Source organism: Spodoptera frugiperda, chromosome 29 (genome assembly GCF_023101765.2).
Source record: "Spodoptera frugiperda isolate SF20-4 chromosome 29, AGI-APGP_CSIRO_Sfru_2.0, whole genome shotgun sequence".
In the NCBI taxonomy this organism is placed as follows: Eukaryota; Metazoa; Arthropoda; class Insecta; order Lepidoptera; family Noctuidae; genus Spodoptera; species Spodoptera frugiperda.
Genome location: NC_064240.1, coordinates 3,713,316 through 3,846,288, shown reverse-complemented (window position 1 = coordinate 3,846,288; position 132,973 = coordinate 3,713,316). Strand labels below are relative to the sequence as shown.

The window sequence follows — 132,973 nt, the reverse complement described above, 5'->3', positions numbered from 1 at the left end:
CTTGAGACTTGCAAATAAAAGTATCCCTGTTTCGTCTAATCATTAGCACAAGGTTAAGTTCTAGCTAGTTAGCTTTAATAACCCGCTCGCCAAATGAGACACAAATAAATCGATTACAACTAGTTTAATTCAACAATTATCCTATCCATATATTGATACTATATGACTAAAAACTATTTATAAATCAAGTCACGTAACAAGGGAATATTTCGCGCGAATACTGCATGCATGGCCTTCTGACATAGTGACGATTACACCAACGTTGAAGCGACGTGCGCCCTTCAAAACTATTCGGGGTTTCACGGCGTGAAGCACTACATGTGTTCCAATTATACCGCCTTTTGTACTTGTAATACTGCCTACTAGGACCATTTTGGATTAAATACAGGGTGTAAGCGGAACGATTCCAAACGTCGCAAACAGGTGATGGTAAAAAACGTGTATTATTTAAAAAAATAAAGAATTCAATGTTTATTTTAAGTAATAATAGTTGTAATCTAATGCTTAATTTTAATATAGCATGAATAATACAAACACAAAAACGATTAAAATTATAAAAACATAAACAATTTGTGGCGTTTTTCGGGAGCGTTCCGCTTACACCCTGTATGTTCTGTTCTGTTGGAATGGAGCATACAACATGGCGTTCGTTAACGCAAGGAATTAGAATACTTTAAAAAAATGTTGAATCCTAAGTAGGAATTTCCTAACTAGGAAACCAAAATATGTCGGCATTTAGCAAAGAAATAGAGCCACTACCGTTTTTTAAAGAACCCTCTAAAATAATAAACAAGTCAATCTAATATATAAAATTTCCAGGTCACTATGTTAGTTACCGTACTCTTCCGAAACGGCTTTACCGATTTTTACCTAATTTTATATGCATATTCAGTAGGTCTGAGAATTGGGAACTATTCATTTTTTTGAAATATATACTTATACTTATACTATATACTATAATATTATAATTATAATTATAATTATAATTATAATTATAATTATAATATTATTATAATATTATATTAATATTATAATATTATAATTATAATTATAATTATAATTATAATTATAATTATATTATAATAATATTATAAAGCTGAAGAGTTTGTTTTTTTGTTTGTTTGTTTGAACGCGCTAATCTCCAGAACTACTGGTCCGATTTGAATAATTCTTTTTGTGTTGAATAGTGCATTTATCGAGGAAGGCTATAGGCTATAAAACATCATGCTATGACCAATAGGAGCCAAGCATAATTTATAAGGCAAATCAACGTTTGCCGGGTCAGCTAGTAATGTTATAAAGTTTAGTAGATATATCTCTAGCTAATACATTTTGTAGTCAGAAAAATATTCTAGACAAAAATAAAATACATAATCTTGAATGTCAATAATAATGATTGTTAGTTTGTTACATAAAAGGGGAACAAAACAAGAACGTTAACAATTTAGTATTTGTGAGACTAAGCAATCATAAACAGGAAAGTGACATCTGCGAACTGCGAGTCTCCATTGTCTCCGTCCAAAGAATTTACATGCAAATTGAACTAATTTGCAAATGCTAAGTTGTACATTAACAATTTTAACGACTTGTAAGCTAAGTCTGCTAAAGTCTTGAATTATCTTTTGATTTGTTATTATTATAAAAGTTTCGTAAGACATACTAGATTAATTATTATGTTTTTCATTGCCTACTTATACGCGAGAGTTATCGCGTCATGTGACGCGGAATGCTGTTCATGAATATGAGTCCCTATCGTGGCTTGAAACTAATCGAGTTCTTCATCAAACAGTTACGTGTCTTTTGGTTGACTGTAAAAGGTTTTACGACAGTAGTAAGAAATGTGTAGTTAAAGGTAGATTTCTTACTTTAATTTTATTCGAATTTTTTACTTGTAGTCTGAAATGAAATTACAGTGAAAGTTTATTGCACAGGTTTTCATAGGTAATGTTACTCATTTGTTGATCATCATTCCAGGCAGGACTTATAATTCATCAAGTACTGCAAGTATTTGATGAATTATAAGTACTTGCAGTACTTCAGTCGAACTATTTGCCTTCTATCTCATTAAAAATGAAATTCCTTTCTTACGTATCCAATAATAAGTTCCATAATCCAACCTCCCTTAAATTCCCAATCAATAAATTAAGGTGACATAATTACCCTATGAAGTGTATCTACCACTACGTCAGACTACACATGGAGCTACACAAACCAGTTTACGATGGTCTCGCTTTATATGATCGTTTCGCACATTCAGAGGTCAGTTCATACTGGGTTTGCGTAGCTTGATGTAAAGCTGTGTGTACATGCGTGTGACGTACTTGTATCGTACGTCTGATGAAGCCATACAAACCAATCCTATTACAACGCCATCACTTTACCTAAGTTTATCGAGAATGTCAATATAGTGATACTTAAGAGGCTGGAATAAAGATTCTTATAGGTAGGCCGTTTTCACTACCCACTTTAGAACCATCTCTTAACTACAAAGTTACTTAGTGTTAGGAAGTACCTGAACTATCCTCTTAATTGTACTGTTAGATATCAGTTGGTGGCGGTTGGTGAAAATCAGAATGTTGTTAAATGTCATCTGTATTTTTTATGGTATAAGCCGGTAAATGGGCAGACGGATCACCTGATGGTAAGCAATCGCGGCCGAACAGACACCCGAAAGACTAGAGCCAGCCTATTGGTGGTTAGAAATTTAAGGGTTGTTAAGGAATCAGGGATTGGGAAGGGACACACAACGAAACAATACAAGCGTTGTTTCACGCCGGTTCTGTGAGGCCATGGTATCGCTCCGGTTGAGCCGACCTATTTGTGCCGAAGCATGACTCTCCCACACTCACCTTACCTTAGGGGTTCCTTCCTTAAAATTTAGAACAGTTTGACAGTGAAAACAGCCATAAAGGTCATTTAAAAGTCACAAATTCCGTAACACAAACCTAACACAACGCAAGTGTTGTTTCACACCGGTGTTTTATGAGGCCGTGGTATCACTTCGGTCGAGCTGGCCCATTCGTACCGAAGGATGACTCTTCCACGCTCACGAAGGTCATTTAGAGGTCACAAATTCTGTAACACACTATGTAACACTACTTATCTCAACAAACAAGTGTCTTGAGACATTAGATATGTCCCTTTAGGCTTAGGATCATCTCTGAATCATAAGGTTTTTACTTATTTCCACGGCAATATGATAAGATTGTGTAAGATTTGTACAAACATGAATACATTACAGTTTATCTGTAGGGAGCATGTGATTGATCATAGTTATTTGAGCAGAGCGCAGGAAATGATAAGGTGGTAAATTGAACGAGCAAATATTTGCTCGTATTGTTCTTTGGCGCCTCTGTTTTCTACGTTTATGTTGGAGTTATATTTATATAATAGGTTAACTAGCTACTTGAGTGCGGGTGCGGGTGTGGGTACAGGTTTTCCTAGGTCCCCATTTCCGTAGGGGTAGGAGACCCAAATGCTGCCAGAAGTCATTATTCCACGCGGACGAAGTCGCGGACAAAAGCTAGTAATGACTAAGGATACAAAAACATAAAACGGAAACATGCTCTTAATGAAGCCTAAATAAGTCTGTGTTTGATCAATGAACAAGAAATACTACGTCAAATGTAGATATTTATGAATAAAACACATTTGTATTTATCTACAATGAAATACCAAGTATCTAAAGGAGAAAATATGAAAAACAAATGACAAATTAGATTAATGGTAACTATTTCTCAGAACCTGAAATACGACGGTTTAATATAAACAATGGCAATAGGGTAGATGACTAATTTTTGACTAAGTTTTAGTCTTGTCGATGTTATTAACGTATTTTTTATTTTCTTACGGAAGCAAATACTATCGTAGATATATCGATTTGAAATATCGCGTGACGTCACTGCTAGGTACATTTTTTATGTAGAAATGACATATTTGCTCACTCCTAAACGTTGAATCGTTTTATCTATGTATTGTATGGCAAAATAAAAAATACGTGTCTAATGTTTTTATTACCTAACTGACGGACTAAAAATGTTTAGAATTTTCATACCCCGTCATCATCCATATTCTTATAAGTAAGTACGTATTATGGAAAATACTTCGCCAGACGTAACTAAACTTTCTTTGATGAGCTAACAGCAACTGGTGGTTCAATGTCTTATCTTGTTTTAACAAACTTGTCACCTGTCACCTTATGATTGATAAGGCAGTACGTTTGTGGAAACCGCCTTTGAACGAATCAAGGTTAGAATGTGACATTGAATACTAATTTAGCATATGGGGTTTGTATGGAAGTTACTAAGAAAATTTTAAACCAAACAACAGATAGGGGACTAAAAATAACTTGGAAAAGACGTTAATTACTTATACTGTCGTTTTTCAGTGCTAAATAGTTTGTTATACCAAGGTTATAGTTGACAAACAACAAAAGTTTTCAAATTAATATGCTACCCGGATGCAATGCAATTTTACGGTATTCGTTTAGGTGCAACTAACAAAGAGTGTTACATAACCAGACTGCTACATATCTTCTTTTGTATACTATTATCTGAAATTGTAGTCTAGCCATTATTACTATTTGAAATTTTTCAACGAATGCGTGAATAATTCGATACGAAAAATTTGTAACTTATTCGCGAAGTGTAACAATCATTGTCTACCAATGTTATGTGCTACATTTGTCGTTACGAACGTCCTTCCTGTCATTTCTTCCTTTAATTTTCACGGTTTCTGAGACAAAAGTATATTTAAATGAGTGCGAAGATAGGTGTTGCTTTGTCGGAGTCACGGGTTGCGGCGCCGGCGCATCGTGCGGGGACCAACCTTGTTCATTATAATACTTTCAACAATGCTGTATAAATAACTTCTACAAACAACTAGTCCACATATTAATGTCTCATTATTTATAGCACCTTGTAAATTACTACACAAGGCAAATAGGCACGCATTTATTTATTTTCAAGTGCAAGTTGAATCGTATTTACTACGTTAGCTACAAATGTTGGTAAATATTATTGTTGAAATTCTAGTTATCTTGTTATGGTGTAAATAGTCGGTTCAGCTCAATGGTTGATAATGGTGGTATTTAGCCATTATCGGGATGTCGTTGCGCCATGTTTCTCGAGATTACTTCAACACCATTCGATACGTACTGCGGAGATAAGATCTGTCTGTGAACTTGAAATGTAGGTATTGTGAGGATATGTAGCAAGTTGCCTGCCTTGGCTTACTTCAAATTTTTACGGATAGTTTGGTAATTTTAATTTCTATGTACAATTTCAAGTTACATTTTATCTCACGCTTGACGCTATGGAAAGATCTTGGATATGTAGGTCTGTTTTTCTAGTAGAGAAAATTTAAGATTATTAACCCTTGTATACCTATTCAATTATTCATAGAGGGCATTGTTTATAGTATATCTTGTTCGTTCTTCTCCATTCGAAGCTAAATTTTAAAACGAGCACCTAGCTTCACTGACGGACAGACTGACAGAGTATTATTTCTTTAATTGTGTACCTTTCAAATTGATCATAGTTACTAAAATACCAAATTATTAGATAGGTACTTAGATGCGATAAATATCAACTCAAATTGCGATCCTTACTAAAAAAAAACACCGTTACAAATCCATCCAAAAAGAAACCAAAGTAAATTTTAAACAGACACCAATACGATAAAATCCATAGGATTTGCACGTAATAAACGGTTTCATCGGGTAAATCCGGAGGCGTTACTTTCAATTTCATCGTCAGTCTAAAGATAGAAAAAGATGTGAAAGCAATAAGACGAACAGACAATCAGTTTGTTTATATAAGGCAGTATTGGAGGATACAATCACTTGCGACTCCCCGGGACGCAATAACCGTGATCCCTGAGGCGGGACACCGAGAAATAAAATGTCAGAAGTGACTTTTAAAACGATATTATTTGCTACCAGACCAAATGGAAGCACTTCCCTTTAAATATATCTTTTTGTTCAATTCTTTCCTGATATTTTCTTAATGCGTTTAGTACATTGATCTTTGCGTTCCTTTTATGTTATTTTTATTTGAATTTGGGACTGTTTTATGGGATTGTGTGTGGTTGAATTTATTGTTCCTGGAATTATAAAGTATTTGTTGCGCAGTGGTACATTTTTTTAACTTTTTACATCATTTAAGTAGATTATAGTTCATGGTTGTAAAAAAAATATATAAGTTTTCTCAACCCTCACCTACATCACTTCCGCAATCTTTTTTAATTGCGTCCCAAAGACGGTTAAATACTTTTTCCGAACACAAATAAGTTGTAAGTAAAAATATTTTCGAAATATTAGTACATAATTATTTATTTATTTATTTATTTATTATTAACACACATATAAAAATATAATACAATCTTACTAATTCAATACTTATGTTCTCTATCTACATAAAAGTACGGATAAACCTTTAACCGCTGTCCTCAGTTATTTAATGGTTACTTAACCCAGGCCTTAGCAATTATTGTAAAGAATAAAATTATATGTCTCTACGTACGACAATAAGTCACAAGTTATCCCTATCTTATTACAGAAGCCAGAAGCCTCATAACTCCAAACTGAAAGATCCTCTCTGTAAAAATTGTATATGTATAGTATTTTATAATATATATCGAGATAGCAAAACTACTACTTATATTACAATCTATTTATAGCAATTTACACTCTCCTCCCATGTGGAAAAGTTCATCTTTCATTAGACTATTAAATTAAATGCGTTCAGTTACAACTTTCTAAGAAACCTACCTCATGCTGTTGATATATCCTATCCTACGTGAAACTTGTTATTATATACTAAACAAAATAATAACATGAGCCAAAGTAAAGTAATACATAATTATAAAACGTCGACTTGAGAACCTCTTCCATTTTTTTTGGACGGTAAATTACGTCCATAAGTACTTAATAAAAAAAGATTACACTTGTTTCAGTTAAAAAAGATTAGACTTGTTTCAATTATAATTTCAGACACTTAATTATTAATACTAAAGCTACAAAAAGAGCAAAGAAAATTCTCTATGTAAATATCTCTTCCAGTAATAAAGTATCGAGATCGGTCAGTAGAGTTGGGCGGGCGGCGAGTCGAGGGTGGGCGGCGCGCGCGCCCAGTCCGCTTCCTGCGTCCGACGCCGCGGCAACTGCCCAACTGGCAACTACCCGCTACCCACTACCCACAACTTTACCCGTCAACACTCAAACTTGTTATTTATTCACTAACTTCACTAACTTCAGTGTTAATTGGACTACAGGGAGTGATTTTGAATTGGTTTCCCCTTTTTTTTTTGGCAATAATTGGTGTATTTTATTAGTCACGTGTATATGTGTTACAAATGTGTGTTCGTAGAATGATTCTATTGACAGTACTAAATTAATTTTCGTAACTCTTAAATGAAAAAAAATACCTATTTTTTACCAAATCAATTAAAAGAAAACAGTATGTGAATATAAAAAAAAAACCATAATAAAACATCCGTACATCCTTGTGCATTTAATCTTAAGGTCCAAAATCCTATGACCGTGAACTGACCATGGCTGACAAACTACATGAATACCAAGGTGTGACGGGTCGGCTCCATGGTGCTCGGGACCGGTACAAGGAGAGGTGGTCGCGGTGGAGGGAACAGCATCCTCGAGGAGTCAGAGATGTGGTCGCAGAGACCCTGTTTGGGATTCCTAACTCTGATGAGCCCCCTGAAAGGGTTTGGCAGGATAGTGCCTACAGCGATTTGTACAGGTAAGTCAATTACGTACCTCATGCTATTGCATTAATTTCACTACTAACATCAGAACTTGAGACGGGATATTTACCATGTTTATCCATTTCTGAACAGTTCATCCGTGATCATGGCGCTTGCAACAGTGCCGAAATATCGGAAACTCATAAAAATGGATAAAGATGGTAAATATTCCGTTAGTGTATTAGTGTTAGTGACCATGTCAGTTTTAAAACTTATAATTTCACTACTGCTGCAGTCATTGATACCAATTTATTAATATAAGCATATTATCATCTAAACGTCTTATGTAAAACTGTTAATTATATGTTATACGAGTACATAAAAATATAAATAAATAAGTAACGCGTTAATTTTTATTTGTTTCTTTATATTTTTATGTACTCGTGTAAATCCACTTAAGAGCTATGTCGTCGTTTAAACATAGTCAATAAATAAGAAAAAATATATTGTTTCCATAGTCCAGTAATTGTAATTTTGGGTTTAGAATAAATCAAAAGATTTCAATTGTTAAAGTTTGTTAATAGACATATTAATGATATTGAAAAAGAAGTAAAATAGTAGGTACCGTACGTAATCTTGCTTTTGATTTTTTATCACTATCTATACATAAATCAAACATTTTACTTGACAGAACAGTTGATAAAAAGTGCGTTTAGGTGTAGTACGAGTAGGTATTCAAAAAATAAGTCTAGAATCTAGCGCAGAAAATAAATTACCTAACACCTATCATGATGTTTTCCATCATCGTAACTATGTCACTGACATATTTATCAATGCAAATTATGGTTTTTAATAGATAATGTGAGTAATATGAATCATATTTTATTGTTAGACACTTTAAGTAGATACTTAATTTCCGTAAAGTATTTTTTTTTTTTGTCTTCATTATATCAACAGTTAAGTGGCCACTTGGGCTCGCTGTGCATTGTAGCGGTAAATCCCCTCTTTGAGGAGTGGCTTGAGAGGCTCTATGGTCGCTATAGTATGGGTAGAAGAGGAGGTTTTTAGTCAGTAAGAGACTAACATACCCTATCGCCTCGCCTAAGGCGGGAGAAGTCATTGGATGACCTTCCCCCCTCAAAAAAATAAAAATAAATGAGTGGCCACTGCTGACCAAATTTCTCTTCTCATATAGAAGGTTTGAGCGTCACCACGCTTGAAGGTTTGAGCTACTCTCTGTGCGATCCACAAATTGTTTCGGGTCTGGGTGTCATGTGCACATGAAATGTATGTTTGTATACGCACCTACAACACTGGAGAAAATTCTAGTGTGCGCCAACGTTTAAAAAAATACAAGAATCTAAACGTTAGCTACAAATAAAAATATCTGCTAATCGAATAGAAATAAATGATAACGTTCAAAGTAAACACAATTCTTATTGTATCCGATATTTTTAGGAGAAAGAGTCGTATCGAGTTGATGCGGATATCGGCAGCAGTAATGGGCATAGAGTTTTCTTACGCCGGCGAGACTGCCTTCGTCTCGCCAACCCTCCTGCAGATAGGGGTGCCCCACCAACAGATGACCCTCGTCTGGGCACTGTCACCCCTAATTGGATTCTTCATGACCCCGCTATTGGGGTCACTCAGTGACCGCTGTCGCTCCAAGTTCGGGAGGAGAAGACCTTTCATTGTGCTCATGTCCGTTGGAGTATTATTAGGTAAGTAAGTGTTAATATAGTTTCTTACCTTTTCATATACTTAGGAAGGTGTGGAACAGACTACAGACTTTAACCCCTGGTATGTCGGAACGCGTATTGTGTCTCATATACCGGCAAACAAGAGGTTAAAAACGAATTTTTTGAATTGAAATTAAGCAATTTTATCAACTAGTAAATACTTTTCAGTTTACAAATAAAGTAATCAGAGTTTGTTTCCAACATTCCACACACAATACAAACAATATTTAGTGGTATTTACATCGTTTACCTTCCGATCTTTGATGTAGATATAAAATTTAATGAGTCGCTGGCACGCAAACCTTTACAAACAACGTCTACCTGTTTGATAAAGAGTTCAGTACGAAAGCCCAAAGATCTAAAGGATTAAATTAAATTTATAATGGAGGCATTCGTGTTGTCCCGAAATCCTAAGCTAACAATTATTACTTTAAGAGATAACGAATTATTCCTAATTACTGTTTTGGAAATACAAGTGGGGTAATAAAGGCCCATTTACGTGTGAGCGGAAAGCTTCAGGCAGAAGCAACAGGCGTCCGAACCGGGTTCGTAAACAAGGAACGTTTTGTGACGAAAATTACGGATTACGCAACTATTTTCTGGGAAAACTTGTTGTCAGTTTACTTGTTGAAACTGACAGGCAATTTAAGATGTTTTTCTCTTTAGTATAATACAATATTACGTGATAACTTTAACAACAGAATTTCCTTAAAAAAAACATTTCTTTTACCGTATTTATTAATATAGAATTTTATTTCCAGGTTTAATTCTAGTCCCTAACGGTGAAGACATAGGCTACGCTCTCGGCGATGAGTTGCCCATGAACAGGACAGAAGCGCCATCTGTGTTGGGGCCACGGAGTTCTGCGCTGGACAAAGAGCATAGCAACTATCACCCATGGGGCGTACTCTTTACAGTCCTTGGCACTGTGTTCCTGGACTTTGATGCCGACGCCTGCCAGAGCCCCGCTCGAGCTTATCTCCTTGACGTGACAGTTCCAGGTCAGATCTGTTTGAAGAAAGTTTTATTTTTTATAGTTGTTTTGTCCCAGTTGCCACAATGTGACCACATGACGTTGTTTTGACTAAGTTTTTGAATAGGCCAAGGTTGGTTTTGCCCTATGGGTAAAGATAAAGAAGGAGTTTTGGAAATAATCCGATGCTCAACTTCAGAATAAAATTAAACTGAGAAAAAAGTACCTGATTGTTAGCAACCGCCGCAGCCCGTAGATTGCCGATGTTTTGGGGGTTAGGAATTTAAGGGTGGTTGGGGAATCGGGGATTGGGAAGATTAGGGAGGGGGTAATTGGGCCTCCGGTAACCTCACTCACAAAACAAAACACAACGCAAACGTTATTTCACGTCGGTTTCCTGTGAGGCCGTGGTATCACTCCGGCTGAATCAGCTCATTCGTGCCGAAGCATGTCTCTCTCACACTTAACTCAACCACAATTTCTCAATTGAGGTAAAGAGCTGGATTTCAAACGTAGGTACATATATTAAAATTGCTACTGGATTTTACCATTACACGCAAAGGTGAACAACACTTGAAGCAGTGACTTTGTCAAGTGGCACTCCATAGAAAATAATATTTCTAATTTACACGCCACAATAGAATAGCTACTTGATTGAATGTTACTTAAAATAGAACAACCTATACTGACAATCCAACCAATGATATGTTTCCAAGCCGTTAGGTAACACACTTCAGTTATTACTAGATTCATAATTAGTCAGAAAACTACGTCAATGTGAATCAGAATTTCTTTGAATCGTATTTATATAATGTTTGTGCAGTATTAATATTATGGTGATTAAGGTTTTATTATTTACTAGCTTTTGCCCGCGACTTCGTTCGCGTGGAATAGTGACTTCCGGCAAATTTTTGGTTTTAACCACATAGTTCCCGATCTCGCGGGATCTCTTCAAAAATGAGATGTGGAAGATATTCCAGGGAACTCTTCAAAATCAACATAATGAGCTCTGCGTTTGAATTTAATAGATGTATACTCACTTAGGGCATTGAAAAAATAGTTTAAAACGGACTTAAACTAACTTAAAACTAAAGAAAGCTACGAATTACGAATTTATAACAATTAAAAAAGAAACTATATTACAACCTATCCTCTATGCTATAATAACCAAGCTTAAACTAAATAATTTAAAAGAAACGACTTAAATTTAATCTAATTAAAAAAAAAATTAGACTTACAATTTTATTAAAAAAACTAACTACAGTAACTACTAATAATCGATATCAAACTAAACCTACGTTAAATAGTTTAACCAAAAAACCAGGAAAACCCAACAAATAAACTTATTAATTGACAAATACAACGAAACCAATTTAGAATATACGAAACAGCAGGACCACTACAGACAAATAATCATACGACTGATAATACACTTTTTCTACGATAGTACCGAAGCGCTCGAAATTACCCAACCAAATGAATGTAACGAAACCATAGCGCGATCTATTTCGATCCCAACGCCATCTATCGAGGATAAAGACAACTTGGATTATTTATTTATACTCCGTTCGGGCATTTTCTTTGTACTAAAAGTTTAATTATATTGATATTATTTTTTTCATACCTTTTTACTATTTATTTACTTTTTTTCGATGAATTAAAACAATAACATGAACCGAAGTCGTGTAACGATCGACATAGAATTATCTATACTCCGTTAGAGCATTTTCTTTGTACTAAATGTTTTATTATATTGATATTATTTTTTTCATACCTTTTTACTATTTATTTACTTTTTTAGATAAATTAAAACAATAACATGAACCGAAGTCGTGTAACGATCGACATAGAATTATTTATAAATAATTTATTTCTTATTTTTATTTTTTGATTATTGAAATAACCAAATCCGTCAAATAGTTGCGGAGATTAATGGTATAAGCATAGAATGTTCGACGTGATTCTTTAATTTGACATAACTTTTTTATTTATGAACCGATTGACATGAAACAAACACTAAATGTAAATTTAAGCATCCCACAATATATTCGTGAAAACCGCATCCAACTCGGATCAGCCGTTTCTGAGATTAGCGCGCACAGACGAACAGACAAACAGACAAACAGACAAACAGACAAACAGACAAAAAGACAAAAAAAAAGTTAATTACATTTTTGGGTTCGACATCGACATAACAATAACCCCTGCTATTTTTTTTATTTTTATTTTCAATGTACAGACAGCACTTTTCTACGATTTTATTATATGTATAGATAGTCGTGGAAATGAAAATCTCTTAATTACTTGTACTTAGTTTATTACTGTTACTCGTAATCTTGCAAAGGAAGTGCTCGGTGAATTCTTCGAATGAAAATTATCTAAGGTTAGTTTTAAATATTATCCTATCCTTTTAATTTACTGCGGACTGCCTAGCGGGTTACGGGTTTGAAAAGCGGCAGTAAGAGCGGCAGTAAGAGTCTGACACTCCCTGTCGCTTCACCCAAGGCGCGAGACGAAAATTGATGATTTTCCTCACTCAAAAATCCTTTTAGTTGATCTATACAAAGCGAATTCAGTTTCTGTTATTTTTTGTACCTACAACTAGAGTTAATTAAATCCAAAACGCCATGCCATCAAATCGCAAAATAAAGATAAATCTGCAAAAATATTTCTATAGAAAATTCTAATAAAAATTACCTTACATAAGCGAAAATATCGCTATCAAATTCGTAAGTGGTTCAAAACCACATCGAAGTTTCTTGATTTCCACAAACTTGTTGTTGTTGCATCGTAATGAGTTCTCTGATTAGAATTAAAGTAAAATCCTTAACCTACTTTGTAGAAAAAATGTATATAAGTAAGTAGTTAATTTTAATATTTGTTCGTACAAGTACGTCATACGCGACATGTGACTGTGATATGCGTCTGACAGATTTTCGTCGGCAGAGAATGATGAACTACAAAACTCTTTACTCTTTATCATCCAACGTCTGTTCGTGATTGATTTATCTCCACCAACGTTTATATTTGGGGTTTTTTCATAGATACACACTTGGCGACATGATTATTTTAACATCTCTTAGTAATATTTCACGAATAAGTACTTTTATTTTAGTTAATACGAGTACATGTTGTACCTACACCTTTTTCTATCTTAGGTACAAGATGATGTTGAATAAATCTGATTTTGTTTATAAATAGTTTTAAACGATTTTATCGTTTATCAATGAATTTACTTTTATGAGTTAGCCCTTTTTATATTCAATGGATATAAAGATATGTTTGTTGTATTTTCGCTGCAGATCATTATCATATGAAACGTTATTTTACTTGATTATCGAGTAAAATAAATCAAAAATAAGGTTCAATGAATGAGCCCTTAATTAGAATGCATAAGAGAACTGCTATCGCAAAATGGGTTGTTATTTATTTATTTAAACACATGGAAAACCAACCGCTGTACAATTTGAATAAATAATGTGACAAAAAGCCAATTATGGTTTTCACGAATCGTCAGTAGAAAATACAAAAACATGCCAACAGAGCTATACAATATTAAAGTTACTTCATTATATTAGTTATTATAATTACACACACATTAAGCACTGTATAGGTATTTTTGAAATAAAGTTATTTTTAGTTCCTATCTTATTATACTAGGTCTTACGTCAAAGTATGAATCAATTTGTAAATGTGATGATGCCTAGTATAAATAAAAAATACCTTAATGTGACGGTACCTAGTACATATAAACAGCAAATACCCGTCATCGTATGTAAAGAAGGACACACTTACTATGAAAACTGGTAATATTTTTTACTTACATTTTATTATGCCGTTGATGAACATTTAAGTTTCTCTTCAGTGCGTAATCTTTCCATATAAAAACTTAGCTTAGCTGAGTCCGTTTCCACAAGTACTATGCTATGTGTACCAATGGATATGATTGGTGAAAGCCGAAAGCATTAACAGCAACATAGCATAGCGCATCTCTAATGGAAAAGCATTCTTAAACTAATAGGACTTTAGCAACTTTAGTTTAACTCTTTGCTTAGGTATATAGAAAGGCTGAAAGTGATCAAAAGTACAATTTAATGACCGGGTTAACATCAAACGTGTAACAATAACAGCACGTGGTTCGCACAATAAAGTAAACAATGACAATCGTCCAACCTGAATAAAAATGAATTACGATTTCCAAACATTGTTTTATACGAACATCCACATTGGCTTAAAATCTTAATATTCTCAGTATTTTGTACACTATATACAACTGCAAGTTTTATAGTGTTTGTTTAATATATATAGTCACGCCTTTAATCCCCGAAGGGGTAGGCAGAGGTGCACATTATGGCACGTAATGCCACTATACAATGTACACCCACATTTCACAATTTTTGTTGTAAGTCCCATGTAATAGGGGGTGAGCCTATTGCCATATACTGGACACAATTCCAGACTCCGTGCTACTACTGAGATTTTTTTCGAATAATCGAAAAAAGTCCAGCAATACTTTGCCCGACCCGGGCATCGAACCCGAGACCCCTTGTCCGGCTATCGCACTTGCGACCACTCGACCAACGAGGTAGTATAGTATTTGTTTATATAATTATAATTTAATACGTGTCTAGTATTATAAGTTATGTACATAAGTATATATGTAGTCTGTTTGGCTGTCTTCTATGTACATTTTCATCTCAAAAACAATATTTACAGAACAAATGTTTGTCGTGAGATGTGACTATGTGACTGGAAAATCGTTGGCTGTCATGTAGTTACTTATATACATAGTGATGTGATAATATATGTTTATTTGTACCCATAAAGCACCCGCTTTGGAAGACGTTTTGCCTTTTTATTTTAATGTTAGTATTCGCTTAATTTTTATGATGTGTTTTAAACCTTAAAAGGTATTTCATGTAGTGTATTACATACAAGTCACACTAAGAACCCATTGTTTTTTGGAATCCGTTTGGTTAGTTATAAACTTCCAATTTTTAACGAACTTTGAAAAAAAAGACTTCGTACTAAGGATCAGTAGAATTTTGCAAAACTAAAAGATTGAATGTAATAATTACGTAACAAGGAAAACGTACTAAAATTTAGTCTTGCTGCCCACCAACCTTGGTCTGTACAATCTTATCGAACTTATCTTCTCGATATGGACCTACTCTCAGTTCCTTTACCAGAGAGAGAATGTTATTCGAAATTTACGTTAACACATTACTTATGATGCACATATTAATGTAACACACCCTTTTTACGTTAGTTATAATGCGTAAAAATGTGTAAGTCGGTTGGCACATACCTAACAGATGCAATAACAAATAGAGAATTGTAAAAATTTTTAAAATACTAGTTGGGTTTCTAAAAATTATCCCAACATTCTGTAGCTCAGCAGTTGCACTTAGATTTAAGATAATAAGGTTTAATTTTGTTGAGCGAATTATTCAATTAAATACTAAAACTAATTTAAAACTACTTTAAACTATTCCTTAGTAACGATTTTGTTCCGATAAAATTATGGAGGACTGGGTTAAATAAAGCTTAAGTCTTTGACTGTCAATAAAAAACTGTTTAAGGCAAATGCTACGCTAATGTCGGTGACCCATGGCGTTTAATGGGTTAAATGTATTTTTTCAGCCGTCCTAGTATTTATAAAGCTGCACTTTGTATTTAATAAAGTTTTTGGCTGTAGTAAATAATTATACTAAAGAACACTTTCTTCCACAGAGGACCATGCTAAAGGTCTGAGCACATTCACGGTGATGGCTGGTCTAGGCGGCTTCATGGGGTACGCGCTCGGCGGCATAAACTGGGACGACACCCGATTAGGTAAATACGATTTAGTGACCCGACGGTTAATTTTCCGGGCGTCTATTGCGTTATGCTGGCTAATACGATATCATTAGAATTATATACGAGTATCTAGTACAGAGTATAATTGGATTAAATGCGGGGTGAGGTTTGGCAATACAAAACAGCAGTTTTCTGTTAATTTTAAGTATGTTTCGCAAATTTGATCGGTTTCAAACCATACATGGTAGTCATGAGCTATTTTTTTGTGTTTTAAAATGTGTTCATATTCAAGTCTATTGTCTTAAAATTTTGGTCACTTGATTGGTTGTTTTATTCGCGCCGGCCAATCAGAGCGCCGAAGGCTCTCTGGTTTAGATTACTTTAAACGTAAAGCAAACTTATACTAAGGGTACTAAACTTTGTATACTTTAGTAAATAATAAAAACTTATGAAACCGAAAATAGAATAATGCTTTAAATATTCTACAAATACACAGATGTACTAGAATTGATATATGGTACAATATGATGAGGTAAAATACCATAAGTAAGGTAATTACCGTCTCGTACTCATTACAATATTTCATGCAACTGATTAATGAGTATTGTAAATTATGATTAATGTTTCAAGTGGCGCCTGAATACCACTGAATATGTTCAAGTATTTTGTTTTTGTTTTCTTAGAATTTAAAAAGTTTTCTGCATCAATCGGTACCGCTTGTACGTTTGCTTTACGTTGAACGAAATCGAAATGAGAGCGCGTTCGGCGCTCTGATTGGCCGGCGCGAATGAACTAACCAATCAGAGCGCCGAACGCGCTTTCGTTTCGATCTTGTTAAACACGTTTTTAGCTTTAAAATGTAGATACTTTATGTATAAGTAAATTTAAAATTAAATCTGTACCCTTAGTACGAGTATACTTTTAAAGTAAACGAAACGAGAGCGCGTTCGACGCTGATTAGCTGGCTCGAATAAACCAACCAATCAGCGCGTACTAAGGGTACATTAATTCCCAACATTTACAGGTGAACTATTCGGCGGGCACGTCCGCGCAGTGTTTTCACTAATCACCATAATCTTCGTCGCTTGCGTCACCGCTACCATCACCAGCTTCAAGGAGATTCCTCTGTCGGAACTGACTGACCAAGAGGAGTTCAGGAAACAAGCGGAGACTGAGCGACTTCAAGAGAGCTTCGATGAGGGTCCTGATGGACCTGACAAGAATCTGAAGAAAGATAATGTGACTTATGGAGCGCTAAATCAACCAGAGGTATGATAGTTATAATTCTGAACTAATTTTATACTACAGTGCCGAGTAACGGGTCTTTTTTTTTTTTTTTTTTTTTGAGGGGGAAAGTCATCCAATGACTTCTCCCGCCTTGGGCGAGGCGAGAGGGAGTGTCAGACTCTTACTGACTAAAAACCACCCCGTTCCTTCTCCTGCTTTTCGAGCCGGAGCCCCGGTAAACCCGCTAGGAAGTCCGCAGCTCCGGGTGATTATCTGGTCTGCCGGCATATTTGTACGCATTCCGTATGACGTCATCAGTATGCATCGCATCAGTGCGTACGATGCGGATCAGTGGACGCAGTTGTATAAGTTTCTATACAAGACAAACTAAAATCCGTTGCGTGCGATGCGTACGATGTTTTCGATGCGGGCCTGTGTAGTCCAGTAGCTGCCTACCTGTATTGCCTAATATTATGTTATCTATCAATGAGTAAGTCACAAATCAATACGTATAGGTACGTAATCTTTGGAAAACCCATACCTCTCCAAATAACCGTCTGACTCATTCACTTAGACATCGATCCTATTAATAACTTCCAATTAATTAAGGGACTTATGTAAAGGCAACAAATCAAACTACACAGTTCCAGTATATGCTGACCTTTCTATGTACCGAAAGCCTAAGCAATGCAAGGTCAAGTTACAATGGTTTAGTGTACGTTACCGTGCCGTTGTTGCCTTTCTTTGTTGATTGGTCGAAGTACTCGTAACAAGCTCGACTCGTATTGTTTTAATAAACAACTTTATTACGTAATACGTAAGGGTAAAATTACCCTTTCCTAATTAATTAGCTATGGTTTATTGACAGATAGTAAAATGATTTCTATACGTTACCTCTCTCGAGGATTTCTTTTATTTGCGTTTTATTATATTTATTTAGAGATAAAATAGGGTGAATTGAATGAATATTGGAAGATTGAACCACAGAATTATATGGCTTGGTTAAAAACTATTATTATTATAATTTAATACAATAATAGCTACTGTGTCTGTACTTTATATGTTAGAAAGCCATGAAATTAAATCTAGATGACAATGAAAATGTGCGTTTTTAGTTTTTTTATAATTATGACTTTATGTGTATGTTTTTATAAGTGACTGCCTAGTTGGTTGTGTGGTCACAAGTGCGACTGCCGGGCAAGGCGTCTCGGGTTGGGGAAAGTATTGCTGGGCTATTTTCGCCTTTTCGAAAATTCCTCAGTAGTATAGTCACTTTTTATCACATAATTATGACTTTATTATATACCTCTTTATCTTTATCTTTTCTTACGCTCAAAACCATATATGGAGCAACCTACCTGGGATGCGTGTGCTACGGGGCACCAGTATGGGCTGATAGGGCCACAATAGGCGCGGTACGGCGGAAGCTTCTTCAAGGTCAGCGTCTAGCCTTGATCTTTCTGTGTAAGGCTTATAGGACGGTTAGCACAGAGGCCCTACCTGTGCTCGCGGGACTACTTCCAGTCGATCTTGAGGTGCAGCGACGTGCTGCTATGTATTACAATGCGAGACCTAACTTTTCCGCAAACTTTCTAGCACAACGTGATCGAAACAAAATTGCTAGACTGCTTAAGCCATTAACGGACGTCTGGGATGAGCTTCTAATTGAATGGCAGTGCAGATGGGAATCTTCTACCAAGGGCCGTCACCTTTACCAGTTCTTTCCATCCGTGCATGAGCGACTGGAGAGGACATGGTTGGAGGTGGATCACTGTGTTGCCCAGTTTCTTACTGGCCATGGCAACTTTAAAAGCAAATTGTTCTCATTTAAACTCGTTGATTTACCATGGTGCCAATGTTCGACAGCGGAGTTGCAACATGAGCAATCCGCCCATCACATACTCTGGGAGTGTGGTCTCTGGCAATCTGAGCGTAACACTATGTGAGATAATTTAATTGTTTCATCAGGTGTAGTCTATTATACGGACCTTGTGGAGTCTAGAACGAATTTCCGTGCGCTTAGGCGTTTTTGCCATACCTATTATTGGAAGCAAGTATAACAGCTCACACATAGGACCCACTTAGTTTTAAGTCAAATTTCCGTGGTGCTTGGCGACTGGGCTTCTCCCAGTTGTGGAGTCTCTTTGTGCCTTAAGGCTTAAGTCATTCTGTCTCCTGCATTAAATTCACCGAGGGAAGTGGAAACTATCGTTTTCTTTTCTTCTCCTCTAATAATATCTTCTGATTTATTTCGTTGCGGGATCCAAGACAGTCATTCATGTCCCTGGGACGCGCCGGACTTCAATGTTCCGGTGTTTTCATGGTTGTATCTACTGTAGATCCTGGCTTACAGGAGTTGCAGCGGTGTGGGAGGTTGTGGCGGGCTTGTCCCATTAAAAAAAAAAATACCTCTTTATATTAACACCCATAACTTGGTAATTTCCAGAGCGGAGCGGCGATAAACGTGGTGGAAACTGGCCATGCGAGTGGGAACCTCTCCCTGGCCCACTACTTGAAGTCCATCGTCATGATGCCCAACTCCTTGCGCGTGGTCTGCCTGACCAACCTGTTCTGCTGGATGGCACATGTCTGCTACTCTCTCTACTTCACTGACTTCGTCGGAGAGGCTGTCTTCGGAGGGAATCCTGCGGTTAGTAACAATAAATATTTAAGTCTTTGACTGCCAATAGAAAACTGTTGAAGGCAAATCCTCCGCTAACGTCGGTCACCGGTGCAGTGTGTTAAATAATTATTTATTCGTCTATATCACCGTATTTAAAACGATGGCCAAGTCCATCTATTTTATTTAAAACGTAAAATAAATATAATATTGATATGATAACAATTTATATAATAACTTAAGACAGAAGGTCCCTTAAATAGGGACTAAATAAAATAACCGACTTGCTATTACATGGATCTCACAACTTTTTACGGTAGGAAACCTGAGGTGCGAGACTTGAGTTATATTACAGGATGTTTTTGATGGTATGAATTTATTTCGGTTTGCTATTTTTAATGCAATAAGTGCGTGGGTGAAGTTATTGGGTGAGCTGGTACTCAGTAAAATGATGATTAATTACTTAACTAGAAGTGTGTCAAAAGAGGTGGGTAATCCCACTTATATATTTTCTTCAAATCAAGTACATAATCACCTACTATTAAAATCAATGACTATTACCTATACGTGGTATCGAAAGGCACAAATTTCCTTAAACTGTGTGGTAAACATCATGTTTTTACTCATTAAAGGTTTTTTAAGGACCAGCTAGCGCATTGAAATTAATGATCTATTCGGCCTTATCTTACCACCATCCTTTCAACATAAGACTAGTAAGGAGTCGGCCAACTATCATCCCTACAGAGTTTTTGAAGAAACTTTTTTTTCCTTTTTCACGGCTTTCCTTTTCACGGCTTTTCTTTTTCTCGGCTTCAAATTAAAATTGTTTTGATAAACAGTAATTTACAAAGAGCCTACACAAACGTTTGCGGCAATAGCGCAGATATGCACTTATGTAATGTATAGCAGTATTCGTTTACAACGACGTTTACTTAACACAGTTCTTAGCAATTATTTTCGATAAAAAATCGTTACTAAAGCATAGTTCAAGTAGTAATTAAATGTCTCTGAGTGCGGCAGTACAACTAAACTGCTGAGCTATAATTAATGTTGTTGACATAAAAATAAGTATAAAAGAAGCACACTTTAAAATGTTTAACAATATACAATCTGTGTTAATAACAAAATAATAAACTTTATGAAAGCCTATTTCTTGACATCTAATTTAATCGTTCGCCTATTCAATTAACGTTAGCAAAGAACACTAATTTTTCTATTTGTCTATTTACAACTTTGCTATGATTAAAATTTCAGGCGCCGGTGGGTAGTGTTTCTCGTTCGGAGTATGAAGCTGGAGTGCGTTTCGGATGCTGGGGCATGGCGATGTACTCACTCTCCTGTGCTTGCTACTCCACCATCATCGAGCGTCTCATCAAACGACTTGGGTCAGTATCTATACATAAACCATCTATTTTACTAAACCTTCTTGTAGTCACCTAAAAGTATATACGATGTTGATATCAAATAGGTATATTGTAACTTCGGTGTGAAAGAGGTGTCACCTTATTACATACCTACATTGAAATTTATCAAATACCACTTCTAATATACAAGTATCTACCTAGGTATCTAAATAGGTAGGTACAGGCTAAAGGAGACACACTAAGTTACACCTATAGAAGCTATTGAACGACCAATCCTTTTCATAGAAAACCAATAAAGATATTCCTTATGTATTACATAATTAAAAACAAAAATCCATTGAATCAATATACACATTTATGCGGACGTTACACGACGCTCGTATCAAACGATCGTTCATACAATCACGTTATCTATAGCGTCTGGCCTTCAACTTGACAGCTCTCAAGTAAACACTATCTTCGCGTAATGAGATCAAGGAATCCTTGACTTTGCACTATTCTTCCTGGCTGACACTTTGTCGGCTTCGTTCAGATTTAAAAATCAATAACGTTACAAGCTTAGCTCGTCTCGTGTCTGGACGCCGTCCGGGTTGGTTTACATGGCCGCTCGACGATTTTGTATGGTTTGGATTAATATGAAGGATTAGAGGAACGCAGAAAACTGAAGAGTGCTAAAATGAAGATATCTAATGCCTTTTACTTACGGCACACACATGTACATTTTATAAGTGTTGTTATGCTTTAAAATCTTATATATCATCTATCATAGAGTCTACATTCGGGGTCGGAGTCAACTTACGAACTGTCACGTCAAAAGAATGACTATCCCGCACAACTTGCATAAATGTGAGCGAGAGATCTGATAAGAATTAATTAAAGACAGTTCACACTTTTATAATGACCTATAGCATATTATTATGCAAAAAACAATACGATGGGTGTAAAATATGAGTAATGAGTAATGATGTAAAATATAAATGAATTATTATGTTATCGGTTTACTGTATCGGTAACTGTTTGACGAGGAACTCGATTAGTTTCAAGCCATGCTAGAGGCCCATATTCATGAGCAATATTCTGCGACACACGTTGTTTATAAATCTTCATTATATACAGATAGACTGTCTATCAAAAAATAAAATCTTTAAAGCATTTACAAAATTCTAACGCTCATGTATTCCGAGCACTACGTTTGATAAAATTCAATTTATCGACAAATGGTGTGAGCAAATCGGTAACTCGGTTCTACTTCGGATCGTGCGAGTCTGCGAGTTATATCTCGGAATTATTTACCGAGGAAATATTTTATAAAGAGGAATTTTGTATTCAATAGATTATCTTATGCCAGGAGTAGGTACCTATGAAGACCGTATTACTCTCCATTACATTATTAATCAAATATAGTCATCTCTCGTTCATTTGAAACTGGAGGGACTTCTAAAATACTTCGAATAAGTGTAGGAGAGCCATGCTTCGACACGAATTGGCCGACCAGAGTGATATCATGGCCTCACAGAAAATTGACGTGAAACAACGCTTGCGTTGGATTTCATTTTTTCCCAATCTTCTAAACCTCCAATTCTCCAACAACCTTTAAATTCCTAAGCCCCAAAAGGCTGACAACGCACTTGTTACACCTCTGGTGTTTCGAGTGTCCATGAGCGGCGGAGACAGCTTGTTTACCGGCCTATACCAAAAAAACTCCAATGGTCCGAAACTTTCCTGGACTTCCACTAACAGTTTGAGACCAATAGTATCTCTCACGATATCCATGGAGAGAGCAGTAACGGCGATTGATGATACATGTATTTACAGTTGTCTACTGATCAGAATATTTTTTTAATAATTAATTAAAAAATCCTTAAATAGTCACACAATAACGTCACGCCCACTATTATCCGAGTAGCCGAAACCGAATCGAGACAGATTAATTACGGCGCTAGTATACGAATCTGCATGTGTGTTCATTAATCCCGCTCAGCATTCATGTGTTTATTGGCCACAGACTAATTAGCGATCCCGGCCAATTTATTAATGCTCTCAGTCTTTAGAGTCTAACCGATATGGTTTTACGGTTTGTGCGAGTATTATGAGAAATAAAGATGGTTGTTTGTTTTGTATTGGTTATAGCGTGGGTTGTGATAATTGGGGAAATATAAAATATTTTATTATACTGGCAAACTTAACTGTACGTAACTAACTTAACGTAACTCAAACTTTTTTCTAACCTTTATACCTTCCCTGGACTTCCACAAATAATTCAGGACCAAAATTTGCCAAATCGTCTAGCCGTTCTCGAGTTTTAGCGAAACTAACGAACAGTATTTGTTTTATATGCGCTCCTCCTTGGGATAAAAAGTATCTGAGGTATTATTTCAGACCATAATCCCCTGTTCCAAATTTCATCCCAATCCCTTCAGCCGTTTTGACGTGATTGAGTTGCAAAGATACACACAACACAAACTTAACTTTTATAATACTTATGAAAATTACTACATGACTAATATACTATAACCAATTCTTTCATATCAATTTCAGTGCAAAACGCGTGTACGTGGGTGGTCTCTGCACGTACAGCTGCGGTATGATGGCGCTGTGCCTCATCAGGGCGAAGGCAGCAGTGTTGCTGTGCAGCTGGACCGCCGGAGTCATGTACTCCACACTCTTCACCATGCCTTACCTCCTGGTCGCTCACTATCACGCTACAGGCATGGTAAGAACTTACTACCGTACTCAGAGACATTTAACCTCTCGTATGCCTCGTATATTAGACACAATAAAACATTGTGTGTCGCGTGGATCTGCGTTCCGCATACCACGGGTTAATGAATGCTTAAACTATTCCTTAGCAAGCAATCGAAACGAGAGTGCGTTCGGCACGTCCGGTTCGAATAAACCAACCAATCAGAGCGCCGAACGCGCTTTCGTTTTGATTACTTTAAACGTAAAGCAAACTCGTACTAAGGGTACTGGTCAGTTGACGTAAAGTTAGTTGTTGTCGATCTTACTTAAATAGCAAATTCCTGTGTTGTTAGAAAAAGTTTAGTGTAATTTTTTAAATGTATTTTTTATAATAAGTATTTTATTTAAAATCATATAGGCAGTATATTTAGATAAGAAATTATATTAATAAAATTACATTTTCATTTTAAATTTACATTTAAGGATTAATAAACAGCTTACTAATTGCCTTCACTGTAAGAGTCAGTTTTCAATTAATTTCAATTCATTATTAAATACAAAATAACTCGTTTCGCTAATAAATAAAGCGAATTTACGTCAAAATTTTATGAAAATAAACGTTGAACGTACAATAAAGTACTTTAACATACGACATTGGTTATTTTAGCTTTAACTTGGAACCTGCAATTAATATTTCAACGTATCCGTCCTTTGATGTCCCCTTTGAGCCACTTCAAAGAGCGTGTGCCTTGTAATTGATTAAATGATTGCTAATTGTTGCAGTTAAGAATGATCAAGCATCAGAAATTCAGTTTAAAACGACACTGAATCTGTTTCCATGCTCACATCATGCTATAACTGTTTTCTATAGCCTTAGTACGAGTTTGATTTACGTATAAAGTAATCGAAACGAGACCGCGTTCGGCGCTCTGATTGGTTGGTTTATTTGAGCCGGCTAATCAGAGCGAACGCGAACGCGCACTTGTTTCGATTACTTTAAGCGTAAAACAAACTTGTACTAAGGATACTGATGTTAAAAGTATTTCGAAATATTTTATTACAAAATCTTGGGACATGTTTTTGATTTAGGTACATTCACATTTTTCTTGACTAAAAGTTTTTGCTAAAACGTATAGCGCTGTTTAAGAGATCTTACATCACACAACAATAGCTTATAAGTGGCCACTGCTGACCAAAGGCCTCTTTTTGCACGAAGAAGGTTTAAGTATTAATCACCACGCTTGCTCAATGCGGGTTGGTTGGATAAGAAATCTAGTTATCTTTATTGAGGAACTGTGTAAACTCTATTAACACGAAGATATTATGACTTTGTTAAGGCTACAACAGGTTTCCAAAAGCGGAGAAAAATAATGCAGATCATATTGCTTCTCGCCTGTCGTCATCAAACGTAGCACCTTTTGCCATCAAATGTAACAGTTTGGCGAGTTCAAATTTAAGGCCACACTATTGTAAACTTAAAAAATAATTTAAGTTATTAAACTGACACGGCAATATGGTTACTAGTAATATCGTTAGAACACAAAACGGGATATTTATACCATGTTTATTTATGTTTATGAGTTTCCGATATTTCAGCACCGTTACAAGCGCCATGATCACGGATAAACTGATCATGGAGTTCATTCAGAAGTTAATAAAAGTTCTAATGATAATAAATAATAATATTAGGTAATCTTTCTGGACTTTAAAAGAGAGTATGACCTCTGCGTTTGTTTCGGCATTTCTTCTCAGAGTAGTCCGATAGGAAATGCCGGCCTCATCTAGTTATTTAAGAGATTGACGTGTAAAAGAATTACATTGTAACCTATTTGCAAAATAAATATCATTTATCTGTACTGTATCTTTCTCCGCAGTGGGACAGCGGTGGCGGTGGTTGTGGAGAAGAGCGCGGCATCGGCACTGATGTAGCTGTGATCAGCAGCTGCGTGTTCGTGGCACAACTCCTGGTTTCCTTCATCATGGGGTTCGCAGTGAAAGCCATGGGGTCCACTGCAGCAGTGGTAGCCGTCGCTGCCACGTTAGCTGCAGCGGCTGCCGTCACTGCTACCAAGATTACTTACTTGGATCTGTAAAATAGTCATTTCATATTGTTATTCTTAAACATAATTTTTGGTTTTCTAGTAGGTACTAGTTTTTTAACACTAATGGAGCTTAAGTTCCTCTCAAATTTAAAGCCTCAAAAAGCCGATTGCCCAATAGCTTATCAATATTAAGTAATAGTCTATCATACATTATCAACAGTCCGTGATAGTCAACTGCTGGATTATACATGAAAAGATACGTATACGTTGTACAAAAAAGATTAGGTAAGCGCCTGTTTCACCACCTTCATTTAAGTGGCCGATAAACTTATATGACAGATACTGCATACTAATTACGTTCTTAGTTCAAAGTTATCTGATACATAGCGGTTATCCAGATTTTGTGAAACAAGTCCTTAATGTTTCTTAAAATTTGTGTCGCCGTAAAATGAACTTTCTCAATTTTCTAGTGTAAACGAAGACATTTCTTTTGGAAAGGATCCATGTAATCTAGCTTATTCTATCTAATCTATAAACAAGACAAATTTGAATACTCGTATCGCCTGCTGAATCTCATTTTTATTAGATTTTTTTAAGCCTCGTTAACTTAAAGATGATAGCGGCAAAAAGCAAACTCAAGATTTTTATCCTTTAATAAATACTTGATTTAGGTTTAGGTTTCAAGTGTATTTAAATAAGCCTAAGTACTAAAGTAAAAGCTAAAAATATGTTTTCTGCCAAAGGATATTAGACTTTGTGGTTTTTAGGTAATGTATCTAAGCGAATGATTATTTAATTAGTACGAGTAAGTCGCTCATATATCTAGTCCTGTATGCTTTAAAAACCTATATAATTATGTACCTGATATGATATGTAGGTATAATTTAATTGTGTATACAGTAGATTAAGATTTGGGCATTTTTCACTACCTCACTACCAGTCGTACTCAGAGTTATTTAATGGTTACTTGACCCAATCCTTAGTACCTGTTTTAAGAACAAAATCGTTGCTGAGGTTTAAGTAAGCATTAAATTTCTTAGAGTCTGAAAAAATAGTGTTACAATAAAAAAAGACTGTAACTAATGGTAGTAACAGTCTTTTTTTAATTAACCATTTATTTTTCAACTGACCGATTGTATTGTTTATCTAAATGTTCACCGTGTTAATTATTATTATGGGAATTGGTACTATATGTTTATTGAGTGCGTAAATTATAAGAGGTTCTGAAAAATGCCCATTATAAGTGTAACCCAGATCTCGATGTTTGTGATAATATTCAATGTTGTATAATACCAAAGTATATCGACTGTTAATAAATCATTCAAAATAATTACTCATCCTTTTTACTTACTTTTAGTTAGAGTAGCACCTACAATATTAACACTAATTTTTCAGCAGTTATGTTATGAGTCCCATGTGATACGAGAGTACCCCTTTCCTGGCTGTGATGGTTGCCCAAAACACCCAAATCTGCAAAATCCTGGCAATGCTCTCGTAGCTCCGAAAGAGATACGAGTGTCCATAGAATCCACGATGAAGTGGTTCGACTGCTGGTTTGGTGTATGGTACAGGTAAAAAATGATACGTTACCTACTTTAACAGCCTATAAGTGCCTTACATTACCTACTTTGTGGCCACTGCTGACCAAAGGCCTCTACTCCCACGAAGAAGGTTTGAGCATCGCCACGCTTGCTCAATGCAGGTTGGTTATAATATATTATCTACTTCGTAGTTATTCAGTACTTGTGACTATTAGACCAACGAGGCTACGACGCCCATAAGTTAATTTAAAATACCCTAATAGCTCTTAATGGATATAAAATGGGTAAGCACTTAATCTGAATATAATGAATGGGGGTATTTTAAATAGTTTCTAAGCACTGAATTATTTATAGATACCGTTCTCAATGGAATACAATTGGATAGAATTAACACTGAATTTTATTCATGTATATGTTAATTTAAGATTGAATATTCTGAACAAAAGATCTAAACAGTTGTAAAGTGAATTTGTCGGTATTAAGTAGATGCTCCGGAGGATTATTTTACAACCTCCCATTATTAACTGTACATTGTTATGCAAATGGCCTGTTTAATTTCACATTTACTTATGTTTTTGTTACTTCTTTACATATCAAAAGATTTTGAGAAACAGAAGTTAGGTATCTACTTACGTATCCAGAGTTGCGAATAGCCTAAGGGGTTACTAGGGCTCCAGCTCAAAGCAGGAGTAGGAACGGAGTGGTTTTTATAATTTTATACAGTAAGAGTCTGACACTCTCTCTCTGCCTCACCCAGGTCGGGACATTGAAAAGACTAGATGATTCTCCCCGTTCAAAAAAAAAAAAATACAAAATTGTCGACCTTGCCTGATAATTTAAAGATGCTGGATAGAAGTATACTAAATAAACATTAAGTGGAATAAGCCAATCTTCATCACTGAACAAATGCTGTCTAGTGCAAAATATACGCATACAAACCATAACTTTTATTATAACTGCATAATATCTATACCTCATATATTTTCTAATTCTAATGCTCTAAAACCAGATGATCCGTCAAATATCCCTCACTAATAAAACCGACATGGTTCTTGTACAATGGGAACGCGCCAGCAATTAATTTACCGTTCAATCAGGGCGGTCATTATGACCCTTTGCAGAGAACTGAGGACTTCAAGTGTCGGACATTGTCGAAGGAGGTTCGCCACCAACAATGGGTCTCATCAAAAACCTCTGTCTCAAATTGTCCTACACAAAAGCCATTGACCGATCAAGTGGAAGACTGGAGACAATGTTCTTTGAGAATTACTATAGAATCGCATATATGACAGGTAAATTGTTTTCAGATTTCTATAATATTCTACATGATGTTTTTATATTAACTATCTAAATGATGAGATATTCTAAATTAACAAAAACACAGTTTACGTATGTAGGCTGGTCATGATAAAGAGTCCCTCTATGACTCGAAAGTAATAGAGCTTTTCTCCATTTCTCACAATTTACGTGAGTAAACTGTGATTTTTAGTTAATTCTACACGATTATGAAAGAATTTTGGTCCAGGTACCTAGACCAATGTATATTCATAAAAATACTTTTTCATTTTTGTTTCCCCGACTTCTACAACCATTAGATACAAAAAATGAGTGTTTTTTTATCGTATTCTTTATTATAAGAACTAGGTTTGAATTTAGGACAAAAAATTCTAAATTCACCAGAAAAGTCGAGGAATAATAGCAATCATAACCACGGACAGGCCGTTAGCGATAAAACAATACTTAAGACAGCTTAAGACCAATGTCTTAAAGATAAAAAATATCTCAAAAAGAAAGGTTCTCACAATATTCGATAGCAGTGAAGCAACCTTTAGCTTGTAAACAATAAATTACAATAACTCTAACGATTACCTAACGAGCTTTACGCCTGTTAAATATTAATAAATTGCGCATTCCAAGAGTTACAAACAAGCATTTGTTCGCATTAATCAACAATTTCACACTTGAGTCTGTCCAATTCATCTTAATGTTGATTCTACAAACTAGTCTAGGACCTGGGAGAGCAACTTGCACTTAGTTTAAAGTTGTCACAGAGACGTGACCATGGATATATATTAGTTCTACTAGATATACTACACTATATGACCGGAGCTGCGGATAAAGCATAATAGGTTACCGTTATTTTTATAATAACTGTCGTGAGACATACTAGATTAAATAAACATCACTGACTACTGAGACCTAGAACTACATCTGTGCACGCTGCTCATGATGAAGGGTTGGCATCTATGACTCGAAACTAGTAGAGCTTTTCTCCATTTATTTACTTGAGTTAACCGTGATTTTTAGTTAATTTAGGTTGACGAAGCAACGTCAAACGTTTTACAGAAAAAAGAGATGATATACTTTTCTTCTATATCACTTTACAGAAGTCTACATTAACTTTTAATTTAACCTGTAACGAATTACTTCATACCTTCTGTGTTAAACAGAACAATCGTTTTCAATATCAACAAAATCAATAAACCCGTGATTTAACTTGAATTCTACTGCTGGATTAGGCTACAAAAAGTTCAAAATCACTCAAATTACTTAATTTCGAAATACTCATTAGGCTTTCTTCTCTTTGAATCCCCATGTAAATAGAAAACCTCTTTTATGATCCGACAATGTACTACAAGGTACAGAAATGTGGACTGCATGGAATATCTAGGTACCTTACATACATCCATGTTCCAACCGTTTCCAACAATTTACTCGAGCCAATGTAATTGCAAAGTTTTCCTCAGGTATGTCTACTGCTGACGACAATATAGGCTACCTGGTGTACAGCAACGCTGTGAAGCTGATGATAGTGCTGCTCGTACTGGGAGTGGTGTGGTACGGGTTCATGGAAACCACCAGTTTTGATGAATTCGCTGGGAACCTCAACGTGTCCCTCTTACAATTTATCACGTTTTATCGATACAGGAATATGGTGAGTTGAATTCTATGTTTTATTAGGTCTTGACAGCAAAGCAACAAATTAAAGAGCTCGTTAGTCAGTTAGAGAACTTATTATGACGTAACGATTTTTAATTCTCGAAAGAGTAAGTAGAGATGAGATAGAGATACATAGGTATGCAATGTATAAATCATTAAAAGAATAATATAGGGTATAGGTAATATAAATGTGGCTTTAGTCAACCCACGTTTTTTTACCAAAAATATAAGATGGTAATGTTGATTAGAACTAATTAATTTGATAGCCCGAAGTATTTTTGTCATTATAATTTCTCTACTACATTTTAGTTGGCACACGAAAAGTTTTACAACGAACTGGCCAGTTCTATGGAATCTCCATACTTCGATATATCAACGGAGCAAAGAAAGAAACTGGTGGAATTTTGGAGCCGAACAAACGTGAAATATTTGAAATTACTTATGGGTTTGGGAAACTGCACTCTTTTGGCTTGGTACGTGGTAATGCTTATAATAAAGCTATCTTTTAAATAGGGATCAACTTTCATTTAGTTTAATGTTACAAATGCAAAGACTTTTTTGATACCGGAACTGTACCCTTAGTATGAGTTTGCTAGACGTTTAAAGTAATCGAAACGAAAGCGCGTTGGGGTTCCATTCCGAAAGACCAGAGGTGATACAACTACGTCGCCGGCTTTTTAGGGGTTAGAAATTTAGGGGTTATTGGGGAATACTCAGAGACATATTTCATTATTACTTAAACTATTCCTTAGTAATGATTTTGATCCGGAAACAATTGTTACTACTTGGAATGATATTGTTCCGAAAACTATTGCTAAGAATATGGTAAGGTAATTATTAAATGACTCTAAGGTCGGCGGTTAGGTTGGAATTACGTCAATCCGTCGCGGACGACCACTTAACGCAGTTTCAGCCGCAGCAAACGATAACGATTGTAACTAAAGACTATTCTGTATTTTAGGTTCATATTCCCACTAGTGGATGACATCGAATACAACCTCATCGTGGGGCTCTACCTACCGTTCTTCTACAAGTCACCTTCTATGTATCCTCTAGCATACATGTTATCAGTGATATTCTTCTTCTACATCTCCCAATTCGTGATGGTGACGGACCTGAAGATGCAGACTCATCTCATACACGTCCTGTGCCAGTTCTCAGTGTTGGCTGACTGCTTCGAGAACATGATCCCTGATTGTACTGCAGGTCTTGAAGGTAGGTTGGCTTATGGCTGATATAAATAACTGATCACACAATTTATTCTATTGTTAAGTATATAGATATCCTTATCTACATAGATACCTTGTTATCTCCAGTACATCACGCTTAATATTATAAATGTACAAGTTTGTTTGCTTGTTTGGATGTTTGTCCGTAAATAACGTTGGAACTACTGAACGGATTTTGAAGAAATTTGGTATACAGACAGGGTATGAGCTGACTTAAGTGATAAGATACTTTTTATCCTGCGGGAACGCGGGCGAAGCCGCTAGCTGAAGCTATCTTTATATAAATCTCAGGTTCGATCCTATTGGTCTGATTACAATAAAACAATAAATTCGTTACAATATACATAATAAGTAGTTAGTCAAATAGTTATGTGAACTTATATTTCTACACGATTATTATATTTCACTATTCACCGTACTTATAGTCATTTAATGGTTACTTAACCCAGTCCTTAGCATTTGTTTTCGGAACAAAATTGTTACTAAGGAATAGTTTAAGTAATCATTTCTGAGAACAAACTTGATTTCTAGTAAGACTTGATTAAACCATGCTATGTTAACGCTTTGAATATTTCAGGAGTACCGAGAAACCATTTAATGTATAACAATCACTTCGCTGCGAAATACACAGAGAGATTAGGCAATTTAGTGAAACAACATAAAATATTGCTGGGGTAAGTACAACATATTATTAATAAGTACATATATTATAACACTTAACACGAAAATGAGGACAAAATAAGCAAGCTTATTCCAGAAGTAAATACATCTCTGTACATACGAGTAGAAGACTTACTTCAAACGCCGCTAGATGGCAGTATGCGGCTGTCTCATTCGAAGTGGTTATTGAAAGAAATGGTGTTATTTTCTAATATACTTAATTATAACCATGTCACAATTTTAGTTAACTTACTCCTCCGAAACCGCTTTACCGATTCTTACCAAATTTTATACGCGTACCTATTCAGTAGGTCTGAGAATCGGCTACTATCTATTTTCCATACCCCTAAGTGCTAAGAGTTATTCACCCTTAAATATATATTTTTTTAATTTTTTTACGTAATTCATCCTTTAATTTTTTTATAACATGCCCTTAATTTTATATATTACATTAGAAATAATATATAAGGCAAAACAACGTTTGCCGGGTCAGCTAGTGATTCTATATAACAGAACAATAACTAAGGAGATATGTTGCCGAAACTATTGTCACGTTTCCTTTCAATATTGGGGAACGTAAACCACTTTATTACATTATGTGGATTGGCAATCTGAGACAGGGATAGCAATATAGATTTAATATAATGATACTCCTTAAATCTTGGATTGTACTTAATAATGCTTGAGTCACACTATACTGGGTTAATTGCTCACTATGCTATGGTGATTTTACCTATACCTAATAGTCGTAGAGTAAAATATCATAGAGGTTAAATAAATTCATAAATAAATTATCAGCTACCTTTCAATCACATCATCAAATCTGGCTTGATACTACTGACCGTTAATATTCTATCGTTATCAAACATGGCCAAGTTTCATGACGATATAACAATTTGAAGTATATGTAATTCAGATTATTAGATTTTATTAACTTAATTACAGGTTTACCTAATACTAGTAAAATTATGATAAAAAGTCAAACATTAAACGTGTTAAATGTTTCTATATACACACATAATCTCACGCCTGTCTCCCATGGAGGTAAAGATAATGGAACGTCAAATGCTACGAATCTGACATACCTCATTCGCTTCATCAACAGTCATCAGTCTTTTCATGCATGCTCGTCGGTAAATTTTTCTACAACGTTTCTGTCTGTAATGTTTCTGTATAATGATTTTTGTAGAAGCAAAATAATTGTCCTATGAGTTAAATACCGTATGAGTTTCAGCAAATGCCCAAAAGGTAACCCACGATAGTGTGGCTATGGATTTAGAGTAAAGTAGATCACGTAATACAATACATTTATATCCTCCCTCTACGTGACATGACCAGGGATATAAAAACTGTAATATTTTAGCCCAAGGCGTTTCCATTGTCCCAACATTTCCTTAATGAGTCGTAATTTTTACTCTTTTATTGTTTTAAACGAATTTTTATGCTACGCTTGGATTCTTTATGTTAGAAAAAAGGTCGGTATTAAAAATTGCGCTAGACGGAAAGATTTGTCAGGTAAGGATTCGTTTGCTCAGCAGGACTTAAAGGTAAGGTAAGGTAATTAGGTAAATTAATGGTAAAATGTCAAATGGGAGTTAAATCTTTGAATTTTGGAATATTATTTGATGGTCGGTGATGGCTAACGAGCTTTTGGTTAGCGTTATCGAATTTTCATTTAGAAATTGCTTAGTGAAACTTGAGTTTATATCTATGAATAGTAATTTCAATGTATATTGTGTGGGTTTGGTATTCAATGTATTGTGTAGGTATCGATACCTATTACATGGTATTGTTACGGTCATCTATTTATTGTTTTTTTTATGGGATAGAGAGGCCAACGAGCCTACGTATCACCTGATGGTAAGCAATTGACACCGCGCATGGACTTTGGATGCCCACAACATCACAGATCTCACTACCTAAAGGGATAACAGTTATTTTTTTGACTGACTGCATGGTTGGTGTAGTGGCTCTGAAGCCAGCTGCTGAGTAGCGTGTAACGGGTTCGATTCCCGCCCGGAGTCCATTAATCGTTGTTCCGGGTCTGGGTGTCATGTGTATGTGAACTTGTATATTTGTAAACACACCCATGACACAGGAGAAAATGTTAGTGTGGGATATAAAAAATAGTTTGAGCCGATGACCGTCCCTCTGACTATTTACACTTTTAAGGCATAATCAAGTCACAATGTCTGTGTTATATGATAAAAGAAGTTAATGCCCATAATGTCCATTGTCCATTGAAGTATGTTGTGTGTGTAGGCACGCGATGAACCTCCGCGACACGCTAAGTGGGCCATTGTTGGGACAGTTGGCGGCCAGTGGCGTGCTCATTTGCTTCATCGGATATCAGGCCACTGCGGTGAGTTTACATTGTGAACCTTTATGAGTATTTTTGTTATACATTCTCTTGATATTTGGGTTATATACTGCCACACTCAGAATCATTTAATGCTTACTTAAACTATTCTTTAGTAACGATTTTGTATGGAAAACAATTGCTAAGGATTGGGTTAAGTAACCATTAAATGACTCTGAGTGCGCGAGTTAAACAAGGTTCTTGTGTTCAAGACTTAAGTGTAAAGTAAGCGTCCACAGGCCCGCATCGTACGCATCGTACGCATTTCGTATGACGTCATCAGTACACATCTCATGTAGGCATTGCTGATGATGCGGTGCGTACGATTCGGATCAGTGGACGCAGTTGTATGAGTTTCTATACAAGACAAACTAAAATCCGTTGCGTGCGGTGCGTGCGATACGGGCCTGTGGACGCGTACATTTAGGAAAGGCAAAGATTATTAGTTATTACCAAAAGTTTATTAGTGTATTCTCGGAACTCTTTGGTCTTCAGATGACCTTGACTAGTGGCAGATCGTATTATTGAAATTTATTTATCAATGGTGCTATGGCTGGGCAACCGGCTGCCGCGCAACGTGTATTAGGTTCGATGCCCGCACAGTTTAGGTGTCATGTGTATGTGATCTTGTATGTTTGTAAACGTACCCACGACCCAGGAGAAAAATCCCAGTGTGGGTTTGGCTTTTTAGGGGTTTAAAAATAATGATTGAATGTTTAACTTATACAAGAAATACCTATCTATCCATATTTCTATACATAAAAATCATCATAAATTTCGCCAAGAGCACAGCACTGAGCTCTATAATGAGTATAATATTTCTACCAAGAATAAAAATATTAATAAAAGAAATTATTACACTCATAATCCCTTCACGAATTCTTCAAGTTATAAAAAATTCTTTCAATGCCTTCTTAACTCGGCTCGAAGTTTAATGCCCTGGAGAGATGAGAAATTCGGGGCTAATATTCTGAAGTTGAGGAGAGTCATAACTTGATGCCAGTCGTCTACTGACAAGCAACACGTAGACTTGAAGTGATATCTAAGTACTACTTAATTAGGACTATTCTAAGTCAGGTTTAAGTTAGTATATAGTCCAAATCTACTCGCAAAATAAAGATAGTATAATTATGTATGTAAGTTATTTGTTTTTCGACTTTAAAAGCCCCTGACTGCCCCTGACCGTGCCCCTAACTGCACCTGACTGGCCCTGACCATGCCCCTAACTGCCCCTGACTGCCCCTGCCCCTGCCCGTGACAGTCCCCAACTGCCCCTGCCCCTGATTATATTAAATAAATGATTTATGATCTTCGATTTTATATGCCCCTGACTCGGTCATGCGGGTCAGTGGCTTATAAGCCAGAGGCTCATGCCTCTAGTGCGGTTTGAAACTAGTCGAGTTCCTCGTCAAACAGTTACGTGAAAACATAATTTAGTATGTCTCACGAAAGTTATAAGACAAATTTTGTAAGTAATTGACACATGCTTGAAGTATGTTTACGCTTTATTAAATTACGTATGAAGATATTAAAATGTCACTGTCACTACAATGCCATATTATAGTTTCTCGGAGAGTTAGGCAGAGGTATGTAATTACTTAAAAAATATACTATTGAGACAGTCACGGGAGTTTCTTCTTTATTCTTACTAATAACTAAGTTCACATTTATTTGCAGACCATAGGACAAAGCGTGGTAGCATGTATGACAAGTTTCCTGTTCCTGGCATACAATCTGTTTGACTTCTACATGATATGCCGCTGGTGTCAAGAGATTACTAACCAGGTATTGTTTTCCTGTAATCACGGAAGTATAGTTATCCTTATCAGCTTTTGAACGACACCTACACACACGAACGAGAATACAAAAGTCACCAAAGGCACCTCTTGCTCATTTGAATAGTAATGTGTAAAGATATTTTTTTTATGGCTGGTAAACGAGCTGACTGTGATCCGTCATCAGGTGATCCTGATGGTAAGGAATCAGCGCCGCGTATCGACACCCACAACACCGGAGGAGGTACAAGTGCGTCCTAATCAGAGGCAGAATCGCCCCCCAAATGCCGCCAACACATTTTTTTCACGTTTGATGGGTCGACGTTTGGCCGCTATCTCGCCTAATGGTAATTGATGATGCAATCTTCGATGGAGCACGTCTATAAACAACCTATTCACTCGAGTATTAATTCCTCTAATCCCTTTTCCAGAGTGCTAATGTCGGTGAAGCCATATACTGCTCAGGGTGGGAGTGCGGAGTCTCCAAGCTGCCCGGAGTGCGGTCTACCATCATGTTCGTGATAGCAAGGGCCAACAAACCTCTCGTCCTCACCGCGGGAGGGATGTACGACCTCTCCCTCACATCTTATACAAGTGTAAGTTGAATTCAACTCTCATCTAACTGTTTCAAACTTTGACAATTTGAACCAAGTTGCGCTTTGTAGAATGTGGCTTTGAAAACTTCATTTCATTTGAAAAGAATGTAATTTGTTCTCTAACATTGTAGATTTGAAGTGAATTCTTCATAATATTATAATTTAGTCAGTATATCTTCCTTTTGTGAAAATAATGGATATCATGCTCAATTCAGTCTCGAAATTCATTATGTAAAAGCAAGCTATATTTAACTTTTGAAAATAACTCAAAATACTCATTGAACTATTCCGTACAACTACTGTGTTTATGTGTGACACACACATAAACAAAAGCAAAACAGCAAGCTTCCATGGCCAGCTCCACGCATCACAGAAAAAACACATTAACAAAAATACAGGCAGCATGTTTTAAAACAAAGAGTTTTGCTTTTACGTGGATTCAGCCGCGGGCACACGGGTGACGTTCGCAAGCCCTGTTTATCATGGCCACCCTTCTAGCCCCAGGCAAATACGCGGTTCCAGCCTAAATTAATTATATTTACCAAACAACCGGCTCTAGTATTTGTTCGTATTTATTTAGGAACTAATAGCTTAATTCATAAATATGTAAGTACGCTGTAACAAGGCCTTTTATGTTCTAGCTCGTGTAAGAACCTAGGTAATGTAGGTACTTAATGCGTAGCTACCTACCTAGGTAATTCTTAACCGCTGTACTCAGAATCATTAAATGGTTACTTAACACAGTCAATTCCTCAGCAATTGTTTTCGACACAAAATCGTTACTAAGGAATAGTTTAATTAATCATTAAAATAATGTCTCTGAGTGCGGCAGTAAGTTGTTTAAATTGTTCATTCAACAATGATTATTGAACAAAATGTAGGTTGCATTTTTGAACATAATATTGACTCTATTTTATTTATTTTCAGCTCGTGAAGACATCTTATAGTGCTTTGACGGTGCTGCTTCGATTCCGCCATGATTAAATAGTACCTAAAGATGTCTAAAAATAATTTCAAAATTATTTAGCTTTTACTGAAAATCTACACTACATTATTTAATATTACACTGATTTAATAAAGAAGAAGAATTAGAATCTATTTCTGCACATTTAATTCTTAAACAATGTATAGGTAATTTAATGTTTACTTACTGCTAATAAATTAAAAGCACTACAAATATGCATTTTTATTTAATATCTATCTTGAATGATACACGTATATTTACATGTTAATCAATTTTTGTTTTATAATAGTGTATGACATATAAAATTACAAATTGATTACCAAGAGTTGGCTAGACATATTCCACCGAGTAGGTAATTGCGAATGCTGCTAATTATCATGGGCCCCTGGTATCGCTAGAAATTAGTCGAGTACTCTCGTCGAACGTAATTTCATATTTCTAAAATCTAATTAAACGAAATTTTATACATTTTCTACACTTATTGAACCTACCTATACCGAATATAAGTAGGTACCTTACATGTATATCATAAAACATGGTGACCTAGTTAAATTAGTTGGAATTGTAATTAGTAGACCATTAAAATGTCTCCTGTCTGCTACACGAGACGTATCAAAGATGTCTTGTTATTAGACACAATAGAACAAACGGATCGTAAAGGAATAATTTATGATTTTTGCAAAGGAACACGCCCCGTGTCTATAACAGCATGGTAACTGTTTCCACTGCACGATGTAAGTTATTTTCGAAATAACGTACTTTAGTTAATTGCCTTTACTCCTACTTTTATTTATCCTTAGTAGCATTACACACATTTTAACAGAAACCGCCTAATTCTATGAACCCAGCGTGAAGATGATAGAAAACTCATTCAGCAGTAAACTATATTTATATAATTATGACATTATAAGTATGTGACACATTTTATAAGTATAGTAGAACCACAGATACCACGGTCACACAGAAAATCAAAGTGAAACAACGCTTGCGTTGTGTGACAAAGGTTACCGGAGCCCCATTTACTCCCAATAACCCTTAAAATCCGAACGCCTAAAAGGTTGGCAACGCACTTGTAACGCCCGTGGTGTTTCGGGTGTCTACAGCTTACCATCACGTGATCTGTCTGCTCGTTTACCATAAAACATGTGTCTACAATGTAGGAATGTACTGCATAACGATGTAGAATATAATCCTTCGTCTTAGAATAATCGTTACACAGATTATAAAAATCACACGACAGTCTGTACATCATCATCACTTTCTGAAATAATATAATATTGAAACGTTGAATTTGTAACATTGGTACGAAAATTGAATGACAAAACCATTCGCCGAAATTAATAATGCATTATTAAACTGGACATTACATTAATTAAGCGAAATCGGTCACCAGTTTACCATTACATATGCAATTTACGTATAATCGTACTGAGTATTATTAATAAATAGTAATGAATTGAAATGATTTACATTTAAAATTAATGTCAACAAAAACATTATACTACCCTTCCTACTATCAGGATAACAACTGGCTTATCCTAACGGCTTTGCCCACGTTCGGGTGTATAGTATTTTGGAGTTTACCTTATGGAGACTCCTCGACATGCAATGTATGATAGTTTATAGACCATAGTTTATACTCCATAATTTACCCAACATTCCGATTCCTTTAGTCGTTTTAATGAGTGTCCAGTCTTAGTAAAACTATGTAATCTACCCCTCTTCCAAAGCCACGTACTCTTAAAGCGTAATAAGAGTGACTATCAATCATACACACAAACTCACTCACAAATTTTCGCATTTACAACATAAGTAAGATAAGAAGAATCGTGTATCAATGGAACTAGTTTCTTTGACATGGGTATAATTAGTGCTAATATTGGAATACGTAATTAAGAGGGAAAGCCATATTGGTTGGGATCAGTAGTCCACATTGCACAATTACTGAGGCAATCCGAACATAATGAGGGTCTTAAGCTATGTGTGGAAGAGTATCTCCCAAAGTAAAGCCTTGGAGCTCGCCGGTCCACTCGAAACCGCCTTCTTCGCATCCGTTTATCGACTTTCTTTCTTTGTAGGTAAGGTTCCTTTTTGAAAGATAAGTGAAAGTAGATATATTTCACGTTACATGTATGATATCAATGAGACAGACATAATAGGTAAAATCTTTTGTGTTTTTAGAAATTAGCTTTTGATAACGTGTGACACAAATATAATCACTATTTCCAATGATGTATGGTTCTGTTTCCTACGCAGGTCTGTCCATGTCAGACGACTATCTTCTCTACACGCTGTACAGCAGTTTCATTAGAATAATATGTTCTCTTGTGGTCTGGTTTGAGATCTGGCATGTCTTGGGGAACACTGATGTGAGCCTGGACCAGATTATATCGAGCGTCAACGTTATCTTTATACATTTGGTCACTATTTGGAAACTTGTGACTATGGTAAATTCTTACTATGTACTAATCAAGTATCATGGTATAAACAGTAAACATGAGTATCCTACCTATTACAAACATACATGGGCACACACACACAAAGATTATTTACGAGTAGACACCACTGACAAACGGTGAAAGAAAACATCGTGGGGAAGACTAGACTTATAATTTCTAACTAGCAAACCCCAGTGTTGCCACTTCATTTTCCCTGCCACTTTTCTCTTGATTTTTTCTGAATTTTCTTTGCTATAAGCCTCATGGAGTCAAAGACCTTTCCAACGAATGCAAAACCGTGGAAATTGGTTTATGCGTTCTGGAGTTATAGCGTCAGGAAGGAAAACCCGACTTATTTATTATCAGTCTATAACATAAAAATAAATCGGGTTTTCCTAAAGCAGGAAAACAGGGAAAATCATTGGTGGCGAAACGGAGGTCGCCTGGTTTGCTAGTAGATTATAAGCTCAAATTGCCAATCCGTATTGGGCAAGCGTGGTGATTAGTGCTCAAACCTTCGCCGTGTGAGAAGAGGCCTTTGATCAGCAGTGGCCACTTATAGGCTATTGTATGTGTTGGCCACCTTTAAATTTTTTGAATGTTTGAGTGATATTATAATCTGTCCTTCAGAGTAGGTAATTAATACACAATACATGATAATAAATTCTAATTCAAATAGTTATGTAAATTGTATTAAGGAATGAGATACACTTGTAGACAAATACAAACTTAATATTTAAATTGAAATACGTTTAAAATATATTCCTTGTAAGTCTTGTAAGCACTAGCTATTTCAAGAAAGTATAGATTTCAGGGCACATCCAATTTTAGCAGAGCCAGCAGGTTCTATTTTAAACTGAAAACTTTCATATTAAAGTTTCATATTTACAAGGAAAGAAGGATTATTACTGGTTTTTTTTTATCTTAAATTGTTGAAAAACTTTGCCTGGTCCATGAAACTCGAGCTTTGAGTTTAACTTGATTTTTTAAACCTCATTCTTTAGTACATTTATAACTGATATCAAAAAAACTTAATTTTTAAATATATTTTATCTTGTCTTTTAGGTAAAAAACAAGTCAATTTTCAAGAGACTAGCTAAGGCTTTGGAATCTTCAAGTTTCGACATGTCTTCTCCACGGATACAGTGTGTTATCAATAATTGGATACTCATTAGTAATCAGTACTTCAAAATGTTACTTAGGCTGGGCTTGTTGACATTGACCGTCTGGTAAAGTATATCCATACTTTTCTTACCTATTTTGGTATAAAGTTTATGAAAGTATAAAACCATATAAAGTTTAGTATGAAGTGTCCATGCGCGGCGCTGATCGCTTACCATCAGGTGACCTGTATGCTCATTTGCCTCCTATTCCATAAAAAAACCTATCATACTTAACGTAGGACCTATATCAGAAAATATTATTAACTGCCAGCGGCTTCTCGTGGGATAAAAAGTATCCTATCACCCAAGTCAGTTGGCCTGTCTGTATACCTGTTCAGTAGTTTCAACGTTATTGACTGACAAACATCCAAACATCCAAACGTTCAAACAAACAAACTTTTACATTTATAATATGTATTGATTTTTTTACATTTGATGGGTCGGCGTTTGGCCGCTATCTCGCCTGATGGTAAGTGATGATGCGGCCTACGAGGGAGCACGTACCCATAAGCAACCTATTCACTCGGGTGAATAGTGTGATATCTATGCTCTTGATGTAGGTCAATTTCCAAATATTTTCAAAAGATCTCTGTGACAAGTCAACAGAATCATATAGTGTAACCCACACATTAGTGCTTATTTCTAAAGCTTCTGAATTCCATTACAGGGAATCGTACCCAATGATCGATGAAATAAAGTTCAATTTAATGGTGGACGTGAAACTCCCGTTTGAGTACCAAAGTCTGTTCACCTATATAGTGACGTATATAGCAGTGGCCATAATGTTCGCGTATGCATCGCTCATGGTGATAATATCGGAGCTGATCATGCAAGCTCACTTGATACGCCTCATCTGCCAGTTTGATGTGCTCGCTGACTGCTTTGAGAATATCTTTGAGGAGTGTGCTGAGGAATTTCCAGGTATCTAGTATTACACCTTTGAGTTAGACACAGTCATGCGTGTTCAGAAATGCAAGATTTCTTTGATACAAATATCACATGCAGTCTCGTTTTATATTTCAAAAGGCATCTGCAGTGCATCGATTTCAATTGTATTATGTGCGATTATAGATAAAGTTACAAGTTTCGAAACTTATTACTCTATCTGAACTTGAAGCAGATGATTTTTTTAAAAACTATTTACTATTTTATTCTCCTTTGCTACTGAAAGGTAAAAGGAAAAAAAGGTATAGATAGTTATTCTTTACTCGATCGCGGTCTGCTATGTCATTAATCGTGAGAATAATCTCGACCAATGACGAGCGAGAATGCAATCGAGCTCACTTCAAAAATTCAAATTGACAATTACAAAATAACAGTGTTTTGTGATAAAAGCGACTATTTTTAGCTCCAACATGTTTTACCTTCCTCCTTGTATTCTAACTTTAATTCGCAGTATTTATGCTATCAAAGAACAGTTACATAAACCCTGTTGGAATTGAGACAATGTCATCTCTCCCATTCACTATTCAATGCGAAGTTAAAGCTTCCACTAGGAAAGCAAATTAAAAGGCAGGAACGCTCAAAGCGGACTTGACGTCCCCTTTTAAAACGAACTGGGAAAGCTAGTGGGACGCCCGGTTGAATTCCGAACTGACAAACGTCAGATGTAAAGAGCTTTAACATCGTTTGTGCTTCTCTAAAATTATAATGTATTTCTACGAATATGGAATTGTAATATTTGTAAGTAGCAGTAGGTACTACTTTATGTATGTATGTATGTATGTATGTATGAGAGTTACGATATGGAATATTTTGTGTGCTGTTAGAGGATTTAAAATTTTGTTTTTGGTAGTTTGTTGAAGTGTATGTAAAATGGTTTTTAATACTATTTTGGGCAGTGTTTTATTGTCTAATGATTCGAGAGCTTAGTGTGAGCTTAGAGTGAGCGGAATGGTTAGTCATGAGAATAATTTCTGTAGAAGAAAATTACTACTGACTCATCTATATTTCTAGGATTCGATGATAGATAGATAATCCTCTCTTATATCTTCTCAATGAGCATTCAAAGAGGAAATGCCAATTCTGGTACCAATGAAATATTTAAATCAGTTGTGTCCGATGTATACCAATGCAATTCAGAGTAAACATGTGTCGAAAGTATTTAATTTTTTTTTACTTATTTTTCAGATCTAACGAAACACGAACTGGTAAAAGATAAAACGTTTGTTGATAAATACGTAAAGAGACTTGGAGATCTAGTGGCACAGCATCGAGAGATTTTGGAGTAAGTTTCGAGTTAAATAATAAATTACCTTATTCCCTTAAAGATAAGTGACAATTTACATTTGAACACGTAGTTATTTAATCAGTTAAATGTATGTTCTCTTGCGTTAAGTTTCATTTTCCATCTCAGTAATTACTCAGTGAATATTTATTTTTTATAATTTTCGTTTCGTTTACGTTTCGAGAATGTTGAAAAAGGGTTGTTTCATTATAGTTTGGATTCATTTACATTACGTAGATAAAATTATTTGAATAAAGAAGTTCAAGTAATTTGTATTGTGGGTTACCTAAATGCTATATTATTGCCGAAATTATCAAATGAAATTATTATTATGAACATATTTTTTCTAGTCAAACTAACGACCTGAGGACAATACTAAGCGCCCCGTTGCTGGGACAACTGACTTGCAGTGGTCTGCTCATCTGCTTCGTAGGTTATCAAGCTACTGCTGTAAGTACCTTAAATAGAACATACAATCACAATACTGTAGTGGCGGTCATAAAAGCTGGGGAGCTAAGGGCTATATAGGGTGACTGGTAATTAGTGAAGGATATTTAAACACGTGATTGTACTCATGATTACAAACAACTTTCCTAAAGAAACATTTTTTCAAAATTTCGCGTGCGCGTGCTTTCGTCTGATCAGCTGTTAGCAGCGAGGGGCGTCTCGCGTTGTCGGAAGACTAGTAGGTATTTTGGAACCTTACGCGCGCGTGCTAATAAAATTTTGTTGTATTGTTATTGTGATAAAAATTAAACTAATGAGTATACAAAAGAAATTCTTTATATTAGTATAAAAAAAACGTTAGTAAACAACGACGTGGCTCCATTATCGCATAATTTTCAATGGCTTACCTTAATTGCGCATAAACTGGACTCCACACAAAGTTGAAAATTGTACGTAAAACCTTTCTGTGGAAATATGGTTAAACTCATACGGTTTATAAGCTACGGGTATTAATCTGCTAGCGGTTGACTAAAACTCGAGCAGACTTGCTACTTTTGGATAAGCATGTTTAATTTTTTTCAAGTCTACTATGTTTTTGCGTCAATAAAAAGAAAAGAAATGCTGCTGTCTTTACTCTTTTAATTTAAAATATATTTATTGTGGAAGATACTTAGTAGTTTGTAAATAAAACCCTAAAACAAAATATCGTTCGTAGCATAATGTTGTAATCTAAAGAGTTATTTTGACCTTAGTGGAGACTTAGTGAACTGATTGTTAGTTCTCCACTAAGGTCAAAATAAATCTTTACCACGAAGAATAAAACTACTTACAGCCAAAATAACTAACCTATCTTAATCGAAAATCTGTGGATTAAAATTAATTTTTGACAAAATCTCTATACAACTAATATAGGAGAGTAAATTGGGCTGCAAGGCGACAAGAGCAAAAGAAGCAATCGTTGAAAAAAGTCGCTCAATCGTGTTATCAGCAAAATCTTCCAATCGCGATCGCTACCGCAAAAAGTCGCAAGTCTGCACAAAGGCGATTATTGGAAGGGATTTATCGAAAGTTGAAGCACCGGCACCGCCAGGGGTTTTAGGATCGGTTATGGAGTAACATTGAAAGGAGCGACCCGAAATAGAGACCCATTGTACGAGGAAGCGATATACATAATATATGTGAGGGTCGTGTCAATTAGATCCGTCAAATTGGACGGTAGGATTACAAGTGACAGGGTTTTGTGGAACCTCTCTATTATATACGCATGTTCATATGTATATGTATGTATGTACGTCGGTATGTATAGGGTAGGAATTATATGCCATGCGTCTTTGAATACAATTCCTAGGACTTTCAAGTGTAAAACATTATTAATGAATACAAAACTAACTTTTATCTTTAAAATGCTCCTTGAACAAAACATAGATAATTATATTCCCCTCAGTACCTCAATTGCTTCTAAACAACAATTAAATACATGATTCTGATGTTTTTCGACTTACTTACGTAATTATTTCACGAGAAACTCGACTAGTATCAAGCCATGCTAGTGGCTCATATTCATGAGCAGCATTCCGCGACACACGACGCGGCGACTGCTTCTTTATTCGACGACTTCTTCTGTCAGTAAGCCGAAAAACATAATAATTAATTTAGTATGTCTCACGAAAGTTATAATATAAATTACATGATTTATGATAAAAGCTTCATAAACTATCACGTATAGGTATAAATTATGGTGTTTATCTTCCAGACTATTGCGGAGAATTTGGGGAAATTTGTCATGAGTCTGCTCTATTTGGGTTACAACATGTTCACTTGGTATCTCATGTGCCGATGGTGTGAGGAGATTACTATTAAGGTAATTATTATTAACTGACCCAAAAAGAGTATGTATGTTTGTGAGCGATTATCTTGCGTTTGGTTGAAGCCATTTCAATGCGGTTTTCAGCATAGTATTTTTCATACTTATAAGAAGCGTTAAATGTACTGTAAGTGCATAATGTGCATTATACAGGGTGTAAACGGAACGCTTCCAAACGCCGCAAACAGGTGATATCATCACGTACGCAATCATAAACGAGCGCAATTAAAAAAAGGAATTTAATGTAATTGTTTTGTCGTAATATCACAAATGAGCTTAATTAAAAAAAGGAATGTAATGTTTACTTTATGTAATAATAGTTGTAATCAAATACTTAAAGCTAATGTTGCATGAATAACACAAAAACGATTAAAATTATCAAAACATTTTTTCGTTTTTCGGGAGCGTTCCGTTTACACCCTGCTATAATATGTATGAATATAATAAAACCTGCATTATTACAACAAATAGTAGCCAGGTATGTGCCTCCGTGAAATATTGCATTTAAAATGAAGGGCTTTCAGTACGGTAATGGTGGTCCTTCGAAGTTTTCCCTGAAACTTCCCAATTACAGAGACGTGTCTTGTTTCACGTGGCAGCCAACTTATATAGCGGATGTTTCATGTAAATTACTCTCCACTGATGTTTAATAGTAGGTACATACTTGTATGTATTGTGGGACTACCTGTGTACTACATGTTATTAAAAAGCTTGTTTTTCTACGTATTAAGTCACGGAAGAGGTTTTAATTTCCAAAGTTTCTATATATTTATTAGTTTTCCAATTAACATCACGACTGCACGGTTTGCGCTGAGGTTGGACAATTGGTTGCCGCGCAATGTGTAGCGGGTTCGATTCCCGCACAGAGCGTATGATCCATAAATTGTGGTTTCGGGTCTGGGTGTCATGTGTCCATGTATTTGTGTGTCTATAAACGGACCCACGATACAGTAGAAAATCCTGACATGGAGCAATGTTCTTTTTTTTAAAAAAAGGAATAAATCTTTCAACAGTTTATCTATTTATGAATTCTATTGCTTAGAGAATCTATTACCATATACTAGGCACAAATCTTGACTTCGTGCTATCACTGGACTAGACTATATTTGAGACAGCGATAATACCTAATATACACTCGGCGTCACAAAAATCGCACCTCTTTAAAAGTTCCCTTCATAGTCATTTTAACCCTATTAATCAATGGCAGACATATGACTGTAAGGTATCATTGGAAAGGCAATTCATTTAAGTTTAAGAATAAATCAATGGATTTGGTTTTTTGTTTACCAGGGAATAAAAAAGCAAGCAAATGCAAATGATTAAAAAGTTACATTTTATTTTATCAGCAAATAAGTCCTTAAAACCTAGTGTTACCCTCCCTAGCCCTGATGACTGCTTCCATGCTTTCTCTCATGGACGAATTAATGTGACAACAGTCTCTTGAGGAATGTTATCCCATTCTGAATATTTTGACATTTTTTTAACGTTACGTGCTGATGAGATCTGTTATGTTTAGGAATTCTAACTGTTGTTAATTTAAAGGTCGTTAAACGTACTTTCAATTGATACCAATATTAATAAGGTGTAATGTATTCGTTACTGGCGGGACATGTTTTAAACTTACAATTTTCCAAGAGGTGCGATTTTTGTGACGCCGAGTGTATCTTTAACTTAATTATTATGTAATGTTAGTATGTCTCACGAAAGTTACAATAAAAATATTTTAATTGACTCAAAAACTCTTTGTTCAGCATCACCACTTTGACAACGTGTAACTTTCATATTTATTTTAAAACTTCTTTCAGAGCCAACGTATAGGGGAGGCAGCATACTTCTCAGGCTGGGAGAGTGGTATATCGCTGGCTCCTGGTGCACGCGCCACCATCACCCTCGTGATTGCTCGAGCTAACAAGCCGCTGGTATTTGTAGCTGGTGGCATGTACACACTGTCGCTCTCTTCTTATACCACTGTGAGTAAGATTTAATACCCATTGCTAATTATAAGTTTGAAATAGCCAATCTATCTTTTAGCTAGTTTGGTGATGAATGCTTCAACCTACGTGTAAGAAGAGATCTTTGCTCAGCAGTGGGCTGTTTGCTGTTGATGATGATGATATATTTGTAAAGGGATAAATAGACCGACTTCAATGGCTACCTGCAATTTTAACAACGTCCCTCTAGGTGGATAGACGTCCTGCATTGGAGGAGGCCCATGTTCACCAGTAGACATCTTGCGGCTGATATGATGATGATGATGATGAAAGAAATAGATAGTGATGTAGTAGGTACTCTTCTTGACCTAGGTTTTATATGTATGAGATGTCTTCTAGTTTGAAAAATGAAAAACAAAAAATACCGTTAGCTATGGTTATTTAAAACTTCTGAGCAAAATATATTTCCTGTCTTAACTTATAATATAAATATTTTTATTTCAGTTGGTGAAGGCTTCATACAGTGCTCTGAACATTCTTCTAACGATGAGCCACGAGTGATGATATTTAACAAAAATACTTCGCTCATTTCGATCGATTTTTAGCCACATGTAGATTAATTTTAGAAGTATAGTTTAGAAATAATAAAGTGTATTGTAGCAATTTCAAGTTTATTTCCATTGCACACAAAAATCTACTTAATTAAACAAAGAATTGAATTCAATTTGTATTAACATGAACAGAGAAACAATAGTAGTAATATTAAAATGATGAATAATATGGCAACAAGGCGTATTATTACTTACTTCCGAGGCTCTGACCTCGATACACAAACTCGAGAAAATATTAAAAACGTAATGAAAAGCAAACAGAGGTAGCTACCGCCAGAATTTCCCGGCTTTAAGTACAATTTGCTCGGTGTTAATAAAGGTATTTATTATTTTCTGCGGCACAGTTGTGTAGCAATTATTTACAATATAAAAAAGGTGAAATAAAAAGTACCCTTAACCGACGAGTATGCATGAAAAGACTGTTGATAAAGCGAAAGAGGTATGTAAGATTCGTAGCAATTGGCGTTCCATTGTCACTGCCTACTCCCATGGGAGACAGGTGTGGTCGTTACGGTGGTTTTCCACCAGCTATGCTGCAAAGATTTAAACTGTGTAATGTAGGTAAACTGTGAAACTATATGATCGATACTAAACTATGTAGCGATGCGAGTAAGATGTGTTATGAAGATACGCCGCCGCAAAGTAGCTGTATGAGGAAGATGCGCAGCTCGAGTATACGATGTATCGATAGTAGGGAAACCATCCATAGCACGATCTTTCCATATAAAAGATATCTTAGCCGAACCCGTTTTCAACAGTGCTAAGCTATCTGTACCAATACATACGATTGACAAACGCATCCACAGCAACGTAGCATAGCACATTTCTAGTGGAAAAGCAGAGTTAAGCACAAATTAGTACCACTACCTCTAGAATATTCTTCCAAATTCGAATCAAGAACCAAAAATAATATTAAATACAGTACTTATAGTTGACGTGCTATCAATAATTAATGATGATACTCGAACAAATCAGCTTGCCACTTCAAGCCGTGCCATGCAAATTTGTTTTTTATAGATAAAAACTGTCGGCTTAACAAAGGTGTTCAAATATAATAGCAATAATAATTCTGTCCGTGTATTAGTACTTTGTTGTGAGCTATTGTACTCGTTTTGCATAACAATGGGAAGTGTTCGCACACAAGGTGCCGACAGAAGTCACTGGGCTTGGAGGAGTCTTTTATAAAAGTAAAGTAAACGTTTCTCTACTTGAGCAAACTATGTATGCTCGAACCTTTACCCTTTATGTAGCCAATAGTACATACCTTGATAATTTGAATTGAAAGAGAAAAAAGTCTCGTCTTTGTAGTACTTAAATAGTGGTACTACAACCGTTAGTACGAGTTTACTTTACACTGAACGAAAATGAATTGAGAGCGCGTTCGGCACCGTGATTAGCCGGCGCGAATAAACCAACCAATCAGAGTGCCAACCGCGCTCTCATTTGGTTTTCGTTCAACATAAAGCAAAATCATACTAAGGCCTCTGGTTACCAGAAGCGATCCTATTTCTTTCATTAATTGATCACTACAAGTAAAAAACAAAAGGAAATTCGTACTAAGAACAGAAAATAATTTAAAATAATACAGAAAACGAAACGCATTTTGTTTAAATGTTTAATTTGAATGTAGGTTTCTACAGACAATGTGTAATTGTGTTACCTAGTACCTACATATGTAGGTAGCTACCAAACAAATCGCCTTACAGTCGTAGGTGTATAAGGTGTATCTATACGGCTTTTGTCTTAACAATTTGGATGACTAAGTGTCTGCTGGCGTAGAGTGCGTTGAACTTTTATGATAACAGCGATTATCACTAGGCAGTGTTTGGGGGGAATATTACAATATCTTTATTTGTGGTTAATACGATTAGAGTTGCTAAGTAACATGTATAAGTATATATATAAACTATGCTTATTTAGTGACATACATACATATATGTGGGTATGTCAGAATATCTAAATCTATGTGTTTTCTGATGGGTACAACCCAGGTATCTTCAAAGCCCGGGTGAATAGTTTGCTTATGGGCAGATGTGCTCCGTCGTAGGACTCGTAGGCCGCATCACCACTTACCATCAGGCGAGATATTGAACAAACGTCGACCCATGATTTCATGGATTTCATAAAAAATAATAACTCAACATAGTGTAATAGAGTGGATGATTAATTTTTATTTCATCATCTTATGTCTTGGGTGAGGCGAGAGGGAGTATCAGACTTTTACTGACTTAAAACCACATTCCTACTCTTGCTTTTCGAGCTGTAGCCCCGGTAACCCACTAGATAGTCTGCGGCTGGGTGACAAAACAAAGTTGTCAACCGACTTTCAATTACAAGTTAAGCAACATGGCCGACTTCACTTAGTACGAGTAATAAACTAATAAACAAACTTCGTAGTTCTCTCTATTTGCGATTAATTATTCCATAAGGGAAAATGGCAGTGACCGTTGCCAGCTCCCCTTGGCGTGATAAAATATTCAAGCTTTCCACTTAGCCCTGTGATCGGCGACTCACGACTCTTGCATTATTTATAAATATGAGATATTTCATAGACATTCGTGATGAAACCTGTTATCACTGCTAATGGTTTGGTGAGTGTAAACATTTTTTAGCTTTCTAATAATGCTATAATAGTTAATAGCTTATTTTGAAGATGTGAGGTATCATCCTAATAAGCTCATCTCGATATTAAGTCATGTACAAGATTTAGGTATTTGTTTATACATACACAACATTTCTTAATGAAACCGCTTTCAGGAGGTATATGTTCGCTTGCCCTCGTTACAAGTGGTTTTCTTACTATATTTATGGTAATATACAAAACTTTTTTTGACTTTGCCCCACACTAGGATTGTCTAATATGTCGTGGATGCGTTTATAAACACACAATTTTACATACACATGACACCTAGACTCGCAACAACGATTTGAGGATCACACAGATTAAACCATGCGGGAATCGGATTCGCTACCAGTTGCACGGCCGCCCAGCCACCGCACCAATCGTGCAGTCAAACAGTGTAAAAACTTAAATTAAAATGACACTACATAAAAAAAAACAGTGAAAGCGAATGATAAAACTAAAAATAACTGATACGAAGGCAGTTCAGTTCAGGTAATACGTTCAGTCAAGGCAGACAGTTACCGGTAACCAATTTTCCGCTACGGTACCGACAGAACATTTTATATGGTTCCGACGAAATTGGGAAAAATCGTGTTTCCAAGACTTTCCGAGATAATTCTATCCCCTTTAGGAAGACGAGACGAGTCCCCTTTACAAAAGGTTTGGCTTGAGGAGATTATAATAGGTGGCTCGTCCACATCGATATTGAATGGTATATTCTTATATACGCATCCTATAAGCCAATATTGGGGTCTTATTTATATTACAGACGTTATTTAAAAAGAAAGTAGAGGATAAGAGGTTTTTCCGTTGATTGTATGGTGGTTTGGTGGTATTGCGATTGCTTATTATTAGCTTAGTTAACAGAAACCTTAGTAAATGTAAAATACAATTGGATTTATGTTTAAACTTCAGCATTTAAGTTAAGAATAAAACGTTGTATTTCGTTTACAAATAGAATTCTTATAACGTTACAATATCACCTTAATACACGAAGGGGTTGCCAGAAGATTTTTTTGTTTGACGGTGTAAGCCGGTAAGCGAACAGACCTTAATGGTAAGCAATATCGCTGCCTTTGGATAACCGAAACGCCCGAAGCGTTACAAGTGCGTTGCCGGCCTTTTGGGGTTGTTGGGGAATCGGGGAGTATTTCTTTCCAAAAGAAAAATAAAATACGTGTCTAATGTTTGAATTTTTTTTAACATGTTTATGTTTATTGGACGGAATAAAGTTATAATATACTTTTAATCTAAACTTACACATTATTTACAACTTAAAAATACCAAAAAAAAAGGAATAAATACTAACTTAAAACTAAAATAAAGGCGTTAGGCGTGGTTAGGCGTCGAAGTACTCGTCCGCATCGCTGTCATTGGGGAACGTTCCCAGAAGACTGGCCGCATTGCCACGTTGTATGGCAATGCTTATCTTCTGACCGAAGAAATAGCCAGCCTTCTGGTCACGCGTAGAGTCGAATGTTTTAAATTGTTCATTTAGACGGACATTAAAATATAAATTAGTCTACTACTAATTTACCTTATTAGCGTTCCATTGTATCTGCTTACGCCCATGGGAGACAGGCGTGAGTTTATGTATGTATGTATTAATAAAATTATGAAATAAAGTAGACAATTTAAAATATTTTACCGAAACAACGAAAATAAGGTTTTCTCCTGCCGTTCGAAACCTTTGTTCGACTTTTAGATTGTTAAAAGTTTCCGTAAACTTTCCGTTAACAATGTACGTACCCATCCGTTTTCCGATAAGGTATTTGAAAGTTACGATAACAATACAAACGGAGGAAATCGTTTTAAGAGTATTTATCTATTATAAGAAGTGATTTGCCTTTATTGTTGATATTTAAACTTGTCAATTTCCATCAATAAATAGCGCAGTTTTTTTTTTTTTAAGGGCAGAAAATCATCCATTGACTTCTCCCGCCTTGGGCGAGACCAGAGGGATTGTCAGACTTCCACTGACTAACAACCACCCCGTTCCTACTCCTGCTTTTCGAGCCGGAGCCCCGCTAGGTAGTCCGCAGCCTCGAATCAGGCATCAGCCCTAGTGGGCCCCATTTATGGTGGCCTGATGGCTCTTTGAAGCGCGCGCGGAACGCGACGCGCCGTCCGCACAGGTCTTGTTCTGGTCAGACGACGCCGTCCGCAGACCCGCACGTGTTAGAGATCCTTGGTTGATAAATTATGAAAACTGCACATAAGTAATCTCAAAATAAGTGTATTAAAATGAACACTATTGAGGTTCAATACAAGGATTTTTGAACAAATTCAAACTGCGTAGCACAAAAAATAAGAAATATAGCCTCAATCACTTCCATCCCAGACCTTTTACGTACAAAAATCTCATATTTCGCCAAACAGGCCAAGACCATTACATACAGGCGATGAGACGACCCGCACCCAACACCAACCCTTTCCTAAGATCCCTATAAATTATTACGAGGGTCAAAATGCTCGTAAGACCAAGTTGGAAAGACCTAGCAAACTTTAACACTAGGTCTTAACACTTAAGTTTTATTTAAGTACTGAATGTAAGCACTTAAGCAAGCCTTCCGTCTGTTTGCTGTGTTTAAGTGAATTTAAGTACAAAGTCTGTAATATCGTGTTTGTTTGTTAAGTTGGTACAACTACATTTGGGGATGGAAATAGATTATTTCTAAGATTTTTTGAATTAAACCTGCGAGACGAAGTGTTCTGACACTTCGTCTCGCAGGTTTAAAAGAGTCTGCTCTTACTGACTAAAAACCATCTCATTCCTACTTCAGCTATTCGAGCTGGAGTCCCAGTAGCCCGCTAGGTAGTCCGCAACTCCCATCGACATTTTATATCTTACCTATTTGGCTAGAGTGACTACTGACACACTGAAATTCATGAAGTACAGTGACTATATATAGGGAACTACCCCTTTCGAATTTTAAACCACACAACACTAATTTCAAATCACAATCAGAATACAAACAAAGTAATATAAATAAAAGAGGACAATTCAAACCGTGTCTGGCGTAGCGTGTAGCGTGCAGCGTGCTTCCCATCACTCAGTGAAGCGAGCCCAGACACGCTGCTACTAACGTTCCCGTCTTCAAACAACTTGCGTGTAATCTGACATAAACATGAGCTTGACAGACACTTCGGTGACGTCTCAGCTAACGTGTGACAGCTCTAATGATCGTCAAACATTTGTTATCCAGCCGGCCCAGGAGTTTCACTTGTTTTTTGTTTTAAGTAGGGTCGAAAGGTAGGTGTTGGGCGTGTTTGGGTTGGCTGCTTTTTTGCAAAAGTAAACTTTATGGATGAATATAGATGGTGGTTATTCAGAAAGAATGAAATATCTATCTGAAGATAGAACTGTTCTATGTATATGTATGTAAGTAGTATGATCACTTGCTGATAGAGAAAATGAACAAACAGTGGTTGTCTTGTAACTAGATTGCAATTAATTATGATCATTGATTAATGTGCAAGTACTAGGTAAAGTAACAAGTGCGCTTCTTGTTGGAGATGCGTTTACCGTAGATAATGAAGCGAAAGGCCGGCGACGCACCTGTGACTCCTCTGGTGTTGCGGGTGTCCATGGGCGGCGCTGGTCGCTTACCATCAGGTGACATAAAACAAAAAAAAAATGCTATTTAAACTACCACAAGTCCTACCATCGTCTTTTGGCCTTAAGATAAATAAACATGACACATGACAGTATTTGTATTAAACTATGTCGACGAACGCATTATTTAACTGGGCCAAATAATAGACATCAATAATCAAAGTGCATCAGAGCATCAGTCAATTGTGATCAAGGACTTAAATAAAGAGCTATACAACATTTACTAGCCAAGTGACAACCCTAATCACCACCGACGGGGCCCAGTAGGATTGATGCTTGATCCGGAGCTGCGGATTACCTAGTAGGTTTACTGCAGGAGAAGTTAAGAGTTTACGAAAAGCAGGAGTAGGAACGGGGTGGTTTTTAGTTTTTTTTTTAAGGAACAAGCCCGCCACAACCTCCTTTACCGCTGCAATTCTTGTAAGCTAGGATCTACAGTAGATACTACAAAGAAAACACCGTGGTTTTTAGTCAGAAAGAGTCTGACACTCCCTCTTGCGTCGCCCAAGGCGAGAGAAGTCAATGGATGATTTTCCACTTTAAAAAAAGTGACAACCCTACGAAAAGCTTGTTTTTGATGTGCGAATTCTGGAAAAAACGTCTGTTTCATAGTAATCATGTAGACAATAGAGTAAGTTGACAACATATAGGTACTTACTTTAGAATGTAAAAATAATACGTAGATATGGAACATACAGCGTAAGCGACAGACGTATTACATATACGTAGGTAAATAGTGACTCGAAAACCATATCGTTATTCTTATGTAAATGGTGTCACATTGTCTTATTAATATTCGAACAATATTTTTGTGGGCCGGACGGTAAATTAGTCAAAGTTGGTGTCGTTACGAATGATATATAGTGGAGGATTGGCTTCGTAAAATATATTGTTGTGATAACAGTGAACGTGGAGACATTTCTTCGTTAATATTGTTATTTGTATCAGCCTTGGATTTGATTGCTTGATCAACATGAATATTGTGGGGTATATACTGGCGTTAACCAATTTACAGGTAAGTGTATGACTTTATAAGTCAAAGTCAAAATTATTTATTTGAATTAGACTGGGAATGCAGTTTTCGAACTTCAACGTACAAAAGTGCCTCCCCAGTCCACATTATATCCGGCAAATATTGTAATATTAAAGAAGATCTGTCCGTCGATCAGTCTTCTAGTGAAGCTATTTGCTTGTTCCAAAGTGTAGATTCCTATATACAGAAGAACGAGCAAGAAACTCCATAGGTTACTCTTTTTTAATCAGGTTCACAATACAATTCTTGGTAAATAAGTAGGTATGTGACGTTTGTGTACATAAGAAACGCATCTGTGTTCACAAGTTATTGAATACTTCGACTGGTTCATTTCAATTCAGTTCCTAGTTAGGTCAATTATGTTGCAAGCAAATTATAACCCTAAGCTTAGTTTAAATAAAGTTTAAAATAAAGTTCATTGATAAATTGGACAAAGATTTTTTATAGTTTACTGATAATAATTACAGATAGAAGGCCTCTCATTCAAATAAGCTTAGGAACCTGGCAAGACAAAGACAAGAATACACGATAGATTTAGAACGTTATTATTTAAAAGAGACGCAAATTTGGTAAAATTACTTCGGTTTCGAAAATATAGTTTCGTGTGTGTAACTATAAAGGTGCAAGGAAAGTAAATAAATAAACCACGATAATACATATGAAATATAATGTTTACATAACGATAGATGTAAACAATAAACAATAGTTTGATCAGAAACAAATTTATTATCTTAATCTATCTATGCAATGCATCGCCGGTCAAAACAACGTGAACTCTATGCCAAGGTTACTGAATATGTACAGAAATAAATTTGTTTTCTGTACAGCAGAACATTATTATAATAAATATCTTAATTTTTGACTGTGGGATATACCAAATTAAACTCATAAACATACTCTGGTGTTGCGGGTGACCATGGGCGGCACTGATCGCTTACCATCAGGTGAATCGTCTGCTCGTTTGCCATCTATTCCATGAAAAAAAAAAAAGGAACATGTAGTTGCGACCTTCAGGCCTACAAATATATACACTTCGCAATTGGATGTGTGTATCATACCCATCAATGTAAAGAGTATTTAATGTGTCTTAAGTCTGAATTTTCAGTTCATACTATGAGCACTCTCCTTTACTCCTACAAGGGTTGCCCATGACTTTGACCGCCCAGGTATTTAGCATATACTCTGACCTACACTTTACACGGCAAATAATCAAGTCCGAACAATGTTAAATGTTATATGATTATAAATAGAGCATATAATAAATCATACTTCAAAGGCGACTCGTACTTTCACATGATTGGCAGGTTTATAAACGTACTGCTGTACTTAGACTATTTCTAATAACGATTTTGTTCTGAAAACAATTGCTAAGGCCAAGTCAATCTACTTTTTTTTAAAACGTAAAATAAATGTAATTTTGATATGATCACAATTTACATAATAACTTAAGACAGAAGGTCCCTTAGGTAGAGATTAATAAAATAAACGACTTGTTATTACATGGATCTCACAACTTTTTACAGTAGAAAAACTGAAGTGCGAGACTTGGGCTTTTTTTACAGGATGTTTTCGATGGTATAAGTTTTACAGTTACAAAAACATATAGGATAGATACCACAGATGCTGAAGAAACACATCCCATATACATACAGGCTGACATATGAAACATACTGATTAATTTACATGTCATTGTATACTGGGAAAACAGTAGTCCTTTCTGGTTAGTGCTCCGTGAAATTACGGAGTACAAAACATTACTTTGATTAATGTGCGGCGCTCAATGTGCGAACCGGATTCAAAGACTATTCACGCGACATTTGGCACTGTCGTCATCGTTTTAACTTGATAAACGTGTAATTATTAGCTTTTAGTGTTGTTTGGTGATTTGTAATCGAATAACAGTGTGTATCAATAAATAAGAACCGTTTACCCGATCCAAGGATGGATGGATGGATATCTCAATACCTTCGTTTACATTTGAGTTCCCACTCGATCAACAAAGCAGTGAAATTAGCTCACAATTTATTTATTTAAACAACGCATAGACAATATATAGGAGAACACAAATAAAAGCCTTGCGGCTAAAAAATTTTGTTTGTGATATAGAGTTATCGGAATCAGCTCATTTTTCACATCATTCGATGGAGACAAATTTGCTTATTCCGAATATAACTCAAAACCGCAAAACAATGTCGCTTATCCTCTTTTGGCCGGAAGGCATCAATATATATTTTTTATGGAATACGAGCAGACGATATAATATATATCAATACATAGATCGAAGGTACATAGGTACTGATTTTATTAGATTATTTGTATATAATAAGTTAAGTAATATAAATACTGCAGATGTAGTCAAATCCCATCGAATACCTAAAGCCAATTCCATTAATATTGATAATATCTTTTATGTAAATAAAGTCATAAGTATTTACAACCACGTACGATTCCGTTAACAAGTTTAAAATCGACATTACTTCTGAGTACTGTTGTAAGATGCTTAAAATACGGAACTTCTTGGAAATAACGTATGTCTTTATTCAATATCGCTTTTGTACATGAATATTATCTGTCATCTGTCTGTATGTGTGTAAGAGTCCATTCTATGTCTTTAAGAAATCTGATCGCCACGTGTCGTGTATTATGAAACATGAAGTCATTGACTTCATTTTTGCAACTCAAGTATAATGAACTAGCTTATTGTTGTTACAATACAAATATATATTACTTTAAGAGTCATCGCACACATAAACAACAAGGAGACGGTACGGTTTTTTACTTTGAAAACAATACAAAAGGCTGTAAGCGCGATGTCAGTGCGTGGGCGCCGCACTTACAGCTTATTTGTATAGACGTTACGAATTATGTCATACGACATACAATTTAAATGATAAGTATATTGCTGGCTTGATAGGTTATAGTGAGTGTGATAATATCTCTTTAACACAGTATCGAATTATATGAAAACTAAAGGGATTAGACAGGGATGCTCATGAACAGTCAAATTTCACTTTGAAGGGTCCTTTTAAGACTACTAGGAATTACAAAATCTAACAAATATACTTTTCCAAAACTGTTATCCGACATTACAGTTAAATAATACATATGTTTTTGTAAATCATTTCAATTAAATCTATTTCTGTCTCTTTTCCAGGCATTTGGAGGTCATAAACCTGATCTGAAAGATCTATCCTTATCAGTAGGAAACTTCACTTCATTGGCGCAAGAACTGCAGAACTATCCAGAATTTGACAAGAATGGCTTCCAGAAGAATCGTGTGTACCGTGTTGGGAACGTGGGACTGTATTTATCGAACAACTTCAGAGAATATTACCTCCATGGGATAGGGAATCCGGATGATGAAGGAACAATCATCACGTTTATATATAAGAATGGAGATAATGATGACGATGGACCCAATCTTTCGAACTACACCCTTTTAATTCGTAAAGAGGACATGCCAGAAGATTTAGTGCAGCCCTTACTTCAAGATCATATACAACGTATGAATGATCTCCACGCCGGCGCCGTTAATGTATAAAGTTAACTTTGAATTTGTATGAACTGTGTAACACGAGATTATTAAGTAAATGATTGTTATAGAAATATGGTGTTGTTTTCTTTTTCATCCAGGATTCATTGATCTGCTTTCTGAATTATGTTATGGTTAGAAATTACTATGGTGTAGAATTTATAATATATTCCTTGTATCAATAATGGTACAGTAGGTAGATTGTCAGACAGGGAGTTTAAATGTAACCCCCTGTCAAATGGCACTTAAAAGCTATTGACTGCTAAAACATATTTAAATCATAGATAATTAAATAAATACGACACTAAATCATAAAACTAGCGTTTAAAGACGACATGTTAAGCAGTGATAGGTAAGTATTATTGTCACAATAACTATGGATTATGTCATTATGTTCTATGAGTACATAAGTATCTACTTACACATGTTTATGAAGGTACGGAAAATTTTAACAATGACCAATTAGTGCTGGTCTGTCGAGAAAATATGCTTGTTCACGCCCAGTGACGTCACTGCAGCCAACTGTTCAATAGTGCCAACAGTTAGATACAAAGTATGAAGAAGGTCACTTTATTTGAGAGTTTGATAATTATGTGCATGATGATGTTGATGAGGACAATGTGAGAAAAGGTATCAGATGTATGAGAAAAAGTAGTTCTATTACCTATTGTGATTGTAAATTCCGTGATCTACATATCTTAATCACACTAATACATATTAGAAATGCGAAAGTTTGTTTAAGAGTCAGCTTGGACGGAATGGTATACAGACAGTTATAAGCTGACTTAGGTGACATGATACTTCGATTCCTATGGGAACGCGGGCGAAGCTGCTGGCATAAGCTTGTTGGATAATAATCGCTTTGGCACAAAACATAGTAAATGCGGTAGGTTAACAAAGATAATAAATCACATGACACAGAAAAATGTCTAATGTAAGAGTTGCATTAAAATAAAACGTCGTCAAAACAATTGACTACAAAACGAATGCCGAATTAAAAAAAAAACAAAAGAAAAAACACACTAATAACAAAACGTCTTCAAAAACAAATAGCTCGCAAAAAATAGACGACCTTCAATTGAGTCTGATGGTAACAAATTGTGTAGTAAAGTACCTACACACTTGATCACACGTAGTTATTTAAATAACCACTGCATTGTATAATTTGCGTGCGAAAAGATATTATACTGTGTCAATAACACGACGAGCTCCACTATTGTGCACTAAGCACTAACTAACGCTGGTTACACACTTCGGGATCAACCGACTACGTCACAACTTAAAAAAATAAAAGTGAATTAGTTTTTAAAATAGAACTTAAATTGAAATTTGCGTGCGAAAAGATATTATACTGTGTCAATAACACGACGAGCTCCACCATTGTGCACTAAGCACTAACTAACGCTGGTTACACACTTCGGGACCAACCGACTACGTCACAACTTAAAAAAATAAAAGTGTTTTTTTTTTAAATAAAACTAAAATTGTAATTTGCGTGCGAAAAGATATTATACTGTGTCAATAACACGACGAGCTCCACCATTGTGCACTAAGCACTAACTAACGCTGGTTACACACTTCGGGACCAACCGTCTACGTCACAACTTCAAAAAATAAGTTTTTTTTAAATAAATCTAAAATAGAAATTTGCGTGCGAAAAGATATTGTACTGTGTCAATAACACGACGAGCTCCACCATTGTGCACTAAGTACTAACTAACGCTGGTTACACACTTCGGGACCAACCGTATACGTCACAAGTAAAAAAAACAGTGTTTTTTTTTAATAAAACTTAAATTGAAATTTGCGTACGAAAAAATATTATACTGTGTTAATAACACGACGAGCTCCACCATTGTGCATTAAGCACTAACTAACGCTGGTTACACACTTCGGGACCAACCGTTTACGTCACAATAAAAAAAACAGTGTTTTTTTTTAATAAAACTAAAATTGCAATTTGCGTGCGAAATGATATTGTACTGTGTCAATAACACGACGAGCTCCACCATTGTGCACTAAGTACTAACTAACGCTGGTTACACACTTCGGGACCAACCGTCTACGTCACAAGTAAAAAAATAAATATTTTATAAATAAATATAAAATTGAAATTTGCGTGCGAAAAGATATTATACTGTGTCAATAACACGACGAGCTCCACCGTTGTGCACTAAGCACTAACTAAAGCGGGTTACACACTTCGGGACCAACCGTCTACGTCACAACTTTGACGTTGACAAATGACAGTTGCGGTTCATTAGGAAAAAATAACTGTTTTTGGATGGACGTGCGATCGTGAAATTCATTAATCATCTATAATTAAATGGAGTTGCTTAAAACTACAACATTTCTGATGTCTCGGACGTTTCCGTATTTATATTTGGAGATACAGATGGCGATTAGATGGAAAAAATAGGAATACAGAAACTGTCATGTGGACAAGATGAATATTATGATATAATACTTGAGTAATAGAAAGATCATATTATTATACCGATCGATCCTGTTTCTCTCTTCACCTCTAACGTCATGCATTGTTGCATAAAGATATTCATTGTAGGATGAGGACATCGTCTAAATCTTAATGAGGAGCATATTTATAATTCCTCCTAAATAAAAGCAGTTATGAACTGAGCTACTATGAGAATAAGTATTTTCCCATCGACGCGGCGGTTGAGCTTGAGAGGCTAATATTGATCTAAGAGAAATTTTTTGCTATGCTGAGTTATATTATACATAATTCAATGGAAAAAATCGGTGATTCCCAATATGTAAATAAATTAATATCGCAAAAAAATGTCGCTTAGATCAATTAGCCTTTTAACCATCGACATTATTTACATGGACAGCTAATTAATGTGCAAGCTAGGCATCTTGATGAGCTGCTGGACTTAAATAATTAATTCATATTGCTAATAAGGACCGAAATGACTAATAGTACCTCCCGATTCATTAGACATCGGTATCTAATTATTTCATGCCATTCCTTTGTTTCTAGTTACAGATTAAATTGTACGGACGTGTAGTCACAGCATTATATTCCGCACGCAGTGTGCACACTATGTATGGAACATGCAGCGTCGAAGCACGTGACTCAAATATTTTCACCGACTATTCATCCCGTTGAGGAATTCCTTCCAAATATTAAAATTATAATCGAATTCTCTATCATTTTTGTTGTTAATTACAACTCGTTATTCGACATATAGGTAAGCTTGTTATTAAATAAAATAGGGCACTGTATTTAACCTAGTCAATAGATGTCAAATTGGTTCAAAATGTGTCAATCTTACAAAAAAATATAAATATGTACCATAAGTAAATTATCTATGCCCGATTGTTTTCCTGAGACTTTCTGAGTTTAAGTGTATGATAGAGACTTACCTTTAAAAATTCAATTACGATTATTTTGTCTGTAAGAAAACTAGTAAAAATTCCAAATATTTCAACAAGCGACCCGTTACATCGTCGCGAGCTTGATACTGCATGTACTGACAAAAGTTTCATGTCCAATGTAGCGGTGACGCAACTTATCATAAAATAAATAATTTGTACAACATTACTGTTCGTCCGCACAGTGCACTATCTACTCAATTAGTAATGCAAAAGTTCATGCACTTGACATTTATCTCGCAGTTGTTATCATTATTTACTACAAAATTTGCAATAACTGTCGCAGCGAACGGAAACGATACATCGTGTGCTACTCCGGGCTAGAAGGAGCATAATATTCCGAAATGAAAATAATCGGAAGTTCCACGTGAACACACATTCACAGATATAACCACACGCTACACACTAGGCGATAATAAAACAAAAACAGGCGCTCGCCCTTTGTTTACAAATGACGCATGAGGCATGAAGCACATGCAATCTATAAGTCGCGGAGTCGTTTACCTTCCGCGCGACGAGACGCCCGCCATGTGCGTAGATGCGTAAGCGCAGCGCGTCGAACGGCGTCGGGCAGAGAGGCGGAGCTCGCGGCGGCGCGCGGACGATGCCGCGCTGGCTGTGGGCGGCCATGCTCTTCGCGGCGGCGGCCGGCGCCGGCGCCTGGGCCCCGCCGGCCACGACCCTTGTGCTCACCCCGCGGGTGCGCAGGCATGTCGGACACTCCACCACCCGCCACCTTCAGCTGCTCGGCTGGCATCTGGAGCTACAGGAGAACAGGCAGATACGATCACCCTATTACAATGAGTGCAAGTTCTACAAAGGAAGAGTTTTGAATGAAGAGCAATCGTCCGCGACAGTAACGGACTGTGATGGTCAACTGTATGGACTGCTGCAGGTCGGCAGCGAGGAGTTCGTTTTAGAGCCGACAAGAAAAGAAGGATCAGCACATGTTCTGCGGAGACGTGACGTGGAGCTGTCAGAACGGGCCGCCGCGTACAATCTCACTGGTGACACGGTCACCGACCTTGAACTTGACTTCGGAGAAGAAGCCGACCCGGTGCCAGAACCACATGTTCGAGCCAGATACAGTGCTCGACCTGATACTGACTATTTTCGTGGACCAAGAACTATCAGTAGGCCAGTTTCAGGTGCGGTGACAGTGATCACAAGTTGAAGTTTATCCTAGTTTTTAATTTCGAGTGAGGTCAATATCGTGGTTAATGTTCCAGGTGTCAAGGGCTTGTGGCTCGAAATGGCTATCGTGGCCGACCATACGATGCTCAAGTTCCACGGCAAGGAGAGAGTGAAGCATTACATTCTCGCGTTAATGAACATCGTGAGTATGAGCTTTCTCAGCAGAGTGGACGCGCGGTAGTGTTTATTTTGGTACGACAACGTCGGTGGATACTCATTGAATCTTTATGTAACACATTATAGGTCAGTGCCATCTTCAACGATCCCTCGCTGAACTCTAACATGACGCTCGTGATCAACAAACTGTACATGCACGAGGAGAAGGATTATGTAATAAAGTACGGAAACGTGAGGAAGTCTTTGGAGGCTGTGAATAAATGGAACTACAGACATTTGATGAAGTTGCCAGCAGGTGCTGTATGAGAGTTTTATTTTTTTACGTGGTCAGTAACATCAACAGTTTTGTGGAAATTAAAATCTGCCACTTTATCTTAACTCTGGTGGATTAGTAGTAGGCAGAGTGTCACATGCTACGGTTTATTCTAAGATTTATTTTACTTGTTGCGTTATAACAACTTCCGTTGTGAGCACTAAATCACGACTCTGATATCATGCTGTAATGACACATGTCCCACTTTTTTACTTCACTAGTTTATTTAGCGTTTGGGCGAGCTCATCACGTAAAATGTACAAAGTATATATTTCAGTACATATATTCCAAACACACGTGTTATAAAATACAGCTTTATTGATGCGTACAATTTCAAAGTTAATAAAACATTCAAATTTAATATCGTAATACTATTAGTTGTGGCTATTACAATGACAGCATCAGTTATTTATCATCTGACAAAACTGTATTTTACGAAGCAGAAATGTTTGTTGAGATTCGCAAGTCTGTAATAAATTTGAATAATCATATTTGTCTGTTCGCTCGGCTCGTGCTAATTTCTGTTTTTCATAACATTTTCCTGTATACTAAAAAGTGAGCTTTAAAAAAATTCAAGGAGATTTTTTTGTCGCATAGATTATTTTAATTGACACTCGACATGTTGTAAATTATTTGATAATTCGCAGATAGTACTGGATGGGATGCAACGGTGTGGTTGACTCGAGCACAGCTTGGTGGACCATCAGGGTTTGCCCCAGTGGGTGGAGTCTGTTCAAGGACTAGATCTGCTGCCATAGATCGTGATGAGGGTCTCACCAGCGCCTTTGTCATAGCACACGAACTGGGACATCTGTGAGTGAACATTTACTATTCTACCCTTCTTACTTTGGTTACTCAAATCAAATTATGCCTTAGTCCGTTTACTGACCGACATTTGTGGTTTCCTTTACTACGTTCAGCGTTGTTTGAATGCCGTCAGTCTATGAATGAGTGGTATACAGCAGGTGTGAAGGAACATACTAATCGTGTCGCTTGCAGGATGCACCCGTCTGCAATGTTTACCAAGAACTTCATCTTCATATCATTACGTATTTACATGTATTTACGATTTCCTCACGACCAGACTTTGGCTATTCTATCCGAACCGTTAACTTTACATTTTAAGGTCATATAAATTCACATGCGTGCCTACATTGCAAATTGAAGTAGATTTATTTTTGATTGAATAATTTTAATCGTGTATTAATGTAAAATTCGAAATCAGTATTCTCGGAACATCTTGAAGATTTAAAGTATATGAATAATCAATTCTTTATAGGTATCTAACATATATCTAATAGCTATATAAGCTGATGATGACAGACAAATCCTATCTTTACTTAACACAGTGACATGTTTTTTCAACAAATTAAAAATGCGAAGCTATCTATCTAAACAAAATTCATTGGAATTTTAAATTACCAATTACTTACGTAGCCACTCTCATCACATTATAATATCTAAAGAAATGAAAGGACAACAACAAGATATCGTATTCCTTAACAAATTATTTTTCGAAAAAATATTTATTAAAAGGGAATTGGTGTCACCGATGTAAATATTCATGATCTACGAGTGTTTGTGTCCTTTTTCTTGTTAATTGAAGTTCTGCGAAGTAACAATTGATTCGGAATTATCATATTTCTATTGTTATTCAATATGGTGAACTATAATAGTTAGTGGCTTTTCACACGCTCCGGTAGACCGGTAGACGATGCCGGCTGTCCGGTTGTGAATGTAGGCGAGATCATACCGATACACGTGAAAATGAAAGTTTTTTTTGAGGGCAGAAAATCATCCAATGTCTTCTCTGCCTCTCGCCTTGAGTGAGGCGGGAGGGAGTGTCAGACTCTTACAGACTAAAAACCACTCCGTTCCTTCTCCTGCTTTGACCCGGAGCTCCGGTAACCTTTTACGTTGTCCGCAGCTCCGGGTGAAAATGAAAGCTAACGTACATTTCTGTAGCTTTGCGCCTACTGCTTTATCTTTCTACACCACCCAATGGTTGACTGTCAGAGAGCCTTTGGTATTAGGCCAACCAATTCACAGTTTATGCGCAATCAAGTTTAAATACAAATAAGTATACACTTCGCTGCCGGATGCCCGGTACCGGCTATCCGACAACCATATACTCGTATGTAAACGGCCCACGAATAAAATCAAATTCAAAAGTGTTCGTGTATCTCTCCATTTGTATAACACAGGGCTGTAAGTTAACTCGATTTGATACTTCGAACTATATTCTGATTCCCTTTTGCTGTTTTGCTCATAGTTCAATAGATGACAGTTATAAAATAGTTTCTTACAATAAATTGAAGCATACGCGTATACTCACATTTTTAAAATAATGAACTTGCCGATACGCTTTGAACTGAACATACGACATCTGACGATGTATATAATTGGATAAAATACAGAATAAGTAATACCACAGAGCCCTATTATTTGTAGGAGACTCTTATTTTTGCAGCAATTAAATGTGGTAACTATGACGTACTTTGTAATAAGCAACTATACATATACTTGTCAGTCTTATGAACACATTTATTAGGAACTTTAATACTGCTTAAACATATAAAATATCATTATGTATTCCTTTACAAAACCACATTTGAAAAAGCTTTTCCTTCTATTATATACGAACATATTTTTCTAACCCATTTACGCCGAAGGACGAAATATATTTATGAGCAATGCAGCAATGGCCGCACTCAATCTGAACGCTAAAATGGCGGCAGTTGGAGGGTTACTCCATGTATTGACCATACCAAATACCTAATCAGGCATTTCCATGGTTTTATTAATAGCTTACTTCTCTGGTTATGCTGAAAATAACCAAAAGTGATGTGGTTTATTCGGATTGGTCCTTATACGATGTTTGTGGTTTATGAAACAATGGGAGACAGTGTTTTTGACTTCAAAATTTATTATTAAATTATATTCTTCCATTGAACTATTAATGCAATGCTTATATTTCATGTAAAATATATGACACAGTTTAACTAAATACTGCGTAGTGGAACGAATGGTAGATAATTATATTAGTGTGTTTCAATTTCAACTAAATTCTGTTTTATACAAAACTGTCCTCTTCAACTATATTAGAATATTTTATTGTGTACTAGCTTCTGCCGGCGGCTTCGCCCGCATTTCCTTGGGATAAAAGTATCCTACCACCCAAGTCAGCTAACACCCTGTCTGTATACCAAATTTTATCAAAATCCGTTCAGTAGTTTCAGCGTGATTGACGGACAAACATGTAAGCATCCAAACAAACAAACTTTCACATTTATATAATTAGTGTGATAAACATATTTCATTTTAATAACAATACTTAAACTAATTTATATCGTCTGTTTCGCCAACATTAATATTTCTTTCTACTACATCAATATTCTTTGCCATAGGTACTTTTGTTTGTTACGCAATTCCGTTCAATAAATCAAACTTATTATTTTTTCTTACGGGAAAAAACAATTCTGTTTTTCTTCATAGCACATTTAGACCTTAATATATAGGTACTAAGGGTCTTATATCAATAACAGCTGTCACGTATGACATAATATTTTATTGTTAGGACATCTAGTTTAATAAAGTTCGACTACGAATGTACTTTCTATGTAAATGTTTATTTTTAATTTGAAAAAGATACGTAATTCACGTGGAGGACTAAGGGGGAGGCCTTTGTTCAACAGTGGACGTCTTTCGACTGATGATGATGACGTAATTTACTCATATAGATAAGCTACTGATATGTACTAGCTTCACTGACGGACAGACTGACATACTATTATTTAATTTTTATGTTTGTTGACATTTCAAAAGTAGTAGTAGTATTTGTGGTTTAATTGGAACAAAAGCTTTGACTTTGACTTTCCCTATAAAAGTTTTTATTTATTACTAAAACTGTTTTTCGGAATTTCCCCAAAGAAAAAGTATTCGTTTCCTCTGTGTTTCCCAGTCGTAAAATCTTTGCGATCAACGATATACGTATATAACATTAATTTAAATGTCACAATATCAATAAAACTTGAGTCGAAATAAAATGGTGACAATATAATAAAATGCTCGTAAATATAATGAACACTACCTATTATAGTTTAGTAGTAGGTCCATTAGTAGGTACTTGATTGACTTGATTCATTATACGGAAGTTAAATTAAAACAAAACCCTTTGTTGTGATACTCCGTATGTTTACGAAAGCAGCCATGACGCATTCTGTGTTTACTACAAATATATATAATAGGACCATAAATTACAACCACAGTCCATCTTCATCTGTCTACTGAAATAATTTCAGATATTCTGACACATTTTTGTTTCTCTTTGTACTTTAGTTTATAGGAAAATAGCCACTTCTATTAAGAGAATTGGGATTAAAATGCCGTGTACAACTTTATGCTTTTTAAAGTGCATAAATATTACGAACAAATATTTTCATTATAAGTTTTGAATGTTATCGGTGTCATCTTATAGGTATCAGATCTCATAAACAGCCTATCAGTGGTGACTTCTGACCAAAGGCCTCTTCTCGCATGGAGGAGGTTTGCGCATTAATCACCACGTTTGCTCAATGCGGGTTGGCGATCAAACTTATAATCAGAAATTATAAACCAGGTTTTCTCGCGATGTTTTCATTCACCGTTAATCTGTAGTGTCTAAATAGTCTTAGAAAGTACATATAACTTGGAAAACGGAAAACGTCACATGAATGCGGGCGTCTTAAACCTCCGGGTCACCACGAATTGTTATAAGTCTGATTTCTCAATATTTTACAAACTAAAAATTTATTGAAGTCATCTTGAAAGCTGGCGCTTTAAAATCAATGTTTTATTCACTTTTATTGACACTTAAGTCGTATAACATGTGTCGGTAATTGATTCGTTTAATTAAACACATAAAACTTAATATGGTGACCATAAAACTTAAGAACTTTTGAGAATACGTGAGCATTGCTTTTGTTGTGGCCACCTAAAATGTTTAATGTAAGTAGAGGGACGCGAAGCCGCGTCACTCTCCGTGAAGGCAGGCGGCGTCATAAAATACTTTTATCCTAATGTAGCGGCCGACGATAAAGTGAATCAGTGCGGGTTCAAAGTGTACTGAACCCCACAAAGAACCCTTCAGTCCGCCTTTTAATTAGCACTCGATTGGTTCGTTTGAACGTTTGAGCGATCACCCTCTAACCAACAAATTAATGAATGGTATTTTTATGACCATCGCACCACTCAGTCAACACTCGACTCTCATTTTCCTTAAAGTGAATAATTGTTGTTCGACGAAAAGTTCACTACTTTAATTATTCATTCATTTAATGTTAACCTCGTATTAATCGTGTTAATTTGTACTGTACACCATTGTTGTTTTAAAATAACTCTTGAAACAAAGAAACGTGTGGTGTGCTAATGATTTGTTTTGTTTGCTCTTGATGAAGAGGAAAGTCAGAGTCTTATGATCTGACTGGTAACATGCTTTCAAACATAATCGTTAAACTAGTTTTATTTAAAAGTATCAGTGTCAGTGCCAGATCTATATTTGCTTCATCTAATAACACATGTAAACTATATGTACATGTAAATAAATCGCGTTGATCGAGACGGTTGATCACTCGGAAGATCTGGAGCTTTCATCTATTTCTGGTCCGATTGCATCCAGCTGATTGGTACCGACGATCAAGGCTATAAACTAACTCATATTTTATGTCGCAATTTTCTTAAAATTAACCCAAGTTTATTTATGACTTGTTTTACCTTCTTATTTAGTTTGGACAGATGCATGTTTAAGTTACAATATAAATATTGCGTTTGCTTAAGGTAGGTAAGTAAATGTTGACTTTGGCACTTGAACGAGAATCTGTTATGATCTTTTCTCAACAAGGTTAAATCAAAGTACTTAGTTATTTAAAACTACATAAATACTAATCTTACATGCTTATTTCGCTTCATCAACAGTAATCAGTCTTTTCATGTATGCTCGTCGGTTAAAGGTAGTTTTTATTTGGCCCTTTTTATTAACGCCAATCTGGTCGTATGTCCACTCACACTTAAGGTCCTACAACAATGTCTTACAAGTATTAAAAACAATACATTAATGATTATGTTCGTAAATAGTCACGCTCGTTAAGTCTCTATGGATAGAGCAGAGGCGTGGCTATCGCGGGTACTATGTGGGGCAGGGAGCAAGTTTATCGTCATATTTTATCAGAGACAATGCATAGTTCGGCCCATTTGGCTTGATCGATAGCCCATTCATAGTAATCATTTAATTTTATTGCGCTCATAAAGTTGTTATTAGAAAATCAAAGAGTACTCAGGAAGATAGGAAGCAGTAGTAGTACTAGACATATATGGACAAGTACTACTACTATATCATGTCACAGAGGACGTGTGCGTCTTGCTCTTAGATATGAATCCCAGTGACACTTGAAACTGATAGAGCTTTTCTCGAATTGTTCATAGTTATTAAACTGAGATATTTGTTTGTAATGTTAACGGTAACGTTGAGATGACTATGATAAGTACCCGATTAAAGAGCTTACACTTATTTTCTATAGGTATATACTCATCGTCTAAACAAAGAAGCTTCACCAAGGATCGGAGGAGTCATTCAATCATTTTTCCTATGTACTTAAAAAAGTATGATCTAGAAAAGTCTTTGTTAAATATTTTAACTGTCAGTACAATTGCAATGCACTGAATTGAATTTAATTCAGTAATATCATTACCCACTATTCTTATACATATATTGTTATATTACATTACATAAGCCATATTTATTATATGCCAACATGCCAATATTTGTGATGTATGAAAAACATTTTCATCCTTAACGGGTCGTGAACTTTAAATGAATAGGTAAAAGGACTCGTGACCTTGATTTTATATTTGGACAGGTTCCTAGTCACCTTTACCCACACCCACACATATATTATAAATACATATTATTTTGAAAGGAGCAATGAACCGACATTGAAGCGTAGACCCCAAGGAAATGCGTCAAGAAAAGGCTTCTTTCATTTTTTGGAGACCTCAAATTAAATAAATATATGACATACAGAAACTTACAAACAGTAATGGAACAGTATTGGACATTATTTAACACATTGAACGCTATGGTGGTCACCGGTGACCGACGTTAGCGGAGAATTTGCCTTCAACAGTTTTCTATTGGCAGTCAAAGACTTAAAAAAGTGTCCTAAAAAGAAAAGGACTAAGAAAAGTATTCGTCACGGCCTGGGCAGGGTATTCGTAAAATATGTAAATATACAGAGTCGAATTGTCGTAGTCTCCCCAACTACCGAGCAAAATGTTAATTAATTAGCGAGTCAAGGAAAGTATTATTGGGATTTTAGATTTTTAGATTAAAGAGCAACTTATAATATATATTAGCGTTTGTATTAGCGTAGCCTAGCAGCTTTATTCGCATTCATGTAAGATAAAAAGCATATAAGATAAAAAAATATTATTCCATACTATACTAAATTTCCTTTAGCAAATTAAACGTGATTGAGTAACAAACATAAACAATCATACAAGCTCAGAAACTATAACATTTATAATATTAGAAATATTAGTAAGATAATGTACCCTAATAACGGTGTCTAGACAATAATTTTCTAATACATATTATCATTACAATATCAATACTTAAAACAGGCAATATCGGTAACCATTTACGCGATGATTATAAGGTTCATTTTACAAAAGCTTCGTCAGAGCACTTCGTATTAATTACATGTTCTCGTGTTTAAATAAAATTTAATGAGTTATGTAATCTGAATTTTAAATTGCATGGTAACGTGATCGCAATCAGATACAAAGTCGGCTGATGTCACTGTTATGTAAAACTGTCCGTATATGTATGTATATACTAGGAATTTAACTGTTTAGTTCTTTTATTTAGTTTTAGGACTGAAGTTAAATACATTAAGGTACAAACGTGGGAATTCTAACTAGCTGCGAACTACTTAGCGGGGTTACTGGGGCTCCGGCTCGAATAGCAGGAATAGGAACGGGGTGGTTTTTAGTGAGTAAGAGTCTGATACTCCCTCCCGCCTCGCCCAAGGCGGGAAAAGTCATTATATGATTTTCTCCCTTTAAAAAAGGAATCCTAACTGGGTTTAATTTTTCAAAATGTTTTGTAACAAAAAAATATTACATGCGTATTTTTTGTTTTGTCGTATAAAGTTACGTTAGTAAAAAGTCTGTTACCGTACAAACCGTTTAGGAAATGAAAGGCGTAATTATTATTTTATATTTATTGTCATTATTTTGCACATTTCTATTTTTATCCATCCTTGAGAGCAATCGAACTCAAACGGTACCAAAATGCTAAGTGTAGCACCTAGGTACCGTTTCGAATCATTTATAATCACATTAACTGTACCTAATGTACCTAAATTGCTTTGATACCCAATATTAAAGTGAATTATAATAGCAATGATGATGATTTTCCTGTACATACTAAATTTATTTTATTTTGCGCAACTAATGATATATAGTGTACCTAATGATCGTAATCAGGCGACTGATCAGTAGTTTGAGCAATTTTTATTTCAGTGACCGCAAATTGTAGCCATTGTAATGGACAAATGGAAACTTTATTTCATACACACGTTTATACAAATAAGATTTTTTTATGTTATAAGCCGGTAAATGGTCTCCTGGTCTCTCTCTCACTAATATAACAGGAATCATTTAAAAAATAATAGATTTATGAATTTCTATAATTATATTTTGAATATTAAGGGCAGAAGCTAATATCACCATTTACTTAAATAAATATTTAAGTTTAAATAACTTTAGTTCGATTACGTATTTACTGAAACCACGATTTTCTGTAATTGAACACACGTTTTTATGATTCAATATTTTATTTCTATACAAAAATTAGTAACATAAATTAAAGTAATAAACATTCGAAAGGACTATTTCCATAACTTTACAAAAGCAAGGTCCGCCTTGTTCTGAGTCAACCCACTCTGAACAAGGCGGACTTTTGCGAAAAATTTCGCCTCATTGCATAGCCAGTTTTAATAAAAGAATAAAAGAACCGCCTAGGAGAGGCAAGGAAAGGAGGAAGATATTTAATTTAATGTGGAAATTCCAATAGACGAACAATTTGTTCACGGTTCAACGCTTACATTTACTTTGGAATTTATTGAGTAGAACGGAAACTAAGCTATTCAACGGCCATCAGTCTGCAAGAAATAAACTGCTCCTTGCTCCAACTGAGCTAATTGAACTACTAAACTCGACACGTCCTAAGTATAAGTAAGTAACTGAAAAAGTTAAATTTTACAGGAGAGCGAATTTAAGATTGCAAAAATTATAAATTGTCATATCTTTGTCATTTTAAGGATTTATGGTTTGAAATTTGGTAACTGAGTTTAAAATTAAGTACAGTTTATGTTTACAAGGAAATTTTGTTTGTAAAGGTTTATGGTTTTGTTTTATAACACATAGATAATTTTACTCCGGTCTTAGAATGTATCAAAATACTCTAACTGCCACATCCACACTTTTTCAATGGAATATTTATCCTTGTAAATGCTTTAACTGCCAGATACTTACTTTTGACTGGATATTACAATGAAAGTATTTTATGTAACGGTTAGTTACCTATTTTATCACCGTGATTACAACACTAATGTTATTAATGTAACTAAATCTTATTAACTATTTTTTAATAAATCTTGTTATTTTGAAGTAAAAGGCTTAAGATACTTGATTTATTTTTATTAGGAATCAAATTAAGTAGAAAAATGAACAAAGGTCATTTTGGTACAAATTCGAAAGTGCGGCCAAAATGAAAACATATAATAATCTGTTAGTACTTGACTCCTTGAGCATTTTTTATTATGGCACCAAAACTGGGAAACCAATAACTTCGGTTTTATCCAGGGTTAAAATATATCATTTTGCGGTCATTTTCGGAAAGATTATTGTAACAATAATGGGTTATAGTATATAGTTATATTATATAGTTATGGAAAGAAAGTAAATTATAAAGGATGGTACGGCTGACATTTGTCGGGCATGTCATCGCCCAGGGAAATCCATTCGACATATAATTTCGGGTTGTTCTCACTTAGCTAACGGAGAGTACTTGCATAGACACAATCTTGTAGCCAGGATTATTCATCAACAACTTGCTTTAAAATACTAACTTATTGAAACTGAAGTGCCGAATTATAAGTATCTGCCTGAGCCAGTTCTTGAAAATGGAGATGTCACACTGTATTGGGATCGAACTATCATCACAGACAGGACAATTGTTGCTAACAAACCTGACATTGTGGTGATAGATCGACCAAGCCGTCGCATAATGATAATTGATATAACAATCCCACAAGTCGAGAATCTCCCGAAAACTGAAAAAGATAAAGCCAGTAAATATCTTGATTTAGTTTATAAGGTTGTCGATATGGGGAATATAGATTTGGCAATAATTGTGCCGATAGTCGTATCTGCCAATTGCCTCATAGCTAAAAGCCTCGACCAACATCTGAGTAGGCTAAAGTTAGACGGTTGGATAAAGAGCCTGATGCAGAAGGCAGTACTTCTGGACACAGCGCGTATTGTCCAGAAATTCCTCTCTCTTGAGCCCTGACCGCCGGTAGCTTGGATTTACTGGTGGGCTACTGCTTTTTATATTTTTAAATGTTTCTTTTTTCTTATTTAAAATTTTCTAATTAAATATTTCTAAATCTAATCAACAAGTAAGGTAAATAAATAAATGAAAATTAAGGGTTATAGGTTGAATAGGAAGGTCCAGGTAGCTGCCGTTTAACGTTTAACGCGGTAACGATTACCGGATAAACGGCCCGCTTCGTTGTTTTTTTTTAATGTGGCGAAAATCATCCTATGGTTTCTCCCGCCTTGAGCGAGGTGAGAGAAAGTGTCAGACTCTTACTGACAAAAAATTAGCCCATTCCTACTCTTGCTCTTCGATCTGGAGCCTCAGTACCCCGCTAGTCAGTCCGCAGCTCCGGGTCAGGCTTGACTGGACCTCATCTGTGGTAGTCTTTGAGGTACGCGCGGAACACGAGGCGCCGTTTGTCTCGAACAAACGGCGCCTGGTTTCTGGTTCTGGAAGGGCAGCGAGCTTGATCGCCTACCGCAGACCCGTGCTTACGATGGCCGAAGATCATCTCGCGATCCCCGACGCCAGGAGTGTCTCGCGCAATGGCTACGGCATGACGTGGTTCATTCCTCCTCCTTAGCTGGCATGACTGCCTCGCAAAAGGTGGAAACGGCATCCCAGTTCTTCTCGCTCGATCATACTCAGGGTATGATCGAGATCGATCGATCGTCGGCGTAGCGACGGCGCCGAACCTGATGCGGCACCCAACTCGGGAGCTGCTCACGTCTCAAAGGCAGTCCGGGTGATCTGTGGATATCGCATGATCTCCGAGGAGGCGGCAGCTTGCCGGATGACCGCCGTAGGATCTGGAGCCGAAAGCGCTTCAGTTTGCGCGCTGATGTGCGTCGTCAGGGCGAATCTCCGCTGCCGTGCCAGATTAGTGCGTTTCGGGACGAGGTCCAGCATGATATCATGGGCTTGCTGTTATTGCAGCAGTAAGTCCTCTCTAAGAGGAGCGGCTTGAGAGACGCTATACCGCCTGACACAGGTGCTTGCCAGGGATGGGACTTTCGGTAGGTGTCTGTTTCTGATAAGGTGGGAGGACACGTCTGGATGTAGTCGGCGATGTAACCGGATGTCACAGCCATCGCGGGAGATACTCCTGGCGTCGGGGATCGCGAGATGATCTTCGGCCATTGTAAGCACGGGCCTGCGGACGGCGACCAAGGTCGCTGCCCTTCCGGAACCAGACCCGAACGAACGGCGCCTCGCGTTCCGCGCGTGCCTCAAACAGCCATCAGACTACCACAGAGAAAGTCCCGACCAGGAGCTGCAGTCTGCTAGCGGTGGTTTTTAGTCAGTAAGAGTCTGACACTCCCTCGCCCGGGGCGGGAGAAGCCAGGGGAATATTTTCCACCCTTAAAAAAGGTGTAAAACTGTTCACATGATCACAAACACTTGCAATTTGTAGCATTTGTAGTGTACTGAACTATCTGAAAACAATCAAAATCAGATTAAACATCATTGTTTACGATAAATAATTATTAGCATAACTATGTAAGTGTATAGATAAATATTTATATTCTAATTGAATTCCAATGTATAACGATGTATAAGTTAGTTAATTACCTTAATTTTACGCGATATCCATGGAATAAGTAGTTAAGTGCCTAGATACATTTTACAATTAAAATTGAATCCAGTGTATAAATGTGTAACTACGTAGATACACACTTATGCACCGGGAATGGCTAAAATTCCATAATAATTATCATTAGGACTTACCTTGTCTAGGTGACGAATAAATCTCATTTGGTGGTGACATGGTGAGATTCTGTCGCCTTTTAATTGCATTTTGCTTTAACGATACTAAGAATTTATAGCGTTCACTATATTAATAAAATATAACGCACCGCTCGCGCGTGCCGCTCGCTGTTACCGCGAAGAACTGAGCGAGCGGCAGATGCCCGCACCTCGCGTCTCGATCCCCCCGCGTACTACTATTTAACTGGAACTTCCATATTTGTACGTTGTATTTATTTCCTAGCTAATTCAGATAAATACTTATGCGTCTGAAAAAAACCATGTTCGGCTGTTACAATTTTTTTGATATTTTTTTATTGGATAGATACAGGTACGTTGAAGCTAAAAATGCAATAAAAACCATTTCGTGTATCTGGCAGATACATACTTATACTTAGCGGGTGTCGAACTGTGAAGCAGGGTAAATAGGGAGATTAATGTTTTGCGGGCTCAGAATATTAAGTCATTGTAACCAATTATTTCCCCTTTAACTTTGATGAGAATCTCATACTTCGTCACTGTTGTTAAATTGAATAGAGATTGGTATTTTGGAATAAATTAATGTTAATACTGTTTATTTTGTAAAGAAAAGCTATATTAATAGGGATAATGACAGGGTATGAAAATTGAAAATCTATTTAGTCCGTTAGTTAGGTAATGAAAAAATATTAGACACGTGTTTTTTTACTCATTTTGTCATATAAGGTATACTTAGATAAAACGAATCAAAGTTTAGGAGTGGAAGCAAATGCGTAATTTCTACGTATAAAACGCACCAAGAAGTGACGTTATGCGATATTTCAAATCGACATATCTTCGAAAGCATTTGTTTTCAAGAGAAAATAAAAAATACGTGTCTAATATTTTATAATAATATACAAGGCAGGCATTACAATAAAAATTAGTCATCTACCCTATTGTACCTAAGAGTAACGAGACTTAAAACTAAAACACACGCTGGTTAGAAATATGAATGTGTGTCTGTATTTCTTCCAACATATTTTATTTCCTTCTTTCTTCTAACTATGACTGCTAATGTTTACTCCTTACGACCTTAATAGTTAATCTTGAGAACGTCTCCGGGCTGGCGAGTGGAAGCTGGTATGTTCCGGCACTTAATTAATCCGTAAATAGCTCGAGGAAAACACGGTCGTCAGGTGGTGTCCTATTCTTGTATAAATAGAAACTAGGTGCAACTAAATTAGTCCTTAGTTCTACAGCACCAGAGAATGGGACGCTATTAGCCTAATTGGGATGGTTCTTTGGTAGAAATAAACTGCGTCTTTGTTGTGTAAGAGCAACTTGTATAGAGCATTTATAGTTTTGATAAAATAACGTTAATAAATAGCCCTTTGAATTTCATAACAAATATTAATAAAAAAACTAATTTCGAAGTTTATTTTTGTATACTCTAGTCTAGTCCTAAAATGCTTACTTTTTAAAACGTTTTCCCACTCTTGGATTTTCTCCAGTGGTGTGGATGCGTTTACAAACATATAAATGTACAAATTACGTACCGTAAAACATGACAACTTTACCATATTTTGGAACAAAAATCGAAATATATTTTTAACCATAAGACGCATAGAAACCAAAACTATATATTTAGAATTGTAGTCTATCTGGCTCACTTTACCGTAATCGTCATTATATACAAACGCTTACTTTAGCCGTAGTAAAGAAAAAACAACATGGGTAAAGATACCAAATTTTTGGCAACTTTACCTACGCGCCGTATTCATCGTGTATTGCATATTAAAGAGTTGTTGAGGTACAGAGGGCTTCATCTAGGACGTCTTCGTATTATAATGCAAACAATATGAGGAAATCTATAAAGATAACGGCTACACAGACAGTCGGGAAAGTTGCCACGGGTTTCATCGTAATTTACATACAAATAATTTGTTACGCTCGGGGTTGTCAAAAAATGAGAATTATTTTTATGACATGTATATTTAAAAAAATATATATATAAACCTTAAACCTAAAGTAAAAAAAAGCATAAATATCTGACATAAATATTGTTCCCTTTTAAACTAAATTAAGTTCTAAAATTTTAAGTATTTATGTTTAAAATTGTAAAAAAAGGCTACAAAATAATGTTTAATCTTTTGACTTTTTAATTTTTTGACTTCACTATCTCCATAGCTAATTTTAACATTACTTTCGTATACTTTTTATATTGTCTAACTCCGAGTTATCTGCGGTTTTGTTTCATGTGAGCCATTTTGGCTCTAAAACAAAAGGTATTATTAAATACATTATAACTTATCATCCAGGATATTCACTATTATGCTGGGAAATTTAGGTATTCGAAAATGGTTACATACACACAAACAAGAAAAAAACATTTATTGCCAACCCTAACTGTAGGTAAAGTTGCCACAAAGCAGGCCGTGGCAACTTTACCTAACCTGTGTCAACATTACCGAAGCGATTATTTATCAATAAATTAAAGAAAAAGCAATTGCTGACATTACAACAGTAATCCCAACTATATTATACATTCAAGATCAAAATTTCACTCACCTGTGACATATAATTAAGGCTCTGTGAGCACAATTTAGGAACTACTAACTTTTAGCACATTTTCACGCACTACACTGTGACGGCCATTACTGGTATAATAGCAGTCTTGCGTCTACGCAAAATATAGTAAATATTTCATTTTAATGTCTAAAAAATACTACTATTAAATACAAAACAGAATTCTAGTGGGTAGATTTTTAGATAAATGAGTTTATACTGAATACCTATAGTATGGTAAAGTTGCCAAGGGTCCGGTAAAGTTGCCATAGTTTACCGGTACTGTAATCTGCACCTCTGCCTACCCCTTCAGGTATAAAAGGCGTGACGATAAATGTAAAAAAATATTTGATCTTTTTATGGAAGTGTCAAATTTTATAAGACACTTGCTACCGAAATGATATTTGCTACAACAGGTGGGCGAACTTCTTAAGTTTTATATGTTAACTTTTTATACAACATATAATGGCGTACCCACTAATTATCCCTAGTAAGACTAGTTTTATTATCATAATCTTTTCCTCCATATACAGACTGCTTTAATGTATAATCCGAATTATGGACTACAATTGAGTGGGTTGTACACTTATTATACCAAATAAGGACTGCATTAAAAACCTTATTAAAATATACCTTTTTGTTTGTTAAATACTTTGTGCTAGTTTATCGCTGAGGATAATATAGATATCCTCGTTTTTTGCTACAGCTGATGTCATGGTCGTAAGTTGTAACACCATTTATATGTGTATGGTATTTAGGCATTGTACGGTTATGGGATACGTGCTTTATTGCAGCAAGCGCCCTGTTCTTTGACTCCGATATACATACATGGAGATCGCCTTATTTGTATGTGTTGATTGTAGTCTTATGTCTAGCCTAGGTACATAACTGGGTTTTATAAATAACCTCTTGACTTATAATTGTAGTTGTACAAGTACGCATGTCACTATATATCACAGTATTGCAAGTATTGATTTAAGTTTCTTAGTATGAAAGTTTTAGTAAACTCTGTATTAAATATCAAATGTTCTCTTCCTAAAACCACAAGATCGGTGATAAGAAAACAGACATCACCCAAATAAGCGAATTGTTTGTTCTAAACATGAGGCCTAGATAACCTGAGGTCGTCAGTCGATGACTCACAATCACAAAGGACTGGCGTTCAAATGACGTAATGATAGCCCGAAATAAAATGACGACATGAATGAGTACGGAGACGGCTGCCTGGCTCGATGCTCTCCGTCTACGCGGCGTACGTACAGAGGTACTGTGGCTTCGTCTCATGCATTATGCAGCCGCCACGCGTATTTTGAGCTCATTTAGCGCTCAGTTCTAAATATACCAAAGTTTCCACACATGCTCTGACCTTTTGATGTGTGCCGTATGTTCAACAAATGTATTTCCGTTGCGGTCATCTGTCACAGTTTGGAACAAGGGTCCCGCCGGGGGCACGCACACAATGTACACACTTCGTACGAGTACACGCTACTTTTAGTACCAAGGTTTCGCGGAGAAAGTAAATGATATAAAATATATTGGCGTTGCTGTTTATATTAATATGACTGCGTGATCGTGACCTTGCGTCGATAAAGACGAGGTGAAAACAAGATGAACGTCTCATAATGTAATTTATTATTACGAAAAACACATTAACGTGTATTTTATTACATGTCAAGTGATGTTAAACGAAGATAATTTCCTCTTGTAAAGCCCTTGGCCCATAACTGAATTTAACTTGATCGTGGCTCTTATAATTATAGCTGCTCCAAATGCAGCATGTTGGTACTCTCGGAGATAAATCCGCGGTACATATACGATGTTGTTTGTACCTAACATAGATAGCAAGGAGATGGCAGACAGAATGATTTATGATTTATATGGAAATGTTATCTAGTCAACCTAATTGTTTGGGCCGCTGCGCTGGGCTGTTGGTGCCTACAATGATATTTAACTTGGTCAAGGCACGATAGTATCAACATTATTTTTTATTAAAAATGTTGACTTGGCATGTGTCGGGCCCTTTTCTCTCACCAACGTTTCTGTCTTGGCAGCTTATAAAAGAAAAAAAAACAGTTGGACATCTGTGTTAAAACTAAAACAAAAACAATCATGTCATTGATACATATCTTCATAAAGAATGGAACTGTGAGAAACTGGCGGTTATTCGAATAAGAAATGAATTAAAAGTAGGTAATTTTAAAGTGGGATTTTAACTTTTCTTTTAGTAGTTCGAATAATAATGATTTGGATTGCTTAGTAATAAGAACAATTGGAATTTTTAATAATAGACCAGTAAATAATAAACGTAACAGATATTAGATCATTCATCAAGTGTATAAATCACCTTATGAAGATTATCAATTCCAAAACAACTAAAACTTTGTACCGAAAACTTACAAACAAACAGAAACGCTAATTGATATATACGCAGAACAAACACAGCACAAAGCGACACTATTTGCACCTATAAACTGTACACAGTACACAAATTCACGCAAATTGTATACATAGCGACACAATAAGCTATACGAATCCAGTATAAGCTGACCGTCGAATGTGCGGAAAGCTCATACAAAGGGAGATCATGATAAACTGGATTTGTACAGCTCAATTTGTAGCCGTGTGTACAATTTCCAGAATCGTTCCGTCGATTAATCCGTCACGTCGCCGTGTCGGTACATTTAGTAGGACACGCGGCATGCCCCGCTCGCACGCGCAATTAGCTTCGTTCACCAGGATTAATTAATTCGCCTGAAGGGAGGTCTTGGGTAAACATGCAAGGAAATTAATCATTATTTAGGTACTCGTAATTTCTCTGTATATTGCCCCGACGAGGTAGTTTCTAGAATTTACTTAGATGTTAGAACAAGATATTGATAGACGGCCTATCAAAATATGTGGAACGTAATATCTCATTTCATGACTGACTCTGTAGTATGGTAAGCACAAACTTTACACAATTTATAATTCACCATCTTTAATCTCTACCTAACAATATTATTATAATTATAAATCTCATTATAAAATCTTATTATAAATGCAAAAAGTTTGGTATCAAAGAGGTGCCACGTCAAAAAAAAAACAAAAAGAACTGGCCATTAATAAAATAAATTCATAAAAGGAATTATAAAAAAATATATACACAGCTCACAAAAACAAATGACTGTTACGGTACGGCCCGCGGGAAAATTGGAGAAACGCAATTTTAATTATTGGCGCACATAATTAATTTGAAAAGTTGTTTTTGTTTTGCAGTCCGTGACGTGAGTACTTTTTAATTAAAATGTTTTCATTTTGAGGCGTTACTATGTAGATACAACGAACTGTCGAAAGATTTTCAACCTTATCGTTTTGCAATAAGGAAAAGTTTTTATGTACTACGTTACTATTACTTAAACTTTATATGACAGTACTAACAGTATACAAAGTGACGCCTTTTATCCCCAAAGGGGTAGGCAGAGGTGCACATTACGGCACGTAATACCACTGTATAATGTACAGTATGTTTGTACACCCACTTTTTCACCATCTGTGTTGTAAGTCAAATTCAAAATTATTATAAAAACGTCTCATATAATAGGGGGTGAGACTAACAGTACCATATAATAATAACCCTACACATATCACGTACAAATAATGAAATAGTTAACAATTATATTGTAAACCTTACTAGAACGTGGGTTTTATTAGCGTCATTACTCGGTTCCGAAAGCGTAACAATTTGGTAATAGCCATCCTAAAACGGTAGCTAGCAACTATTCAACCGTTCGGTGGTAGGCTGACTCATATAGAAGCTACATGAGCCACGGGCTAATTGCCGACATCGTAAGGTTCTTTAAAAGGCCACTTCAAAGCAAACCGCTCCATTTAAACGGAATCTAACGCGAGTCGAGTGCGGCAAATTGAAAAGGTTTGTTGTATATTCATCTGTAATTGACACCTAAATAGATTTTAAAGTCAGTAGGAAACTTAAGTAGAGATGGATGCCGTATTTATTCCGTTTTCACTGTTTATGTAGTTAAGACGTGTACCTAGCTGTCATCGTAGTAAAAGTGTTACAAAGGTCTGTACCCTTAATACGAGTTTGCTTTACGTTGAATGAAAACGAAATGAGAGTGCGTATAGCGCTCTGATTGGTTGGTTCATTCGCGCCGGCCAATCAGAGCGCCGAAGGCGCTCTCGTTTCGTTTTCGTTCAACGTAAAGCAAACTCGTACTAAGGGTATTCGTATGTCTTCCAAAAAGCCATGTAACAATTGCAACATTTGTAACAATCGAATAGGTGTGCTTAACGACCATAATATTTCACCAATAATATGTTCCAGTGAGTAAGCCTATTGTAGGCAATTCCACGCCATTTAACATCGTACATTACCTCAATAGGTATCAGTTTCATGTGAAATGATGTGTCATCACATCCCAAAAAGCATATAGTTAATATATTTATTCTGAGAGAATACGACTGTGCGATTCAAATGTCATTATCGTCTTGTAGTTATAAGTTATGTGCGTCGTTGTACTCATAAAAGGAGAAAAAGAACTAAATATAGAAATTCCTTCATTTACGATTGCGTTCCACAGAAAAAATCCTTTGTTACCGCAACATCGACACCCACATATTAATAATACATGTACAGAAACATACATTATAATAAGTAGTATATGTCTATACAGTATACTAATTTAATTTAGTTTGTTAACTACTGCGAAATCTGTACAAAGTATTCTCTCAAAAGGAAGCCACAGCTAGAGTAAACTTTTTATCTCATTCGCGTAGATACGCTACCGAATTTTCAGAATTCATTATTTCGAATATTCGGATACAATATGAATTGGAAGAAGCCAGTAAAATGTAGGATGAATTCAATGAGAACACTGATCGAAATAACTACGTAGTCAGAATGAGGAAAGGTTTTTTTATATAAAAACATTTTTATCACATAATATTTTCATTTACTTCGTTAACAATGTATTTTTGTCATTAAAATAGTTATTAATTGTGTGCAAACCATGGTCCATTGCATTGTGATAAAAAGAAGTCGGTTAAATAATATCCTTTTATATAACTTTCGTGAGACATACTAAATTAATTATTAGGTTAACGGAGTAGCAGAATGACCATATCCACCTCTTGTGTAGCGAAATGCTGGTCATGAATATGAGCCACTAGCATGGCTTGAGTGAGTAAGCCGATAACATAATAATTAACTAATATCCTGTTAATCCACAGGCTTGGTTTAACTCACGATGGAGACAGTCAGTGTCAGAGCGAAGCAGTACGAGGGTCCGTGATGGCTCCAACAGTCTTGGCCACGCTTCACAACTATGCGTGGTCTTCCTGCTCTAGAGAACAGTTCCACGATAAGTCCAAGTAAGTTTCCCTAATTAGTTTATAATTATTAGATATAGTTACGATTAGATATAATATGAATTAACTAGCCTATTATAGTTTGACTTTTGATTTTCCACTAAAGAAATGAAAACAATATTTCGCCAACCCTATTACGGCTCCGATATATCACTATGTAACTTTGATTGACAATTTGTCAGGTCTTAGTATCAGAGGTTCAGCCTCCATTTACTTAGACTATCAATTATCTCGACGAAAACCGAAATGTAAGGCAAACTAAACGGTTTCAATTATCTCTTAAGACCATTTTCGGTAGTCCATTGACTTTTTATTGAATACTATATCTGAAATTAGCACGTAAGCTACCAAGCGCGTGCACAAATCCTTGGAATTTTGGCTTACAAAATATTATTTTAGGACCACCCACCTGGGAGTGGGAACAAATTTTCTGCATTTCAAAGGTGCTGTTAAAGCGGTGAGGGAATGGCACGTATATTGAATAGTAAAGGCACTTTGTACGGTACGGTACGTTCCGCTTTACACGTGCTTTAATTGTTTCTGTTTGTTGTCAAAAATATTTTCATGCACTTCCACGTAAATTACATTATGTGATCCTGTGAAAACATAAGAGAACCCTTTGCTGATAGCGAATTAAACAAAAGGGAAATAAAATAATAATTTGTATCCTTCCATTTCACAAAGTACCAAATATTTCCGCCATTTTCTGCAAAATAACGATCCTACCAACTGAACGGTGGCTGTATTTCTACTATTTTATTTTTCTCACAATACTGAAACCCTCGTCGCCTATACGACCATAAATTAACCACATTATTCGAGTATATTACAAAAGAAGCTCAGCTTTCCGCTGGCAGACGTACTCGCAATAAATGTTGTCAAATAACTTAGCTCGCGAAAAGGAATTTTAGATCACGTTGACTTGTTGAGGCGAAGGCGAACGAACTTGGGAATTTGTGGAATCAACAGGTGAATGATATGAAAGGAATATTTGTCTTTCGAAGTAAAATAAAAGAAATGGAAGTATCTAAACCTTAACGGCGATATTGATACGAGTGTCTCCGTCAATATTATTTTAAGAAAATACAGTGAGAAAGTTATTGTCAGATATTTGAATATTGGGTTAAGCAATAAAATGTACATATATAGGTACATTTTTAACGACGGCATCCTTCATTTAAACAGAAGGTTTTAGCGTCTCATTCATAGTGAAACAGACAAATATTTAGAGCCATTAAAGGAATTTGTACTGTAAGCTGTTTGGTCGTCCAATTAACACTATTTATGTGTGACGTCATCACTTCCTGTGCCACCTGCACGGTCAGACTTGGTTGACCACTAATACATGGCGACGACATAGGTACACCTACAATACATATGTGAGAATCATTAGTCAAATTGTTACAGAAACATGCAGTATATGCCATTATTATTGTAATAAAGTTACTCTTATCCATTTATCTTTCTGTATTTACCCGATTTATCAACTTGACATTGAAACGTAACCTTAATCTTAAATGTGACCCTTTTGTATTTCATATTTGTATTTCCTTGATGTGGATAACATCTTCCTTTACATTATCGTTAATAATGTCTGGTTTATTTAATAATACTGTTTTGTCCAGACGCTGGTGGTGCTTGCATGAACGAAGTCATGATGAGGGACTGGAGTTGGGTGGTGCCAAAGAGATATCCAACTATGTGTTCACTATGGACGAACAATGCCGCACGGAATTTGGTGAAGGGTGAGTATAATTTTATTATTAACCCTTTTTTATTACCAGGGGTCCTTCGAAGAGACACTAGGTTTTTGGGGAGAAAGACTAGGAAGTGTCTGATTCTTAGCTCACTAAGCTGGCTACAGCTTTAATGTACCCAAAGTCCTATTATATACCTATTTCGGATATTATATACCTTTTAGGTTCAACGTCTGTTGCGGCACATCCATAGATTATACACTTATACGGGAAGGCACATCCCTTTAGAAGTATTAATTAGATATCCCTACTACTTAAAACATACATTTATCTGCTAAATTTATCATTTGTCCGCCTCCTTAGTAGACCTCTAAAAAGAAGTGGCTCGGCATAAAAATAAGAAACATAATCCTATCACGAACTCCTTTTCTAATGTTTTAAGTAATGGGAAATTCCGTACCACTTATTTTATCTCTTCAATATCACAGTCGATGGTATATAAACTGATATTAAGAAACGTTTGATTGATTTACTTACATGCATATACAATTAAACGAATATAATCTCTATCACATCTATCATTCTAAAATGTTATCTTGCGAAAGCTTTTAGCACATTTGTTTTTCATCACATCAACATTTACGGAACGAAGTATAAAGTAAACTTTCAATTATTTCCAACTAATTTTATCTATTACCTAAAAATAATGTTGTAATCTTAACCTTGACAGGTCAATACTCTTGGGTTCGCGTTAACAATGGAGATTTCAGCTTTTTGCCTAATCTGAGTCATATAAACCACAATAAAAACCGATAAAATTGTTTTATGGTAAAACCATATAACGAGCACGTGGTTTCGAACCAGAGAGGCCCGCATAAACTGTTTCAAGACTCATAAAAATATAATATGGGATTACACAACAATCCCGTTGGAGAAAGAAAACGTTAAGACTTCAGTTAATGTTGGTTCGATGTTTTTTTTATTATTATTAGACACGTAGAAGGGATATATTACATAGATAATATTAGTGTAGTAATTGGTGAAATTCTGGTTAGAATTACTTTGAAACTCGAAGTTTGATGTTTAATCATATCGTATCATATTCAGATCAATACAACCACCAAATGCAACTTCAAACATAAATATTTTAACTAATACCTAACGAAAGCGGCACACCGACACTACCGACAGCTATGTTTAATATCAATTACCACTCACCTTTGATGATCGTTTCTAAGATAAATATTTACACAATCAGTAATGGAAAGTATCTAATTAGGTATCTAATTAATTAAGTTAAATGTACTGAACTGAATAGGGAAGATGACGGGTTACGAAAATTTAAAATCCAAATTTTTTAATGTAATTAATATTAGACACGTATTTTGTTATTTTGTCGAATAAGATAACAATACTTAGAGAAAACGATATAAGTTTAGGAGTAGGAGTAAATACGTCATTTCTACGTATAAAACGTACTTAGAAGTGACGTCATGCGATATTTCAAATCAATATATCTTCGAAAGTATTTGTTTCAGTCAGAAAATAAAAAAATACCTGTATATAACGTTTTAAAATAATATACAAGACCGACATTAATATCACAATTAGTCGTCTGCCCTGCATTATCATTGCTTTAAAATATCCTTAGCTTAACTGAAACAAATTACCCCGTTACCTTTATTCAATACCTATTCGTAGACTATCTTGTAAAAATAGGACCTATGTAGGTTCCAATTGTGGATAAAAATAGCCAATCCCCTGTCACAAGTCTAGCTGATAGAATTGGATTCAACGTTTCCTCGGATTCAATCGGAATCCGAGACGCCAACTGCAATTTGTTGTAAAGGGATAAATTCCTCGTATTTACAATTATACTTGTTGCAATTTTCTCTTTAAAAGATTGAAATCCCCTTTAGTGAATCAGATTCAGATGGAGTAAACATAATTTAATATTTGGCTTTAATTAATGTTTTTGGTAGTTTGTTTTACATGGTTAAAACTTAAAAGAATTCCAATGAAATTAAGTCAGAATTACTTTCAGAATGTTTCGGAATTCCATTTACTTAATATTTTGTATACGTTACTGCGACACATCGTTACATTTATAAAAATAAACTTGAGTAAAATAATTTCACCTCGACACGTAAAACAACGAAATAATATAAACCAGGGGTGGCCAACAGGTCGATCGCGATTGACCGGTCGATCCCGAGAGCATTTTTGACCGATTGCGGACCAGAAATTATGAAAAAACTTCAAAGATTTTGTTAATAAAGTACATATAAATATTTTGTATAAAAGGTCGATCGTAAGGAACTTTTAGAAAAAAAGTCGATCGCTAGTACATATAAGTTGGCCACCCCTGATATATAAACTAAATCATTGAAAAACAAAATAATATAATAAAAAGTTAATGAACCTAATTTAAAAGTAATTCGTCATTGTACCTGGATTTACGAGACCAAATTAGAATATAATTTACTAAACAAATAAAGCGTTGCCAGACTTGTTAGTCATACTGAATAAACAGTCAGAGAGTATAGTATAGGTACTCGAAGTACCTAATATTATATTAGGCAAGGTCAAATGGCCTAAGTGAAACAACAAAGGAAAACATTTTCATATCCGATAATATTCTTAAAGCTTGAATAATGGAAGATAATGAGGATGGTCATTAAAATTGTATTGTAAGTTCACGTTCATTATTTTACGGTATCACTATTATTAATTTTATGTTCTTGTATTGGATTGAAAGCTTTAAACAGAGAGGAATAAAAGGAGGTCTTTACCCTACAGTGCGGTGATTATGACTGGAATAAATCTAATCTTTTCGATATTTTGATGTATATTTTACTGGGCACTGGGCACTGTATACACTACACTGTACCAGGGCAGGAGATCGTAGATTTTCTTACTGCACACGTCAGATAATATGTCTTGAATATGATCTATCTTGTAAACCTGTATTAATAATACTTTATCTTCATTAGCTAATGCTTAAAACAATACAAAACGAGAAAGTAGCAAAGCACTCCTGCAACGTGTATCAAACAATAACGAAACTTTAGTAATAAAACAAAAAATAAACATAGCTTGGAACTGTATTATTTGAGTTGGTTTTTTGTAAAAGAATCATGTCGTTTCGTCCTTTGAGCTTCCAATGTCGATCCTCGCTCGGGGCAATGAAAAGGCTCGCCATCAAAGGGTGCCTGCCCTTTGTTCCAACCTACTGTTTTCATATGATTAAAAAAACCATGTCTGCTAGCGAATTAATAAAATATTATTACTATACAGCCACGAAATAATACGTCATTTTTATCTATGAACAATATTGCTTACCATATAATAAAATCTGTAAAATGTCGTGTCTTACAGTTTAGTAAAATATAATGTAATTTTTAATTGAACTCAATTAAGTAAGTGGGGAGGTATTTGCTTCTACAATAAAAGGAAAATTACTAGCAACTAAAACTATTGTTGGAAACAAAGGCTGCGGCTGTCGCAACTGTGCGTGTTTCGTTCTAATCTAGGTATGCTAATCATTACTATTGTCTACCCCAAATTACCAAAGCATAAACTAGGTAGCTCATATACACTCCGTAATTTCCACTCCTATAATGCAAATAGTTATTGTTCTGAAACTTTTGAAATGCAAAGCTTTTCCCGTTATTGTTGAATATTCCGGTTTGTTACACACGAATACGTATATTATTGTTCTTGGGATTTCAATATTACTAACATATAAGCGCAATGTTATGTATTGGTAAACTGAGTGCTTCCACATATTTATATTTTTGGAACCACGTGCCGCCTGAACCGGTAAACAATAACAGATATATAGGAAAATGTGCCTTAGTAGGTATACACTTCCACTTTATTTAAACAGAGCCTCGAGTAATCAAACTATGCGGAAACTGTATTGACTAATCCTATTTACTTTGGATCTGTAGCCCCACACGGTCAGAGATTAATCTCAATAGACGGCCCAATTGTTTAATTGTCTACAAGTGGTAGCGAAGTATTGCCCAAGACAGACCTTTTAAATTTGTTAAAATGTAACAAGTTTACTCATATAAAAGTGAGCAAGATGTGTATCAGCCCGTATAAAAGTATGTAGTAAACAGTAAACACGCAGTTAAAGTTGCACGCCGTTTGACATTTCGAGTCATGAAAGCAGCAGAAATAAAACTGCACCACAGGTGTCGTAATAAAACTCCTTCAAGACATTAAAACGTATCTTACTCCGTATAACTTAAAGCAAAACACTTTGGTTCAAACATACGAATAGTATGTTCGGTTATAATGCAATTGACGCCCGCCGCAAATATATTCCAGCCACGCCGCTTGCACAGATTCGATTACACGTAAACAGATTATCGGAAAAATCTCAACTGTAGTGTCCCATATAGCGGTTCTCACCGAGCCCTGTTGCCGCCCAAATACGATGCTTGTACAAACATAGACAATTTTGGCAACACTCTGAATATATACACTGGGCAATTTATAACGTGTTCCAATGATACTTCTAGTGTAAACTGACATGAAACTTTGTAGTATAACCTCATATTTGTCGAGTATAATTCAGTTTTGATAAGCTATAAACGGATCGATCGATGAATTCAGTGCAGTGGAAGCCTCGTAATTAAGCAATTAACAAACGTAGCACGTTTCCAAGTATGCACTAATGCATCGAGTTATTAATACTTTTAATTATACCTATAACTCTGCAATTACGTTGTTTGTGTGATACATTAAATAGTTGTAGGTATATAATTATTATTTTCTTTTACATTGTAATGTGTCAAAACATTCGATACATTATGTTGATTTTTATTATAATTGTGCCCGCATCGAGGATCAACCACAATTACTGAATGTCGTATAACTCAATTGACAGTTTGACATGTTGTCATTGGAATATCCTGCTATATCTTGTTTCATTAATCAAAGTTATTAGGAGCAGGCAGGAGTCTTGATTCCCTTGTTACTTTGACAAAATTGATCAATTTATGTAACTGATGACTGAGCGACGTCGTGAAAGTTGTTATTATTAACTGTTGATAAGTAAATGAGAATGAAATTCAGGGAATAAAGTTTTATGGCTGAAATAACACTTACGAATATCGTAAATAAACTGATTGAATCGGAGTTATGTAGACACTTTGTGTAGTGATAAATATTTCTTCAAAACGTATGATGTAATATATCAGTTTGCAAGTGCTAAGTGTTATTTCATTCATAGACAGACTAACAGACTCATAATTGTATACAGTTCCGTAGTATGGCAAGCTTCACAAGTCATGGTTTAATATAGTGATATGTAGCCTTCAAAGCTCTCAACCTTGTACAAAATTACGGTTCACATCTGGCTATCAGTTAAATCACAATAAAACTGTAGTGTTTATTGATTTCAGTACAATTTTTCCATAATAATGTCGTTATCATTGATTGGTTTACAACCATATGGTCCGATACGTAAGCCGGTATTTGGGTCGTTCATTAAAGCTCGACGTGCTCTAATTATTGGGCACAAAGGATGATAGTTTATTGTCTCGCGTTTCGTTAGTTTGTGGTTTCGGTATTAACTTGATTGCTTATTCACTAGTACCTACATATACGGTACTTTTATTTACGTTGATGAAGCGTGAAATTGCTCTATTTGTACGTATTGGGCACTGGCGTGATTGAAAGTGATGAATGAGAGGTCATCCGTCGCTCGTGTGTAGGATAGTGCTGTACAATCTATCATCTGAATGACATATACGTACCTACGTCTGTTTATATTTGTACGACTACTCCTTTTGTAGATTTATTGTGACTGTCATTAATTAAACATAGAGAGTTAGAGACCTATCTCGGTTTACCTCTTTGGGGAATTAGGGATGTGATGCTACGCTTAATGTTTTTAATTACTTTTGTAATGTAATAACAAGTCTACCAAAAATAAATGTGATAGAACATTAAGCACATTCCTAATTGTAATTTTATAATTCGGATTACCTAAAATATAACTTAGATTATAAAATAATATCCATTAATGCACCTTGCAAGTGATTGTAACATGACTATTTAGAATGCTAGAACTTCTTCTCCGTATCAGTAGGTGAATATCACACAAAGCCGTGACAGTAATGCCTGGATGGTAGTTAAAGTCAACTTATTCCAAACCTCGCACATTGCGCGCAATATGGCTTCAAGTTATTCTCATCACGTATTCATTATTTAGATGAGCTTCGTGAAAACTTTCAAGCTTGTCAAAGCAGCTGGCAAAGCATAAACAGACATTTCAATAAAACAATATTAATATCACGGCAGTATCTTCCAAGAAGTGCATCAGAAGACGAGTCCAAAACTGTCCTAAACATCTGGTTGGAATGTATCTATTACTGGGAAAGCGTAAATTAGATCAATAAAACCACATAACAATTTCACATTATCACGTTCGTGGAAAGCACACAATTCCACAAAGTAAATAAACTGTTGCTTACACACCAAACACATTGCCTAAACACATACATTGAAATAGTTGAGCTGAAACAACTGTAGCGACTCGTGACTCAGATTCAATATGAACTGTAACACAATCATATATGTAGTTGTACTCGGCTGGGTACACAGTACACACTGTGGTATTTATACGGTATGTAGGTACTATAAGGGTGGAAGGGACCTCGTAGCTATCAAACCTAAGTTAACAATGTCTTATGACTATAAACTCTACTATAACAATACCCAAGTATTATTAGGTTCTCTACTATTCATATTGTACTTAACAGTGTCCACACTACCTATTACTTCCACTTACAAATAAGCAAATAAAATAAACTATTGAATAGTGATCATTAATTTTACAGACTATCGAATACCCAGTAATTTTGCATACTACTTAGGTATGAATAAACGTTAAGAAAATATTCTATCGACATAAAACACAGGAATAAGTTTAAATACCATTTAATATGAAAAAGTCAACGACCAAATTCTACAACGTCAGAGTAACAAAGCTCTGAAGCCATAGCTAAAGTCACACAGTCACAGCGTCTACTCTCTCTAACAAAGTGTAGTATCTACAGCCCGGAGCACAATCCCATCTTCCAGCTTATTAGTCCGTAGTCCATTGCCGTCGCTTCCTTTGAAATCAGTCTGAAATCGTGGCCACAAAGTCTCTCCCTGTATCTTGTTACTTTGAGGCTATCGTATTACCAATCACTATGTTTAATTGGACTCTTCATGTCTTACATATACTTATGTTGTGTTCTTATATTTACATTTACTTGATTAGAATTACTTACGTTTAATACCTATTTTTGACTACAAAATTTTCAGTAACGTAACCATGTAGGTATTCTAACTACAATATAAGAAAACGTAACTACATATTACAAACAATATAATTTTATTGAAAGCTTTAGTCACACGACTAACGCTACATCCGTTCATGACAACACGTCCACTAATTAAAAACACATTGTAAAGAATTAGCTATCATACCATCTCAACAGTTGTTAACTCTAATTAAAAACATGTATGTTCTCACAAATATCCCCTAAAACCTCTCAAGACTCTTGTATCAAAAACTCCTGAGCTCTGAAATTAACTCAGCCCTTCAATGTCTAGGGCTCTCAGAATAAAAGGAGCCAATAAAGAAGGAACGATAAATATTTTATTCAAACGTTTTCAATGCATAATAATGAGCGTGTAAACAAGCTATCATCGCGGCCAATGATATTGTTTATAAATAAGTCGCAGGAATTTTAGATCGTGTTACTCTCCAATATATCGGCGAATACTTACATTGTCTATTAGATAAACTTTACGAAGTCTAACAAACTCGTTTTTAATTATTACATTAACATTTATAAAAGAATCAATGTGATATTATTAGAATAATAAAATATTTAGTACAGTCGTACAAGCAGAGATATTTAACTTCTTTAATTTATATCTAGACACACGGCAGTGTGTCCGCCAAGTTCGAGCAAAAAAACCGACACACCGGCCGTGGGTTATATTACACGAACCATTTCGGGCCAAGTTCGACCCACCTATAACTCAAAATCTATTTTATCTACGCATATGAAATTTCTAGTATCTGTCGAGATCTACTTACTTATCTAAAATACAAAATTTCATTAATGTACCTATTGTAGGTCTAGAGACATTGACATCAGAAAATCGCTATTTTTACTATACACTCACTGACTGACTGACTCACTCACTCATCAAAAACCTAGACCACTTCCAATGGTCGTATTGACTTGAAATTTGGCATGGAGGTAGGTCTTTAGGTCAAAGTAAAGGAAAAAATCTGAAAATGGCCAAGTGTGAGTCGGTTTTAAAAATAATGAAGGTGTAAATTCATAACCCCTAAGGAAGTAAAACAAAAAAATTATCTATATCTTCCAATGGTCGTACCGACCTAAAATTCGTTACTCAAGGTTTGTATTTAGTCAAAGTAAAGTAAAATAAGAAAAAAAGAAAATAAACCTTACAAAAATAAATGAAATCCCACCCAAAACATAAATGTGAAAGGCTGCCAAGTTCGATAATATTGGAATGCTTCGCCTATAAAAGAAGTGAGATCTAAATAAGTACCAAGTTCTACACACAGACCTCAGTTAAAAATGATATAACTTGGCAAGTTTTAATAGAAAATTATATACTTGACTCATTGCCTTTAGTAGGTTTATAACAAAGTGTATGAAAACTTGCCAACTTGTTATATCATTTTTAACTGAGGTCTGTGTATGGAACTTGGTACTTATTTAGATCTCACTTCTTTTATAGGCGAAGCATTCCAATATTATCGAACTTGGCAGCCTTTCACATTTATGTTTTGGGTGGGATACTATATAACACCCACGTATTTTGGTAGGTACCTAAAATAATACATAACAATTACCGAAAGTAAAAACTTCGACTTAAAATTCAATCTCGAACTTAGAAGTCTTTGAAGTGGTTATATTCCTTTCATAAGTTACATAGTTCCAATGTAATTTTGCGACGATTCACTAAATTGAGCAAGAGATGTTATATGTATGTGCACGCATACATACACTGTGCTTGTTGCCGACAGCATACATTACTTTCCAACGATTTGTATGCAAATTGTATTGATTCGTCATATACTCAGTGGAATATATTGGAAGACATATTCTGGACTTTAACACCAACAAAACATATTTTATTCAACACAAATGTTTCATCTCTATAGAGCAGGTTATAATTTCCAACTAGTAAGATCTCACCAGCAAGTGTATTTAACAAATAATTCAATATCAATGTTATTGGATCGAAACAATGATAGATTTAACCGTAGATTGAAATAAAAATACGAACAACGTCTGGAGCAATAATGGCAATACGACTAGAGAGGTCGACTTACAAGTCACAGTATCTACTAGATAGAGCGGGTACTTTTTACTGGAATTTTCACTGACCATTAGGCTAAATGTACCTAAATAAGAACTACCTAAATATTCCTATTTAGGTACATTTAGCCTAAGTCAAGGCATTCATTGATTAAGTTTCACTTCAATCATAAAAAGTACGTCGTGACATTTTAAGGCGTTAAAGTATCTGCGTGATTACGCGAATTCATTACCTTTTGAAACCGTCGAGAACTTTTATTAACCACAGATTAATATTACATCCATTTATACTAATATTAATGTATAATTGCGCATTACAATACCTAATTTAATTCGTATGTTTGTCAGGTTCTCAGTGTGCAAGTCGGTGAAGGTGCGGTCGGCGTGTTCGCGGCTTTGGTGCGCGCACCGCGCCATGCCGCACGTCTGCCGCTCCAAGCGCGCGCCGCCGCTCGAGGGCACGCCCTGCGGTCACAACAAGGTAACGCGACCATACAACACAACCAGCTGCCGAAACATACACACATTATTCTATTCTATACTCTACAGTTACACAATGCACAAGCAAGTTCAAGCCATATACACGTCTGTTGAATTTCTATACAAGACCTAGGTTATCGCTAATGACCTACTTTTGAGTCTAAACGTCACTTAACCCACAAAAAGTGAAAATAATTAAGATAAAAGTAAGACATCTATAGTTATCTCCCGAGACATAAAGATGATTGATTAACATTCGTTTTGAAATTAGGTAAAATACCTACTTTACTCTGTACTAAGCAACATTAATATCAATATTTAACAAGCAATACTAACATTTTCGAAAAATGGAACGTTTTAATGTTATTCGCGTGTCGCTATCGCATACCTTACTAAGGATTCCATCGCTCGCACACGGAGGGCACGTGTGTGCGCATAAATTCGATGAAATCCTTTGTGAATATGTTTTTCAAGCTATGCAAATGACGAGTGCTGGCGCCGCCAGATAAATACCGCCACCGACGCGATCTCTATTGTACGCAGCCATGAAATAACACAGCAGTCCTAGAGCGCTTTCATGCCCATTCGAAATTCAATGACAATTTAAAACCAATTTCAATCCGAGAAAATTTCAATAAGGACTTGCGCCCGTTTCATTTTACACTGGCGTGTTTTCTGAACGACGAGATAGATAGATCTCTCATTGAAGTTCTCAGAAAGTAATTAGCTTCGTAAAGGGCACGCAACGCGTCTCAATGTTATTTTTGGAATTCTTGTGAACGCTCATAATCGTAAGTTCAAAGCTCGACTTATGTAGACACATTTGTTATTAATTTATTGTCATAGAGTAAGGAGATAAAACCATCACCCATTTCTAGATTGAATTTTTCCGAAGACATCTTTATCTTTAAAACTGTCTGCCTTTCCAGAAAGTGACATAAAATAAAACAAACATAAAATCGTCCTTCGGACTGCAGGACTTTCTAATCTTCTTATAATAAAGCCGCTTTGAGGCTTTGCAGAAACAGCTGGATAGTAATAATTTTATTTTTCTTTGTTATATTTCGTTGTGCGTACAAAGAGAAGAGGCTGAAGTAAAACATAAGTATTATTGGCCATATCAATTTCCTTTGAACTGAAATCTTTATATCCAATAACAGTCACGCTTCGTTTTATGACTCGTATCCATTTGAAGCATAAAATATTGACGGCGAGGATTGCAGATTGATAAATCTAATTCAAAATTCACTGGAGGTAGATTTGTTATACATTTCTTTCGCAATCTTTCATGCTACGTAAGTTTTGCAAACATCTCGACGACGCGCGAGGAGCTTTTACTAATCTTATAAATATTTAATAATAACGTTTTCAGCTTTCTTCTCTCGGCACGTGTCAGTAGTAGTGGCTTTCATTTTCACACATAATCGTTGGCATTACGTACTTTTCAGTGAAATACTAAAGTAACATATTTCTTGACATTTTTGTTGTTACACGTATGTAGGTATTAGGTGCCTTTTGATCAGATCATCTTTGTAGGGAGTTTTATACATATTAGATAATCTGTTAATTTACAGAAAGAGATCTTCACGTTGGACTTTTGAAAGTTCAAAATGAACTAGCTTTATGGCTCATAAAAAAGATGAAATGATTATGTATTTTTATAAACTTTTTCAGTGGTGTGTGGATCGCGTATGTGAACCGATGCCTGGCCACGCTATCAAGACTGAGACTGACAAGCAAACTGAGGTGATAGAACGAGAGAGTAAGATGATAGAGAAAGAGAGAGAAAGTGAGAAACCAGAGTGGAGTGATTGGAGCGCGTGGAGTGACTGTAGCGCTGACTGCGGATATGGTCTGCGTACACGCATCAGAAGGTGCAGGTACAAAGGGTGAGTACCCAGTACTTTGGTATTCCAATAAATTAAAGGTAATATTTTGTATAAGGCACACCTTTTATGATTAAGTGAATGAATGAATTGTCTTTTGGTTTGACTAAGGAGGAGACTATGTACTCTCAACATTAATATTTGTTATCGTAGTTAAACAATTATATGTGTCAAGACTTTTTCACAAACTACTTTTACCACTAACAATTAATCATAATCATTTTCATTTCCCAGCATAATATCGGAGAGTGCGTGTGAGGGCGCTGGGTTCCAAGTGCGCACGTGTTGGGCGGGCGTCGTGTGCGCCGCGACACGCGACGTGCGCGCAGACATCTGCTTACGGCAACATGCGCGATTCATTCCGTATTTACATCCTAATGGTTAGTTTCATCCTAATGCTTACTTTTACCACAAAGTGATGCAACGTCACGCCTTTTATGTAGGCAGAGGTGCACATTACGGCACGTAATGCCGCTATACAATGAACATCCACTTTTCACCATTTGTGTTATAAGTCCCATGTAATAGGGAGTGAGCTTATTTTTCTAAAACCGTGACTTTTAGAGAAAAGCTATGAATTTGCCAGTACACAGTTTAACTGTTATAATAGAGCTTATTGTTAGACTCCATGCACATTTCTAGAGTTCAATACTAGAATATTGATATTCTTAAGATTAAGCTGTAACACACTTAAGTATGTCAAAGATGATAATCAAGTGATTTTAACTTCATCATCATCATCATATCAGCCATAAGACGTCCAATGCTGAACATAGGCAAGTTGGAAGCGACCAGTATCCAGCGGCTCTTTATTTTATCTTGTTTTTGAATTATTTGTATATGTGTGTGTTTTTGTGTTCTAGAAACCCAACACTGCGAGGTGTGGTGTGTGGACTATGGCGGCGGAGGTCCGTCCAACTTTGGCGCCCTACCTGATGGAACGCCCTGTAGCTACAATAGACCTTACGATGTGTGCTTCCAGGTAACTACAAATACATTTTACAACGAAACACATTTTACACAAGACACAACCCTTTTTCGAAATCTTAACATCTACTACTACTCTCTTTCTACTCTCTTTCGAAATTGATTGAAGACCTTACTCCGCCACACAAAATAAACTTAAAATATGTTCAAAAATCTCTGAAACTGACATAACACTAGAACGACTAAAATAACCCTTACCACACGGACATAAGAGCTGTCAACGCGTCATTTTTCCCATAGACGTACGGTCGACTGCGCATTTAGATGACATGTTATAACATTACGTATTCAGTTTAGCAACTAAATGGTTTAGGGCTCCAAACCGGCTGAATCGAAACTACCGAATAATGTAGGACTGTAATGAAATTCCTAAGGAATCTAGAAACGCTGCCTCAATCGTTTATAATCCATTACCCGACCTACATCTGGCTCGTTTCGTATTCGAATCTTCGAATTATTTACGTATGGAATGATACAATGTTGTTGCCAGGCTCAAGTATATAATACGGCTAAAATATTGAGATCGCAGGTAGAGAAGTAGGTATCAATAAAACTATATTGATCATCTTAAAAAAATAAGGTAACTCACTGTCAAACTAAGAAAAATGCTGATACGGAATTACAAATTTAAATATAAAAAAAATCTTCAACCTTACGCTGACAAACAGACAAAAAGGTTAATTCTAAAATACCCACAAATGTAGGTATTATTAAATGACACTCACTCATAACAAATTATACCGTGAAATTAATTAAACGCCCCTAACTCAAGCCACTTTTCAGAACAAAATGGAAAACTCTCAGAGGTACTTTGGAAAAATGCTTTTTTTATTTCTCATCGTTTTATTTTCAACTTGAGACACCGTTTTCCTTTTAGTAATGTCTTTAAAATCGTTATTTAGAGTAAGTGTAATAGAGATAATAATATACTTCGTTATTCCTTTTCATTTCCAAATATTCAGTTTTTATCGGTATATTTGGAACAGTTTATATCGGTCGGGGTTTATTTCGAATGAATCAAGTTTTTTTTGCAAAACGATTAATATAACTCAATTCTTATGTTATCAGAATTTGGTATAACTACACTTATATTAAATCCATCAATCCAATACATTTCTGAAACAATTCATCGTCTTATTGAATAGCAAAGCGCTTCTTATTTTGATATATTTTAAAGTATATCAGAAGTAAAAATGTGTAAATAGGTTATAAAGACTTAGCTAGTAGCACGTTAAATGATGAGATATAACGTTCTTTGTCTAACCTCTCTACACCTTCTTACTTATAATAATCATTGATACTACCTAATAGAAATATTTAAAACGAGTCTACAATATTTAAACTCCTGCATCCTACATACAACTAAGATCGATTAAGTAACATTAGTATTACTTTACTTTCCCCAGGGAACCTGTGTCCAAGGACACTGCAACTCTTCGGATCCGATCTGCAACTGGTGTCCGGACGGCTACTGCAACAACAACACGCATGTTTACACACGACAACTTGGCAATGGTAAAATAATCTCACTTTATATACAAACGTACTTATGAAACTGCTTTCTTCGGTGATTCGGTTTTATGACCGTTTTAAACAAACGTCCCTAAACTATCTCTTAACTAAAAGTTACTTAGCGTGACTAACCCCTTACTTGTACCATTAGGAGTCACTTATATGTTGATGGAATCACCTATCTTACCTAAGGATTAAATTTTAAGGAATCCTGAATGAAGTTATGAAAATTAATGTGCCCTAATCTTATATACCTAATCTTAATAATAGTAATTAGATTACTGATACAACCTTCAGTTCAAAACTGCCATCAAAACATTATATTGTAAGATATTATCGCCCGAATAGTTAAAACTTTTACATCAAACAGCGTCGAACAAAGCGAGCAAGTTGAACCAACTGATTTTATCTAGCACTGAGGTTTTAGAGTGTAAGTGAACGCTCTGAAGCAAAAGAGTAATTCACTTAGATTTCATTCAGAATAGTTGCTCAGACGAATCTGATAAACTACGTCTGACTTAACCTAAGTTCTCTAATATTTGTGAAGGTCAACGACCGCCCGTGATATATCAAATCCAGTAAAGACTTGCTACTTCAACTCTAGGGTTTAATGCCTCAAAACTTTTTAAGCTTAGCCCAGAAAATTTTACCTAAATCTCAGAATTGGAATGAAATTACCAAGCTTTGTGCTTGTGATTTGTCAACTACGATTTCGATTGGATTTTCACTCAATACTAACTAATGCTATTTACTTTGTTGTAAGAATTATACCAGTTTTAGCTGGTAATTGCCCACTAACATGATTGATTTTCGAAACAGAAATGAAGTACATAAAGGACGATAGAGAGTACAATATATAATAATATTTCCCACACTGTCAGGTTGGACCCGTATGACAATGATCCCACACGACGCTCACCAACTATCGGTGCACATCGCGACACCAATACCACTGAACATTGCGATGCGAGAGAAGAAACGAGACAAACAGATCTTGGACTTGATGAAACACTCAAAACGTTACGATATCGACAGTAAGCAGGACAAGTACTTGAAGTACGATCCCAATGTGCCACAGAACCTACAGATTATAGAAGTGGACAATCATGTCATTGATATAAAGGAGGGGGCGCGCTGGGAGGGGGAGGTAGTGGCATCTGGCACGCTCCTGCGCTGGACTCGAACCGACACAGATGTCTTTATATCCTCGGAATCCCGCCTGCAAACCGACTTAATGATAATGGTAAGTCGCACATTTTATTCTACTTTGAAAGCTATGCTACACCTGAAGATACGCTAGTTTTACTTAAACTGCAAAAGTATAGTCCAAATGATGACATTATGATTTCATGATTTGTATAACAGAATCAGTTAAGAAATACCGATCTCATAATTATCACCTAAAGATTCTGCAGATACAAGTATTCTACTCACGTCTAAATGCCTAGTAACTTTTATCATTCAAAATTCAGAAACTCTTGATACATTAGGAAAATTTTCTTCAAAAGATTCCCTACGAACAATATTATACTCGTACTAACAACTAACAGACACACACAACATGTCATTGTTCTGTATTTCAATTACGCGTGAATTACATGGCTGAGTAAACCTCGCTCGTTTCCTGCTCATCTTTAGTTGGAGTCTGAGCATTTATTAACGAGGTAGACTTTGAAAAGCAGTCGCTTCGTCACTACGAGCAAACTTGGCTGCGCCGCCGTAAGGATTATGACGGATTTTATATCCAACTTCGAGCCAAGACTACGCTAGTCTTTACAGTACAAAATCCGTGTTGCTAGGAGTGAAATATTGCTTTATTGGTTATTTTATTGTCAGTAGTTCCACTTAAGAGGTTTTATTTCAGTTATGTTTTGTGGGTCCTAAACTTATGACGGTTTGTAAAATCCTGTACTTAACTTCTGGACGATACAAAATTAAGACCGTATGTAAAGTTTTTTTTTTTTAAATTATGACATGACTTTAGTTTGATATTCTTTGATATTTTGACTAAAGTAATGAATGGACTCGAATCCTTCAATCGGTCACTATACCTCAAATCAAAACATTATCATAAAGCATTAAAACCTCATGTGTAATTCTTGTGCGTTATATACATCTGCTCTTGTTACTTAATAATACCTTATATAACCACCTACATAAAGACCCCGGAGTTTTCCACGTACAAATAATAAATGTCACGTTTTGGGCCGGAAATTTTTATAAGGTCCCTTCACGGCCCGCCGGCGACCCTTGCCTACATTAACACCAATTATTTTCAGATTTTGAATTCAAAACAAACTAGCTAATTCATTCATTGTGTGGTTCATAACAAGATTTACAAAAGGGAATAACTACGAGAAGTGTAACGAGCTGAAACGTTTGTTGATAAGGGTGTAGCATTCGCGGCTAGTTAATTATTCAGTGACGCTTAACCAGTCGAGTTAGTACGCACTGCTTTATCATATCTTATTCTTCTTTATTATCTATATTATTTTTCTTTTATACATATATACCTATTCTTTAGATATAATAACTAACAGTTATTTTATCATTTTACTTAAATGATAGCGGTGTGCTTTTAAGCCCCGTCGCACTAAGGTGGTACCGAGGCGGTTTTTAACCGCGTGAATTAGTCAGACTATTAGTCCTTATGCTACATGCTCAAGTAAAGTTCTACCTGAATAACTCTAGTCTAACATAACTAATTAAATGTAGTCAGTAGGTACTACGGACTACCTAGCGGGTTTACGGGAGCTCCGGTTTAAAGCAGGGGTAGGAATGGTGTGCTTTATAGTCAGTAAAAGTCTTACACTTCCTCTCGCCTAACCTAAGGCGGGAGAAGCAAATGAGTGATTTTCCTCCCTCAAAAAATAAATTATGTTAAGCTTAATACGTTCTTCCTCAGGCGTTTCCTGAACATCCAGTGGTGTCTGGTGAAGTGGTGACGGTGGAGGTCTCCGTCAACTACAGCACCCCAGCCAGTCGAACTAGACCTTTGGAGTACAGGTACACAATTGCCTATGTGGCACCTAGTGTAAAAGTTCTTTGACAAAATCTCACCAAGAGCCTGGTGATCAAAAATTTCAAATATTAGATTTATTACTTGCTGAGTGCAAGTATTTTTTATGCTGTGTATAAAATACATCAAGTTCTATAATGTTCTTTAATATTCAACGAATAATGCATAGTGAAGTATCCATTTCAGAATAAAAAATAATCTTTATTAGATAGGTAACAAGCTCATTCTCTTGTAATAATACACCTTATATTGTTCCAACAAGAACAAGCAATAACTCCACTGATAAGGATAAAAAAGGATGTTCCCTTTGTGCAAAATCAAAGGAAATATTTTAACAATTTTCCTTAATTTTCAATGAAAGAAAGATTTCAAGCACATTGATTTTTATTATGGGCCGATGAGTCTCACGTTTTTTAGGTTTTTGCTTCGAGCGATTTGTGAGGTTTCGTTACATTTTTGCCGTGTGGTTTGGTTTAGACAAAAACTTTTATGTATTTCAGCTAACTTTGCTAAGTAAAAGTAAACTAAGCTTTGTGTTTTTCACTAAAGTGATTCTCTTGTGAATATTATGTAACGTAGCACGTAGTCGATACGTAGCAAAAGCGTAGCAGGTGTGTAGCAAGAGCAAAGAAACCTGTGGAAACTTCCACACGATGATTGCATTTTTATATTTTTTTATGTTAAACGTTTTTAATGTGTATGGGCATCACAAATAAGAATGTGTAGCAAAATTCAAATAGATATACGGTCAGGAAAAAGGAGAAATAAAATTCCAATCACCAAATCCACCAAACAAACAAACATGTCAAGATAAATAAAACCGTTTAACAAATAAGTTAACGCAGGATCTTAATTTAAATAAATATTAAAAGTACGTGAACTCTTTTCCATATCTAAAACGGAGAAAGAAATACAAATACAACCGGTTAAGATTTCGCCAAGCTCACTCAAACAAAACTTAACAACCTTGAACAGCAATAACATCACAAAGATACAGCTCTGAATACTCACAAAAAGTACACGAACACACATACATAAATATTAACAATACATGTACCATACAAGTTGGAGAAGTCCCTCGCTTGTCGCTCAGAACAAGCAACCGTAATGTATCTTATAAACTTCGAGACGGTACTTTCAGTAGTAAGAGAAACAAAACTTACCTTTGTCTGACAGTATCGAACGAAAATTTCTTTTCTGAAACACCATTCAACCTGATTTGTTTATAGTACAAATAGAGATTTATGCACAAACTTAAGTCAATACTCTATTATTAGTTCAGTTTAGTTAGTGAACACTTTGTAATGTACCTATTGTGTACGATTTATTTGTACTTAATGTAATTAGACGTAATGAACGCCTATTGTGTATTCATTGCGTGTAATTAGTTTAGTCCAATTAATCTAGGCTCGAGTTTAATTAACGGAAAGAATGTTAGTGTTGTTGAAATGTTCGTTATTACTTTTTTTTTGCAAATAAATTCGTTTTAGTACGTTACTTAACAAAGATGGATTCTTTGTACTATCCACTAGATTACACACATAAGCACATAATGTCTGATTGCCTCGTTGGTCGAGTGGTCGCATTTGCAACTGCCGGGCTGGGGTCTCTGGTTCGATTCCCGTGTCGGGCAAAGTATTACTGGGCTTTTTACGGTATTTAGAAAATTTCTCAGTAGTAGCACGGAGTCTAGAATTATGTCATTACATTCCTATAACTTGGAATTTATAAAACCACTGGTAAAAAGTGCATGTACATTGTACAGTGGCATTACGTGCCCTAAAATCCACCTCTGCCTACCTTTCGAGAATAAAAGGCGTGACGTTGCACAGAATGTAATAAAGACAAATTATTTTCGTTCTTGGCCAAAATATGGTCAATAAGCATAAAGGTCCATAAATCACGTAGAACAGCTATAAAAGTTGTGCTAACGACAAAACTTAATAACAATTAGTCGTGAGCCAAGCGCTGCGCATTTGTGTTCACATGAGCGATGATTAAGAGGACTTCTCATGTGGAAACTGTCTCCATCTTATCACAATTGAGTTCTTTCGCTCGTTTCATTTTCATTGTATTCCGTGTCGGATAAAGCGAGACCATTATTTCAGATGACAAATTAGCAATATAACGGAAAGGGTGCACATCCTATTTTGAGCTCAATTACTCGGAAATTCATTGGATTAAATTACGAAAATTAATGTCACCGGTCAAATATAGAACCCTTAAGTTGGTGTATTCGAGCTGGCCAATCAGAGCGTCGAACGCGCTGTTTTCGATTACTTTAAACTTTACTCCTAGTTTACACCTGCTTTCCAAAAACCATTAACATAATTATCAACAACAACCCATGAGAATGCACAGCAGAACTATGGATCTCCTCTACAAAAGAGGGGTTTGTCATAATCTCCACGCTTGGCAAACTGGTTGGATATCGCAGCCAAAAAATGATTGGGTTTAACAGAGAACGGTGCAGCCCGGTCTATATTAAATATAAAATACATATAATTTCCTTTGAAATCTGTTAAATTATTATCCATATTCGGCTATAAATCAACGACGATATGGAATTAACGTCTTTTTAAATTTATGTCCTGCATGGCCTGCATACACGCTTCGTGATAAATTAGCTGTTCATGTAACTCAATATATTTTAACATATGTAATAAATTATGCTCAAATTTCCGTAAAAATTTCATAAATAAAGTTAACTTGATTTTAATTTGGGATAAGTTGATATTTCCATATATTTATATACAATTCTCTAAAATTTCATTTTTAAATATTACTTATAAAATACAAATAAAATAACATTTAAAAATACAAAAACTTGAGCCGACCAGTAGTGGGAGCATGGTCCAAGCTACCGGTGGGTCCAGAAACAGAGACCTTCTCACAATACGTGCCGTTTCAAGGAAACTGCCTTCTGTATCAAGCCCTTGATCCACCCGCCTAACGCCAGCCTCATAAAATAGATATCGAGGCTTTTGGGGATCATAAGTTGATATTATTATTACATTAAATTTCACTTAAATTATGTTATTATCCTAGTGTAAGTCGTAACTATTATGTAAAGATTTACAGAAGTAGTACCAAATACCTGTGAGCGTTCTTATATATTGTACCTCGCGTACAGCCCCTTAACTTTGAATCAAAGTTTTATAACAAATATTTGTCTAGGTAGTAGCAAGTTTTAGCTGGAGACATCAAGTTCTATTCCAAGTTTGTTGTATTGGAAACAATAACTTACCCTTTACTTGGCGTTGTAGTATATTGCCATTGTATAGTACGTATTGTTCCACATATTTATTTCTATTATTGATCGAAAGGTGTATTAACAAGCTAAGGCTTGAAGGTTTCCGGAGCTGCGGACTACCTAGCGGGTTTACCGGAGCTCCGGCTCGAAAAGCAGGAGAAGGAACGGGGTGGTTTTTAGTAAGAGTCTGACACTCCCTCTCGCCTCGCCCAAGGCGGAAAAGTCATTGGATGATTTTCCCCCTCAAAAAAAAAAGGCTTGAAGGTTATGTAATGTACTTATGTAGAGTTCTTTCTTATGATAAAAATTCTCAAGAGACCTTAAATGTTCCTAAAACAATAAATAACACCTATGCATAGTGTGCTAATTCATCTAGTATACATGTTTATACCCGACACAAAGGCGCGACCTTTAAAGGGTGAAACTGTTTGATCGAAGCTGTTTGAAGTGCCTGTCTATCTCTGCGCTTTACATGTAAACGACAAATGAAAATCACGTTTACGATCCTTCTTGTGTAAATAATTACATTTAATAACTGTAAAATAAATATGTTTGTCTAGTCAACAATAATAATATAATCGCTTTACTCTTTATTTAAAAAGGTATTGTTTCAGTAGGTACTAAGATCATGTAATGCACTTGTAATAGTATTTTGTATTACTTACCCATCCCATAGTCTTTCCAGTGCAATTTTCTATTTCATTTCGTTGCAGGATCTCAGACAGTTGATTAATGTCTTGAACGCATCGAGCTTCCCTGTCTCAGTTCTTTTATTGTTGGTCGCCTGTGTTCTAGGTTTAAGCGCATGGTGTATTAATATAATGTTAAATATTACTTTGTTTTCGTTTAATAATAATATCAAAAGCAAATTACTAGTTCAGAAACAAAACATGTATTTATTGGCCAAGAGATTGGGTAACAGTGCTTAATTATTGCGAAATGTAAAACCTATCACTTTTTTTTATATTTTCAATTATATAAAGAAAAACGTTTTAATTTTAAATATTTCTTTTATTATAATAGATGGTCTACGGAACGGGGGCCATGTTCTGCGTCGTGTGGTGGAGGTGTCCGCGTAGTGCGCCCGCGCTGTCTGCGCGAACACAAATGCGCACCAATTTCGTTTGAAGCCTGCAATACACACAGGTAACTACAACATGTGTACTACCAAAGGAGAGCAAAAAAAAAGGTTTAGTTAATTAATTCTTGATGATTCAAGTTAGGGGACTGATCTTCAAGTCTTGAGTGTATATGTTGCTTATAACTAGGCGTGCACCATTGTCGTAACATCATCACTTCAGGAGAGTAAGAAACCAAAGCCAATGTGTTGCTAAACGCAAATCTCCAGAACAGCTGAACCTATTCCGCTAAATATTTTTTGCTAGGTTTACGAAACAAAGTTCGAGTGAGAGAAATATACCAACAATTCTGCAGATTCAAACATTTCATTATCATCATAATCAAATCTACGTGAAATATAATTGAAGAGATTAAAGCGTTTTCCTATTAAATGGGCATTAGCACGAATGTTACAAAGTAACCAATGAATGTATGATGCACACGACGCAGGAGCACGCTATTGCATCGTAAACTACTGCTGTCGAGGTATGATTAATTTCCATAAGTGGAGTTGGCACGGGCCGCTCGTATTAAAAATTCAGCGAGACTCGTATTGCTGTATGTAATTGTAAAATTAATACTCGTATAGTAGGACTGTTCCGAAAGTCAATAAGGCTTTACCTTTTTTATCCACTTTAAGTTACATTTCAATCGACTGCTGGAAAGACATGTGTTATAGGTAGTGACTTGTTAATGAGTTTCTAAAAATATTGTAATTTTCCTACGTTTTCATATAAAGAGAATATAGAGCATTATTAAAGAAGTCTTATTGTTATTTCTATTGAAAAAGAAAATGAAATAGCCTTAAAGTAGGCATTAGTTAAAGATGGAAAGTGGAATATTTGAAAAAAAATAAACCTTCTGCTCGCAACCACGTGCCGCTCCATTTTTTGTTACGTCAACATCGATCCGTCCCCAACTCAATATTTAATTGTGGCGGCCGACCCGATCCCAAATTAATAACTCTTTACAAATATTCCTCAAAAAGAACCTTTCATGAAATATTCATAAATCACAAATTAATCTATTTGCTTTCCTACAACTTTGTCATTATCTTGAATTTGTAATTTAAATTACGAAGATGAGCAAATTAATTCTCAACTTTCCTGTTTATTCGACCGTGAAATTACCTGAAGACACGTGCGGTTATTGTGGAGCTCAGCTTTACAATCATTAGGAAAATACCTCGGCGTTTTGTACCTGTAATTTTATGGCTTCATTCTTATTCTTACCAGCATTTACAGAGAGTTTGCCTTCAATTTTCAGTTCTTGATACAAAATTTTATGTAAAGTAGAGATATAAAAATGTGTTACTTTCGTGACTATCACCATTCCAACTAGATTACGACCGACACCAAGCCATGGCCTGATTAAAATGTTATTATGACAATTAAAAGTAACACTTTCACGTTATCTTCGAAGCCTATCTAGATAGTCTTGAGAAATTACTTTTGTACTAAGTAAGTACAATAACTGAAACACCAGTCAGATTCTAACATCAGTATTGTTGCTTTCCCCAGTTGTGAGTTCACGTGGGCTGGCGGAGAGTGGGAGGAGTGCAGCGCCACGTGTGGGGACGAGGGCGTGCAGGAGAGGCAGCTGTTCTGTGTACCACTGAATGTCAGGTAAGACACAATATTTTTCTACTTAACCAACCTTAACTCAATGTCAACAAGGTCATATTCCGTGAATGATGAGTAATTAAAAACCATCATTAACTGAAAATGGACTTTGGTATTGTAACTACAAAAAAGAAGTCGGTTAATGAGGTCGCCTCAATCTTCCCCGTCATGGAAATCACCAAATGCCTAAATAAAACCTTCAAACACTGAAAGACCGGCAACGCATTTGTAACTGCTCTGGTGTAGCGGGTGTCTACGGGTTGCGCCGATTGCTTACCGTCACATGAACCGTCTGGTAGTCCTCTCTACTCCATAAAAAAATACACTAAAACTGCCACTCCGCCGTCAATTCTACTGTTCATATTAAAATCCTCCTTTTTAAATTCCACCTTCCAACATCGTATTGTAGAAATATATCGAGAGTATATTTGAAATCTGGGTTCGAAAAATCGTAGAACGCGAGCAATTTCACCGTTGACTACAGCTGTTCACAGGTAAAAGATCAAAGGTGGGGAACTAAGGTCAAACAGTTGTTTGTACACTCGCGTCTTATTTGTCTTATGTTATAAAGAGAAAAATAGTTGTATTTTTAAACATGTGGTCATGCATCATGTGTATTTAATATAACTGCCCACCAGGGCACAGTGGCGTATTGTGTAGGGAATTTGATTCTAAAAGTTTTCCAAATGACTTTAGTTACATTGAAAGTTAACATATTACGTTGTTCTTTGTTGTTTAAAAATATATTGTTCAAAATAAAATTAATCTATTCCATACCATGTAATGATTAGGTAAAAACACATAAAGAAATTGCTAAGTAATATCACTTCACAATTTCACATTAACTACTATTTAAAATGTTTAACAGCTTATTATACATATATAGCAAAAAGGCAACTAGAGTTGTCAAGAATAACTGGTTTAATCTGATGTTATTGATTACAGTACAAGTTCAAGAAGAGAGCTCATAAAGAACAGCGTGTCCCCGGCGTTGTGTACGTCATCGAAGCCGAGCAAACATCAGCCGTGTAACCGAATCCCTTGTCCCGTCTACTGGAGAGAGTTGCCGTGGACTCAGGTAATATATGTTCACTGGAATATGTCCTATTACATAGGATCTCTTTACTATTTACGACTGATCGCCCTTCAAACCCACTACACATAAGTTAGGTATTACGTACTTATTGTAGAACGTGACAACTTTCGTATTGTAAATAAATGTAGCTACAATTAATGTTGATCGAATTTCCACCATCAAACAGTAAAATTTAATGAGCATTAAATATGCGCATAATATGAAACCACAGCTATACATTACACGTACGACAGCAGACAGACAACAAAGTAACTACAAACCACTGCGACCATCAAATATTCTGTGTGTTCGCAGGTAAAAGCTCACAAAGATTAAAGCTGTACCAATATGTACGAGTACTACGTCTATCTAACTAAAACGAGAAGTCGACAAATTCCTGATTTTTTCTGTCCCGTAAATATGTATGTTGTTACGCATCTACATAAGGCGGGAGTGTAACCAACCGTTAACGTAGAGGTGCCGTATATAAATGTAAAGTGAACCTTCATGAAAAAGTCATGAAGCCATGAGTGGCCTAGTTTGTATAGCCTAAGTTTATTTTACACAAAGAGGCTCTCAAGCTGAAAATGTCGTCTAAAGGATAATGTACAAAGCCGTAGCAGGTATCGAACATATGATATCGTAGCATGTAGTACTTGTGGCAGGTACAACTGCGCGCGGCGTGACCCACTTCAGTGGAAACCTTGCAATGCATTACGTGCAAATACAGGCGAGATGTGGCTGCAAATTGGTTTGATTTACTAGTTCGCGGAACTGTTTCATCCGCAGCTAATTGGCGGTTTGTGAGGTGAATGTTGTTTGAGTACGCTGAGGTTTATACTCAACTAGATAAGCTATTTAGCTGAGCACCGCGCATGATGGTAATTAGTTAAACCAGAAATATTATTAGATTAGATGCATCGCTATCGTATCGTTTATTACAACTTTTCGTAAGGTATGCATTGTTATGTATGTTGTAAGTGACGCAATCGGCAATATAGCCTACCATACCATCCCCAATTAAGGATTAAATATAATTTGCTGACGTATAATGTATTGTGTGCAGTGCTCGACGACGTGCGGGCGCGGCATCTCGCGGCGGCCGCTGGTGTGTCCGGCGGCGGACGCGCGTGCGTGCGGCGCGCGGCCCCGCGAGCGCCACCGGCGGTGCCGCGTGCGCGGCTGCGGGGCGCGCGCGCCGCCCGCCGCCTGCGCGCCCGCCGACACCACGCAGTACTGCGAGCTGTTCCAGCGCGACCAGCTGGCGCGCCACTGCCAGGTGCCGCCCTTCCGCAAGTACTGCTGCAACGCCTGCCGACTGCTCGACCGCGCACACTCCAGGGGCCACGGCTAGGGACACCACCCTCACTCCACCGCCACATTGCTCTGCCGTCGACTCCTCGGTTCGAGAACTTCTCCTAAAAGAGAATTCTCAGGAGGACCCGGAGTTGGAATAGCTAGACGAGCGGCGATACTTCACTCCCTATTGTATGGGACGTAATACCGCCTTTGTCGAACTGTGGGAAGACGCGACGCCTCCTCGGAGGATCAGGCGTATACATGTTGTTCGTTCGATTGGAGATTCCGTGTCAGTGTAACCAGTATTTTGTACGTTGTTTTTCATATTTATAAGTATTTAGTTATAAGGAATATAATATCTAATAATAATGCGCAACGAAGTGCCATACTGTATTGTACACTACTTCACGTAATAAATGTGCTATTCTTATAAAAAAAGCTTTATTTATTTTACTGCATAATTTTATCATTTGTCATACCATTACCATATACCACATCAAAATTCAAAAACAGATTTATATCGAAGCATAAATTCTTAGCGGTAACACTGAGGAGTATTTTTTAATGAACTTCAAAGGCTGACATCGTTTGATGTAATGTTAGAACCACCTTCTGCTCTGTCTACCACCTAACTAGCATTGTTACCGACGGACGCTTACTAATTTCAGGTGCATCAAAACAACACGATGTGTGTTTTCAGCTGCAAAAATACGAAATGATTAAAATTCCGAGCTCTGCATATTCTGTGTCATTAGCATATTTGACGCGGGCTGCACGAGCTACAAAATATTTACTGGGAAAATATTTTCAGCTTACTTTTTTCCAAATATAAACTCGTTACTCCGGCGTGCGTTTTATTTCCGTAGCTGACGACCGAGGATATCACGTGAAAATAGCTAGATATGGAGGAAAATGTAAAAGTTTCTGCTTGGTGTTTTCATTGCATTTCAAAGTCCCTTATTTTGTATCTTGCTTATTAGATTAAATGGAGCTCGGTAAGTATTTAGCAATACAGTCTATTTATTTATGTGTAAAGTATTAATAACAGGATTCCAAAACGCTTGTCATAGTCAGAACCATCAGACTACCACAGATGGGGCCCAGCTGCTAGAGCTGATGCTTGATCCAGAGCTTCGGATAACCTAGCGGGTTTACCGGGGTTCCGGCTCGAGATGCAGGAGTAGGAACGGGGTAGTTGTAGTCAGTAAGAGTCCAACACTCGCTCTCGCCTCACCCAAGGCAGGGGAAATCATAAGCTGATATTCCTTTTTGAGGACCTCATACCAAGTCCTTATTAGACACAGACAATTTCATTCGGTTAGCTAAAAGTAATAGAAAAGAAAAGTTCTGAACTCATTGCCTCATAGAGATTTCAATTCGACGTTGGCACCTCGTAACAAAACAAGCAAAATGAAAACAAGGGTCGGATAGTGTCACAAAGTTGCTCAAGCACTGCCGTACCCCATAAAGTGGACGTATTCGCTCAGTTTACGAAACTCACTTTATCCAAATATCCAAAGTTAGAACGATTCCAAGTAGGCACGGAAACACGATCCCGACGGCTACGGCCTAGGGACCCGTCGGATAGGACACCCAGTTTTACGTCAAACATTTAAAACTTCAAACGGAATTGGCTATAAATCTACATTTTATGCTCGAACTCGTTAAACCTTTGATTGTATTAAAAACCTATACTGTTAATGTTTTAAACAAACAACATTATTAGATTAAATGTATATAAACATAAGTGCCATGATTAAATGTTTCACATTGAGTGTTGCATAATATACCGTCTTCATAAATAATGGCATGTTTACCGCCCACGCGACTGTACTTTCCCATGTGTTCTGTGTTTATGCTATTATTGTTAGGTACACATTTATTGTCTCGTTGGTCAGCTGATTACTTTGATAGCTTCATAAAGATAATGGCCAAGACAAGTTATTATTATTTATCTTTGTAATTGGAAGGCCTATAATTTGATTTTCTTCTATTTTAGACATCTATGTAAACTATAAATTGAGTTATTAAAATATTTCCTATCGATAAAGTAACAAGTTATACAACCGCGAGTACAAGAAACTCAAGTAAATCAAAGTTCGGAACTGATTAAATTTTCACCAAACCAAGGCGAGACAGACAGGCCAAGTTGAATACTAATACACTGTATTTACTTCGGTTTGGGTGAAGTCTTTACCTATGGCATATTATGTAATCGATGGAGAGGCCTTAATTCACTGAATCGAATCAATACCACACGACGTGTATTCATTGTGTCGAAATTCAGAGAATCCATAATATTCCGATCACATCGTACTTTAAATATTCACACGAACCTTCGAACTTGTGACGTCTACCAACTAAGTAGACTATTAACGAAAAAACAACCAACTAAACGCCTTGACAGTTCCTAGAAAACGTTCTTACCGCTACGAAAGCAACAGTAATTACAGAGGAAAAACTACCAGTTAAATTACCGTGATTTTCCTTGTTTCTGACATTATGAATACAATTATCGTGGGGTGTTTAACAATCGTATTTGCTTATTATGGCAGACTTTCTTATTTAAGAGCCTCATAGACCATCGGTGAACTGCCACGGGCTATTGATAATGACGATGATTCGATTTTTCACTAAAGTACATAATACTAAATTGCGGTTTCTCATAAACCTATATACTAATACGAATCTGTCTACTAGTAATGACATATGACTAGATTCCGATAGTTCATTGTTAGTACCGGCCGCTCGCAATCAAATAGAAATAACATGGAACGAGCCGACATTCATCGGAATCGATCTCCGATAACCTTTTGTATGTCATTCGTCTATTTGGAGGGGTCAATCCAAGCGAACGGTGTCATTACACAGGGTAACGATCCATCATCCGAAATAACGATATTCCCGACTCTAATCAGAGAAAAGTGCTTTCGACAGATTTTATAGAGAATTACATTAACGACAGATTACGATAGTCTTACGAACACTTGGCCTAAAATTCTTATTTCTGGGAAAAAGTAAAAAGGAAAAGGTATAACAAACCTTCATGAATTTCATTACTTGGAGAATTATGTATCTATCTGAGATTTTACCTGTCTAGGGCGCGTCGTCTTTCCGCGCGCGCCTAATAGAGACCACCACCCAGTACGGCGGATGCCCAACCCATAGCTGCGGACTACCTAGCGGGTTACCGGAGCTCCAGCTCAAAGAGTAGGTGTAGGAACAGGGTGGTTTTAAGTTGGTTGTTTTTAGTCAGGAAGAGTTTTTAGTCAGTAGTCATTAGGTGATTTACCCCCGGTAAAAAAGTACTCTTTCTATAAATATCAAAAAATAAATAGGATAAAACCAAACACCCCTCAAAAAAGAATAGAAAAATATAATTTCAAATCCGACTAACAATCTGACATAACTCTTCAGCTTAATTTTGTTAGTTGAGAACTACAAATGTAGAGGGACATTTCTAACTGTTGCGTGACATAAATGCAGGAATGTTTTTGTCGTAATGGCGACTATAGTATACAACTCCAAACTCTGTTAGTGACGGCTGAACAATATTCATATTCGTATTCAAACGAGAGGACGACACGAACTTTTCGAAAAAACAACGTACTGTACTCATACGAAATGAAATTTGTTAGGTGATTTAATAAATGAAATGTCCATTTCATACATTTGACAACAGCCACGGATTAACAGATTGAATTGTAGAATTTTCGCTTTTGTTAAACGTTTTTATTGTCTGTGTATTTTCGGAATTGAATTGTACGCCAATTTGGACATTTTAACACGTGGTTTCCTTTGACACACAAGGTATATATTTACCTTATAAAAGTATTCTTCTGTAGGGATTTACGTCCTAAACCATTTTAGACTTTATTATATGGTAAATTATTTGATCCTGATTAAAATAATACAAACTAAATTCAGGCATTTAAGATGCATAATATGCTAATGACATTTATAACAAAAAAACCTTGTTATTTCAGTTAAAACCTTTTACTTGAAGTACAAAAGAAACACGAATGAAATGCAGCAGTTGTTATTTGAACAGCTTTTACTGCATAATGGTTTGAAAAGTTTGCACGAGACACCTTTCTGTTTGTTACAAACGCTGATTCGCATTCCAGTTTAAAGTTTAGTTTGAATTGTACGATAGAACAGGATTAAGTCTGTTTTCCACAATGCAATGAGACTGGTAGAACTATACTTCATCATCATTGTAACCAACAGCTTTTTAAGTGCCTCTTCTTCTTGTCACACGGAGAAGGATTTAGCATTAATCACCACACTTGTTCAAGGCAGATTAAACAACTTAACTTAGGTACTATATGTAAATGTTATAGTTATTATGAATAAAAGTCTTCATGTATCCACTTCCAGTCATGCTTCAACACAAATGGGCTGGTTTCGGAGTGATGAAACAATGTTTACGTTATATTTCAGAGTGTGAGTGAGCCCATATCCTAAATCCTTAATGTCCAATCTCTCCAATCTGCATTACCAATAATTACATAAAACTAAGTAATAAAATCTACAAACAAGCCACCATTGTACTAGTTACGCCACATACTTTAAATAGAACATTCTCGAAAGGAAATCGACGGCAGGTATACAAATCATATGAAAGCCTCGCCTAGACGCGTCGTATCCTGAATTTGAAAATTATTACATCCACATTTACGCTGGGAACTGTTATAAAGATACCTCGGCCTTTTATACGAGTGCCGTAACTAGAACACTGTAATATCCTCTATTTACTCGTACAATATATGAAGCAACTAGTTTCTGTGGCGTCGCCCGTGTATCCGGGATAAATTTTACCCAATGTCTTATTTCAGACTTTAATCCATCTCTGTATTATATCTTTACTCTCATGATTATTCTGGCTTTACATTTGAATCAGTAAACAATTGAAGTGAATAGACTTCAAATAGAAATGGCCATAAAAACCAATCAAACTCTTACGTGGTGGTTGCGGAAAAAAAATTGTCATCAAGATTAAGAGTGTATACTAAATACCAGATCAATCTAACGTCAGGAAAGGGATGATATTCCAATTTCTATGTATGACCCAAACAAGCTGGGCAAGCTAAATAAAAGCATTTAATAATAACAAACATACGGTTTTTCCACCGCTATGATCCCCAAACGGTAAATTAAGAAAAATAATTTCAATTTGTCAAACTAAATATTGTCACTAGCAGAACTACAAAATTAACTCGGCCCTACAAAGTACCGAGTTAATTTTATACGTACCCTACCCCTTTTGTTTCAAGATTACCAAGCGAAGTCCAAACATACTTGAGAATTGAAATCTGAATTCAAGTTTTATTTCAAGTGGTGCTTAACGGTAATTGGCAGTTCTATCATCCAGAGTTAAAGAGAGATCCAGTCTAATTAAGCTGACTTCAAACTAGTTTGCAATTCAATAAATCAGGGATAATGACAATGAATTGGAATTCTAAAATGTAAATGCAGAATTCAACTTTTATAGGTCAGCCATTTTAGATGGTTATTCTAGGAACATCGCAGAGAGACTTCACGTCGCGTCGCGTCGCAACGTTTAAAATGAGAGACCTTACTTAGCTGGGAACGCAAAATTGGTGCTTAAAAAGAAATCACAGAAATTATATATTTTTTTCTCAATATTAAAACAGCTGAGTATGTCGTTTCGCTAAAACGAATTTAATAACATCCAAACGCCAATCATTCAATGTCGTATAATTTGCTAGCGAATGCTCTTTCTGTCATTAACAAATTGACGATTTTTATTGGGAAACAACAGACGGTTTTTAATTTTTGCATGACACTGCCAAGTCTGATTTTGATGGAGACATATCTCTAGTTAGAATCACTGTTATTTTTTTATGTATAAGCCGGTATACGGGCAGACGGATCACCTGATAGTCAGCAACCGCCGCTACCCATGGGTAGGAGCTTAAGGGTTGTTGGGGAATCAGGAATTGAAAATATTGGAAAGGGGGTAATTGGGCTTCCAGTAACCTCACTGACACAACGAAACACAACGCAAGCGTTGTTTCACGTCAATTTTCTCTGGTCGAGCCGGCCCATTCGTTCCGAAGCAAAAGAAGCTCTCACACTTGTTATATTCGATGTTCTGTCAAGTAAAAGAAACAACTAACTGAGATTTCTCTGACACACTAAAATAGTGCTAGAGATATTTCCATGTCAAATAATTAGTCTTAAATGACAGAGAAAATCAGTGTGATCTTAAATTTACCTTTACATAATCTAATATATACATGCTAAGTCGGTTTGACGCTCAATTCCAGCCACTATTCTGCATTTAACATACGTGGTAACTGCACAATACCGCTTAATTTATTCATGAATGTTCCGCACTGTATCAATACGCGGCTTTGTTTGGCAATGACGTCACCACCTGCATTGTTTGTTAACTTGATTTATAGCACACTAACTTACACTATTTTATTTACATATAGAAATTGATCGGGTTACTTTGTAAAGTGATTTTATAATCATGTTGGTCTCTTTAAAAGATAAGTTAGTATAAGGCTTTTTATGATATAGGGGGCTAACGCCTACACGGATCACCTGATGGTAAGCGATCAGCGCCACCAATGGACACCCGCTACACCAGAATAGACACAGGTGCGTTGCTCACCAATTAAAAAGGACTTGTATTGTTATTCATAAAAACTGTACAACTATGCATGCATGATAAACTCTATTGTAATAGATTTTACTTGTGTAGCAACCGACATCGATAACATAATTAGCTTTAAAAAGTTTCCTTAAAAAATTTATGCTTTTACACAGATTTTGGATTAAACAGGTTATTAATTTCGGTTGTATGTATATAAATATTATGTATGTATGTATGTACATTAACATAGGTATCAAGGTAGCCAAATAACCGCGACGTTGAACATCCCACAGACGGCAGTTAATTGGACTAACCGCATGAATATCTCGCATGGACGATGACTGCGTAATTGATCGTAGATGGCTATCATCAACTAACATTGTCAGTAATATAATTCGTCAGTACAAAGCTAATTGTGGGAGAGCCATGCTTCAGCACGAATGGTCCGGCTCGACCGAAGTGATACCACGGCCTCACAGACAACAGACGTGAAACAACGTTTACGTTGTGTTTCGTTGCGTGAGTGAGGTTACCGGATGCCTAATTACTCCCCTTCCCAATCTTCCTAATCCCCTATTCCCCAACAACCCTTATATTCCTAACCCCCAAAAGGCCGGCGACGCACTTGTAACGCCTCTGGTGTTCCGGGTGACCATGGGCGGCGGTGATTGCTTACCATCAGGTGATCTGTCTGCTCGTTTACCGACTTATAACATAAACAAAATATAACTTTCTCTTGAAATAAATAATCTACCTACTGGAACATTTAATTCACTTTAGGTAAGTGAATCACTTACAAGACTAAATTGTAGACATTTTCAACTTAGTGCATTCCTTCTTCCAACAAACTTGAGCTATCTCAAACCATGCTGTACTCGCAAACTGCACTAAGTTTTCGCTGCACGTAATAATATATGGATTTCTACGTCTATAAATTTACTTAACTCAACTTAAACCGACTTCTCTCTCAAGTTATGGTTAAGTTCTTACTTTACCAACATTTTTGCAATGTTCTGTGTGTCTATGTAACTAAAAGTAATTGGAAATCAGACAAGAAGGTTTTCTAGTAGCTCAAAATTTGCATGAAAAAGTTTAGTTTCAAGTCTTAATACTTACGTACTATAAGTTTTTAAACTGACATGGTCACTAACAATATCATTAGAACTTGACTATCGTATCCGCGCCGTTCATCCGTGATCATGGCGCTTGCAACAGTGCCGAAATATCGGAAACTCATAGAAATTAATGAACATGGTAAATATCCCGTTTTAAGTTCTAATGATACTTACGTACTAGTTGATAAATAACTTGAAAGTAGTTTTAAACAAATTCCAAAAAACGAGGAGGTTCTCAATTCGGTCGGTATGTTTTTTTTTTTTGTTTTTTAACTTGCAAAATGTAGCGAGTGAAAAATCTTCAAAAAATCCGATACTTCGCTCGTGCAAGGAAAAAGATCCTGCTACTTCAAACCTCGCTTTGTGAACGTAAACGAGCTCCAAAGGTTCCCGTAAAAAAGTAGTTTCGAAAACAAGCTTTGCAAAACAGCAATTGGTACCTGACAAAAAATGGCCGCTCCATTTTGGCGGGAATTCCGCTGAGTCGGCTGTCAGACGCAACCTGAATCATAGCTCCATAGCCGACGAATCGATACCAGCCAGCTATACTACTGGGCTCTCTGGCCACTGTTTTGTTAAAGCAGATTGTAGGTATAAATTCCACTACGATTGCTCATAATAAATCGGGTAAAGTGATTGAATTACTTTGTTTTATGATATTAATAAAGTGCTCATAGTTTAACTGGACTACTTATTTGTACCTACGACCTACATGAAAGTTTTGTTGTTAAAAAGTATACTCACTAGACCACATTTATCGACATAAGTTGATTTGGTTGCACGGTTGGAGCGTTGGCTGCACAACCGGTTCGATTCCTGCTCGGAGCAACTCTTTCTGTGATCCACAATTTGTTGTTTCGTGTCTCTGTGTCATGTGTATGTAAACTTTGTTTCTAAACGACACAAGAAAAATCTTAAAACGTCTTTTTTAAAGAAAAAAAAAGGTAGTAGTAGCCTATTTAAAACTTAACGCTATTCTATCAGAAATTTTAATCTAGGTACTTCACCAAAAACAAACAAAAATTTCATTTCTGGTGAATTTGTCGCTAGAGATAATAATATTTCATTAAAGCCAGTACAACTATTTAAGTCAAATAAACCTCCTTTCATATTTATGACATTAGTTAGAATTCATACGACTCACTGCCATGCGTTGCGTTATGAAAGCCGAAGGAAGTTACGAGGGACTCCGTTCCCCTATATTAGTTTTGAGCGCAACTTTTCTTGTTATACCCGGATCTTATACGAGCATTTATGAAACGAATGATTTCGTTATCCTCGTGCTATTTCACTATTGATATGATGTCATTGATTTAAGTTTTTATAAGATTTCAGTGTGGGAGAACCATGCTTCGACACGACCAGAGTAATACCACAGTCTCACTAGAACAGATGTGAAACAACGCTTGCGTTGTATTTCGTTATATGGGTGAGGTTACCGGAGGTCCAATTACCGCCTATCCCAGTCTTCCCAATCCCAGATTCCTCAACAACCCTTAAATTCCTAACTCCCAAAAGGCCAGCAACGCTCTTTTAACGCTTCTGGTGTTTCGGGTTTCGCGGTGAGCGTTAACATTATTAACGAATTGATTTTCAGCAGATACATGCTAGATATTTTAAAGTACTACGCTTATTAAACGCAAATCGTTAACTCATCTTTAAAATGTAATTCACAAGCTCACAGCGCAGGTCTTTAAACTCAAATTACTTGATTAAAAGAAATCAAAAGCCAAGCACACATTGACACAGTAAACCTTTATTAAGATCGTTTGGAAAGTAATGGTTTCACAGAAAATAAACATTAGGGCCATTTAGGGTCGCCATTTCGCAGTCTGGAGTGTTCTAATCTGTTTCAACAACACGTGAATAAAAGATTCTTTAAAAAGAAATGTATTTAGGTAGTCTTTCAGTCTGTCTAGCTGTCTACGTAGCAAATCCTAGTGTTCCGGACAGAAACGAGAAAAGGGGACGTCAACCGGTCTTTGTCCCCAACTCAATCTGCAGAAGTACCTATCAGGCCGAGCGCACACCAGCGGGAAGCGGCAAAGATACTGAGAATATATCAGATGACATGACAAAGAGGAGAGTCGCATGGCGCGTCGTCAAGCTTCTTTGGCATGCAGTTTTTATCCGTATGCTATAGCAGCTAAGGTTAGTTTTAAATTGATTTATTCTCAGTATCTACGTCGCAACTCCGCCGGTGTGCGCTGGGCCTCACAGTCGAAAAAACGAGCAAAAACCTAAAACAACGACAGAAAAGTTTCCTCAATTTTCTCGAATGTTTGTAAAAACGGTTTCTTTTAGGTCTTCATTGTAATTGCGAGTATTTTGTTGGTTTGATTAGCTTATACCTTTTTTGGTACATTTATGCTTTAGTTCATTAAAGCTGAGTCAGATTTTATGTGATAACTATATCAAACTTGGGTTACACAATAACCGGAGCTGCGGACTACCTAGCGGGTTTACTGGGGCTCCGGTTCAAAAAGCAGGAGTAGGAACGGGGTGGTTTTTAGTCAAGAAGAGTCTGCTACTCCCTCTCGCCTCGCCCTGGCGAGAGAAGTCATTGGATGAATTTCCCTCCTCAAAAAAACCGACGTCATAAAATAACTAACTATTGTATCCTGAGAGATTAGTTACCGATACTGGCCGAATTTTGAATCTCCTCCCGACACCCGAAACACCAGAAGCGTTACAAGTGCGTCTGGCCTTTTCGGGTAAGGAATTTAAGTATTGTAAGGGAATCGGAGATTCGGAAGATTGGGGAGAGGGGTAATTGGGCCTCCGGTAACCTCACTCACGCAACGAAACACAACGCAAAACGTTGTTTCACGTCGGTTTTCTGTGAGGCCGTAGTATCACTGCGATCGAACCTGCCCATTCCTGCGGAAGCATGGCTTTCCCACACTTAAAAAAATCTCAGACTTAATTTTGAAAGTAGTGTAGTCTACGAAATAAGACAGGGATAGCTATATATGTACGTATGTCATGCAAAGGTCACTAACTAAGTACCTAAACTAAACAAATTGTGTTTTATAACTCAGACGTTAGGAGACCATTCGGCTAACACAGACGTCCTCTCATTCCCGGCCCACGGTCAGCCAATCTAAATGGCTCTCTGTATCTATCTGTATTTCGGTTTAATTTCCGTTGCTCGTTTTATTCGACGCTCAAAAATGTTTTCGTTAGTAATCTGAAGTAAGACGATGAAATCGGTATCACTGTTATATCTTTGTGTAAAAAACGTTTTTAAATAGGTATATATATGGAGAATATTAATAAGATAAAATGGTAATTCAAAAAAGGTATTTTTATCATACAACTCTTTTAGGAGCTTACCGCTACCGATGGGTTTAAAAGAATTTTTAATGTGAACCTCTGTTTATTTGTATTTCCCTGTGTGTTTGCTATTTCAGTGACTTTCATTACAGCCAATGCTGCTTACATTGTTGATTTTAATAATTCTAGCCTCGCGTATAAATAAGTTAGTATTATAATAAATAATAAATCATCTTTTATAATAACTTTCGTGAGATATACTAAATTAACTAGAAATCACGGTTTACTCAATGGATAAAAGCTCTACTACTTTCGCATCACAGAGAAGAGTCCCTCTGTAATAAATAAAAATCTTTACGGATGCAGGAAAAAGATTACCTAAAATAACAAAAACCGAATGAATCTCATCGCAATCACAATCCGATACGTCACATCGAAACGTGGCGAGGAACACATCAGTCAGTTTACTTTGTCTTTAAGCGACAAAATCTAAAAGCAATCCGTCGTCTTGTTTGCCGATAAAAGCGTTGTTGGCCTGAAATCGTTCGGAATAAGGTATTATTTCGACCGATAACGCAACTAGATGGATTTATCTTTTGATGAAGCGGATAAAATCGGTCTTACGTCTTTAAGGTAAGCTGTTTAAAGACAAGTCGTGAGATTGATCAATTTTTAAATATACGTAGTAGTAATATGTAGTACTACTGAGTAGTTAACTACTGAGCGTTTAACTTCCAATTAACTGTTGAATTTATCTGTTGTTCACTAATTATAGTAATTTTAGTGCAAATCATATTAATTGTACAGTACCACAGCGTTATAGAATTATAATAGGTACAACATAGATAACGAAAATTAACAAAAAAAATACGGTTTACTCGTGTAAATTAACACGCGTAGCCTACTCAGCCTCAGTAGGCTGCGCGACGTCGCCGCGTCTGCGCAAGCTGCTCATGATGAAGAGTCCCTCTGTGACTCGAAACTAGTAGAGCGTACGTGAGTAAACCGTGATTTTTCAGTTAATTTAGTATGTCGCATGATAGTTATTATAAAAATATACATGATGTAATTAACATTGTTACTTTGCCCAATAAAGGATATTTCCATTCTGCATTTATTTACGATCTCTAGACCATTAAGACAGTACAATATATTAAACAATAAATTTAATTATGTTTTTTCGGCTTAATCACGTGATTATTATCACGAGAAACTCGACTAGTTTCAACTTCAAGTCATGCTAGAGGCTCATATTCATGAGCAGCATTCTACAACAAACGACGCGGCGATTGTCGCGCTGCTATAATAAAAACAAACTATTCTAAAATAAATCAACAACATCTATGAAAAAACCACAAATCAGTGAGCAAACGTACTTTGTACTCTTCCACTTTCGCCCGTTACTTTTGCTTATTTCCATGTGATTGAACTCGTAAAGAAAACCCGCAAGACACTAGCCAACGACCCGAAAAAACAGCAGATACAAGGGAAAACGTAGATGGCACTGAAGGATCACATTTGAATAAATTAGTAAAAACCTTTAGGGAAAGGAACCTCATTTCTAACACATTGCTTTCAGTGCTGACTGTTGCGATGTCTACTTTACTATGTTAAAACATTTGAACACTGAATAAATGTTTATTTTGCTTATGTATTGATTGTCTCGTTGGTTAAGTGGATCGCAGTCGCGATGCCAACCAAGGGGTCTCTGGTTTACGGGGTCGAACATTTTAGCTACCGCATTAAATTTTCGGTTTTGTCTTATATAGGGTATATGAAAGGTATCTTCAGTTACATGTATGTATTTGTGCCTGATCCAGAGCTGCGGACTACCTAGCGGGTTTACCGGGGCTCCGATTCGAAAAGCAGAAGTAGAAACGGGATGATTTTTAGTCAGTAAGAGTCTGACGCTCCCTCTAGTCTCGCCCGAGGCAGGAGACTAAGTAAAAACTACCCCGTTCCAAATATTAAAGTATTCAAATCAATTGCCTTCCAACTCAGCCCACAGCCCCGACCAGTCTTCAATTAAACTTGAAAACTAACCAAATAAATTATTTAAGCACAGACCCGCACTAGATTATTCAATAAAAAAGCATAATCATCCTAGTACAAAAAAGTCGACTTCACTTAAGTACTTCAAAGAACTATTCCTTGCCACACCTTACAACACATTGTTAGATAAAATCGGTCTATTCTACTCCAATTTCTATCCGCAGCTTCGAGTATATATACCTACGTATAAGTATACCTTGTTAGCTTCCTCGGCCAGAACTGCAAGTCGTGACGAGGGTGCCTAACAACGTTACCCGGCCATTGGTCACGCCACTTTACCCAATAAAATAACATTTCACTTGATTTTACCCGGTACATTACTTTAGCTAATGCGTTTTCACTTTCTATTAGTTTTATGTTCTAGTAGTGTTTTTTATTGGCTCAGATTTATTGGTTGTCGGTCATATAAAATGTTTACATTGGCGTGTTTAAAGAATGTTTATTGTTATAAGAACATGTATGTAGAGTTCATTTACATAAGAAATACATTTTACATAATATGTGTCTTACACATACTTCTTACATCTTTCACGCACGGTAAAAAGCATGTGTTTGTGAGCAAAGCACCCTACGCTTTCCGTGAGTGCTACAAACGTGGGCTAAGAAGGGACTACACATTTGACAGAGAGGTGTGCAGTAACGCTCCCTGATAAACCTCAATACATAAATCTAGTCTCATAAACCAATATCATTACCAAAAATAATCCAAATACCTATTAAAACTCAATCAATTTCGTCTAGAATTCGTAATTAAATCATTCCACAATTATACATATTTCATTTGAATCGAGGTTCCAGGAAACATAATGAATAATACTTGTAACAAATATGTGCAGTGAGCTGCGTGTTAATTAAATTCCGTGTATATTTAGTGGCATTCATATCAATAATTTCAATTTTCAGTCAACGAATGGACGTGTACTGTTGCCGGCTCATTGAATTATCGATGGCAGCTTTGTTCGCACTTATCATTACGTTCCGACGAATAATTAATGAACCGTTTCCCACTATACGACAATAAATTAACCAATATGGCTACTGGACTAGAATTACTCAATACTCATACATATTTATGTTGACTTTCGGGGGCAATTATGGCGATAAATTACCTACTAAATATCGTAGAATCTATGAAACAAATACAAATCAGCTCCTACACAACTAAAATCTTTCTCATTTGAAGAAGTATAAAGTGTAAATATTAATCAGTATTAAGGGAGTCTGTTACGAGAAATTAGCTAAGAAAACAATAAATCCACAGTCGCATAATTTTGTGAAGTTTCGAAGTAATTACGAGAGCGCCTTGAGCTCGAACTGAGGGTAACATTTGATTGTAGAGAGCTAAATTAATAGAACCCATCCTCCCGGCAGCCCCTTCCAAACTTCACTACAGTACCACGGAAAATAAACATTAGAAATCATACTCAGAGAATACCATCTTAGATAAGGCTGAAGGAAATCTTTCTTTGTAAAATATCGAGTAATGGTGGGAGACAAGTTGTATCTTATGGAGTAGCTGGATGAAGAAAATATTGTTTTAGTAAAATCGTTAGGTATAGCTGTGTCTACGATAAGGTTCTCATAAAGTACAACATACCAAACTACCTAATCATCTTACAAAATATTTTTGCTTAGAAAAACCTAAGCCGTTTTTGAGGTGGAAAAATCATCTACCGCCTTGGGCAAGGCGAGAGGGAGTGTTAGAGTACTGACTAAAAACCAGCCCGTTCCTACTCTTGCTTTTCGAGCTGGAGCACCGGTAAACCCGCTAGGTAGCCTATCATTATACTTTTTATGTACAGAATACGTAATCGATTTTCGAACGCCCATCTTTCTACTACAAGCCTTTTCACCGTACACCCACACCAAAAAAAGAAGAATTCTTTCAGAAATAATTTCTCAAATAATTTCTTGGTTCGTTTGAGTGGCAGCCTGGTCCCAATATCATTATTCTCAGAGAGCGCTTACTTTCAAGACATAAACTTTAACGTTGAACGTCACAGAATAGAATTTAGTGGCCGCCAGTTGGCCACATTTGGAACATTGTTATTTGAACAAACATGTTTGTTTTCACTACTTGTAGTTGGACAGAGGAACGATATATTATTTTAGTTTCACCGCACAATATGTATTTCTGTCCCCGATCAAAAACAAACCTCTGAAGTTTCGTCGAACCCTAAAGGATTACCTACGGGGAATTTGGGTGTAACTTTTATATTTCTATTCGTAACTTTTGCTATATAGGGAAATACGTACGTACATCTATAAATATTCCTGAAGCAACATATACATTCATACTTCTACTAAATCCGTAAAACAGATTAACATAGGCGGATGTCATTTCGCTTGAAATACGAATCGAACTGAGAAATCCGAGAGAGGAAAAGCCAATTGGCTAATTGGCGGCCTACGTCGACCATCAGCCGTCTGGCGGGAAATCAATGACAGCTAATACCGTGAAAGAATGTTGTCCCGTCTGGCATCATGACTCTTTACGGATTAAATCTTGAAATCGACGATTGCTCGGCGATATCTCAAATGGATCGTTCATTTCGAATTCATCTTCTCGTTTTATTGACTTTACTGAGTATTATTCGAAGCATTTTTGGTTATTAGCATATTTATTTTGAAGTAAAAAAATACATACATATCGTCACGCCTTTTATCCCCGAAGGGGTAGGCAGAGGTACACATTATGGCACGTAATACCACTACAATGTACACCCACTTTTCACAATTTATGTTGTAAGCCTATTGACTGAGAAATTTTCGAAAAGCCGAAAAATGCCCAGCAATACTTTTGCTCGACCCGGGAATCGAACCCGAGACCCCTTGCCCGGCAGTCGCACTTGCAACCACTCAAAGTAATAAAATGTGGCATTTAATTCACTTTATTTATATTTTGTCATTTTAAAAATACTGTTGATTATAATATAAATTCGCGCTGTACTGTTTAGTAGTCTGTCCTTCCAACAAAACGGACATTCATTGTATAAGCTTGAGAGAGTTCGCCTTTGGCGGAGCGTCCGCCCTTTCTTGCCGGTAACAAGCTAATTTACCAGAATAACAACTGACGGCGCGCTTGCTTTTTCTTTTTATAACTTTAAAAAAAATCTTTGTACCTATTAAATAAATTAAAAGAAAGGGAAACGTTGAAAAATATCCGCCATTAAACATTAACTAATGGTGACATGTATTATTTGTTTATAAACGCACTCACAATACAGGACAAAATCCTGATGTGGGATAATGTTTATAAAAAAAAAGAAAAAATATACCTAACAGATATTAGAGTGTCATCATCATCAGCTGGAAGACGTTTGCTATTAAACAGAAGCCCGGGCCCTTAGTCTTTCACGTGAAACAGTCAGTCACCACTTGCATTCGGTGTTTGGACATTAAATTTTTAGAAAGAAATTTATAAGAAACCACCTCAGAATAGGTCTTATATACAATGGCAATTTAACAGCAAAGCACAACTACACAAAACCGAAACCAAACGACACACATTTTAGTTTAACTCAATAAAACAACAAGAGTCCAATAGTGTTATATATTAAACCAATTTTCTGGTCGGGTAGTGGAGTTTACTGGTCGGGTAGTGGGGTTTACAGTGATTTTCACCCCCACAAACCTCGTAAGTGGTACACAGAGCTTGGTGTTGACACTTCCCACTCGATATGACACGGTCGGATCAGATTCACAGCTTTATACGTGTTTCCCATTTCAACGAATTGTGTGATCCCGCTCCATTATAGTGACGTCACGTATCTTCGCAATTTGTCCTCACCTTATTGGACAATTGAAAAATTGTTTTCGTGAACGTCTTTGTAAGTAGTTAAGGGTATTTTTGGAACATTTTTAAATAATACGATGGTTTTGTTACGTATTGTGGCAAGAGTAACTGTTGAGCGTAGGGTTTTAAGTTTTAAACATTCATGCATGCGTCTTGGTAATCGACCAATGAAAATACAAATTCGTACATTACATGATAATATACTTAAAAATCATGATACAAAGGACTATCCTACAAAAATGCGTTTAATAACATTTCTGTCACCAAAAGAATTACATTTTAAAAACGATAAACACAAAACAGCGTATAACCGGACATTTTCAGTACACTTTTCACTCGACAATCCCTAAATATCTGTGCATTAGGGCCTGAAAAAGCTTTTAACCTCCGCCTTTACCTTTCATGAACATGCTAGATTAAAAAATGTACGAGCTAAAGTAGGTCAATGTTGCCAGCCATTGTACAAACGTCGGGGGTGTTAATCTACTCATTACGCTTGAGAGCCCTTCTCATGTATTTTTAAGAGAAAAGATCCGACGAATCATAATTATCATATGTAGTAGCTATGTCGATTTTGGTCTACTGAATAATATTTTTTATAATACCTATCGTGAGGCATACTAAATTAACTAAAAAGTGCTTACTCACGATGATGAAGAGTCCCTCTGTGACTCGAAACTAGTAGAGCTTTTCTCCATTAATTTAAATGAGTAAACCGTGATTTTTAGTTAATCATATTTTTAAGCCAAAACCACGATCGCAAATGCATGACATCACACGATCTTCTAAGTATAAACTATTCCTAGTTTTAATATATTTCGCAGAATAAATGTTCATGAAAAATATTTTACTATGCAAGAAAATGTACTAAATTTTTCTAAAGTGTCCAGTATAATTGAGAAAAATCATTCAATTAATTATTTTCCTATACGCCTAATCTTCTCGTTTATAATTAAATTATACTTAGATTATATAAACACCATTATATCTGACTTGATACTGATCTTCAAATGTCAGTTCACTCCACCTTAAAGGTCAATTGAGGGAAAGGGTTTTCTACATAATATACACAATTTGCTTGTACTCACCTACATTTTTATATAGGATATATAGGTTTTAGTAGTCACTATCACTCAATAAGTATAAGACACTAGCTACGGCCTGCTCGGCTCTTAATAATCATAGCCTAATGTTTTATAACCTTTTTTGAGAAGGGAAAATTATCCAATGACTTCTCCCGCCTTGGGCATGGTGAAAGTGTCAGACTCTTACTGATCAAAAAACCACCCCGGTCCTTCGGCTTTTTGAGCCGGAATCCCGGTAACCTGTTACGTTGTCCGCAGCTCAGGATCAGGAAAATTTCAGACTGCAATATTATAGTCACAAACACACACACGATGACACATTAAATTATACAAAACTAGAATAAACTGACCTTTGAACGTGTGGTAAGATTATACAAAGCGAGACCATACTAAACTGGATTTGTATAGCTTGTAGTGTCGCTGTTACAATATAGTGTATGTTGGTGTATGTAATATGTATAGAGCCACAAGTTTTGATAGTGAGGTCAGGATCCCATTGTTGCACGTTCCTGGGATTAGTTGGGATCACCGACCAAGACACCTCATGTTTATGAAATAGATATTAAATTGTATTAACCAGGTGCGTTTGTTTTGATGCGGTTTCACTTAGATTTGGTTAATTAAATTGTGTGAGATGGTGGGGAGAAGATTTGATTGAAATGGTAATGGTAAATAAAGAGCACTACATTTATTAAGGAAATCAGGGAGCTTATTATGCGCATAATTTTACACTCAAAGTCGATTTATAAAGATGACCACTCTTAGACATTCAACATCATCATCTTCTACAGCCTGTGGGTGGCTACTGCTGATCAAAGACTTCTTTTCACACGGAGAAGGTTTGAGCATTAATCACCACGCTTGCTCAATGCGTGTTGGCGATTTCAAACTTATAATTAGGAATTATAAGCCCAGGTTTCCTCACGATGTTTTCCTTCACCGTTTGTCAGTGGTGTCTTTATCTTAAAAAGTACATATAACTCGGAAAAAGTCACATTAGTACTTGCCGTTGGTAGGTTTCGAACACACACTCTCATGCACGAGAAGCGGACGTCTTAAGCGTCCGGAGTCCGGGCCACCACGAGATTTTTACACATTGCGTCATTGCGCAATGTGTAAAAATCTAATTTAAGAAATAAATCCGTGCTAACATTCCAAATAAGGAACCTAACGAACAGCTGTGACTTGAAAACAAAACAGAATCTGGAAATAAACATTCCGCCACGACGAAAATTAATCATATTTGTTCGGCTTGGAAAACAAAGAAAATCCGAGTTCGCTAGTTAGCTAGCTGGCTTAACAAGTTCAACCGGAACGCGGAGAAATTTCACTACGCTCCAATAGTTCCCCAACAATCCGATGAACTTGAGCATCTTATACAAGCTGATATTAAAACTCGAATAGCTATGTAAAAAATTCTATCGTCAATATTAAATTAACTGTCTCGTTGGTCGAGTGGTCGCAAGTGCGACTGTCGGACAAGAGGTCTCGGGTTCGATTCCTGGGTCCGGCAAAGTAATTACTGGGCTTTTTTCGGTTTTTCGAAAATTTCTTAGTAGTAGCACGGAGTTTGGAATTGTATCTAGTTTATGGCAATAGTAGATACTCACTATTGGATAACTGATTATCAATTTTATTGCTATTAGCAAGAGTTCGTAATTCTATTACATACATATTTTAATTACAAATATATTATTTTTAAGAACTGACAACAACAATACGATACATATATTAAATATGTACTTCAGTAACTAGCAGCATTTGATAAAAGGCGTGACGTTGCTTTTTAATAATAAATTGGATCCTAATAGCGATTGGAGGTCTTATAGAAAAGTCTACACTTGTTAAAACGCGCTGAGCCGACATCCGCGCTTCCTAACGACCTGCTATTGCGATGAAGTGGGGCTCACGGCTGAGACAGCGCCGGATGAAATGTATGACATTTTCTATTCTTGAATGTTCGGTTTGAATTATCGTTTTAATATTGTTACCCTGTATGCTAGCTGCTGCGTTTACTGTATTGTTGAGACGACAGTTTTAAAAGATGTTTTAGTTTGAGAATAATGAGGATATTTTATATTCACATTCATGCTTGTTTTTATTGTTCAGTTTATTACGAGAGTTGTTGTTGTCTAGGGAGGCGCTATGAGAAAGTAGGAGTAGGAACAGGGTGACTTTTAGTCAGTAAGAGTCTCACTCTTCCTCTCGCTTCGCCCAAAGCGGAAGAAGTCATTAGATAATTTTCCCCTCCAAAAAAAATGGAGGCATCAAGCTAATTTTACCCAAATCTGACTTAGGGGGTCGTAGTAAATATCACGCATTTTTTTTCTAGCAATATACTTAAGCATTTTCTGAAGTGAGCAGTGAATGTAGTATGCACGTATAAAATCGTCTTGAAACTGTAGTTCAGCCGAAACGGTTTACGTAGTACATACCACGGTACATACATAACGTAAGTCGTCGATGTGAAGCCTCCTTGCACGGAATGTAGGTTGCAAGGACAGCTTTATCTTCAGCAAGATCTCACATCTTGTAGTGATCGATTGAGATTGGGAATATTACATGGAAAATTGAAATTGGTACACATTTTGGACCACTCATATTTGTTTAGATATATATTTTGTCATCTCCAGTTCGAGTGAAGTATTTGTTGAGTACTTTTTTTATTGTAAACAACAGTTCAGATGTTTATCCTTTATTA

General features: G+C 36.1%; 5 protein-coding genes across 5 annotated transcripts; all 5 read left to right on the top strand.

Moving 5' to 3' along the window:
• Positions 1–7,069: 7,069 nt before the first annotated feature.
• Positions 7,070–26,237, top strand: LOC118268217 (proton-associated sugar transporter A). The gene is made up of 9 exons (XM_050706359.1): positions 7,070–7,757; positions 9,160–9,422; positions 10,202–10,441; positions 16,147–16,248; positions 17,237–17,481; positions 19,886–20,089; positions 21,314–21,444; positions 23,962–24,136; positions 25,980–26,237. The coding sequence occupies exons 1-9, from the start codon at positions 7,552–7,554 to the stop codon at positions 26,196–26,198; spliced, it is 1,785 nt and encodes a 594-aa protein (XP_050562316.1). The 5' UTR covers positions 7,070–7,551; the 3' UTR covers positions 26,199–26,237.
• A 2,604-nt stretch (positions 26,238–28,841) lies between these two features.
• LOC118268337 (uncharacterized) lies at positions 28,842–38,418 on the top strand. Its single transcript, XM_050706385.1, has 9 exons — positions 28,842–28,980; positions 30,436–30,623; positions 30,938–31,101; positions 31,590–31,843; positions 32,435–32,531; positions 34,780–34,879; positions 36,554–36,661; positions 37,083–37,247; positions 38,175–38,418. The coding sequence occupies exons 1-9, from the start codon at positions 28,863–28,865 to the stop codon at positions 38,229–38,231; spliced, it is 1,251 nt and encodes a 416-aa protein (XP_050562342.1). The 5' UTR covers positions 28,842–28,862; the 3' UTR covers positions 38,232–38,418.
• A 1,756-nt stretch (positions 38,419–40,174) lies between these two features.
• Positions 40,175–48,918, top strand: LOC118268214 (odorant receptor 67a-like). Its single transcript, XM_050706386.1, has 9 exons — positions 40,175–40,289; positions 40,468–40,658; positions 41,715–41,878; positions 42,480–42,733; positions 43,943–44,039; positions 44,390–44,489; positions 46,240–46,347; positions 48,156–48,320; positions 48,786–48,918. The coding sequence occupies exons 1-9, from the start codon at positions 40,175–40,177 to the stop codon at positions 48,840–48,842; spliced, it is 1,251 nt and encodes a 416-aa protein (XP_050562343.1). The 3' UTR covers positions 48,843–48,918.
• Positions 48,919–55,814: 6,896 nt separating this feature from the next.
• Positions 55,815–59,772, top strand: LOC118268357 (uncharacterized). Its single transcript, XM_035582809.2, has 2 exons — positions 55,815–56,146; positions 59,319–59,772. The coding sequence occupies exons 1-2, from the start codon at positions 56,105–56,107 to the stop codon at positions 59,703–59,705; spliced, it is 429 nt and encodes a 142-aa protein (XP_035438702.2). The 5' UTR covers positions 55,815–56,104; the 3' UTR covers positions 59,706–59,772.
• A 3,819-nt stretch (positions 59,773–63,591) lies between these two features.
• LOC118268216 (A disintegrin and metalloproteinase with thrombospondin motifs 3-like) lies at positions 63,592–112,758 on the top strand. Its single transcript, XM_035582596.2, has 17 exons — positions 63,592–64,240; positions 64,322–64,428; positions 64,530–64,698; positions 65,364–65,529; positions 84,860–85,000; positions 86,623–86,742; positions 96,417–96,549; positions 98,223–98,437; positions 98,669–98,814; positions 99,298–99,416; positions 100,828–100,936; positions 101,815–102,176; positions 103,839–103,939; positions 108,229–108,351; positions 109,845–109,949; positions 110,892–111,024; positions 112,088–112,758. Exons 1-17 carry the CDS (start codon positions 63,631–63,633, stop codon positions 112,373–112,375), a joined length of 3,147 nt encoding a protein of 1,048 aa, XP_035438489.2. The 5' UTR covers positions 63,592–63,630; the 3' UTR covers positions 112,376–112,758.
• Positions 112,759–132,973: the final 20,215 nt, after the last annotated feature.

What these genes read in the sequence shown, in the direction of transcription:
- LOC118268337 (XM_050706385.1), top strand. Translation starts at nt 28,863, where the DNA reads ATGGGTCTCATCAAAAACCTCTGTCTCAAATTGTCCTACACAAAAGCC. An exon ending in TCGGATATCAGGCCACTGCG is followed by an intron (nt 34,880 to 36,553) that starts GTGAGTTTACAT and finishes ATTTATTTGCAG; the next exon opens with ACCATAGGACAAAGCGTGGT. An exon ending in GTCAAGAGATTACTAACCAG is followed by an intron (nt 36,662 to 37,082) that starts GTATTGTTTTCC and finishes TCCCTTTTCCAG; the next exon opens with AGTGCTAATGTCGGTGAAGC.
- LOC118268357 (XM_035582809.2), top strand. Translation starts at nt 56,105, where the DNA reads ATGAATATTGTGGGGTATATACTGGCGTTAACCAATTTACAG. An exon ending in TGGCGTTAACCAATTTACAG is followed by an intron (nt 56,147 to 59,318) that starts GTAAGTGTATGA and finishes TCTCTTTTCCAG; the next exon opens with GCATTTGGAGGTCATAAACC.
- LOC118268214 (XM_050706386.1), top strand. Translation starts at nt 40,175, where the DNA reads ATGAGGGTCTTAAGCTATGTGTGGAAGAGTATCTCCCAAAGTAAAGCC. An exon ending in CAGCATCGAGAGATTTTGGA is followed by an intron (nt 44,040 to 44,389) that starts GTAAGTTTCGAG and finishes TATTTTTTCTAG; the next exon opens with TCAAACTAACGACCTGAGGA. An exon ending in CGCTCTCTTCTTATACCACT is followed by an intron (nt 48,321 to 48,785) that starts GTGAGTAAGATT and finishes TTTTTATTTCAG; the next exon opens with TTGGTGAAGGCTTCATACAG.
- LOC118268217 (XM_050706359.1), top strand. Translation starts at nt 7,552, where the DNA reads ATGGCTGACAAACTACATGAATACCAAGGTGTGACGGGTCGGCTCCAT. An exon ending in GCCTACAGCGATTTGTACAG is followed by an intron (nt 7,758 to 9,159) that starts GTAAGTCAATTA and finishes CGATATTTTTAG; the next exon opens with GAGAAAGAGTCGTATCGAGT. An exon ending in CTGGGACGACACCCGATTAG is followed by an intron (nt 16,249 to 17,236) that starts GTAAATACGATT and finishes CAACATTTACAG; the next exon opens with GTGAACTATTCGGCGGGCAC.
- LOC118268216 (XM_035582596.2), top strand. Translation starts at nt 63,631, where the DNA reads ATGCGTAAGCGCAGCGCGTCGAACGGCGTCGGGCAGAGAGGCGGAGCT. An exon ending in CACACGACAACTTGGCAATG is followed by an intron (nt 100,937 to 101,814) that starts GTAAAATAATCT and finishes CCACACTGTCAG; the next exon opens with GTTGGACCCGTATGACAATG. An exon ending in TGTGTACCACTGAATGTCAG is followed by an intron (nt 109,950 to 110,891) that starts GTAAGACACAAT and finishes TATTGATTACAG; the next exon opens with TACAAGTTCAAGAAGAGAGC.